The following is a 144,179-nucleotide window of genomic DNA, read 5'->3' as shown; positions in this document are numbered from 1 at the left end:
GCTGTTAAAGTATTTAACGCTGGTGTCTGGCAAAACATAACCACTCAACGAGCACAGCGATGATCCTTCTGGAGCCCGAATGAGTAAGCGTGACTCCCTCCCTGTGGGAGAATCTCTGGGAGACTGACCCTACGGAATCCTTACCCATGATTAACCATGGGAGGTAATGTGCTTCTCTTCTTTCACCTCCAAGAAAGTACTCTAGCCACCTGATCCTTCCAAAGTCATCATAAAGGTAAAAGCCAGACTGCCCTACATAGGCCACATGCTACCGAATGGTGTAGTTACGTCTATGCTTGACACCAGGTATGACTCAACTAGATAAAAGATGCAAAGGGTCTGGCCTCATGTTTCATTTCAATTGGGTTTTCCTTCCTTCATGTATGGTGACCTAGAAACTCTGTGATCCTGCTACCAGTCCTACAGTTTCCTTGGAATTCCACCTTTTTGCTCCCTTTCTCCTCCTCTACTCCTCCCATAGAAAGCCTTCCCTTATTTCAAAGTCTTGCTGAAACACCATCTCCTCCAGAAAGCCTCCCTGGATCCTCTTTCTTTTCCCAAACTAGAAAAGAAATCCTCCCTGCCTCTCAGTATCCTCAGAATGTTCTTGTGTGACCTGTGTCAATCTGTACCTTGGTTTATAACCATGTACGTGTTAGTCAGGACTATGGATTGCACATGACAGAAAATCCACTTAAACCAGTTTAAGCACAGAGGGAATTTATCAGCTCCTGTGAAGGTCAAGGGTGTAACTAGTTCAGACAAACCTGGATCCAGCGTTTAAATGGAGTCATTGGAAATCTGGCCTTAGCCTCTCAAATCTCATTTGGTCTGCAGCAGCGCAATCCTCAGGCACGGTCCCCACCACGTGGTGGCTCGGAAGCCCCAAGCTGAGCCTCTCCAAAGAAAAGACTTCCAGCTAATGTCTTTCTTTTTTTTTTTTTTTTTTTTTATTTTTTTTTTTTATTTATGGCTGTGTTGGGTCTTTGTTTCTGTGTCAGGGCTTTCTCCAGTTGCGGCAAGTGGGGGCCATTCTTCATCGCGGTGCGCGGGCCTCTCACTATCGCGGCCTCTCTTGTTGCGGAGCACAGGCTCCAGACGCGCAGGCTCAGTAATTGTGGCTCACGGGCCCAGTCGCTCCGCGGCATGTGGGATCTTCCCAGACCAGGGCTCGAACCCGTGTCCCCTGCATTGGCAGGCAGATTCTCAACCACTGCGCCATCAGGGAAGCCCCCAGCTAATGTCTTTCATTGGACTGACTTGGGTCCTGTGTCCATGCCTGGACCAATCACCATGGCCAGGAGAACAGAACACAGGGATTGGCCAGACTGGAGGCACGTGCCCAGCTCTGTAGCTAGAAAGCGGGGTAAGCCCCATCCAAGCCATTGGCCTGAGAAAGAGAGGTGGTTCCCCAAAGGAAGATCAGGGTTGGTACCCAGAAGAAGCAACAGCTTAGGTGTAAAATCCCTGCGGTTTCATCTTTTGGTACCTCATGGAGCCTAGTCTTTTGTTCCTCATAAAGTAGATGTTCAATAAAATTACTGAATGGATGAAAAAAAGGCAGGAAGGGATGAAACAAAAGTACTTACCTATTGGATTTACACGTTTCCTCTTTTGACACAGTTATACTGGCCAAGAAGAGGTCACACGCCCGAATATTTCTCTAGCTAACTCTTTTAGGGAAAATCTTAGTAAACCAGACATCACAGACCTTCCATCTGGAGTCAGAAATGATGTAGAAGATACTAACATTTAATAATCCAAAACGCCTAACTCCCTATTTTTAAAAATGTCTTTAACCTAATAAGAGAGAATTCACCATGACCTAGTCCTTGACCCATCTGTTTGAATCTTTTCTTTCTAGCCATTTCTGGTCATGAAAAAAGGACAGGATTTCTGGCATCCTTTATGCTTCTTTGTTATTAAAAGCAGGATCAGTTAATAAATAATTATGATGTTCAGTTTCTAGGGAACAAGAAGATAAGGGCAGGAACACTTGAGTCTCACAAATTACATGCTATAGTATAGATTTTCACCCAGAGTGGAGAACAGCCTAGCGTTCTTTTTCTTTCCTGTGGCATAAATTGTTCTAATTATACGTGCAAGATCCTCTACCCCCAAAGATATGAGTTGGAGGCACAGTGTCTGTTCTTTTAATTCCAAGAAGCATTTGCAGTTACATGTTCCCAGCCCCCCTTGTTTTCAAACTGAATTGTTTCAGTGGTAGCTTGGTGTGTCAGCTTGTAAGTCTATAAAACAGTTTTATACCAGCTGGAGATTCAACATGCTACATGAATACATAACAGTGCCTAACCAAGAAGGTTTGTAATTCAGTAATTAGCTGTAATTAATGAACACAAAGTGAAGACTCATTTACAGTTTAAATTATCACATTAGCTCCTGTCACCCTCTATGTACACAAAACAGCAGGAATTCAATTATTTTTATTCTTCAAAGCTAATTTAAAATTTAAGGGATGCCATTACATGAAATAATAGGTAGGAAATGTAATCGAAATCACTGGGAACAGTTGGCCGTCCTTAGAATAAAAAAAAAAAATGCGATCGCTGACGATTTGGAAATGCTTTTTCATCTGTGAACAGATGAAGGATTGAAATCTCTGCTCTTTTCAGTATATTTAATTTAGAAGAGGAAGCAAGTTTGGTGGGTGCTGAATCTTTGTGCAGAGAGAATCATTGTGCAAAATTGTAAAAGCAGTTGATAACTGATAATGCTGTTGATAGTAACACGATGACAGCCTGGGAGGCTCACATTCCATTATCCTTAATGGGCGCTGAGTCTCCTGCAACTGCACAGGGTTCCTGGAATTGTCACCCATTTTTGATGCATGATTTCAGCTCGGGAGACCTTATGCCATTGTCACATGGCTGTTGTCCTCAATTCCTTGTACATATATATGATAAATATTCTTTAATTCATTCATCAAACATTGACCCAGCACCTCCTCTGTCTCAAGCACTGTTCTAAGTGCCAGGACCACAGCAGTGGGCAAAACGGACCACATCCTTGATCTCAGGGAGCCAACATTCCAGTGGAAAGAGACAGACAATAGCCAGGGGTTCTCAAGCTCGACTGTTAATAAAATCACAGGGGAAGCTTTAAATATACATGTGTATCAACGTCTGGGTCCCAATCCCAATGAACCAAACCAAATTCTCTGAGAATCAGGTATGGGCATCAGTAGTTTTAACAGCTTTCCAGGTGATTCTAATATGCATCAGAGTTGGGAACCACTGTGACCAACTAATAAATTAGCATTCCTTGGTGACGCATGCTGTGATGAAAACGAAGCAAGGGAGTGTAGAAGGTGACTCGAGTGAAGGTGCAGGGAAAACGTCTCTGGGCAGTGACCTGGGAGGAGACCCAAATGGTACAAAGGAGGCAGCCCTGAGAAGATCTGGGAGAATGTTGTTAGAAATCAGCCACCAGCCAAACTACTACGTCTTCTTTTTCTCCTCCTTCTCCTCCTTCTTCTCCTTCTTTCCCCTTTTCCTCTCCCTCCTCCTCCTTCTTTTTCTTCTCTTTTATCTACTTATTAAGTTATTTATTTATTGGCATTTTTAACCCTTTAAAAATGTAAAAGCTTTCTTAGCTCAAGTGCTGTACAAAAACAAGCTGCCAACCAAACTTGTCTCACTCAAACCATGTTCTAGGGGGAAAAAGGGGGTCCACAAGTGCAAAGGCCCTGAGGCAGGTATGAGTTTAATGCATTAGACCAGCAGGAAGAAGGCTTGAGTCAGTGGGGCTTAGTAGGTTAAGCGGAAGAGGAGGCTAGAATTTTAAAATGTGGGCAGAAATTTAGATTTTATTTTATAAATGATGAAAAGGCACTGGAAGATTTTAAGCAGGGGATGAATAAGTACGAGTCTGCGTGTGTGTAAAAGAGACACTCATGTTCCCCCACTCACCACAGTGTATCTCCCAGCAACTTCCACTAATCTCCTTTCATGGCAGTTCCAGGAAGGGAAGGAAAAACAAACCTCGTGTGAAAAGAGCGCTGTGTCTGTTGTTTTCGACTTTTCCGTTCCTGTGCTTTCCCCTCCTCTTCCCGTGGTCATTTGTCTTTTCCTTTAAATAGGCCACTCAAAGCCGTGCTGTCTAATTTTTCATAGGTGATCGACTGCTGAGTGCGGGTTTAGGTAGACAGAGGGAAGCCGCTGATAAGCCGGAGCACGGATTCTATTAGGGAAATGCGGTGGTAATTAATGAACCCTGCCAGTAATTGGGAAGGTGTGAGTCCCCGTAATATCGTAATGATAGCCATCCGTCTGGGCAGCCCCCCCGTCACTCTGAGCCATCTCTCATCACTCTCTGATCTCAAACTCTTAACCATGCAAATCTCCCTGACAGGACGCTGTGTCTCTGTCTCCCTAATTGGCCGGTATAGAGTTGTTTATGAATATTGTTGGCATCTAGGCCTCAGTTGGAGCTTGCTCAAAAATCTTTAGCAAAGTTGCCTTAATAGCATTGTCAAGTATGTTTCGATACCTGTTTCGATACCTGTTTTTAAGCCAGCAGAGGTTCATGATGCAATTAAGTGATGCATTGTGTGGACTGCAGTTCTGTGTGTGATGGTTATTAAACCGTTTTTGAAGTAAAAACCAATTTACCGTAATTTCTCATCCCGCTTAGGGTAAAACTTCGGTTTGTGTGCAGGAACAGGATGCCTTCCTAAGAGCATGTCCTCGGTTCTGAAAAGCACATTGAGTACGATAATGCCATCTTCAGACACAACCATTTGCAAAGATTACAGTTTTGCATCGAGACTCGTTTCTAAACATCCGTCACCATTAAATTCCAAATGGGCACCTTTACTGGAACCATTTGCTACGTTTTCTTGCCGGTAATTTTTCCTGCACGCAAGTAGCTATCCTTTTGTCTCCCCCAACCAAACTGGGTGATGAATTGTTTGAAATGCTATGAAATTTCTTTTTAAAGCCCTTATAAATCTGGTGAGTTTAATGTGTCTGTCACGATGTTTAAGAGGGATCTTTGAAATATTTAGAAAACATGGGAAATAGTATTTTAATATATAATCAACACACTTTTAAAGTATTCAAATATGAAATAGTACGGTTCAGAGTGCATCTTTATCAATTCCAAAGAGCAGAGAAATTTAAGAAACTCTGGTCTCCATTGTTCCCACGTGGAGGAAGAGAGAGACTTAGGTGCAAAGGCAGCACAGATTCAGAAGCCTTCAGGCTCAGCTCTCCTCTGGCCAGCTGTGTGGCCTTGATTAAATTCCTCAGCCTCACTAAGCTTCAGGTTTCCCATCTGTCTCCCCACCCTCCGCAAATGTAGTTTCCAGGCTTACAACAAATTAATGGATACGAATGTGCATAATACATGGAAAGGGCTTTGCAATCAGACCTAAGTAGCTCTGCCACATACTGGCTGCAAGAACGTGGACAAATCATTTAACCCCTCCTGAGCCACAGTTTCTGAATCTGTAAAGTGGGCCAGATAATACAAACTTCGTAAGGTAGGTCTGAGGAGGAGAGATAATGAATCGAAAGTACACAGGATGAGTTTGACAGCCAGCAGCAGTTCCTCCACCAATGGTGGCTCAGACTCATTGAAACCCATGGAGAGCCAGGCCTAGCACAAAGAGCACTCGGTAAAAATTCAGAGTGTATGGAGGAACCACAGGCACCATCGACATTTAAGACATGGTTGCCACCGTTTTGCCCACTTCTGCAGTCTCCACACTTGACCTTCACGTCGGCTTTCACAGCTGCTGGGGAAAACGTTAAAGCAGGGAGGCCAGCAGTGTGAAGACCAGGGAAGGATGGAGTGAGGAAAAGCATCCCCGGGAATCTGCACTCTGGAGTTTAAATCAGGGGAACAACCATCCCAGTTTGCCTGGGACTGAGGGGTTTCCCAGAATGAGGAACCAAAACCAGTACAGCCCAGGCAAACTGGGTTGAGTAGTTCACCCTAAGTTCAAACAAAACTCCTCTTTTAGCCTCAAGCACAAGCCCTAGGCAGGCCGTGGTTTTCTAAAGCCCAAAATTCTCAGAAAACCTTCTCTTCCATTTCTAACTCTGTTTGCAGATTAGTTGTGTTTCTCTGTAGAACAATCTAGAATGTTCCAGGTCCTCACAAGAAATAGAAATGGCTGCTAGGTAATGCTATCCCTCCACAGAGGGTTCCATCTCAACTCCTCCAGAAGTGTCTATGGGTACGAGTGACAGAGCTACTGATGGCTGCTCTTATCATCTGTGTCTCGTGTTCGACGTTGGGGGGGAAATGGTGGGAACGGGCAGGAAAAGGTAAGGGTGAGTCTGCAGGGCCAGTATCGCAGCGTTCTGCTGGGAATCAGCAGGAAGCAGTTGAGAGAGGTCACCATGCCTGGGAGGGGGCTCTGAAGAAGCCAGTTTGGCAGGACTTAATCAGAGAGCCCCGTCAGCATTTCAAGGACAGGCTTATGGTTTCCTATCTGTCCGTAAGTAAACACTGGGAGCCCCCTCAACGGTCCAAACCTACCGAATCTTTCCTCTGAGGACATCCTAGCCGAGGAAGTGTCTAGAATACATTGAAGGGTCCACAAGCCCTATAACCTCTGGTGATTTTATCACAAACCTCCCAGGGTGGTCTGGTTTGACAGCCAGGACTTTCTCACGGAAGTCTTCACTCATCCCAACAGCAAACCAGCTGGATCATCTTTAAATTAAAGGTCTTATTTTGCAACTCCCCCAAAACCCAGCCCCGAGCTCTTTTCCTTTTTTTAATCACTCTCCCTTGCTCCCTTGGACCTGAATGAATCGCCATAACGCATGCATCTGCCGGTGGGCCTCTGTCATGAGCATGGAGACCGACATGGTTCAGAACCTAAACTTCAAACTGGAATAACACGCAAGCCATGGGACTCCATCCTTGAATGTGAATGTGCTGGCACTTCGAGAAGCAAAATACAAAGGGAGATAGAAGAGAGGGAGACACGTGAAGTGTAAGGAACGTCTCTGAATGTAGCAGCTACCAACCCTGGATGCAAACCGCAGTGCAGAATAATTGTCAGAGGCTTGTGTAAACACATAAATAAGACAAATTTATTTTCATTATTTATATTTGGTGCTCTTTCCTTCCACTTATTTATGCTTTAAACAACAGCCACAGTAAATACAATGATAAAAAAGTGCCTACAGTGGTCAGGAAGATTATCCAGAAGCCCTGATATACAGCAATTCCTGTTTCTCCTTTACAACCACTAACGAATCTTAACTGGAGCCGTGTTACGTTCCCATGTGAGTGATAAGCAATGATTTATTATAAAGTGTCATGAAACCGGATTGCCATACAGTGAGACATGAGCTAGTGGAAAATGTTTTCCTTGTTTCCCAACCTCATTACTCAAAGACACAGTGTCGCTTTACCAAGCCTAATTTAACAGACTTTTTTGAGCACTCTACTCATAGGCGATGAAAATTAGCCAAGGAGAGGATGTCCAGTAAAGTCTTGTGCCTGATGCCACCGCCCTGGTCCAGCTGGTGCCGGGGCTGATGAATTGCAAATTGGCCAGTTTCCAGAAGTCTGATCCCAAGAATCAACTCAACTCTGCCAAAGCAGCAAGGATATTAATGCACTCAGGAAATGAAGCCCAAAGAGAAACTTTGATGACTTTGGACTTCGTGTTAACCATATATCATGCCATCCTACTTGGAACTCATGCCTTGGTCATTTAAGACTTAACCCAATTGTACAAGGGAGCCAGCTGAGCCTGGAGAAAGATCAAACTTCTCCTAGATTTGCTGGTGGTAGGTAGAAAAAATGGTGATTGATGATCGGTTCTTCTTCCACTTAATAAATCTCATGGGAATGTGTCTAACAGCTCCCTCCCACTCCCGCGCACTTCTTTTTTATATTTTATTTTTAAATATTTTTTAAAATAAATTTATTTATTTACTTATTTCTGGCTGCGTTGGGTCTTCGTTGTTGCGCACGGGCTCTCTCTAGTTGCGGCGAGCAGGGGCTACTCTTCATTGCGGTGCGCAGGCTTCTCATTGTGGTGGCTTCTCTTGTTGCGGAGCACGGCCTCTAGGCACGTGGGCTTCAGTATTTGTGGCACGCGGGCTCAGTAGTTGTGGCTCACGGGCTTAGTTGCTCTGCGGCACATGGGACCTTCCCAGACCAGGGCTCTAACCCATGTCCCCTGCATTAGCAGGTGGATTCTTAACCACTGCACCACCAGGGAAGTCCTATTTTTAAATATTTTTAGACTTAGTTGCAAAAATGGTAGAGAAATGCTTCACCCAGCTTTCCCTAATGTTAACATATTACCCAACCATGGTACGATTATCAAAACCAGGAAATCAACATTGGCTCAACACTATTAACTAAACTATAGACCTTATTTGAATATTGTCTAAATTTTCTTTTGCTGCCTCAAGATCTAATTTAGGATCTCACATTGGATTTAGTTGTTGTGCATCCTTTTCCTCCCATCTGTGAAAATCCCACGATCTTTCCTTGTCTTTTATGACGTTAACACTTTAATCAAGTACTGGTCAGTTATTTTGTAGATTCTTCCCAGTTTGGGTTTGTCTGATGTCTTCTCATGATTAGATAGAGGTTCCGCATTTTGGGCAAGAATACCATAGAAATGGGGTTCCCTTCCCAGTGCATCGTATCAGGGATTTCATGAGTTAATATGTCCCATTACTGGGGATGTCCACTTTGATCACATGGGTAAGGTGGAACGTGGAAGTTTCCTTTAAAATATGAAGTGTGCAGCTCCTAAGGTCTGTAACTTTGTGGTGTTAGCCAAAATATCATGAAGTGAAAACATTCCATTCAGTATCCTGTTACACTAGCTGTGTGATTTTGGACACAGAATTTAATCTTTCTCTGAACACATTTTCCCCACCTGGAAAAAGAAAATAACACCAATCACCCTTCAAGACCACTGGAAACATTAATGATCCTATAGGCAAAGTAGACGTCCCAGGAGGCCCTCAAAAGTAGATACCTCTGATACCTCTTGGGCAATTTGCATCCATTATTGCCAGTCCTCACAAAACGTGGTGTATGTAATCATCACCTGTTTACAGAGAAGAAGCCTGGAACTTGGGAATATGAAGTGACTTTTTCATGTCATTCCTCTCTGTCGGCCTCCGACAACTCATCACCCCCATCCCTGGAACACTTTCCTGTGGTCCTCCCCAGATAAACTCAGACTGCCCTTTTGATATTTGTAACCACTCCTAACCATTTGTCAATATTGCAAAGCAGGATCACCTGGCAGTTAAATATATGATCCCCAGAATCGGGATTCTCTCAGTTCAAATACTAGCTGGGATCCTTTGGGCAAGCTGCTCAGATTCTCTCTGCCTCTGCGTCCCCCTCTCCAAAGGACCTAACTCATAGGGCTGTTGTGAGGATTAAGTAAAGGAATAAATAAAAGCTCTCAGCATCCTGCACAGCACATAGTAAGCACACAATCATTATCTAATTAGCTATAATTTCCAATTACTCATTCAACAAATATATATGAGGTACCCACTAGGTGTCCGGCACTGTTGAAAGCTCTGGCAATAGCCACTGAACGAGACAAAAAATGTCCCTGGCCTTGCTGAGTTTATATTACAATAGGTAAGACAGACAAAAAACAAGGAAATAAGTAGTGTAATATCACATCTCTTAAGCAATGTGTTGGGTAAATGAACTTACCAATTCTTCCCCTAGACAAGCTTTTGTCCTTAGCCGAGTTGTTCCCTCAACATGAAATACTACCTGCCCCATTTGCACATACTAAAGTCCTACTCCTGTCTTCAAGGCCTAACTCAGCTTTCCTCTGTTTCATTTTTTGTTTCCTGATTCTTTAATTAGATAGGATGACTTCCTGGTGCTCCCTCCCATTAAGAGGGTCCCAGAGTGTGCTCTGCAATGCTGTTACCTATGTACACATTCATCACCACCCCCTAGAAGCCTCCAGAGCAGCCTTTACCTCCCTTTGGCAACACTGATCTATTTTTCGGTTACATGGTCTGTGTTCAACCATCTTCACTAGATTATAAATTCTTTCCCTGCGAGCAGAAGCCGCATCTGCATAATACACTTGCCGAGACCCTCTTCTTGAGACCAGGGCCTGACATGAGTAGGTATGCAAATGTTTGTTGATTGAACAAATACATCAGTAAATGGCCATGTGTTCACCCTCTTGCTGAATTGTGATCCTCAGAAGGCAGTGGCTTTGCCTCACTCATTTCATATTGGTTGCCATGAACTGAGACTTAGCAATACTGGACATATTTGGTCTACCAATTATTTTGCTTGAGGTTTTGACCTGGTCTCTCTTTCCGTGTCACCACCTCACCCTCTTTAAGATACATGCCTCTCTCCTTGGCGTGTTTTTCACTATATTGCAAGAGTTATGTGAAGGTAAAAAGAAAGAATACAAGTAAAGCATTTTGGTTGCCTTGACAATGAAGTGCTTCAGAAATCACAGAGATTGCTTCTTTTTTTTTTTTTAATTTTATTTATTTATTTATTTATTTATTTATTTATTTATTTTTGGCTGTGTTGGGTCTTCGTTTCTATGCAAGGGCTTTCTCCAGTTGCGGCAAGCGGGGGCCACTCTTCATCGCGGTGCGCGGGCCTCTCACTGTCGTGGCCTCTCTTGTTGCGGAGCACAGGCTCCAGACGCGCAGGCTCAGTAATTGTGGCTCACGGGCCTAGTTGCTCCGCGGCATGTGGGATCTTCCCAGACCGGGGCTCGAACCCGTGTCCCCTGCATTGGCAGGCAGATTCTCAACCACTGCGCCACCAGGGAAGCCCCAGAGATTGCTTCTTGTTGCCCGCAGCTAGTCCCTGACTTTTCCTGAACTTATGCAAAACACATCTGCCCTTCTCCTATTATTGTTGATGATTTAATAAGAAATTATTACTAATTTTACCGGAAAGGAGACTTGGAAGACCACATTTTTCTCTCTAGTACTCATGTGGGCTGCCAGGAAAAGAAAACAAAAAGTGCCAAATTGTGGCTTTAAGTGTTTATCCCTTCTCTACAATATCCTTCTTTTCTCTCCCCTTCAACATTACTCTCCAGTCTCAGAAGAAAAAAAAAAAAAATGAAGAAGAAGAAAACAATGAATCTTTCTTCCCCAGCCTAAAGTACACATCTTGGGAAACAGATTGGAAAATCTTTCTGGAAAAAGTTGACTGAAATTCCAAACCAATACACTGTATTGTTTATGTCACTTATGAAAAATTTTATGAAACTCTTCTAGATAAAGAACAGTCTCAAGTTTTTACACAGCATATGCATAGGAGGCGGGTTCATCGGGGATGGTTCTTCTTTAGGATGGAGTGTAATTTTCTCAATTTCTGGTTCATAACCATCTAGATCTAAAAGTTGACCAATTAAAACACTCAAATGTGCAATAGGGAATAAAGCATTCATATTTTTATAAACCATACATTTCAAACTTGTTTTGGAAATCATATCTATTGGGTACTCCATACACTAGACCAAAGTAAGAATTATTTTCTTGAAAATGTCTGTGCTAACCTCAGGGAGTTGGGATATCTTACCTCTGTGCTCCAACCTCACTGGCTTCCTTTAGGTCCTTGAACAAGTCAGACTCCTTCCTGCCTAAGGGCCAAATATTTTGGGATTTCTCTAAGAGTTCTCTTTTCTCAATTCTTTATCTGGCTGGCTTAGTTTTAACCAATTCTTCAGATCCTGGCATAAAACACTCTCTTTAGGGCTTCCCTGGTGGCGCAGTGGTTGAGAATCTGCCTGCCAATGCAGGGGACATGGGTTCGAGCCCTGGTCTGGGAAGATCCCACATGCCGTGGAGCGGCTGGGCCCGTGAGCCACAGCTGCTGAGCCTGCGCGTCTGGAGCCTGTGCTCCGCAACAAGAGAGGCCGCGATAGTGGGAGGCCCACGCACCGCGATTAAGAGTGGCCCCCACTTGCCGCAACTAGAGAAAGCTCTCGCACAGAAATGAAGATCCAACACAGCCATAAATAAATAAATACACAAATAAATAAAAATTAAAAAAAAAAAAACACTCTCTTTATAAAAGTCTATTGTAGCAGACTTCCCTGGTGGCGCAGTGGTTAAGAATCCGTCTGCCAATGCAGGGGACACGGGTTCGAGCCCTGGTCCGGGAAGATCCCATGTGCCACGGAGCAACTAAGCCCGTGTGCCACAACTACTGAGCCTGTGCTCTAGAGCCTGCGAGCCACAACTACTGAGCCCCCGTGCCACAACTTCTGAAACCGACGTGCCTAGAGCCCATGCTCTGCAACAAGAGAAGCCACTGCAATGAGAAGCCCATGCACCGCAGTGAAGAGTAGCCCCTGCTCGCTGCAACTAGAGAGAGCCCGTGCGCAGCAAAGAAGACCCAACACAGCCAAAAATAAACATAAATAAATAAATAAAACTTTTTTAAAAAGTCTATTGTAGCATCCTCTCTCTTATCCAAGATACACCCAAGCACACATGCAGACTAAGTTAGAAGCCCCTCATATTCTCCCTCATAAATCCACATGCTTTTCTGCATGATGTTTGTCTCCACTGTAATTAATGTTTTTATCATTTGTGTGAGTGTCTGCCCCAGACCTTTTCCTTCCTAGACCATAGCGGTGGGGATCATTTTAGTCTTGACCATCACATAGTACAGTAAGCACAGAGTAGAGACTCCATAATTAATTGAGTAGATTCATTATTGGGTTGAATGAATGAATACATGATTGGGTTTGCTAGTAGGGTCTGGGAAAACCTAGGTGAAGAGAGCCTAGGAAGCAGGTCAAACCTGATAATGGATAGACTTAGGTTTGCTCAAGGGAGTGTAGTCTGAAAAATAAAGATCCAAATTATAGTCAAGAAGAATAGCCAAGGTCATGACCAAAACAAGAGTGCTTCATCAAGTATGAAGAACAAAGGGAAATTCATAGCCCCAGAGGAGTAATGAAGGGGATAGGACAGGCTTCAGATACAATTCGTGCAGTGGGTCAAGGTAAGTGGTTTAGGAGTTAAACTGTGGAAAGTCTGAGGGACTTGGAGGCCCTGCTTTATGTAACACAGTGGCCAGACAGCGTTCAATGGAGAGTTTGAGCTCTCACATCATCCTTTATTAGCTTTGTGAACTTGAGCCAATTACGTCATCTCTCTGAGCCTCAATAACTTCACCTGCAAAATGGGGATATTAGCACCCACTTCTACAACAGGACAGTGTTTGTATAAAAGAATATTATGTATGTGAAGGTTCATGCCATGGTTCTTGCACGTTCTTCTACTCAGGTCTTCCAAGAAGTTTCGACTCAGCAATGGGTCCTGTCTCTCCTTCACATTTTTCTCAAGGCATGGGTTGTATCACTGTTTGATGTGTCTGCCTTATCCATCCTTTATAGACTGGAAGCTTCTTGGAGGAGGAAACTTGTGTTACTCACCATAATTCTGTTAGACTCCTGGTAGCACACAGGTTGGGTGGGGGACAGAAAGGCTAACTATTCAGAGGTCCTAGGCAGGAATGAAGACTGTGGAATTATCGATCAGCTCTAAGGCTACATGTGATCCTTCCCCAGGGATCCATGGCTTGGAAGCTAGCTGATGTCACAAAAGAAACACTTGATATATATTGAATGAATAGATGAATGAATGAATGAATTTGCCTTTCGTTATGCATGGCAATAAAGAAAAAGAAATTTAACTTTGTCTTGAAGATTTTTGAATGCCTCTGCCAACAACTAAATCTCTTCCAGGGAGGGCAGATGGCAGCCTGTACAATGAACAATTTAATCTTTAGAAAATGGAACAACTTTGCCAGCAAACTCCATTTTTCTCCACGAACACATTGTCAATAACATGTGCTCTCAAATATGTGGTGAAATTGATGACTGGGCCCTGATTTATGGAAACAACAACAAATTAAATGATTTCTTAGCTTGGGGTCCTTCGGATCAGCTATGAATTTTTTTTTTCCCTGTGCTCTAATAATAGAAGAGGTCTAATTAAAACGCCTTGCTGGCTGATTGTGTGTGTGGAGTACAGGAAAGAAAGGAGAGTGTCCAGTGCATCTTAATTTAAAATCAGGAGGGGAGAAGCCACTTATGTGATAATGAAGATTAACTTAGGCTGATGCTGGGGCTCCCTCCTCACATAAAGGCAGATATTGAGGGAATCCTTCATACGAACACTTTGGGGACCACTTATTTAGCACCTTGTAAGAAAGTTTCTTGGTCTTGGATAGACCTGAGGCTTTGGACTTGGATGACAATAGACCAGGGTGGAGAGGGTTGCTCAGAGAAATGGGACTCTCTATTCCTGAATCACAGCCTGGTTCAGGAGTCCCTGTCCTAGAACTCCTCCTTTGAGAATGATGATTCTAAACGCATATTTGGATCAAGAAGTTTTTTGAGAATCTGATGAGAGCTACTGATCCTCTCTCCAGAAAAAATAAACAAGTGTATATTTACAAATGCATACACACACATACACAGAAATGCAAAATTTGCTTATGGTGTCATGTCTTTCCTTTGCCATAAGCTTGAACAACTTGAGCAACAATTTCTACTCAAAATTCCAGGCATCACCAGCTTTCCTATAATGCTCATCCAAGGTTAAGAATCGCTTGATTTAAAGAACCCTTGGTGGGACTTCCCTGATGGTCAAGTGGCTAAGACTCCGCTCTCCCAATGCAGGGGGCCCGGGGTTCAATCCCTGGTCAAGGAACTAGTTCCCACATGTGGCAACTAAGAATTCACATGCCGCAGATAAAAGATCCCGCATGCCCCAACGAAGATCCCACACACAGCAACGAAGATCCACGTGCCTCAACTAAGACCCAATGCAGCCAAATAAATAAATAAATATTTAAAATAACTAACTAAATAAAGAGGCCTTGGTTTCTGTAGGTCACGAAATTCTTAATCATTTCAGGCTGCATACTTCTTTGGCCATCTGGTGTAGCCCGTGGAACCCTTCTCAAAACTAATGCTTTTAAAGATGTAAGATAAAATACCTAGGGTTAAAAAAATTCATGGAAATACAGTTATCAAATATTAAAGAAACTAATTTGTGATATAGTAACAAATGAATTTTTTATATACATTAAATAGCATGACCATAACTAAGGCTAATAACCACTGTAATTTCAAAGTAATGATGAGTGTACATGATATCGCAAGATATTTGCAAGATATTCACATTTACAATGTGACATGAAAATATCTGTGACATTTTGGTGAAAATATTGGTGATAAAAATCATAATGCTGCTACTACTATTGTGATTTGATGTCTACATTCATAAATGAAGGAAATGCTGAATTTCAGTTAAAGGTTAGTGAAATTAAAGATGTAATTTTCTTTCCCACGCAAGTTCATGGGTCCCCTGAATTCTGTGCGTGGGTGTCGGGTGAAGGTTTCCTTCCCTGGTTTTCCTCATGGTGTGGAAATGACCTTAGGCAAGTGATGCCTCCCCTCTCACTTTGACCTCAAGCCTGACTCACATCATCTTATTTTCTCATTATTATTGACTGAAACATCTCCTAACTAAGCACAATGATGGGAATATGGCGTACATCTGATTGGCTTGACTCTGAAGCTCTGTTTCAAATATGCCCCATTCCTAGGGGCAGAGGCAGCTAAGTGCAGAGGAAGAAAGGACTGTCTGTGGGAAACCTGTTTAACCTAGAACTTAAGCTTCCAGAAGGCAAGGACCAAACTGTCTTGTTCCAGGTTGAACATTCCAGCACCTAACCCAGTGCCAGGCACAGGAAAATCTCTCAACATGTACTGATTCAATTAAGGAGTAAACATCAGCGGTTAGTTAGCAAAGAATAAGGGATACCTTCCTGGACTGTTTAATCCAAGGGGCTGGCATTCCATGCATGTCTCTGTCTGGAATCTTCTGAGGAAAATGGACCCATTTAAGTTAAGTGAAGAGAAGTCTCCCCACCTCTATAGGTATTCGCACTTGTGTTCAAAAAGAGCTATTTCCAAAGAACAGAGGATGGGAAACTTTTTCTATAAAAAGCCAGATAGCAAATATTCTAGACTTTTCATACTATACAATCTCTGTCACAACCACTCAGCTCTGCCATTGTAGCATGAAGACAGCCATCAATAATCCGTAAACAAATGTGGGTCTGTGTGCCAATAAAACTTCATCAACGGACTCTGAAGTTGGGATTTCATATAATTTTGATGTGTCCTGGAATATTCTTCTTCTCTGGATATTTTTCAGTTCTTTAAAAACGTAAAAGCCATTCTTAGCTCATAGGTCATATAAAAATAGGCGACCGTTGGGATCTGACCCGAGGGCCCTGGAATGGAAGCTGCGGCTCTGGTTTTGCTCTTGGTTGTTGGTGGGTTGGTTTTTGCCAGTCTGGGCCAAGCCTCCGTCTACGCCGCCATTGTTATGTTCCCTTCTATGGCCCAAGCCCTTTCCCGCCCTTGGGGATTTGCACTTAGGGATGCTTCGCCGGACACGTGAGCTTCCAGGGCCCCCCATGGCTGACCCTTTCTCATCTTTCAGGGCTTAACTCAAATGTCACATCTCGAGGGGCCGTCCCTGGCCCCTTCTCAGCATTAGCCACACTGACGGTCATACCTACAGCCACTCACTTTTTCATCACCTGCTTTATCTTCTTAATAGCACTTACCTGATGTGGTCTCGCATCTGCTCTAGCAAAATACCACAGACTGGGAGGCTTAAACAACAGAAATGTATTTTCTCACAGTTCTGGAGACCGGAAGTCCACGATCCAGGTGCTGGTAGGGTTGGTTCTCCCCAGGCCTCTCTCCTTGGCTTGCAGAGGACCGCCCTCTTGCTGCCTCTTCACATGGTTTTTCCTCCGGGCACAGCCCCCTGCCAGGTGTCTCATTATTTTATAAGAACACCAGTCCGATTGGATTAGGGCCCACCCTAATAGCCTCATCTTAATTTGATCACCTCTTTAAAGACCCTACCTCCAAATCTAGTCACGTCCTGCATACCGGGGTTAGGCCATCAAGATGAATTTGGGGATGGAGGGAGGGAGACACAATTCAGTCCATACACTGGCTTCCAAGATGCTTGTCAATAAAGCTTTTGTCATTATTACTTTAACATCAATTGTTGCTTCTCCCCGCCCCTGCCCCTGGCCTCAGAGGGAGCAGCTTGTAGCTATGGAAACCCTCCACACAAGCTTTTCATCAATTTCCTTTCCACAAAAGATGAGAGCTTCAGGACTTCCCTGGTGGTCCAGTGGCTAAGACTCCAGGCTCCCAATGCAGGGGGCCTGGGTTCAATCCTTAGTCAGGGAGCTAGATCCCATGTGCCGCAACAAAGACCCAGCCCAGCCAAATAAGTAAATAAATATTAAAAAAGAAAAAGTGGGCAATTCAATGGTTTAAAAAAAAAAAAGATGAGAGGTCCACCCCATACTTCATTTATAGCTATGCTTGGAAAGGGTGAACGTTTTCTAGTAAATTTTGTAAGTGAGACATTTAAAATACGTATCACTGCATCTCAACAGCTGATTTGGGGGCGGAGGAAAGACTTGAATTCCTCTGAGAGAGGAAACCTGGTTCAGTGTCTTTTCAGTGCACAAACAGGATCCCGGGTCGAGTCTGAAGGGTCTGCTGGCAGTGTGGACTAGTGGGAAAGTTGGGGGGCAGGGGCTCAAATCCTGGCCACACCTCTTACAGTCACGGTGACCGATCACTGCACATTCCCCGGAGTCAGCTGACCCTTTGTGAAAGCACTACTGCTGATACGCACTTCCTTTTTGTTGTGGGAGCCTCTCTGTCCCTCACCAGCCTCACAGCGCCTGGCAAGAGATGAGGCCTCATTGCCTGATAATAGCGATTGTTCTTAATACAGGAGAGCAAACAAATAAACAAACCCCAGGAACTTGAAGGTCTCCTGTGAATTCTTCCTTCAGAAGGAAATTTGGTTGCTCAGTCTTGTAACCATTTGAGCTGGGACTTGTCAATAAGGGTCACTGATCTTACAAACACTGGTGCTTTGCGTTGTTCGTGGGGTTTTTTCTTTGTTTTTTGTTTTTTTTTTCATATTTGCATGTGTTGTGAAGGGATTTAATCTAAATAGAAATGCAGATTTTGGATTGGGGAGGGGAAAGAGAGAGGGAGGAGGAGAGAGAGAGAGAAGGAAGCAAGGAACGCTGTAGTAGAATTGTACAAATTGCATATTCTACCCAGTCTCTGCAAGAACAGTTTATTGATTACATGGCAGTAATCAACCAATCAATCAATCAGTTGTACATTCGGGCAGAAGTTCTCAGTCTCAGGAGCACATTAGAATCCCCTGGAGAACTTTTAAAAACCTCAGCGCCCAGGCCATACCCTGGACCAACTAAGGCAGAATCTGGGAGATTCTGGGCATCAGTGGGGCCCGGACATCCGGTGTTGAAAGGCTCCCAGGCAACCGCCATGTGGCGTGGGGCCGGAGTGGAGAACTCGCCCAGAGGCATGGGGTGCAATTACGTAACTCTGGGCCACTTACTAGCTGTGAACTGGGGCGAGTTGCTGAGCATCTCTGAGCCTCGACTTCCTCGTCGGTCTGGAAGGTTAAATCGGATGCAGTTGGTTTAACACTTGGGCTCCAGACCAAGAACATACTGGCTTAGTAAATACCAGGTTACTATTCTCACCGTCACCCAGTGGACGTGAAGGCGGGGGCCACCATGTCACTGTCTGCAAAATGGCAGAGGCAGGGAGGATCCCTGAGGTCATTCAGTCTCATATCTATGACTCTACAAAGGTAGAGCAGTGGGCAAAGTACGTAGAAAAGCTCATATTTCTTTATGGAGTGACACGCAGGGGCCAGGCCCTGGGCTGGTACTTTGGAGTCTTGAGAACAAGGCAGTCACCCCTCCTGCCCTCCTAGACCCTGAAGGCTAGTGGGAGAGGCAAGCATGAAACCGTATTCACACACACCGAGGTGTTATTAATAACAAGTGGAGGGCAAGAGAGAGGAAACCTGGGAACCTGGATTCTGGAAGAAGGAAAGGTCCTTCTGAGGCCGTGATGGTTAAGCCAGTGGGTGAGTGTGGAGCAGGAATTATCCAGGCAGAATCATGGGAGGGACACTCCAGCCAAGGGGACAGCGGGTGCAAAGGCTGTGAGGAGGGATAGAGCTTGACATTTTTTAGGAGAGTCCGTTTAAATCATAACATCTTTTTTTTCTCAGAGCATCTCCAGGCGCCCAGACTCTCCCTAACGTACTTTGGGAAACACTGGTGGAGTCCAGTGAGATACTAGGTTTGAACTCCAGACAAGTCTTGATTTTGCTCCAGATTCACTAGGAAATATTTGCGTGGGCTGGGGGGGTGGGAGTGGGCAACTTAACCTCCACTTCTTCATTTCTATACAGGAAATTACGACTCATATCTTCCCAGTCTTTCATGAGGGTTGGTAACTATTGGTCACTTGCAAATTGGTAAAGGGTAACGGTTATTATTACGAAGCAGCATGGCCCTTTGGTGACAGGGAAACCTGGTTCAAATCCCAGTTTTGCCATTTCCCAGACATGTGATCTTGCTCCCTTTAATTAAATCTCTGTCCCTTAGTTTTCTGATCTCTGATAAAGGGGGTTCATAAGAGCTACATTTGGGGATTATTATAAGGGTTAAATAAAACAATTGCAGTCAAGCTTCAGGCAAAGAGTAGGCATGAATGAAACGATCATTCAAGGAAGGGAGACTCTTCTTGGAAAATGAGAGGGTTTGCCTGAATTATCTAAACACGGTTTCCAATCCACCAACCCCCTTGTCCAGTGTAGACTCATCACAAACAGTGCTGCAATGGGCTTAGACACATAATCACAGAGGTAAAAAATATTCTGCCGTTCATTTTCCATACTTGGAGGGCAAGCCGTTCTTCCTAAAATGCTGACAACTCACATTTAAGCAGCAGTAAAGTCCCCTAGCTGGGTCCATGCAGTGAATCTCGTCTGGTTGTAAGTTAGTTGTCATAAATAACATTTGGCTCTGTGCTCCACTTAGAGAAGATGAGTTCCATTGTGAATCATGTTGTTGTCGGTGTGGACTTTAAGCTGTCCGGGTTGTTTATGGTGGTGTTTGCCAGCATCTAGACCTCTTTCAAACAACTTAAGTGCCCTTTTGGAGTATATGAATGTGGCTCAATAAAAATGGGTACAGGGAAATTGCTTCCTTTCTCTCCTGTATGACCATGCACCAAAAGCAACCATACATGAGAATTGTCAAATGTTAAATACATAATTGCCAAACACGAAATTATAATCAACATTGAAACCACCAGGGACATTTTCCCTTTCCATTGTCAGGATGTTCTGATCTTTGCCACCCTATTAATTTATCTCTTGAAAGGACGATAACAGCTGGACAGTTTTTCAGTCCTTATCATTTTTCATTATATAACTTTACCGAGCAACATGCCTTTAGAAGATTCTAGTTAGTTCCACTGACAGCAATAAATACTGGCTGGAGAACAGGCTTCTGAAGTCAGACAGACCTAAGTCCAAATGCTGCTCTACTGCTTACTAACTAACTGACCTTGATATTCTTAACCAGTCCAAACCTCTGTTTTCTCATCAATAAATAGGGACCGTGAGATCTATAGTCAGGTATTATTGTAAAGTGCAGAGCTTATAATGAGCACTTGATAAAATGGTAGGTATTATGACTGCTTTCTACCCTCTTCTTCTTAATATCCACATCAAATGTTTGGAAATGCTATTTTATACTTTTTTTATAAAAGAGGAAAACTTTTCTTAGGTTCACATCTGAATTGACAGCTGATTTCTTTTCACCATTTGTTTAATGCCTGACATAAAGAGGCTCTCTTCTACTTAGTTTGTTAAATTTCCAGAAGGTAAGAATAATCCATTTTCCAAGACCTGATTCTTAACACATAAGCAGAATTTTATGTATGTATTTTTTTTAATTTATTCTACACATTATTCAACAGCACTTTTAAGGTACCATATTGTATGCAATGCAATAAAATCAGAAAAGAAAAGAAAATCATTTTTTAAATCTACATTTTATTGAGCACTTACTGTGTGCCAGGAACCATTTGTGAAAGGCACTAATATCATCCTGATTTTGCAGATGTGGAAACTTAGGAAGAAAAAGGGTAAGTCATTTCCCCCAATGTCACCCAGCTAATAAATGGAAGTGTCAAACTATTAACAAAAATGCCAAAGGAAAATGGAGAGAGAATACGAAGAGAAGTTAATGCACGTAGACTGTAGCCTTCAGAGGTTACACAGTTGCTGAAGTTGGGTCACCAAATTGACTCTGAGCTCCCTAGCAGTGAAAGCAAAAATGGAAACAAGATCCATCCCAAGACTGACCTTTCCCATAAGGAAAATCTATATCAGGATTTAAGAATAAGCCATGCCTTTTCTGATACCTAATGTCTGGCAGAAAGTTCTTGCATAACTTTTGTGATAGAGTACAAAAAAGACAATTGGAGGTTCCCATGTTAAACCAAATATTTAAAACTGAAACCATTCCTTTCTGTAAAATTAAAAAAAAAAAAAATTCAACTATTCCTTTCTGCAAAAATATGTTTTGCTTAACACTGGGCTCCATCTCTTTTTAATAATTATTCAATCCAAGCTTTGTCAAAGCATCATACTGTGAAGAGATTCATGTTAAAAAGCAAGTTGGGAGGGGGGAGTGGAGCCTGCCTCTCTCTGCCTTATCATTTTTATTTAGATTGACGTACCTTTGGTTATAATTAGGGATAACTGTACGGCAGTTAAGACTCCATAATCCCATCATTAGTTGTCAAGAGATTTTCAGAGGGCAAACCCTCATGCCATTTCTTTCATTTCTGTTTCTTAACTACTTGGGTAGCCTGAAGTTGAAGAGTGTGCTTTAAGGAACAGATTTTCTGCTGCCATTGAAATCTTCTAAGCTGACACACAAGCAAGGACACAAATGACACCTAGTGACAGCATTTGTGCCACTCTCAGGAAGCCCCTCATCTTCTCGCCTGACATTTTTGTTGTTGTTGTTCTCCAAGACGTCACCCTGTTTCTGCCAGTTTCTTGAACAGTCATTTCGCACACCATGGTGAAGAGATTTTAAACCATTTCAAGGGCTGCCCATGAAGTAGATCTAAAGGGAACTTATTTTTAAAAGTATTTCCAACTGGCCCACTCCATTAGACACTGGAGGTTGGTGATATAGGATGGAGGTCAACCTAGATGTTTGCTCTGGCACTGATTTAAAAAAAAAAAAAAAAGACATGGAAAATTCTCCTCCAGCTTTAGGGCTGTAGACAGTTGACAGTCTGGTTTGTGTCATGAAGCATATATCATGCATTTGAGACACATGGTTGATTTATCACAAGCTGTGCTTTAAAAGAGGAAGTTCAAAAGTTGAGATTTTCCAGTGTGTCAGTTATGACCTGCATGCTGTCTGCATTTAGATGTCCCAAGGAGAAGACTATCAAGATCAATAATAGCATTGTCTCCTGTTCTTCAAGGGTCTAATCAAGTTCTCCTTAAACAAATATACAAAAAAAGAAGTGTTGTTTCATGGGCACAGATTCAACATCAGGAACAATTAGTTTCATGGTTAACGGTAAAGACTCTGAAATCCAGAAAATATATATTCCTATTGAATATCGGAATATCCAGTTCCACTGATTGTCACGTCGCCTTGGATAAGTCACTTCAGTTATCTAAACTTCAGTTTTTTCCTCTGTAATACTGGATGCCCCGTTGAGTTGTTGAGATGGTTAACGAAAATAACGCATAAGTGGTGGGTCTAAAATTAATAGTCACTACACAGACATTACTGATATAGAATTTTTAGGTTTTTTTTTTTTTCTGATTCACCTCTTTGAGGTTTGACATAAGAAAGAAAAAGTCTTTCTTGCCATTCATAAACTCAGACCCTTCCTCCTATCTGGTTTATTTGGTGGCCTCCCCTTTCCTTGGGCAACCAGTCTGGGTCTCTGTTTTCAATGGTGAGAAAACTGCGTGGAAGAAAGGAATTAAGAAAAGGCAAAACTATATCAAACAATATTTTAAAATGTTATCCACCTACTCACATGAAGCTATGTCTAGTGTATAAAAAGTGTTCAATACATTTAAGCAATTATTTTATTCATTCAAAGACTTGAAATTGGTCCACCAAAGTTTAAGGGTTTCTGCACACAGAGATTTCTCTTAGGAAAAATTAGATGAAGCACTAATGATGAAATTCATCAATGTAGGTAAGCCAATTTGGATTTTCAAATTGTAAAATCAATTTGAAAAAAATATTAACTGCAGGTTTCTCCCAGGATTACAGGGTTAAAAATCAACTGTCTCCATTTCCACCTGGCCTCCTTGCCACAGTCTTTTTTTAACAATACATTTTATATTTCTTCAGCAGCTGTATTTTACTCTTTTTTTTCATTTTCAACCAAATAGTTTCAAGAAGCCCTGAATTAGGAGTCAGGTGTTCTGACCCATCACGATCACCATGGGAGCAAATTATTTAAACTCCCTCAGCAAATTATTTAAACTCTTTATCTTTGGGGCTACTAATATTTAGCCAATATATTTCAGAAGAGAATATATATATGAATGTGCTTTGAAAAATATAAATTGCTTCAGAATGGCAGAATAAATTATTCTTTGAAGTTGAAAGCACCACTTAGATGGCAAAGCTTCTTGATGTCCGTTTCCTTAGACTAATTTTTCTAGCCTGTTCTCTTCTTTTCTTTTTTATTTTTTCTTATTTATTTTTTTGGCTGCATTGGGTCTTCATTGCTGCGTGTGGGCTTTCTCTAGTTGCAGCGAGCAGGGGCCACTCTTCACTGCGCATGGGCTTCTCATTGCCGTGGTTTCTCTTGTTGCGGAGCATGGGCTCTAGGCACGTGGGCTTCAGTAGTTGTGGCTCACGGGCCCTAGAGCGCAGGCTCAGTAGTTGTGGCGCACGGGCTTAGGTGCTCTGCGGCATGTGGGATCTTCCTGGACCAGGGCTCGAAGCCGTGTCCCTTGCACTGGCAGCCAGATTCTTAACCACTGTATCACCAGGGAAGCCCCTCTTTTTTTCTTTACATGTTCTCTTTTGTAGAATTACTGAAGAAGGATTCCAGATAAATCTATATTTTTTCTTTTGTACTGTTTTAGTAATAAATATTTTAAAATTCCTTTTTCATCTTTGAAGAGATAGACCTCAAATTATTTTCTTTAGAACTTCATTCACTCAACCAAATTTATCAAGTACTTACTATGTGCCAGATATTGGCTTATATGCTTGGGATACTGATGTGAGTGTAATGCACAGAGCCCATGCCTTCCTGGGCTTTATAAGCCAGAGCAGGAGGCAGACACTGAACTAAAAATTACATATATGATTATGTTCATAAACCACAACAAGTCCTAGAACGACAACATAAAATGTGCAATATTATAACAAAATAATTTAATCAAATTCAACGGGTAAGAAAAAACTTCTCTGAAGAAATGACATTTAAATTAAGACCTCAAGGATGAGAAGGTGCTGGCCAAACAAAGAATAGGAGGAAGCGCATTCTAGACAGAGGGAAGAGCATCTTCGAATACCTGGAGACATGCTTCAGAAACTGTCAGAAGGCCAGCGTTCTCGGGACATATCACTAAGCAGTACGGACCCAGGAGCGGTCAGAGAAATGGCAAAGCAGATCAGGCAGAAAGTCTTAGAAAAACAGGGTTTTTTCTAAGTGCAGTAGAGGTCACTGAAGGAGTCTAAGCTGTGAGGAATGGGAAGTGACTGCTTCAATCTAATCTCAGTTTTCATAAGCTCACATTTGCCATATGGGAAATGATCCACAGGACACAGAGTGGACTAAAGTAGCCCGGTAAGAGGGACCCACAGTCATCCGGGAAAGATGTGCACAGGCTTGAACGGGGACACAGAGTGAAGATGGAAATCAACTTTGGCGAGGAATTTTATGACCAGGTGTCAAGGATGACCCAGCTTTCTAGCAGGAGCAACTGAGCTGTTTGAGGTTCCATTTCCCATGGATAGAAATGTTAGAAAGGAAACAGGATGGGGACGGGGAATTCAAACGCCGGCTATTGGAAAAGTTATGTGTTGAGGCACTTGTGAGATATTCACGTAGAGATGTCCAGAAGCCAGCTGGATGCACGGATCTGGAACTCAGTCCTCAGCATACGGGTGAGATTTAACATTATGGAACAGGATGCTGCCGCCTAGAAAGGGCTTGTGTAGAGCAGGGGTCCTCGCCCTTCAAAGACCCAGTGTGGACGTTTCTGGACAAACATTTCATAATCTCCCCTTTACTTCCTGAAAAAGAATTCGTAGATCAAATGACCAGCCTACACACATAATTTCAAAAAGAAATCATCTAATGCCATGATCATATAACGTGAAAGAAAAGGAAAACATTTGGGCACAAAAATTCACTAGAACCAGACTTCTCAAAGTTGAACCTGGATACAAATCAGCTGGGCATCCTGTTAAAATGCAAATTCTGAATTAGCAGCTCTGGGGTGGACCCAGCCTTCTGCATTTCCAACAAGCTCCCAGGTGATGTCAGGGCTGCTGTTTCATGGACCACACTCAGAGTAACGAGGTCCTTGAAGACATGATGAGGTAGCCCGATGCGTGCTCCTGGATGTAGAGTTTAGTGAACGTGTCAGTGATCAATGCAGATCAATATGGGTGGGTTGAATGGGCATCTCAAATATAAGCACAAATGCCAATGGTGACCTGTTTTTTAAAACAGCAAATAACTCCCATGAACATTCCAAACAAAACAAAGCACAGTTTCTCTTTCTTTGCAAGGTAGCTTTATTTCTGGAAAATGCAGTGTATATGAAACTGTGCATAAGAGACTTTGTGCTTATATGTAAAATGGACTTAGGTTCTAGGCTCAAATAACAAAAATGTTTTCTGCTAGGTCGGAGGTTCTGAACCAGTGGTAATTTTGCCCCACTCCAACGGGACATTTGGCAAAGGCTAGAGATATTTTTGGTTGTCACAACTCGAAGGTAAGGGGGACTGCTACTGAAATCTGGTGGGCAGAGGCCAAGGTTGCTGCTAAAAATCCTACAATGCACAGGACAGCCCCCCAAAAGAGAGAATGATCTGGCCCAAAATATCAATAGTGCCAAGGATAAGAAATCCCAACCTACAGAGAGACCTTGTACACACTGCAAGATGCCTAACATTCCTGGCCCCTAACCATGAAATGCTAGCAGCGCCTCCATCATGGTAGCAAACCCAAAACACCCTCTTGGGATGATAATACAGCTCTGAGAATAACAGTACAGAGTGGAGAAAAAAGAAGGCAGGTGGGATGGTGCAAGGGCACAGAGAAAAGGAAGAGCCAACCAGAATGACTTGCCCGAGGGATGAAGGATCCCAGCATGACCAAATTAAAATACAGTATATAGAATTCTACGCATCTGTTGGTGACTGTAATACAAAAATAATTGCATCTTTTTGCCTGGCTCTCCCTCACAAACTCTACTTAATGAACACTGCCAATGACTTTTTCGATATGTAATTAAATTTTTTATTTATTTCTGGTTTATTTTTATAGTATTAGCTCAACATATTAGGGGGGAAAACTCATGCAGCAGCAGAGCTTGGCCTCAACTATCATTTGAAAGGCAACCAAGAGTATTTGCTTTTTTTTTCTTAAATCATTCTACACAATTTTTTCTGAACAGTAAAAGGTAATAGCATCCATTCTCATCCCCCTTCCCTTCATTTTCTAGTTTTAATTTTCTGCCAGGTCTCATCTTTAGACCTAGAGGAAAAAAACATTTCTCTTCTTCTTTTAAGATAAGAAATAATTTTTTTAAGGGTATATTGTCCCAAAGTGGCCCAAGATTCAGGTCTCCTCTTTACCATTCTCTTCTAGTACAGAAACACTGCCCTTCCAGAAGAATCCACCACTTCCATCAATCATGGTGGGATATGAGATCTCTCAGATAGAAATAACATCATAGCTGGGTTTTAACAGAAGACACTCATATCTGGAATTTAACTGAGTAACTGTACAGATACTCTTGGGAAAATGCCTCTAAATTATTAATAATGTTAGTGTTTCACATTTTAAGACATTACCAAGCAATCACAGGCAATATAAGAAGCAGGGCTTAAGAGACCAGAAAAACCTGAATCTGGATACCCTTTCTCCTATTACCAGCCAGGTGGCTGCAGGTCAGTGGCTTCACCTCTCTAAATCCCCATTTCCTAGGCTGGAAAGTGTAGACAATAGTACCTCCTGTGTTACAGCATTGTGAAGTTGACGTGAGGTAAGGCACAGATCTCAAAAGGGTAGTATAGACTAAACATGCAAAAAATGTCAAGTTATCAAGACAGCAGGATCCTTTCATGCTGAGACCCCCAAAAGCCAAGTAACCTGAGCAAAGAATTACAGAACGTCAATAATGAGGTCAGGACTGAGATCTCAGGAACTAAACAACTACTTTTGCTTCTGCACGAGCGTCTGTCATGAAAGTGTTTTCCCGAAAATGACACTCAAGTATATCTGTGAGTGTTCTGTAGGGAAGAGAAGGGTTATCAAATGAATTTGGGAAACACTGGGTTAAAGAAAGGTATATTGTGTTGGATTGGGTTGGGTTTTAATTGCAGGCCTTCTCAGAGCCTTTAATACGCTAATATGTACTGTGAATTTCCAAAAGGGGACTATAATAAAATTATCTTTTCCTTTCTCCCTGCTCCCCTTCCCAGAACAAATTTTGACCTAAGAGAAACCCAGCCAGAGAAGTTTGGGTGTTGATCAAATCTGGAGCAGGTTCAAGGAAGTGATAGATGAAATAAGGTTCTCTAAAACTGGTATCACATTAACATCAAGGTCAAGGAGGAGAAAATGAGGGCCATGAACAGACTGAGTGTGAAACTGCCCCCCACCAGGACATCGTCCTGACTCACGGTGTAAGGCACGTTCACTCTTTAGGGAAGAAGCCTCTATTTTTCTTTAACCCGTTTCTCTTCCTCCATCAAGTGACCACGTGACCATCCTCCTTCAAGTTTCCTGACCTGCGAGGGCGGGGTAGGAGGTTCCAACCAAGTCAGAGCAAAGACTGCTGGGGCCCTTCGTATCTGAAATACAAACTCAGTGACCAAGGGAAATGGTTCCTTCCCCTGACGGTGGTGCCTGAGTGAGCGTGGAAGCTTCCAAGTGGGAAAGCCTCAATTTAAAGCCATCCACTGCTTTTTATTAGCTGTGGGACTTTGGACAAGTCACTAACCTCTTTGAGACTTTTTCTCTCTCTTATTTTTAAAACGAAGTTGTTTCCTTCAAACAATGGTTAATGGTAATGGAAGTAAAGCACCTGGCATTTGGTAGGTATATAATAACTGGTTGCTAGTATTGTAGCCATACTTACCAAGGTATCCTTTATAATGTCTGTTATGATTATTTTGCCCGTAATTTCTCTGCACACATCAAATGTCACACAATTTTCAACTTGTCTTTGTTCTTCTACTAGAAACTTGGAAAATTTCCTTTTCCAAAGGACAAATTAAATATAGGTCCAAAGTGTTTTTTTCTCATTAAAATGAGTACTACCACTAAATAATGTGTAAACAAGGATTGCCACCCAGATTGGACTGATGGAAATCATATGCATTCCTACAGTAATCCAAATAGCACATATCTGGGACTTCCCTGGCGGTCCAGTGGTTAGGACTCTGTGCTTCCACTGCAGGGGGCACGGGTTCGATCCCTGGCTGGGGAACTAAGATCCCGCATGCTGTGCAGCGTGGCCAAAACAAACAAACAAACAAATAGCACATATCTGAAAAAAAATTCACCCCATTAGGTAGTTTTAAGCATTTCCCCACCACAAAAATGTTGCTATCTTTTGACTCCGAAATTTAAGCCTATTAAAATATCCCAACATACTGAAAGGCTTTAAATACAAAGATGTTCATCACAGTGTTGTATATTATTGAATAAAATTGGAAGCAAATTAAATGTCCAACATCACAAGAATGGTTTAGCAAACCCTGATAATGTAAGTGACAGAATACATCCCACTGTTTACAATGAGATTTCCAAGTGAAAGAATACAAAGAAAAACATTACACAGTGGGCACTTACAACTATGTAAACCTAACAAAATGGTGGGAAAGAAAATACTAGAAGGTAGTACTACAGAATGTAAATAGGAGCTTTCTCCTGATGGTGGGGCCATGGGTTAATTTTTTAAAATGCTTCACAATAGAAAAATCATATATATATTTTTTTACTTTTAATTATGGTAAAATACACATAACATAAAATTTACCATCTTAACCATTTTTTATGGTTTATGTTTTATTTGGTTCCATCCCTTTTTATAATAATACATCCATTAACCATTTTTAAGTGTACAGTTTAGTGGCATTACGTGCATTCCATTCGCATTGTTGTGCAAACATCACCACCATCCATCTCCAGGACTTTTTCATCTTGCAAAGGTTGCCCCTGGCAACCACGATTCTGCTTTATGTTTCTATGAGCTTGACTACTCTAGGTACCTCATGTAAGTGAAGTTATTTATCATTTTATGACTGGCTTATTATCACTTAGCATAATGTCTTCAAGAGTCATCCATATTGTAGAATGTACGAGAGTGGATGTGGATGTACCACATTCTGTTTATCCATCCATCCACAGATGGACGTTTGGGTTGCTTCCACCTTTTGGCTATTGTTAATAACGCTGCTATGAACATGGGTGTTCAAATATCTCTTCCAGGCTTCCCTGGTGGCGCAGTGGTTGAGTCTGCCTGCCAGTGCGGGGGACACAGGTTCGAGCCCTGGTCTGGGAGGATCCCACATGCCGCGGAGCGGCTGGGCCCGTGAGCCACAACTGCTGAACCTGCGCATCTGGAGCCTGTGCTCCGCAACAAGAGAGGCCGCGATAGTGAGGGGCCCGCGCACCGCGATGAAGAGTGGCCCCCGCTCGCCGCAACTAGAGAAAGCCCTTGCACAGAAACGAAGACCCAACACAGCCATAAATAAATAAATAAATAAATATCTCTTCCATACATTATATATTTTATTTTATTTTATTTTATTTTTAATTTTTGGCTGCGTTGGGTCTCTGTTGCTGTGGACGGGCTTTCTCTAGTTGCAGCGAGCGGGGGTTACTCTTCCTTGCAGTGCGTGGGCTTCTCATTGCTGTGGCTTCTCTTGTTGCGGAGCATGGGCTCTAGGCATGCAGGCTTCAGTAGTTGTGGCTCACGGACTCTAGAGCACAGGCTCAGTAGTTGTGGCGCACGGGCTTAGTTGCTCCGCGGCATGTGGAATCTTCACAGACCAGGGCTCGAACCCGTGTCCCCTGCATTGACAGGCGGATTCTTAACCGCTGCGCCACCAGGGAAGCCCCATACATTATATTTTAAAAATTTTTTCCTAAATTAGCCCTTCCTTTCTATGTCCCATCAACTGATTATATCATACCCTAGACTAGACTTAATTAAGACCCTACGCAGAACATTAATACCAATGAAATAGGTGAGCAATTTGACTTCCTGGGGGAAATAACCACCTGAGCTACTCCTCAGAAAATAATGCATTTTTTTCTGTTGTTCTGATTCCCATTACAGGACAAATGCCTTAGTTTCAACTTTCCAGCCTGGTTCCCTCACACTGAGCCCTTCCTTGGTGCACCACCCTGCTCCTGACATTGACTCCTCCTGACACCCTGCTCTAAGAAGACTGCTAAAAAAAAAAAAAAAGAAAGAAAGAAAAGAAAAGAAATCACCCCAGCCATTTCTCTTCATCCTCACTAACAATTTGGTAATGAAGTATTGATTTCCACTTCTCTGCTTATGGACAACATTAGATTTTCATTAATAAACTGCAACGGGGCTCTCTCGTCTCTACGGCCCCCTTTCCACTGTCACGAGAAAACGAAGTGCCACCGAAGAAAAGTAATGACTGAGAACATTGATGTACTTATTTTGTCAGTTTGTAACACTTGACAGGAAAGGGCGGGAGGGGGGGGTGGGGGTGGGGAGGATAAGTCTTCATAGTTTAATGTCCAAGTGGGCTGCACTAGATGTAGACGCTTGGAAGCTTACTTTCCATGGTAATGTCCATTTCCTATTTATAACCCCTCTGGGAACATTTGTCTAAAGGAAATGTTTCTGTTCAGTGCAACAATTACGGTTGCACCTGGATTGTCCAGTCCTGCCCCTGCACTTGGGAGCCATTAATCACTGCAAAGTGGAAGAATTATTAAGTTAAACCAGAGTTTGAGCCAAGAAAACCTCTGAACAATGTTCATCTTCTGGGAAAGTTGTTCAAATAGTCAGGCTTAACCATGTTGCTGCCAATGACTTTTTCCCATGCAGTGGTGGGCATCTTTATTATCATTATTATCTTCATTGGCTAAAAAATATGTAGTTTTCAGCATGCACTGCTGTCACATGAGACCTGCAAATTGGCAGAATTGAGGAAATTAGTGAGATGTGGAATCAGAAAGCAAGAAGATGAGATCATTGCAGGGCAGAAAGTTCAGCAGCAGCCTTTTCTGGTAATTTCTTTCTGCAGGACCTATTGTTTATGGGCTGTGAAACACAGCTTAGCTGTAGAAGCAACAGAAAGCATGAAATAGGGTGTCCATTTTAAATGTGTTCCTGCAACTTTTTTCATTAAAACTTTGAGGGCCCAATTTTAATTTGTGGAATATTCCCATTAATAATGAGATCTAATTAAGACATCCATTAAAAGCCCGTTAAAGTTAATTTAACGTAAAAATTCCAATAGAACTGTATTAGATTTTCCCCATTAAATTAACGTTATGGATTTTTAACGGATATCTTAATTATACGTTATTATTAACGGGAATACTGTATTACACAGATTAAAATCAGGTCCTAAGTCAACTTGGAAAAGCTAAGAGCATGCTTTAATATTAAAACCCTTGCATACCTAGTGCACAGTTTGGAAATGCAAGGGTAAATCTGTTTACTCTAGTTGAGCATTTTCGATACAACTGAAAGCAACCTATAATAGATAAATCCATCATTGCGTTTAAACAATGAATACCCTCATTCTCAAAGGACAAATAAGTGTGGACTGTGTTGTAAACTGCTACTCAGCTATAGGTGAAATATTTCAACTATTCTAGGCACAACACTAGGAACTAGATGATTCTGAAACAAAATAATTATTTTTTGTTGTTGCTTTAATTACCAAGCTTATCACTGTCAAAAATCTTAACACTAAAAAAATGAAGTCAAATATTTCCAAATATATCCTCTGCACCATTTCTCCTGGAGCCTGCCTGTTGGAATTGTTTTGGGAAGTTTGACATGATCCTTAAATTCAACATTGGAATTAAAAAAAAAAATTCTTATTTACCTCCTAGAGAAAGTGTTGCCCTTATGCCACATATAATAGCAAATTGCTTTTTTTATGGCATGCATAACCTAGATGGGAAAAAATATGGCGCTTCGGGGAAGGAGGGAAAAAGTAAATGAAGTTCCAGGAATGTCATTCTGAAGTAATGAGGCATGGACAGAAAATATACCCCTCACATCATCGGATTGAGATGGCAGTCGAAATAGCTTCATTGAAGTGTCAGCACTCATCCATCAATCAATCACCCACAAGGAAAAATAGCAACAGTACAACGGGGCGGCTTTTATGGGATTTACTCATGGGCATAGGGAATAGCAGCTCAAATGTAGTTCTGACATGAAAAGCAAGGTGCTGATATTATTTTTTATGATGGGAGGATCATAAAGTGAATTGAGAACAGCGAGGTCTGTCTTTGCTTAACCTATTCAACCAGAAATGAACGGCGCTCATCTGGAAAGGAACAGTCTTCGGATGGGTTAAGATTGAAGGGTGGACTCTACTGTGCACTGTCCTTCGACAACGAAATTCTATTAAAGGAAAATCAATGCATTAGCATCGGGGTTCTTGAAGCTCTTAAAAATTGCCTGCTCCAACCCAGGGTTATTAGATAAAGTTACATAATTCAGATTCTGTCGAAACCATCCCAAAGCAGATTCTTGAGCTCTTGCTCCAACTGGGGGGAAACAATGCGATTCTCAGCTCCATGGAAATTGTTTCCCTTCTAAGAAAGAAAAAATAAATCATCTGCTTCAACATATAATCTATATGGTTTTGTTAGCGCAGTTTCTATGGAGGGGAGGGGTGGGAGGCAAGAGACAAAAATATTGATACATTTGGTAAGACTCATGAATCGTTGCTTGGTAACCAAAAATGTTGCTGCTGAGGGACAGCTGCCAGTGTTCTCCTTAGGAAACAAGATCTGGGCTCCCTCTGTGAGATACACACAGCGCTCAGTATATTCCTAGAGATCAGGCCTGCCTTCCTTTGGCAAGTCCTGTCAGGCTTCTAGAAACTTCTTTCTGGAGGGAAAAACTAACATGAACTCAGGAGAATGTTTTTATCTGCTTTCATACAATTCTCTTCCTCTCTCTGAATAAACAGAGTTCTGATAAATTGAAACTTTAGATGGACAGGAAGACGGCATGCAAATATCATGCAAATTACACTCAAGGATCTCCATTCTGCCACCAGCCCTTGGTATCAGTGACGGTGAGAGATTGCCTTTCTTTCCCTTCCCTCCTTCTAACTAAGACCACCAACAAGCTGCAAACCGAAATGTCCACTGAGAAACTTGTATATGAATACTTAAGATTTATGCATTTGGCGCCATTTTGTAGTTCAGCAAATTCACCAAATGTACAGCATGTCACAAAGCACTGGGGCACAAGGCAGAAGAGGAAATGCCATTTATTCAGGAAATTTACTCAACAAATATTAGCAGGCGTCTACCGTATGCATGACACTGTTCTAGATGCTATGGGATACGAGGTGAACAATTCACACAACATTCTGGTCCTCCAATGCTTATGGCAGCTCCTAAAGGTAGCTGATACCAGACACCTGGGCGAGGAGCTGACATAGTGTCCAACTCCCCTCATGTTATTTGTATTTTATTCCTGTTTTTCAAAATAATAATATTTCAGAATAGGGAATCCGCCTTCTGAAAAGTATACAGAGAGGAAATAGCTTAAAAATAGGTCAAGACCTAAAAGCAGACTATAATCATAGAATACATTGGATAGCCCAGACGGTCCCCACAGAATTGAAGGTCACAAATAGATTTCTTAAATCTCACCCCCAAAAATGTGCCTGCTCAGTTGTTAGAGTCTTTCATAATTAATGTCACAGACGCAAGCCACTGAATTTAGTTGAAATGCAGAAAACAAACAAATGAAATGACATTTGGGGAAAGCATTTATGTAGCTCTGGCTAAGCAGAGAGGAGGTGTGTGTGTGTGTGTGTGTGTGTGTGTGTGTGTGTGTGTGTATCCGTGTATATATGTGAATTTCACTGTTATTTTCCAGGGTCTATGGACAGTGCCACAGTAAGTCTACGATTTTCTGAAACTTTTCACAGTAAATCCAAAGATTACAAGGCCTTGAAAAGTGCTTGCATTCTGTTTCTTTCCCATCTGTCACTTCCCAGGTTATTTGACTGCGTTCAAATCTTTTTCATCAGATTTTATTTTTCAAGCTTGTTAAATGTTTTTGTTAAAAAAAAAAAAAACATTAAAAAATGTCATTTTCACATTATCTTCTATTCTCTGCAACAAAAATAGAAGAGTGCTGATGAATGCTGAAATAATAATAATAATAAGGAAATATATTGAAGGCTTTAAAACACACAAATACACATATGTAGTTTTAAAGAGCAGTAAAAGTGGTATCTATTTTGAAGATGCATTAGGCAAAAAAAAAAAAAAAAAAAAAAATCACAACCGAACTTTTGGTTTATTTTTTTCCCCTGTGAGATGTTAAAATGTTAATTTCATTTTCTCCTTTCCTATATGTGGCACTTTCTCAAAATATCCACGAAATACGTTTAGGCAAAGACTGAGCAGGAGAAAGAGATACAAAGTTCCATCCCCCCAGACAGAGAGACCTGTTTCCATTGTAGAGAAGCATTAAACATTTTGAAACTTGTGAATCATATTTAGAATTTCTACAGGGGAATTTTACCTCTTCATCCAAAGTAAGAGCCACTTATCTCCTTTGGTTTCCTGTCACAGATTCAGAGGCAGACGCAGATATACAATTTCCAGGCTCTAGTTAATCTTCTTCCAATAGTTACGAACAATGGGCTAACGGGCGTGGGTGTTTCTCCAAAAATTATTCATGCGCAAGGCAGCCCAAAGCTTCAGGGAAAACTAGAAATGTTTTATGGATTAGAATAGGACTGTTTTAAAATGCTAGTACCAGGTGGAACGTTATTTCTGCAACAGAACTCTGTCCATTTCCGTTGGAAAAATATATTCCAAGTAAAATGGCTCTTCCAAGTAATGGCACCCTGATCTGACACCTCTCAGCCTACAAATGATTTTACCAATAGCCATATGATTATCATTAAGGCCTTTTAAAAAACGATCTGCTTGAAAAAAGACAGATTAAATGCAGCCCTTTGTACAATGTTTATTTGCTTAAGACTGCTTTTGGAAGTACAAATAACTCTTTTGTGAGAACCCCCAGGAGAAGTTGAAAAATTCTAACAAATGCATTACTTAAAAAAAATTTTTTTTAAATAAAAAACCCTACCACTCCCTTCAACCCCTCCAGAAAATGAATTTCAATGTGTTTACTGAATTATCTTGAATGTGAAACCTACGTTTGGATCTCCGTCCCCAGGCAAAGGCATATATTTACAGAACTTGAACAATCATACGATTATATCTCAGATATGAAGACTTTGTACAATAATGTTTTCACTTTCTAAATGACCCAGATAACATTCAGAAATTATAAATGTGTATCTATATTTTTTAAATACACAAAGCTCAACCAATCTGTGGAGAAGATATAAAAACTGTTCCTGTCCTGCAGGGAGATAAACGCTACAGAAACATTCCAGTTTTGCAATACAATGTTTTGGCTTATAACACATCTGATGCTAGAACATGCAATGCAAGTCAAAAAAAGCTGACGTACGAAGCAATTCTTGTTTGGCTCAGGGTTCTTAAATGTCCTAAAATCTCGGGATACAATCTACTTTTTGGTCTCTGATATGCTGGTATCTTTCTAATCCCTTCTGACTTTGATTCCTAACAGCCAGGCGCTGTCAGCGTGCATCAGAAACTTCCAAACCCTTTTAAAATCAAGACAGTAGTTGATCATATGCAGCCTTCTTACTGGTCAACCAGTTCTTACTCTGCAGAGCACTTGTAGGTTTTTAAGAAATTGGCATCGACCATGTTTCTGTTATATATTTGTCCCCTCGTGTTAATTCTAGACTTTGTTTTTTTCTTTTAGAAATGGCAGTGGGGGAAGTAGGGCATAGTGAGTTAGGAGAATTCCATTCATCCTTGCTCCAAAGGAAAGTGCTTATTTGCCAGCAAGAAAAGGCAAACACATTTTTATATTAGGAAAGCAGACCAGTCATTTTCAAAGAAAAATGACTGCAAGCATACCTGTAGAATGTTTCCATGCAAGCGCACTAATTTTCTATAACCTGCATGCTGTATATACTACGTTTGCCTGTATACTAGGAAGAAAATCCAGGCTGTTTTCCTTGCGTACAATGCAGCTTGGATGGCTGGGAATGGCAGCCTTCCGTACATTTTTATACTGTACATATTTGTATATACAAACTATATCGCCATGTATGAACACAGATTTTGTTATATTTGCTTGTTTCTGTTTCCTACCAAACTGGCCCACAATGGGGATTCTTTTGTATAGGAAAAAAAAAAAAAAATATGCTTGTAATTTCTTTCCTGGTCATTCTCTTTCAATAGCTTACGAAAGAATTAGATCTACGTTTACAAAGAAATTATAAGAACCAATTTTGTCTGTCTGCATGAGTCCTATCCGATTGCTGGATCTAGGGAGGAACCAACATCCTAATTCAGGGTTTTCCTTTAAAGGCATGCTTTACCCCTTGGGAAAACTGCAAACTCATCCATGTAGAATTATCCTCTTTGTATTTTATCTAATAGTGCCTGAACATTTTTTTTAATGTCTTCTTAGAGGAAGAATTCATAATTGTCAAAATTTGAAACATTAGCTTAATTTTGTTTTTATGACCTCGCAATTCTTTTCCTTATTTATTCGGTTGCTGTTGTAATGGGGCCCTAGGCCATTCCTGACATCGGCATGTTCTTCTTCTGCATTAAGGATGTTTTTAAAATTACAGAAATTATTGAGCCAACAGGCTGTTTTAATCAAAACCATGTTTCACTTGTTTTTGATGAGTATAAATCGTCCTTGCAATGAAAAAAAAACAAAAACAAAAACACTTTTCTGCTAGGAAAATTATACCACCCTGTGGCCAGACAGATTCATCGCAGGGAGGCATCCATGCCCACGTCTCTGGATCCGGAATATTCTTCCCTTGGCCGGCCACACTTTCCTTCGCTCCTGATCGTCCTGAATGCTAGTGTTCAATGGAGCCGCTACTTGCAAGTTTCCAGAGGCTTCGCTGCATTGTCACTGCCCAGAGACAAATAATCCCACTGGAAACGATGGCTTTCCAGCTTGAAAAAAAACCCAGGGATTTTCAGAAAAGGTGCTCCTGCTTTTGTCCCCCGATGCCATCCTCCTGTCATCCCTCCTAATTCTAAATAATCTGGTCTTGATATCCCATACAACTTAAATCAGGTCAAAAGAAACATTTGGAGCAGCCCCTGGCTGAATAAAAAATGACTTTGTTTGGGCGCACTCGAGGTGTATGCGTGTGTGATGCTGCGGCATTGAAATTATCTCTAGAAGGAGAGGGGTGTTTTTTTTTAATACAATTTTACCACTAGAAATAAATTCTGATGGTGGAGGTGAAGAAAACCCTTAAATTATATCATAGAAGCCATTATTTTTTAGCTCTAAAGAATTTTTTTTAAAGGAAAAATCATTCCACTTTGAGAACTGTAATTAAAGCCCTAAATAATAGATACTACTTCTTTTAGCTATTATGAAAAAATAATAATACCCTCGCCAAGGTTATACAGAGCCCCTCATTTCCATCAAAAAGGTTTCTGTAAGTGTATTATTTACATTCTTAAACATGATAACTCTTTCCTTTGTGACAAAAAGAAAGTCTTTTTTTTTCCCCACTCAGTAGTTATTGGAAATAGACTGTTCCCATCTGAAACCTTATCGTAATTTGCATCAGGTAACCCAACTGCCGACATTAAGGACCTGGGTGTGTTCAATTATGATTTTGCTGGAAGCTGTCCCTCATTTTAATGCTGCAGACATTGAACCACCTTTCGGAAACCCAGCTGTATAGCATAGACTAGCCTCTCAACACCATTAGCTTTGCAAATGGCTTCATTTCCGTCAACGCCGACTTCCGCTTTGGCCAATTGAAAAATGAAAATTCAAGGAGAGAAGAAGAAGAAGAAATAAAAAAACACAGATGCACTTAAAACATGAAAAGAATTATTTATATGATAAAAATATATTTAGATTTTCAAAGCACAAGACTGAATAGAAGTGCTCTTTTTATGCTTTCTGAAAATGTTACTGTTAAATGTCTTTCTACATCAGGCTTAATAAATCTGTAATGACATTTGATGGATTGATTTCTGCCTATGTGTGTTTTTTAAAGATGGCAAGAGAGCAGAGAGGCAAGGGAGAGGGGAAGGAGGGCGTGGGGAACAGCACTGACCCCCAGGGAGGCCAAGCGAGGAAATTATTGGTGGGCCTCTCTGTTGCTCAGACCCACTGACCCATTTTTTTTTTTTTTAACGAATGCCAGCACCCTTGCTTGGTTTCTGGGCCGCCTTTGCATGATGCTCTCAGATCTGGTCAGCGTGTGCCTGAGTCACTTACAATGGAATCTCAGCAGAGGCAGTGGACGGCTGTCTCACAAATTCAAGGCTGCATCGCAGACGGCAGACGTGATTGAGAGGCCTGGCCTCCTCCACCTCAGAGCAATGGCCCTGCTTAACACTCAGTTTCCCTATCTGCTCCCCTCCATTTCCTTTAATGTCTCGGGAGAATGAGACCATGTTTCACACACAAGCTCCCCAAGCAGATGCCGATGCCCCATCAGCCATGACTTGCTGTCCGTGCACAGCCAGCTCTCGGCTGCCGTGTCACACGGCTGCAGGAGACCTGTGCTCATTAAATGATGGTGCTACGGTGGCACCTGTAAGCTCCTCTTCGTCACCATGGCCCCATGTCTGAGCCATAAAACACGAGAGGCCAGGCTAGAGAAAGCAAGATGAGTAAGGAAAGCCGAGGCAGTGAAGGCAATGAAGCCATTTGGACCAAATCAGAGAGTTCTTGGTCTTCATTCACTTGGTTACTGTTTGTTGAGCACCTACTCTAGGTGAGGTCTGAGGGCTACACTGATGAGTCAGCGTGAGGACGGTGATGAGAACAGGGTCCAGACTCAAATTGTGTTAAAAATATGTGCTTTGTGTGTGTTACCTCTGTGACCTAAGGCAAGATTAAAGGAAGAACAGAACATTATGAGAGGAAGAGTAAAAGGAATGTGGGAGCACAGAGGGGCCCCCAACCACCCTGGGAAGTCACGGAAGGATTCCTGAAGGAAGTGATATTGAAGATAAAGTTGATTTCTGGGACTTCCCTGGTGGTCCAGTGGTTAGGACTCCACGCTTTCACTGCCAGGGCCCAGGTTCGATCCCTGGTCGGGAAACTAAGACCCCACAAGCCGCGTGACATGGGCAAAAAACAAAAAAGATAAAGTTAACTTCTCAGAGGAGCGTTAGAAGAACGAGAAGTACACAAGAACACACCCTGAATCACTCCCTTTCCTCCAATCCAATCCATCAAGGTCTGTTGTTTCTAACTTCAAAATACAACTCAAATCTGTTCACTTTCTATCTTTCCTAGACGTCTATGGCGACCTTCTAACTGGTCCTGAAGAGCTCCCTCCTCTAATCCATTCTCTACACAGCAGCGGGAGTGAAATTTAATAAAGTAAATCGGATCATGCCATTTTGCTCCTCAAGACCAAAGATAGGCACACCTCTTCTTTGAAAGGTCAGATAGTAAATATGTTCAGCTTTATGGGCCATCTGGTCTCTGACACAACAACTCCACTCTGCCTTTGTAGTGAAAAGCAGCCATAGACAATAGTGAACAAATGGTCAAGACTGTGTTCCAATAAAACTTTATTTACAAAAACAAGCAACAGCCCAGGTTCAGCCCATGGACCATAGTTTTCTGACCCCTGTTCAAGATCCTCCAGCACTCAGGTTTCCATTTGGCTTAGATCGATCTCCTGTGGAAACAGGTCTAGAGAATGGGGAAGGGAATGGGAGAGGGAAGGATGCCAATAAAGGGGCTTTAAGAAGAGTGACCACCGTGGGCAATGGGACCCATTCCCCCTGGGGACTCTGGGAGACAGGGCAGAACATGCTTCAGTTATTTTGCCTACTGAGTAGGGAGCTGGGATATTTACATACCACCTCTGCTCAGTTATTAGCGGACAGCTGCTGAGGGGTGTTGGGTTGGGGGTCGGGGAGGTTGAACTCCCCAGCACTTCCAACGTGCCCAAAGCTTGGGAGAGGTAGGCTTCCTACCTCACCCCTGCCCACCCACTGCCTGAATCTTCCAAGAGCCACCTCTTCCATCCAGCCCCCACTGCATTTCTTAAGGATTTCACAGGATCGATGACCACTATCAACTAGATCTAGGAATACACTTGTGAGCCATCTTAACTTTCTGGTCAGCCAGGGGCCTCAGTGAGCTTCACCTGAGTTACTGAGTGTGGTCTCAGGGAAGAATTTGGAGAGGAAGAAGTCAGGAGTGTGAGATCCTGCCCCCAGCAGAAGGCGGAGCTAAGAGCCCAAGAGAGTGTGTTTGCTCTAAAGCCGGTGGACTCAGGGTAGAATTTTAGAAGTCCAAGTACAGAAGCCAGACAGAGACAGGCCCCGAGGAGGCCAAGACACAGCTCCAAACATAAGAAGGTAAGGCTGGACAAACCGAAGTCCATCAACAAGCCCCAAATGTATCCAATTTGTTACCCATCTTGCACATTGCAAATCTGAATCTGCATTCAACAAATTGAACATTCAAAAACACCACAGTCACATTAAATTTTTTTACTAAGTGTATGTATTGCCTTTTCAAAATTAAAGAATAAATAAAAATGATAGAGTATATATATATATAATATATATAAAAGGAATGTCCCTATTAGGTATGAAAATATGCTATAAAGTTAAGATTATTTTTAAATGCTGAACCGGCACAAGAGTGAGCAAACAACTTAATGTAAAACAAACTAATGCCCAGGAATATGTTAATTGTTTGAAGAATTTAACATATTATAAAAGTAGAATTTTAAATTTGTAGAAAAAAAGTACATTAATAACCAATACAATAGTGCTCAGATGATTGGTAAATTTTTCAGGAAAAAAAGTAAGTTAAATATCTTATGCTATATATTAAATTATATTTCAGATGAATGAAAGAATTAAATCTAGAAATGAAAACAGAACAACTAGAGGACAATGTAAGTCAATTGTTGTCTGATATCAGGCAGGGCAGTTATTTCCAGGTGTAAATACTATGGAAGAAATCATAGAAACTAAAATTCCAGGAGTCAAAAAAAAAAAAAAACCACCATAAGTATGATGAAAAGTCACAAATTGGGGGAAAATTACATTAATATATGATTAATGGTGACTAGCATAATTAATGATGTAATGTTTATCTATCTCTAAGAAAAGTAGATAAATATCCAAATAGAAAAATTTTGGCAAAACTCATGAACTGACAGCATGTATATAAAGAAATACAAATGCTTAGTGAGCATTTAAGACAATATCAAGTGACAGTAATAACCAAAGAGACATATATTAAAACAGGGAGAAATCATTTTCTCTTATCAAATTGACAAAAATAAAACATAATATTTCCATTATTGGAGCAGGGTCAGGGGAGAGACACACACATTGCTGCTGCAAGAAAAAAAGGATAGGAACTTTCTAGAAAATGATTAAGCAGTATTTACCAGTTTTTCTAAAATGTGCATGCTCTTTGATTAATTACTCTTCTGAAGAGTCTTCCTTGGAAAATAATTGAAGATGTGCACTGAGATGTATTTGATAAGAGTGTCTAATCACATGGGGAGGGAGAAGGGTAAGCTGGGACAAAGTGAGAGAGTAGCATGGACATATATACACTACCAAATGTAAAATAGGTAGCTAGTGGGAAGCAGCTGCATAGCACAGGGAGATCAGCTCAGGGCTTTGCGACCACCTAGAGGGGTGGGATAGGGAGGGTGGGAGGGAGATGCAAGAGGGAGGGGATATGGGGATATATGTATACATATAGCTGATTCACTTTGTGATACAGCAGAAACTAACACACCATTGTAAAGCAATTATTCTCCAATAAAGATGTTAAAAAAAAGAAAAGAATATCCAATCATACATTGTTGTAATTGTGAAAAGTTGGAAAGAACCAAAATGTTCTAAAATAGGAGACTGATTAAATAAATTACGCTACACCTATTGGGTAGAATACTACACAGTCACGAAAATCTGTGTGCTTTAACAACAGCCACAGGCTGCTTTAGTGGGTAAGCTTGGAAGTCACCAGTCTGTCCTAACGATAAGTAAAAAGCTTGAACAGACTGAAAAATCAACAACTCTGGGATCCAGAAGAGAGGGGAGGACAGAGGGCAACCCTCTACCCCAAGATTAGAGAGACAGACAGGCAAACACGGGGAGTAGCGCCTTGAGGGGGAGGAAACTCAGGAGCATCGCCTCCAGGAGCACAGCCAGATTCGCACTGTAAGTAAGTATCGGAGAACAATCTCCTTGGCTTCCCCAGGGGGAGGGAAAAGGGAACCCTTTTGAAATGCACCGGAGCATTCTGTTCTTAACAAGTCCTGCCCTTAGGAAAAACTAGTTAACCAGAGCCTAACTGATCTGGGGAAGGGAAACACCCAACTCCATCCAGCCTGTTCCAGCCTCCCATCTCACCTAAGGGGGGAGAAAAAAACCAAGAAACTCTTGTGGAGTTCACAGTCTAAGGCACAGGCTTACTAAGATACTGAGACATAATCGTAAGACTACAGAAGGCTTCCCCTCCCCCCCACTCCTCACCACCACATTGCTAAATCCCTATTTACAGCAGTTCGTTTTACCCGGTACATCATATCTAGCTATTAAGGCATACCAAAGGGCAAAAAAATGTAATTTGGAAAGATAGAGCTAGCATCAGAACCAGACATGGAATTTAAAACAGCTATGATTTAAAAAAACAAAAAACAAACGGATTAATTGCTAAGGGCTCCAATGGATGAAGTAGACAGCATGTAGGAACACATGGGCAATGTCAGCAGAGAGAGGAAAATCCTAAGAAAGAACCAGAAAGAAATGCTAGAGATTTTAAAAAGAAAAGAAAAAAAAAAAAGCCCTGTAACAGAAATGAAGAGTGATGGGCTTTTCAGGAGACTGGATGTGGCCGAGGAAAGCATCTCTGAGCCAAAGGGTATATAATAAAATCCTCAAAAACTGAAAAGCAAAGAGAACAAAGACTAAAAAAACAAAACATAAAACAGAATAGAACATCCAAGGACTGCAGGGCAACTGCAAAATGTGTAACATACATGTAAAGGGAATACCAGAGAAGAAAGAGAAAGGAACAGAGGACATATTAGAAACAATAATGACTGAGAATTTCCCCCAAATTATTGTCAGACACCAAACCTCATATCCAGGAGGTCTGAGAAAGGGGATAAATGCCAAAAAGAAAACTAGGCATATCATCTTCAGACCACAGAAAATCAAAGATAAAGAAAAAATGCTGAAAGAAGACAAAGGAAAAAATACACCTTACCTAACGCTTTACCTATAGAGGAACAAAGATAAAAATTACATCCAACTTCCCCTCAAGAAACCATGCAAGCAAGAAAGGAGTAGAGTGAAATATTTAAAGTCTTGAGAGAATAAAAAAACAACTAGAATTCACTACCATGAGAAATTATCCTTCAAAAGTGAAGGAGAAATAAAGACTTCCTCAGACAAACAAAAATTGAGGAAATCTGTTATCAGTAGACCTGCCTTGCAAGAAATGTTAAAAGAAGTTCTTTAGAAGAAAATAAGCCAGAAACTCAGATCTAAGAAAGAAGAGAATCATACCAACAGAGGCAGGAAAAGCTTTTGACAAAATCCAAATTCAAACTATATGGCATTCTATGGACTTCCATGGTGGCGCAGTTGTTAAAAATCCACCTGCCAGTGCAGGGGACACAAGTTCGAGCCCTGGTCCAGGAAGATCCCACATGCTGCGGAGCAACTAAGCCCGTGTGCCACAACTACTGAGCCTGCGCTCTAGAGCCTGCAAGCCAAAACTACTGAGCCTGCGTGCCACACCTACTGAAGCCTGTGCGCCTAGAGCCCGTGCTCCGCAACAAGAGAAGCCACCGCAATGAGAAGCCCGCGCACCGCAACAAACAGTAGCCCCCGCTCGCCGCAACTAGAGAAAGCCCGCGTGCAGCAACAAAGACCCCCCCCCCCAAAAAAAAACTATATGGCATTCTAAAACAGGCAAAACAATGGAAACAACAAAAAGATCAGTGGTTGCTAGGGGTTGGGATGAATATGCAGAGCACAGAGGATTGATATCACCTCATACCTATTAGAATGTTATCAAAAAGTACGTGCTGGTAATGATGTGGAAAAAAGGAAATCTTTGTACACCTTTGGTAGGAATGTAAATGGGTACAGCCATTATAGAAAACAGTATGGAGGTTCATCAAAAAATTAAAAATAGAACTACCTTCCTATCCAGCAATCCCACTTCTGGGTATATATCCAAAGGAAATGATATCAATCTCTCAAAAAGCCATCTGCCCTCCCATGTTCACTGCTGCATCATTTCCAATGGCCAAGATATGGAAACAATCCAAATGTCCATCAACAGATGAGTGGATAAAGAAAATGTGGTACACATGTACAATGGAATATTATTCAGCCTTAAAAAAGAAGGAAATCTTGCCATTTGCGACAACTTGGATGGACCTAGAGAAAATCATGCTAAGTGAAATAAACCAGACACAGAAAGAGAAATACTGCATGATCTCACTTATATCGGCTGAGCTATTTTTTTTTTTAATTTTTAAAGAAACATCTTAATGTAGCATGACCACAATGTGTAAAAGAAATCACAAAAGTGATTTAAAAAAATCATTTAGGGGCTTCCCTGGTGGCGCAGTGGTTGAGAATCTGCCTGCCAATGCAGGGGACACGGGTTCGAGCCCTGGTCTGGGAAGATCCCATATGCCACGGAGCAACTGGGCCCGTGAGCCACAATTACTGAGCCTGCGCGTCTGGAGCCTGTGCTCCGCAACAAGAGAGGCTGCGATAGTGAGAGGCCCGCGCAACGCAATGAATAGTTGTCCCCGCTTGCCACAACTAGAGAAAGCCCTGGCACAGAAACGAAGACCCAACGCAGCAATCAATCAATCAGTAAATAAGAACGTGAATTTCTTTAAAAAAAAAAAAAATCATTTAAATGACGTATCCACAGTAAGTGTTCTACCCAGGTGAGTAGGGGAAATTTCTCAGGGCACAGCTCAGCAACTGACCCCAATTAGCCAAAGTCCCCCAGGACCTGGCCAAGCAACACTTAAAACAGTTGTAATTTTACTCATTACATGATTGTAATTGATTAATGCCTATCTTCCTCCCTTATATAAAAATTAATAGCTAGCATTTATAACGGGAGGCACCACATTTCAAATGCTGTACTAAGCACTTTACATACATTATTTTATGTAATCCTGATAAACCTCAGAGGTAAGTACAATTGTCACCCCAGTTTTACAGATGAAGAAACTGAGAACAGAGAGGATAAGTAAGTTGCTCAAGATCAACCAGCTAGGAAGTGGGAGAGCTGAGATTCAGCTAGGCAGACTGGCTCCAACATCTATGTTCTTGGATGTTCTCTACCGAGGGGCCAGCACATTGCGGCCCACAGAGCAAATCCAGCCCTCACCTGGTTTTTTTGGGTTTTCTTTTTGGCTGCATTGGATCTTCGTTGCTGCACGTGGGCTTTCTCTAGTTACAGCGAGCAGGGGCTACTCTTCGTTGCAATGCGCAGGCGTCTCATTGCGGTGGTTTCTCTTGTTGCAGAGCATGGGCTCTAGGCGCTCGGGCTTCAGTAGTTGTGGCCCACGGGCTCAGTAGTTGTGGCTCGCAGGCTCTAGAGCGCAGGCTCAGTAATTGTGGCACACGGGCTTAGTTGCTCCACGGCATGTGGGATCTTCCCAGACCAGGGATCAAACCCATGTCCCCTGCATTGGCAGGCGGATTCTTAACCACTGCGCCACCAGGGAAGCCCCATCACCTGTTTGTTTGTTTTTTTAATAAAGTTTTATTGGAACACAGCCACAACCATTTGTGTACTTACTGTGTGGCTGCTTTCACACTGAAACAGCCAAGTTCAGTAGCTAGGACAGAGACATCTGTGAGGCCCTCTTCATTCCGCACTGCTGCCCATGCCCTTCAAGTCGTAGTGACGTGGTTATAACTTGATTTTGCTCTTGGCCCCCCCAAAACCAAAAACATGTACTATCCGGCCTTTTACCAAAAACATTCGCCGGCCCCTGTTACACTGTCACTTGGTCGCAGACTCCATGAGGGTAGGGACCAGAGCCCACTGGATTCACCATTGTGCCCCCACGTTCTAGGACAGCCCATCATGCCTCTCACATCACACATGCTCGAGACAATATTTGTTAAAAGAACCAACAAATGTGTGAACGAGTCCTAATTAATACCTCAACATGTGCTAGGTTCTGATGCTTACCTAGTAGCCAGACCTGAAGCTAAGAAATGTCCCAGTCCTCACAACAACCCCACACTACCCATACCCCGTTTTAGAGTTGAGAAGACCCGAGCTGCCCCATATTGCATCCCTCCTGACACGGTGGACCTGGAATTCAGACCTAAGCTGTGATATGGGAAAGCCACGCTCACGTAAGCTCCTGGCACGAGGCTTGGCCGACGTCAGGTCCTTTAAAGATGATGGTTTAGTCACCACGTAATGGTCACTGGGCCTAAGTTCTGGGCATGAGCAGTAAGCATCCCTGGGCTTCCTGGGGCCAGCAGGGAGGCCTTGGAGGGATGCAGGATGAGTAACAGAGGAGACAGTTCACCACAAAAGAAAATGTGACAGCAAAGGTCTTTGAAATATGAACAGGTGTCTCATTATCCTCCTACGTTATCCAGTCCCCTCTTGGTTTTGTTTTCCAGACTCCAGAACTAAGCTCCTCCCTTCCCAAGGGAAATGGAAAGAGTTTGGGAAAACACAGGATGTTCTAAAATGTAAAAGCAAGTTGCACCCTCAGCCATTCCTGCCCGCCCTCATCCTTTGATTGATTCCTTCTCCTGGCTCCCTGTGCCCTGGAGACAGACCCCGGCCTCAGCCACCTGAGACCCTGCCTGGTCCAGCTCCCCCCACCTCCTCCAGCACATGGCACCCTCCAGCCAAATGGGGTCCTCTCAACCCCCATGTCGGCCTTTGCACGGGCCATGAGCTGCCTTCTCCTCTGACCCTCAGGCTGGGACAAGCCCCCTGCCCTGTGGTCACCCCTGAGCGGCCCTTTTGCCCTCGTGGTGACTGATGCCACCCGCCTGGCCGCCCTGCTCTGCTGCACCCCAAGTCCCAGGCCCCAGGCCGGTGGATCCGGACAACCCACCAAGGCCGTGATGGTCCTCCTCTCTCTGTTCTTGCATTGACTCTTGACAGCGTTCGAGAGAGGAGAAGTGTGTCGTGTCCAGGGTAGAGATGAAGACACAGGGACCCAGAGGGTTAAACGACGCCTCCGAGATCACACGCCGTGTGAGGTGAGACCCAGGCCTGATCTCAGATCCAGGACTATTGTGTTACAGCTTGAGGTCACCTCAGCTTGCTTCTGTTTCTTTGCCTTCTTCTATCTTTGCCTTGCATTCCTACCTAATCTGTAGGTATCAGACTGAAGGAAAATATAATATGATGTAATATAATATAATGTAACGTAATATAACATAACATAATATAACATAACAATATATAGTATACAGTTGACCCCTGAATAACCCAGGACTTTGGGGCGCTGGCCCTGCATTTGTGGCTTCAACCAACCACGGACTGTGTCGTACTACAGTATTCACTGCTGAAAAAAAAACTGTGTATAAGTGGACCCATGCAGTTCAAACCTGTGTTGTTCAAGGGTCAACAGTATATTGTATTAATAATACTATATTATCTTTAACATAGTTTATATAATACACACTAATACTTAACCATTATTGAGCACTTACCCTGTATTGGGTTCTTGACAGAAATTACCTCTCTTAGACTTTACCATTGCCCTAAAAGAAGCATTCTCAACAGGGTAACATCACTTCCAACTGGGGAAAAATCTTAGCGGCTACAACGCTATGTGGTCCTCCACAAAGTACAAAAACAGATGTACTATGTGTCTGTGGCATTAAAGTTTCATGGAGAGGGAGGCAATTGATGCAGGGGAGTCTAAAAAAGTTGCTCAAAGAGGCAAATTCTTTTTTTTTTTTTTTTTTTTATTTCATCCATAATCACTCCACTCAGATAATCGGAATTAACATTACTTCCAATTTCCAATGTACTTAACTTTTAATTTATTTATTTTATTTTTATTTTTGGCTGTGTTGGGTCTTCGTTTCTGTGCCAGGGCTTTCTCTAGTTGTGGCAAGCGGGGGTCACTCTTCATCGCGGTGCGCGGGCCTCTCACTATCGCGGCCTCTCTTGTTGCAGAGCACAGGCTCCAGACGCGCAGGCTCAGTAGTTGTGGCACACGGGCCCAGTTGCTCCGCGGCATGTGGGATCTTCCCAGGCCAGGGCTCGAACCCGTGTCCCCTGCATTAGCAGGCAGATTCTCAACCACTGCGCCACCAGGGAAGCCCGAGGCAACTTCTTTTAAAAGGCTGAGTCACACTGCCCTAAAATGTAAGTGTTCTCATTAAGCCCATGGTGCCAGCTCAGAGAGGTGAGCTAACTTGCCCAAAGTCACACAGCTCGTGATTTGTACAGCAAGAATTCAAGCCCATGTCTAATACCAGAAGCCATGCCCTAAATGACTTCTGAAAGCCGTCTCTGGACACTAAGTTGGAGGTAGCAGCAGGAAGGTCCTGCGAATCCTGCCACTCAAAGTGTGGTCCTCAAACCGGCCACTGCAGCATCACCTGGGAACTTGTTAGAAATGTAGAAATGCAGAGCCTCAGGCCATGGCCCAGACCTGTGGGCTGAGAATTCACGACACACCCAGTCTGCAGGTTCATAAGCTAAGGGAGCTGGGGCTCTCACGCCCCAAGTGAGCAACCCTCATCCACCTTGAACAGCAGAGACACAGAGACACCTACACTTGCTCCCGCATCCTAGGTCCCCAGCCCCGAGCGGAAACTCCCTTGTCAGACTAATTATACTTAAGGGTGTTCTGTGACTTGCTGTATTCCCCGGAAAAGAAAGAGAAATGAAGTTCTCTTTCAGGTTTGCAGGGTAGATAATGTCAAATATTTACAGAGCAAACATCATTCTAGAGGCGTGCCATTCCTTTCCCACTGATTAGGGGGCTGTCAATCACGCCTCGAAGAGAGGGCCCATCAGCTCTTCTCAGGAGAATCCACCTGTCAACTTGGTTGAACTCTGCCTGCCTGCCGAGCTGGGGGGGCACAGGGAGAGGGTTCTGAAGGTGGGTCATGGAAGTGGGGTTGCTCCAGGGCTGCAGAAGAATGGGATGGCTTGAGGCTGGCTGTCCAGTGAAGCTGATGGCATGGGGGAGAGAGGCCTTTGGTGCAGAGGAGACTGGAGCTCTCGCAAACCAGGGGTTTTCAAACCCAAGTGTGCATCTGACCACCTGCAGAGCTTGGCAAAACACTGGCCTGGCCCAGGCTCAGAAGTTTGGGGATGGGGGCCTGAGAATAAGCATGTCTTCCCAGCTCCCAGGTGAGGTCATTGTCCTGAGGACCACTCTTTGAGAAGCAGGTCTGAACCTTTGCTGCCCCAGGTGTGGGCCTCAGACCAGAAGCTTTGGTGTCACCCAGGAGCTTGCTCGGAATGCAGAATCTTGACACCTACCCCAGCTACTGAACAGAATCTGAGTTTCAGCAAGATCCGTGGGTGGTAATGATGCACATTAAACTCTGAAAGGCACTGGTTTGTAATTAATTTCACATCGGAATCATCTGGACCAGCTGTTAAATGCAGATTCCTGGGGCCAACTCTGGATGGAAATATCCAGGATATTTGAGAGACAGGACCAGGGAAACTGTATTTTTAAGTATCGAGGAGAAGTCTCCTAAAGTCAGCACTGCTGGTCTAAACGATGCTCTCCAAACTACTGGGGTGATGGTTATACCTATCACCCCAATAGATCTTCACTTAGTCATGTAGAAACAATATACACATCCTATTGTACTAATTTCTTGTGTACACTGTGAAACACCCCAAAACACTTACAGCGTTTTATATATAAATATGAATATACTTATGCTTATACATAATCTCCATATTTTTCTACCCACCGCCAGGGAGCTCTTGCCCACCCTCGTTGGAGACCATTGGGATCCACAGTGGAACATTTCTTCGGACCCCCTGCCAACCACTTTATCACACCTCCTCATTTAATCTTCACAACAACCCCACGCGATTGGGATCGTCCTCCCCATTTTACAGATGAGAAATCTGCAACTCAGGATGGGGAAGAGGGCTGCCCACAGTCACAACACTCACAGGGTGCTGCATCGGCGTTGAAACCTGTGTCCGACTGTGCCGTCCGAGCACCTAACCACGATGATCACCGCCCGGGTCCTACACGGGGCCTCCTAAGACGCAGGTTCAAATGCAAGGGGCTCTTAGGGGCCCCCTTCAGCACCTGGAAGATACTAGATCCTGTGACAACTTTCGGAGGCATACAGATAGTTCGAGGTTTGATATCTGCCCTCGAGGAGTTTTTCCTCCAGATAAATAGACCATTTCCATAAAATAATTTATGATCACGTGTTAAGTCCTAAGACCAAGGTATGCAGAATACGCTGAGCAGAGAGGAGGGGCCGTTATGAGCTTTGTGGAAACCCCTCCGCTTTCCTCCATCATTTTTTTTTTGGAAATATAGTTGATTTACAATGTTGTGTTAGTTTCTGCTGTACGGCAAAGTGATTCAGATATATATATTCTTTTTCATATTCTTTTCCATTGTGGTTTATTATAGGATATTGAATATAGTTCCCTGTGTTATACAGTAGAACCTTGCTCTTTATCTATTTTATATATAGTGTTGTGTGTCTGCTAATCCCAAACTCCGCATTTATTCCTCCCCCGCCCCCTTTGGTAACCATAGCTTGTTTTCTATGTCTGTGAGTCTGCTTTCCTCCACCATTACCGCCACTTCCGTCTCTCATTCTGACTCATGACTGGTTGCCTCACTCCCCCCCTCACCACCTTGGAGTCTTTCATGACAAAGCAGCCTGTGTAATCCTTTCAAAACAAAGAATCAGATCACATAGACCTCTGCTCAGAACCATCCTGTGGGGACTTCCCTGGCGGTCCAGTGGTTAGGGCCCCACACTTCCACTGCAGGGGGCACAGGTTCAATCCCTGCTCGGGGAACTAAGATCCCACATGCCCTGGGGTACGGCCAAAAAAAAAATGAACAAAATCCACCCCAGTTAGTTAAAACAGCAAAAAATAAAGAGGAGGAAAACAAACAAACAAAACAAAACAAAACCCTCCTGTGACCCCCATCTCACTCAGAGGAAAACCCTAAGACCTTACCATGGGCTGCCTGAGCCATCCCTCAGCTGCTACCTCATCTCCCACCACATCCCTCCTCCCCTCTCTAACCATTCGGGCTCCCTGTCCTTCCTCCCTCATGCCCAAGTCACCCCACCACAGGACCTTTGCACTGACTGTTCCCTCTGCCCAGAACACTCGTTCCCCGGGGCATGGCTCATTCGTATATATCACTTACATCTCTGCTTAAGTGATACCTTGTCAGTGATGCTTTCCCCCTCTATCCCCTTAACCCAGTTTACACGTTTCTTCACAGGACACATTGCCACCTGATGTGATATAATATAGGTATCTGTTTATATCAATGACAATTCTTCCCTTAACCCCAGAAAACACTGGATAATGTCCAGAGATTTTTTTTTAATTAATTTATTTATTTTTGGCCATGTTGGGTCTTCATTTCTGTGCAAGGGCTTTCTCTAGTCGCGGCGAGCGGGGGCCACTCTTCATCGCGGTGCACAGGCCTCTCACTGTCGCGGCCTCTCTTGTCAGAGATATTTTTGATTGTCAGGACTGGGGAGTGTTGTTACTGGCATCTGGTGGGTGGAGGTCAAGGAGGCTGCTAAACTTTCTGCAGTGCACAGGACGGCCCCCAGCAGAGAATGACCCAGCCTCACGTGTCAGAAGTGCTGAGGTTGAGAACCATGGTTTACATGCTGATTGTCTCCATGCAGTAAGGGACAGTGCCTGCCACACAGTAGATGCTCAGAAAGAAAGACATTACTCATCTCTAACCTCCTTACCTCCAGTTTCATCCATTCTTCAGCTCTCAGCTTATATGAGCCTTCCTTGATTCACCTACACACACACACACACACACACACACACACACACACACACACACACATACACGGTGAGCTTCTACTGGAGGACCTTCTGAGAACATTTCTACTGTCCCTAGTAGCACTGATCCAGAAGGTGATAATTTTTTGTTTGGATGTCTGCTCCACACTCTCTCCTCCACTCAACTATAAATTCCATGGGAAGAGGGTGGTGTCTGCCCGTTCACCAGTTAATCCCCACAGGGCCTAGCAGAGTAACCACTCCCTACATTTGTTGAATAAATGAAAATAATTCAAGGAAAAGAGCTTTGAAATACAGCAATAAATATATCTGTTGAGCAAATGAATTTGTGGAAGGATTATTTATTGAGATATTAATTTGTCTTGTTCATCCTGAGATATAGAAATAGGGGAAGATATTTCCATTGTCCCCATGCTCTGAAAGCAGCCTGGACCTCCGTGCTTCTTTTCCCCGGGGGGAACGAGTAGGCCTTTGTTTCCAAATAGAAGATGCTACAAGGATCTGGATAGTCCCAGGAAAGAGGAGCTCCGAGGGAGGTGGGTGAGGGGTTGGGGGGGAAGGAGACAAGGCCTCTGTGGTCCAGCCCTAAGGACCAAGGAACGGAGGGCAGATGGAGGAGATGCAGTGATGCAACATTTCCCCATCACTCCCAGAGGAGCTGATCTTCTAGTCAGGGTGCCGGCATGGAAACCTGGGGCTCCCTACAGCAGGATGAAAGGCATCATGTCTTGGTGACTTTAGGAAAGGGCCCCTGTGTTCAATCTCGGGATGGTGAGCCACTTGGCTTTGAAGGAGTAAAGCTACCTTGAGAATATCTCACTTTTAATCACAATGCAATCAAGACCAGAGACCCATTTCCCCAGTTTTGTAGAGCTCAGAAGCTTTGTTTAACTCTAAGGGGGGAAGGAATTCCCCCTAAATAGGACAGAATAGAAATATCCCAACCTCTAGGGAAACAACACCCAACAGATATATCATGCAAGCCGTATATGCTTAATGTTACATTTTCTAGTAGCCACATTTAAAAAAAATAAAAGAAACAGGTGGAATTAAATTTAATAATATATTTCATTTAACACAGTATATCCAAAATATTATTTTAGCATAAAATCAATATAAAAGCTTATTGATAAATATTCTTTTTTATTCTAAGTCTTCAAATTCTGGTGTGTATTTTGTACTCACAGCACATCTAAGTTGGGACCAGTTACATCTCAAGTGCCCAAGGGCCACATGTGCCTGGTTACAACTGTATTAGATGCCTCAGTGTTACTGGATGGGAACTTCTAATATATATTGGGGTCTTTTTTATAATGAAGCATCTGTTTTTCTCTTTCTTCTAATAATACTGCCCACGTTCCTTTTTAGGAAACAACTCTCTATGTTAGTTATTTAATTGCTGGTTGTTTGGTTGGATTGTGTACCCACCAAAAAAAAAAAAAAAATGAAGTTCTAACCCCCAGTCCTTGTAAATGTGATCTTACTTGGAAATAGTGTCTCTGCCGATGTAATCAAGTTAAGATGAGGTCATTAAGTGGACCCTAATCCAATATGACTGGTACCCTTATATAAAAGGGGAATTTGGACACAGAGACAGACAAGCACAAAGGGAAGATTATGTGAAGAGACACGGAAAGAAGATGGTCATCCATAAGCCAAGGGATGCCTGAGGCGACCAGAAGTCAGGAGAAAGGGCAAGAACAGGTCCTTCCCTAGGGCTTCCAGGCGGAGTGTGGACCTGCTGACATTTTGATTTTGGTCTTCTGGCCTCCAGCACCACGAGAAAATTAATTTCTATGGTTCTAAATGACCCAGTTCATGGTACTTTGTGATGGCTGCCCTAGCAAACTAATACACCACATAACAAATTGTCCCAAAATTTAGCAACTGAAAACCACAGGCATGTATGACCTCACAGTTTCTGTGGGCCGGGAATCCAGGTGTGGCTTAGCTGGGTCCCTCTGGTTTAGGATCTCTCACAGGCTACGATCAAGGTGCCAGCCAGGGCTGTGGTCTCATCTCAAGGTTCAACTGGGGCAGGATCCACTTCCAGGTAAAATCAGTGGCTGTGGGCAGGATTAGTTCCTCGTGGGCTGTGGGATTGAAGACCTCAGTTCTTCACTGGCTGTTGGCCAGAGGCCTCAGTCAGTTCATTGTCATGTGGGATTCTCTTTATGTGGCCCACACATGGCAGCTGCTTCATCACAGTAAGCAAGACAGTGCAATGAGACAGAAGTCAGACTCTTTTGTAACCTAATCATCAATGTGATATCCCCTCATTTTTGCCTCATTCTATCCATTAGAAGCAAGTCATTAGATCCAGCCAAATTCAAGGGGAGGGGGTCACACAAGGGCATGAATACCAGGAGGTGGGGATCAGTGGCGTTGTCTCAGAGGCCGCCTACCACACTCTCCCAGACTGTGCCGAGGCGTGGGCAGGTGTGCAGGCCTATCACTTTCTTTCTCATCCAGGAGAGACTCAATTCACTCCTAGTCCCTGGAACGCCAGAGCTGCCCTGTGTCCTGCCCTCCCCAAGCCCAGTCCTTCAGCTGGTAGTTTGTCGGCTACCCTGACCATTTCAAAACTGAAGAGTCAAATTTGTTTCTTGCATCCATCAAATTCTAATGGATAAAGAGTAGAACAAATTTTCCTAATTTAGAAAAATAATGAATTATAAACCTTGAACCCAACTATTGTAAAGCAAATGCCCACCTGCTCAAATGGATGGATGGATGGATGGATGGATGGATGGACGGATGAATGGATGGATTGATTTGAATCTCTATGTGACATGCCCACCAATCCTAATCACTTTCATCTGCCCAACAACTTTTAAGGGCAAGGTCATGATAACATCAAGTTTCCTATTTCAGTTACATTTCTTGGCTTTTATCTACTTGAAGGAGAGTGGCAACAGTGGATGCGTGTGTGTGTGTGAGTGAGTGTGTGTGTGTGTATGTGTGTACATCCTAGTTTGTTCACATTTATTGGCTTTCTTAGGTATTCTGAAATTAACCAGGCCTGCTAAGGGACATTAGTAAATATTTGGTCATAAAGTGTCTTCAGAGAACCATTTTCTGAGTTAACCACACCCGATAAAATCCTCTTGCATCACTGAAAGCCTTGTCTGGCTGTCAGGCAATGAGATCGTTTTATTGAAAAGACTCATGATGTAGTGAACAAAAGCCTAGGAAATAAACTCTAATCCCCAAAGGAAGACTCAATACAACTCTACTCACACTAAAGTATTCAATTTATGGCTTATATTGAATCCTATGTCTATAATTTACTGCCCTAACTACAGAGGAGTTTTTTTAAATACAAACCAATTTCAATATATTTTACTATTTTCCTTGCCTCTGTTAAAGCAGAAATAACAAATTTTGCTGAAAGATTAGGAGACGAATGCAGTAGATATTTCCAGGGATGCATCTTACAATCACCTGGTTTTCATCAGACTCTGAGTACCTAGGATTGTGTTGGAGGCCCTGGGCACCCAAATGGGTATTCTCTTTTTTCACTGGCTTCCCAGGGAGTTCTGATATACACCAAAGACAACAGCTCTTAGGAAAACAACGGTGTGTTTATTCAATAAATATTTTAGGGCACCTACTGTGTGCAAGAATCATTCTAGATGCTGGGGACACAACAGTCAACAAACTAGACAACAAAGTCCCTTTCTTTAAAGAGCTGTCATTTTAGAAGAGAGAGAGAAAGTAAATAGACATGTAAATATATACACTTCTATATATACACTCCTGAGAAACTTCTCAGGAGCCAGAAAAGTCCTCATTAAGTAAGAAGGTGCTTTTCTGGGAAAGATCTAAAGAAAGCGAAAGGAGGGAGCCGTTCACAGATCTGGAGGAAGAGTAATCGTGAGGGTTTTGGAGCAGAGTAATTGACAGTCCAGCTTATAATTTTAAAGGATCCTTCTGGCTACTGTATATAGAACTGACTCTAGGAGTATGAGGGATAAAGAAAATTTAGGTAGATGGCAATTGCAGCCAACCTAGTGAGAGGTGATGGTGGTGGACCAGGATGGTAACTGAGGATATGAGAAGACACGATTGGATTTGGGATACAGGTTAAAGTTAGAACAATGGGGATTTGCTCTTACATTAGATTTGGGATGTGACATGAAGACAGGTTTTGAGGATATCTTCAACGTTTTAGCCTTAGTAACAAGAATCATGACATTGCCATTTTCTGAATAGAGAAGACAGAGGGAAAATTATGTTTGCAGGGTGAAGATTACGAGTTCAGTTTTTCACATGTCATGTTTGAGATGCTGTATTGATTATCTATTGCCACATAATAAATTTTCCCAAAACTTAGCATCTTAAAACAACAAATATTTATTATCTCACAGTTTCTGCGAGTCAGGAATTTGGGAGTAGCTTAGCTGGTGGTTCTGGCTCAGGATCTGTCATGAGGTGGGGGTCAAGATATCAGCCAGGGCTGCACTCATCTGAAGGCTTGACTAGGGCTGGATTTCAAGATGGCACACTCAACATGGCTGTTGGCAGGAGGCTTCAGTTTCTTATTGACTGTTGGCGGGAAGCTGCACTTCCTCACCACATGGGTCTCTCCATAGGACTTGTTGAGTGTTTTCCCATGCTGGCAGCTGGCTGCCCCCAGAATGAGTGATTCAAGAGAGCAAGGCAGAAGTCACAATGCCTTTTATGACCCAGCCTCGGAAATCATACGTTGTCATTCCCATAATATTCTGTTAGAAGAAAGTCATCAATTCAACTTACACTCAAGGAGAGAGAAATTAAGCTTCACTCCTTAAGGACACTGTATCAAAGAATTCATGAACATTTTTTTAAAACCATCACAAATGCCTATTAGACATTCAAGTGGAGATAGTGTACATGCAGCTGGTTATACAAATCTGAAGCTCAGTGGAGAGGTCTGGAATGGAGATAAAGCCTGGGAGTTGATGGTAAATGTTCATTATCATTGTTATTATATCCTTATACCACAGCAGTTATGAGCACAAGCTTTGGTGTTAGATTTGAGTTCAAATTCCAAATCATGCATTCACTAGCTATTTGACCTTGATGGCTGTATGCAAACCTCTTGCAGTCACACTCTTCTTCTTTATAAAATACCTAGCTAGTCTTATCCCCAGGGAGCCTTGGTCCACCCAAAAACCCGAAAGCGAGGTAGGCTGGTTTCCCAAAGAAAATACAAATTGCAGCACCAGGATAAAGAGGAAGGAAACTAGACAAAACCAACAGACACCCATATAGACATTTCAAGTAGAGCAATGCCAACGGATCCCTTTAAAAGATATTTGCACATTGGGATGTGAAACCCTTCTCTGTTTGTCCAAAGAAATTGGTCAAGAGTGTCCTTGATACCTATGAAATAATTGATCTGAGTGGATTTTTATAGTTTTAAACAAAGGAGAGACAGAGTTTTAGGGAGGCAGAGAGGAGAAATAGGCATCACACTCAGCAACCAGACCCCGAGAGAGGGAGAGACTACCCCACATTCCCTAAATCCCCAGAGGAAGCAGCAGACATCTGTGGGAAAGCTTCAGAATAGCACAAGCTTAGAGAATGAGGCTTTCAAGGCATTTTTACCCAGATATCAAAGGCAGGAGTTCTCCAGCTGTCATCCAAGCCACCACTATAATATTGATCATAATTTTCAAACTATCTCCACCACCATACCCAACAGAGACTAGGAAAATTCACGATGGTACTCGAATCCAGTGGGTGGGAAATGGGGAAGAAAAGTCAGGATGATAACCGACTCCAAGAAAACAAAGAAGCTAGTGAGATGCGAGATGGATGAGTCCCAGTTTTAGAAAAGTTTAAGATCACTAAATTTGTAGACACAAAGCTATTCTTTGATTCATTTGAATATAATGGTTGATTCATTTTTTATAATGATTTTATGAATGGGTACTTTTTAATGACGTTTCAGATTTATAAAAAGGTGTTGGAGAGTAATAGAGCAAACACCTCTGTTCCCACCCAGTTAAAGAAAAAGAAAAAAATGTATATAGTTAACAAACCATGTATGTTGATTGGAGTCTTTAAAGTATGGCTGTGATAAACATAAAAAAAAGAAAACAAGTTATTAAAAAATAAACAGTAGACAGAGCAATAGAAGAAAATTTAAGAGTAAAATTACAGTGGCAGCTTCTTACATGCTCATTATGGACTGCGTCTTTAAGTAGCTGTTTTTCTTTAATGAATAAATAATTACATCCTTTTTTTTTACAACAGACTCCTGTGAACCTCTCACCTCTCTGACCATATTTCCCTCCTTCTCCCCTAAGATAACCACGATCCTGAATCTGAGGTTTGCCTTCCCATGCATATCTTTATATCTTTTACATTTTTATCCCTGTATGATAGACAATGTTCTGCATGTTTTTTAAACTTCATACCAATGGTATCATTCTGCATTTATCCTGCAACTTGCTTTTCTCACTCCAAGTTAGTGTTTGAAATGTTCCCATGCTGGTTAGGGTAGCTCCAGCTCCTTCCTTTCTGCGGTAACATGGCTTCCCGTTCTAGAAGCAGAACACTATTTATTTATTCGGTCTCCTAATGTTGAACCTTTCGTCTGTTTCCAGTGTGTGGCAACACAGACATCTTGGCAGTTGACGCCTTGTCCACACATGTGTTTTTCTAGGTATCTGCCTAGGAGTGAAATCGCTCAGTCTTGGAGTGTGCCCAGGAAAATCCCCTTTGCTCCCATCCCTACGAATTCTTGCTAAAAAAAATTTTAATTTTTGCCAGAGTTTTTTTTCAGACTGGAACAAAAATCTCATCAAATTGCTTAACAGGAAGTCTTTCCACAGGCTCTCCAGCCTCATTCACTCTCTCACCCAACCAGTCATGCTATTCCTTTCCTGACACCATTGACACATGGCTCTTTCTAGAAAACCCCAGTACCCATATTTCTTCTCAGTCTTCTTCCTCCTCCTTGATTTTTCTGCATTGTTGGACCTTGTTGGCCTGCCGTCCAGTCGGGAGAAAAACCTCAGCAATTGAAGACATGTTTCCTCAAATGTGGGATCCTACATTTGAGACCAGCATCGTCCAAGAGAAATATGTGAGCCACACACGTACTTTAAAATTTCTAGTAGCCCCATTTCAAACAACAAGAAGAACCAGGTGAAATGAGTTTTAATAATACAGTCATTAGAGTATTATAATTTAATAATATAATATATGTAACTATATTATTAAAACAATAATATAAAAAATGATATAATATTGTCATTTCAGTCTGTAATAAATATATAAATTATCAAATGTGTTTTTCAGATTTTTTAAAAATAAACCTTTAAAATAAAATCTGGTGTGTATTTTATACTTTTGGCTCATCTCAGTTCAGATGAGCCACGTTTCAAATGCTCGATGGCCACCCGTGGCTGGTGACTACATGGGGACCAGAGCCATCCGGACTCGGTTTTTCAAAGTGTGGTCCTGTGAAACGGGTTAGAAATCCAGAATCTCAGGCCACACCCTGGAGCTGCTGAATTTCGATCTGCCTTTTCACAAGATCTCAGGTGATTTCTGTGCAAATCAGAGTCTGAAAAGCGGCTCTGGAATTCCATAAGGACCTAAAGATCCAGGACCCCCATGGCATTCTTGTTTCACTCTGTCATTCACTCATCAAATATTTGTTTTGTCAGACTCTGTGCCAACCCCAGGCTGGGTCACGAGGATAAATTGGAGAATAGTCCTTCCGTAGTTCATGCCCTCATGGAAATTACTCTCTGTTGAAAATGAAAGAAAAACCCAACTCAAACTGGTCCAAGCAAAAATGCAAATGATCGGTTATGATTACGAACATGGGATCTGGAATTAGCTGGCTGTTGTTGGGCGAGTTTGCTCACCTCTCTGCTCCTCGGTTCCTTACGCTCTGAAAATGAGACAAGCGTTGTGCTGGGCACAGTTGGTTATCAACCCAAAATCCATCGCCCTTTCCTCTTCACCAACTGAACTCTGACTTTGTTGCAGGGTTCATTCCTCTCCTACGTGGCCCAGGTGACCCAGGGAAAACTGAGATTACCCCCAGCTGTTCAGGGCATGGCATTCCCCTGGCCATTGTTCCCATTATGTCACATGCTTGTCCCCGAACCAGTGACTGTGGCCAGAGAGATACAAGCTTCCAATCGCCAAGCCCTGAGTCCCAGGCCCCTTCCTGGATTCAGGGGTAGAGTGAATTCCGTCCAAAGCTCATGGAGGGAGCACCTGCTGGGTGCCAGGCACTACGTTCCACGTACATTCATCACCCAATAAAATAGTTTTATCTTCAACTAACAGAAAAGGAAACTGAGGCCAGGAGAAATGAAATGACTCCCTTAAAATCACACCTGCAAGGAACAGCCGGCCGGGACAGCACCCGAGAGGGCACCCCCGAGCCAGTGACCAGGTCAGAATAGGTTGTGATTTCATTCTCTCCCCTCTCCTCCTCCTCCCCCTCCCCCACCTGTGGTCCCGAGTGCCACATGAAGGGGACACCACAGAGGGATGGGGTGAGACCAAACCTTGGGAGCTTCTGTTTTTCACGCAGTTTCCTCACTTGTAGACCCAACAGCTGCCCAGTCTCATGGAAAAGTAGAGCATCAGTGTCTCTTTAGGGAACCAATGGTCCACGTCATTGTCAAAGCACTGACACCTGCTGTATCAAGTTCAATCTAGAAAACATTACAGGCTCGTGGTGAAGCCCATGGGCCCTCGGCCTAATTGACAGGTTCAGATCCCAGCTCTGCCAAACAATGTGATCTCAGGAGCGTTCTCCGTTCCTCGGTTTCCTCATCTGTCAAATGGGTTGTCAAATCATAGCACCTTCTTCATAGGGCTGGAGGATTAATTGGAGCACAGGCAGCATGGTAGACACAGTGAAGTTGGTTATTGTGGCTATGGTTCCTCTCCAGACCGTCCCACTGAAGGGTAAGACTTAACTTTAGCTATTTGAGCCTCTACACTAAAGGGCCTGAAGGATGGAGGAGCAGCTTTGATTGTCAAGGCTGATGTCCTCAAGAGCATCTTCCCCTCTACAACTGCTAAACTGGAAACACTCTTGGAATAATAATAATAATAATACAAATTGTTGCCGATAATTGAGAACTTGATATGTTCCAGACATTGCTAAGAGCACTTTCCATGCAATTTCATGGGCCCATCATTGCAGCTTTAACAGGCGGTGACATTATGGTGCCCACTCAAAAAGAAGGCAACGGACCTCATTGAGGTCACATGATTTAATAGCATCATTAGAGGCAAGTGGCCGACCCAGGACCTCAGTTCTCCCTGACCCCAAAGGCCATGTTTTTCATTGTCAGCTGGATAGCAGTTCTCCGTAAAATGGTCAGATGCTCAGCTCTCAGACTGGAAAGAATTGAGAAGACTGAGAAGATTCAGCTTTGGCAAGAGTGTGGAAAGTGTGGTATTGTCAGACCCTGCTGGTGGGCATGTAAATCTGTGCCTCTATGTTGGAAGCGAATTCAGCAATAAAAATTCAAATGGGATACGCACATACGCAATAACCCGGCAACTCCACCTCTTGGTACCTACCCAAGAGAAACACCGTCCTGTGTGCCCTAGTGGACAAAGTGGGGCTGTTTACAGCAGCGTGGTGCAAGCTGGCAACAACCTCCAGACCCCTTCAAGGAAGAAGGGCTCACGCGTTATGAATGCAACCACTGGCCGGCTTCAGCGAGGCTGGATGTAAACACGGGGTAAGTCTAGGGTACTGACATGAACGATCTCCTCTACGCAATGTTAAAAGTGAAAAATAAGCAAATTACAGAAACAATAGAGGAGAACGAGGCTATCTGCATTTTTAAAAACCTTACACGTCTATGTAATGCATGCGAAAACGTCATGAAAGATACACATCAAACTGCTGGCAGGGATTATCTCTGAGGAGAGGAGTGGATGGGGGAAGGCAGAGAATTCAAGAGTGACTAGCTTTTTCTGCATTATTTGAATAGCTTACAAGACTACACATGTTTTCTTGGGAAATTTTTGCAGAGCACTGGGATTAGATAAGGCTCAGTAAAAAGGAAGACCACCATGCAGTGATTCATAATCTTCCTGACAGCTCACCTCGCTGGAAAAAAAAAAAATGCACATTTTGCACATCTGTATAAAACCTCATTCAGGGGTTTCACTGAAAAAAAATGTCCATGAGACCTAGTGACCCCCGGTTTAACGGACCTGCAATGGAGGGAAAGATTATGGTGGATGAACGTGCCACAAGGTCTTTGCTGCCCCTCCCTGGAGAGGTGGGATCTGATTCTACCCCACCTGGAATCTGCGCGGCCTCAGTGATTTGCTTGACCAGTAGGATGCAACAGAAGTGGTGCCCTGGAACCTCTGAGGCTACTCATAAGAAGCCTGGCTTGCAGCTCTGCCCTTGGGACACTCGCTCTGGGGGAATCCAGCCTCCGTGTGAGGACTCTGGCTCCCTGAGATCACCATGCTGCAGCGGCCACATGGAACAGACAGTGCCAGCAGGGCCCAGCCTTACAGCCATCTTTGCCGGGACACCAGACACAGAGTGAAGCCACTTTCACTTCCAGACCAGCCCACCCACCAGCCTTCAAGGGATCACATTGAACACCATGAGGAGCAGGAAAACTGCCCAGGTGAGCCCTGCCCACACTCCTGACCCACAAAATCAGGAGACATAATATACTGCTTGTGGCTTTAAGCCACTAAGTTTTGGGGTATTTGTTACTTGGCAATAACAGGAAGGGGATGCATTCCTATGATCTGGAGTGAAAGTGGGGGCCCCAGCTATCCAGGGACCCTGGGAGGGGTCTTCCCTTCAGACCTGATATCTTAAAGTGTGTCCTGACCTTCCACTGAAATAATTTCCTCCCTTCCCCCTTTCCTGCCTTCCCTCCTGTTTCCTTTCCCAATCATTAACTGAGCACTCACTAAATAAGTACAAAGCATGGGACAGACTCTGGGGAAACAAAGATCGGTTAGATTGGGTCCCTCTTCTCAAGGGACCATTTCAGTCTGAAATAGATAGACATGCAAATAGTGACAATAAATTTCAAAATCATAATAACTACAATGCTACTACTTAGCATTAATTGGCTTTAAATGGATGAACCCGTTTAATCCCCTAAGATGGGTCTGGGTCCCATTATTATTTCCATCCATCAGATGAGGAGACTGAGACACACAGACACGAAGAGGCGCGTCCAAAGTCTCATGAATAAGGACTAACAGAGTCCAAATGGGAACCCAGGCTGCCTGGTTCCAAAGCCACCAAAACCGTTGGGAGAGAACAGGCTGCAGGGCCCCGAGGGAAGCAGGGAGACCCTCGAGGATACGATGGTGCCGGCTCAGGTCCAGGTGAAGGTGTTTTGCACATTTAGGACTGAAGGGGTGGCCAGCAGGTTAGAGATGTACACGGAATGTTGACTTGATGGGGTTGGCTGCTGGTTGCGTCCCTCCCACACGATCTCACGGAAGCACATGAGGTTTGGGGTGAGAGAGAGAGAGAGAGAGGTCAGAGATGCAGCAGGACTGGCTGGGGAAATTGAGAGTCCAGTTCGGTGAAGTGCGTTGGAAATCCAAGGATACCTTTCAGTGGCCTGTGGTAAACGAGTCCACTTTTTCAAAGGAGGAGATTTCACTCTTGAAAAAACACCCGCTCAGGAATTCCCTGGCAGTCCAATGGTTAGGACTCCAACCTCTCACTGCCCAGGGCCTGGGTTCAATCCCTGGTTGGGGAACTAAGATCCCACAGGCCACACGGTGTGGCCAAAAACAACAACAACAAAAACACCTGCTCAAACTCATAGGGACAGAAAGTAGGTGCCGGGGAGTGGGTTGCCAGGGGCTGGAGGAGGGGAGACAGGGAGTTAGCGTTTAGCGGGCGTGGGGTTTCAGCGTGGGAAGATGAAAAGTTCCGGAGATGGAGGGTGGCGATGGCCTCACAATGATGTGAATGGACTTAATGTCACAGAATTGTGCCCTAAAAATGGGTAAAATGGTACATTTTATGTTATGTATTTTTTACCACCAAAAAAAAAAAACCCTGGATTTTTGGAGTCTCCGGAAAAGTTGGAAAATCTGGCAAGGTTGTGATGCTCCTCCGGGTCCCCACTCATGTGTCAGGACCCTTGGACACCCGGGTTTTCGGCTCCCCGGACCAGCTTTCCAGGCGACCTTCCTCCTTCTGGGTGATTCCTTTGCTCCGTCCTCTTCCCGAGGCCCAGGAAGTGTCAAGGAGAGAGTCAGGTCTCTGGGGCAGAGGAGGACAGCCGGGCTGGGACCTCAGGCTTCTAGTCCGTCTCTAAGTATGATGATTGTTGCTGCCCTGTGATTAGCTGGCTCTGAGCCAGCATTAACTAGTCACTCATCAATTCCTGAAGCACCTTCTTCAGCAGAAAAGCGTGGCCTCACCCTGCACCTGGCAAGCAGGCCCCACCAATCCCCCCTCGGCGGCATGGGGCTGGGGCTCCTGGCCTGAAAGGAAGAGTGGAAGCAAGACCACGGGCACAGGGAGGGGACAGATCTGCACGTCGCCGGTGTGTGTCTGTGTGCTGTGTGTGTGCGCACACGTGTGTGTCTGTCACCACCACCATCATCATCATCATCATTATCTGAGCTGCACAGACCAGAACACACAAGTTGGAAGCTTGCAAATGTGTTTCATCTGTCCTACATGTGTCTTTTACATTTTGAACCAGTATTTTTTATAAAGGGAGATGTCACGTAAATACCCTGGTTTCTGGCTTCTTTTTAAAAATCTGAAGATTTGGTGACATTGGACTTGCATTCCCACCTGGCACCGGTCAGCCAGAGCCAAGTAGCTGCTGCTGCCTTTAAATGGGTCCAGGTCCCCAGGCCGCCCTCCCCAATTCACAGGTGCACATGTCCACTCACATCTGAGCCACCTACTGGCCTTAATGGCCTTGGAGTTTGTCACCTCTGCTCTAATCCAATCCCTCCATTTCCCCAGGGATGACCAGAGAGGTTGTGTGGCCCACCCGAAGTCACCCAGCAAGTTGCAATGGAGTTGGGACTGGACCCCAGGCCTCTTGGCTTTCAGCTTTCTTGTTGTCACTAAGGTATTTATAACTGTGGGGCTTCCAGCATCCAGGACTGTGAGAAATAAATATTTGTCATCTATACCCTCCAGTCTATGGTGTTTTTGTTATAGCAGCCCAAACAGACTAAGACAATCCCTTTTGGGATGCTGGGACCTTGAGAAATAAGCCTCCTCTTTACATTCAGATTTTTTTCCTGAAAAATGAAATATAATTTTTAAAAGATGTTTCTGATTAAACAGACTCCAGAAATGACTAAATAGAAAGAGATACTTTCTCTTCCCTCATAAGAAAATTTATAGATGATATTTCTATGTATATTAGATTAAATCATATGGCCTTTTATTATGACATTTAAAAATTTATACTCTGCCTCATTTCACAAAGGAGTTAAAACAGAAATTGGGACATATTTTATGGAAATAATTATTTAACTCAGACTCTGCTTTGTTACTGTAATATTCAAGAAGTTTCTAGGAGAATTATATCTCCAGGGGAACTCACAGGCAGTCTAAAGAGATGCTAGACGTATCCAAAGCAAACAAAAACACTAATTTGGAAAGCTACACCCACCTCAGTGTTCACAGCGGCATTATTTACAATTGCCAAGATTGGGAAGCAACTTAAGTGCCCGTCGACAGATGAATGGATAAAGACGTGGTATATGTATACAATGGAACACCACTCGGCCATAAAAAAAGAATGAGATTTGGCCATTTGCAACAACGTGGATGGACCTGGAGGGTATCATGCTTAGTGAAATAAGTCCAGTGACAAATACTGTATGTATGTTATCACTGACCTGTGGAATCTAAAAAATAAAACAAATGAACGAATTATACGAAACAGAAACAGACTCACAGATACAGGTTACCGGTGGGGAGAGGGAAGGGGAAGGGAAGGGGCAAAGTAGGGGTAGGGGATTAAGAGGTGCAAACTACTATGTATAACATAAATAAGCTACAAGGATATATTATACAGCACAAGAAATATAGCTAGTATTTTATAATTATAAATGGAGTATAATCTATAAGAATATTGAATCACCATACTGTACACCTGAAACTAATATAATAAATCAACTGTACATCAATAAAAATTAATTAATTAATTAATTAATTAATTAATTAAAGAGATGCTAGATCGGGATCAGCAAACTATTTCTGTGAAGGTTCAGATAGTAAATGTTTTAGGCTTTGCCAGCTATAACGGTCCATGTTGCCACTACTCAGCTCTGCTATTGTAACACAAAAGCCACAGACAACATGTAAACAAATGAGAGTATTATGTTCTCATGAAACTTTATTGCATCTAGATGAGAAGATGGATGTTAGCTGAACCTGTTGTGTAATCATTTCACAATATGTACAAACCAAACCATCATGCTGTAGCCCTTAAACTCATACAGTGATGTCTGTCAATTGTTTCTCAATAAAACCGGGGGGGAAAATTAATAAATAGTCTAGCCTTTGACCCAATAATTCTGTTTCCAAAAAATCTAGCCAGAAGGAAATCTGAAATGTGAAAAAAGCTAAATGCACAAAGATATCCAATGCAATCTTTTCTATAAACAATGAACACTTGGATCAACTTAATGTAAGTGCTGTGGTCCGTATGTTTGTGTTCTTCCAAAATTCGTATGTGGAAATCCTAATGCCCAGTGTGATGATTTTAGAAGATGGGGCCTTTGGGAGGTGATTTGTCACATGGGTGAAGACTTCCAGAGTGGGAGGGTGCCTTATCAAGGAGACCCTAGCCCCTTCCACCATGTGAGGACACAGCGAGAAGTCTGCCACCCAGGAGAGGGCCCTCACCCTGCCACGCTGACCCCCGATCGCAGGCCTCCAGCCCCCAGAACCGTGGGAAATAAAGTTCTGTTGTTTATAAGCCACCCAGTTTGTGGTGTTTTGTTACAGCAGCCCAAACAGACCAAGACACTAAGTACAGGGCAGTAGCATCAAAATACACATTTCATTCATCAATGGGAGATGTTACAACCTTCAAAAATTATGGAATGGAGGATATTGATAACTGGGGAAAATGCTTTATTTTATACTTTTTTTTTTTTTTTTTTTTTTAATTTTTGGCTGTGCTGGGTCTTTGTTTCTGTGCGAGGTCTTTCTCTAGTTGCGGCGAGCGGGGGCCACTCTTCATCGCGGTGCGTGGGCCTCTCACTATCCCGGTCTCTCTTGTTGCGGAGCACAGGTTCCAGACGCGTAGGCTCAGTAGTTGTGGCTCACAGGCCTAGTTGCTCCGTGGCATGTGGGATCTTCCCAGACCAGGGCTCGAACCCGTGTGCCCTGCATTGGCAGGCAGATTCTCAACCACTGCGCCACCAGGGAAGCCCTATTTTATACTTTTAAGTGAGCCAAGGAGGATGCAAATTCGTTTATAAAGTTCAACCTCAAAACATAACAATTTTTTTAAAAATAATGGAAAGAATCATGCTCACACATTAGCTGCATCGAAATTGGGAAAGTACGGGTGATTTTCCTTTTTAATGGTCTACTGGGGTGGTGGTTGTTTTTTAATTTATCAGGAAACCCACGTCTTTCCTTCCCAGAGCAACCTGGAGCAACCAGAGGGCAGCAAAGCTCTGTGGCCCAGTGGTTAGGTACGGTGGGGGGGAGGGGATGCTCGCTCCATATTCTGGGTTCAAATCTCAGCACCTCCGCCTCACCAGCTGTCTGCCGGTCATATAAACGCCTCAAGGTCTAGTTTCCTTCCCTGTAAAACGGGAATGATATCAAGTTCCTGTCTCAAAGGGGAGTCATGAGAATTAAATGTCAGTACATAGAAAATAAAAATATGGAATTACCATGTTGTATACCTAAAACTAATATCATACTGTGTCAACTATACTTCAATTTGAAAAGAAAGAAAGAAAGAAAGAAAGAAAGAAAGAAAAAGAAAGAGAAAGAAAGTAAGAGGAAAGAAAGAAAGAAAGGAAGGAAGAAAGAAAAAAGAAAGAAAGAAAATGCACAGCCCGATGCAAATGCTCAGGAAAGGTGAACGCTCCTCCAGTCTGGTAGAAACAAGAAATGCATTTAGGGAAATTCAGATGAGTTACTTGCCCTTCGAATCTTGATTTCCTTAACAAGTTTCTCTCAAGCCAAAAGAGTTAACACCTTTAGAAGAATGCCTCCTCGAGTCTTAATGAAGTTTTCGTGGATTTGTTTTTCATGAAATTTTCTTTTTTATCCAATTTAAAGGATTACCCTTTAGTCTTCATATTTTTCCAACTGTCTTGCCCTTTTATGAAATGACGGCAATAGTAAACGCCAACTGTATTTTTTTATCCCCTTAACTGGCAAGATCAAAACTCGATATCCACCCCTATGATGACACCAGTTTTTCAGTGTTATTGGTTAATGAAATTCCAAAAATCTGAGCACCCTGGCCTCCCCAACCCAATGGAAGGTCTTCTTGGACAGTCGCTTTCAGCTGCTTTTGAGATGTTTGTCGTGCACTTGGCTGCCCTCGAGTTAGAAAGTTCTTCCTCGGGGAAGCGGTGCCCTTTCTTTGGGTCCTCATCTGTCTGTGACAACCAGCACAGGGGGAGTGAACCAGGGACCACGCTTGGGCAGCTCTGATGCAATCATCGGGCAGACATTTGGGAGCGTGTGCTGTGAGCCCTTTCCCTCCCATGGAAGAGGTGAGAATCCTCGCTGTGGTTTTCGGAGCTGATGCCTGGTCTGTTTTATATTTGTTGACCCAGCGATCTACAGTCGTTGATTAATTTCCTAAAGTTGGCCTAGAAACCCAGCAGCCAGCCTGCTGTTGGTGACTGAGGCCTTTGTTCCCTTACAATTGCTATTCTGAGCGAATACTGCCCCCGTGTGGACAGAGGCTGCATTACCATTGCCTGGGAAAAAACCTTTCCGGGGGCCACCGTTTAAGGAAGTGACTCTAATGGGCTTTCCCTAATAAAACTCAAGTTCCCTCTCTACCTGTCCTCGTGTTTAGGTTCTGAGTGTTCCAGAAAAAGTAGTCCAATTAAGTAGAGACTGCTCTAAGATGAGGGTGTGAATTTAGGCTCCACTGCTAAGTGGACACCCCCTCCCAGGCTCAGTTTTCTTTTTTTTTTTTTTTTTTTAACATCTTTACTGGAGTATAATTGCTTTACAATGGTGTGTTAGTTTCTGCTGTATAACAAAGTGAATCAGCTATATGCATACATATGTCCTCATATCCCCTCCCTCTTGCGTCTCCCTCCCTCCCACCCTCCCTATCCCACCCCTCTAGGTGGTCACAAAGCACCGAGCTGATCTCCCTGTGCTATGCGGCTGCTTCCCACTAGCTATCTATTTTACATTTGGCAGTGTATATATGTCCATGCCACTCTCTCACTTTGTCCCAGCTTCCCCTTCCCCCTCCCCATGTCCTCAAGTCCATTCTCTAGTAGGTCTGCGTCTTTGTTCCCGTCATGCCCGTAGGTTCTTCATGACCTTTTTTTTTTTTTTTTTTTAGATTCCATATATATGTGTTAGCATACGGTATTTGTTTTTCTCTTTCTGACTCACTTCACTCTGTATGACAGACTCTAGGTCCATCCACCTCACTACAAATAACTCAATCTCGTTTCTTTTTACGGCTGCAGGCTCAGTTTTCTAATCAATAAAATGGACCAGCAAGCCCCACACATAACTTGTGAGACTGAGATAGAAAAACCAAAAACTAAAAACAAAATACAGTCTATGCTCCTTGGCATGAATAAGGAGTCAATAAACATTCACTAGAATCAGTTCTCATAGAGAATTTTATGCCCATATTATATAACAATTTTTCAAATGTTGTAATTAATAGGGTACCAATTCACTGACTAGCACAATAGAAGTCTTGGTGCGTTTTGCCATGAAGGGTTGCCTCAGTGACTATCATTCATTCATTTACTCATTAAATATATATTTAATAATATTTAAAATAAAATACATTTCTTTAGCAACTCCTGTTTATCACTGTTCCAGGCATTCAAGACTCAGTCTTAAAGTGCAATTACTATCATTTAGACTAAAAGTCCGGGGGAAAGTAACACACTAAAAATGGGTTTTCCTATTGAAAAAGAAAAGAAAAAAAAAGTGTATGTGATATAATAACCCATATGACTAAACAATTCCACTCCTAGGTATATACTCAAAAGAACTGAAAACAGATATTCAAACAGAAACGTGTATGTGCAAGTTCCTAGCAGCACTATTCCCAACAGCCAAAAGGCAGAAACAACCCAAACGCCTATCAACAAATGGAAGGTAAACAAATGTGCCGTATCCATACGATGGAATATTATTCAGCCATGAAAAGGAATAAAGCACTGATTCCTGCTGTCACATGGGTAAACCTTCAAAACATGATGCTGAGTGAAAAAGCCAGGCACAAAAAGTTCCATATTGTATGATTCCATTTGTATGAAATATCCAGAATAGGTAAAGGCATAGAGACATTTGCATAGTTATAACTACTGATTTTTCAGCTTTTAGAATCAAACTAGATAAGTATGGACAACGTTCTTACGGTTCTTATGGTTCCAGAACCCAGATCAAGTGTCACCAGTCTTGAACATGGAACAGAAAAAGTACAAATGACACAAATTGAGAAGTGGAGGCAGAGATGTGATGAGACGGGGCAGACACCATCGTTATCATCATTTCACAAGAGGGGAGGCAGAAGGTCCGCAGTAGAGCAGCTGTCCTCAACTGAAGGAGGTGCTGCCCACCCCAAGGACACTTGGCAACATTTTCCTCACGTAACAGGCAGACCCTCCACTTTGGGTAGGGGTGTGGGCAGGAATGCTAATGTTCCGTCTTGCAATAAATGGTCAGTTCCACGCAACACAACTTTGTCCCCCCCAAAATGCCAACAGTGTCCCCACTGAGAAACACTGCAACGGGCAAACTAAAAATCCTGGCACAGTGGGATGGAGAGGATTCGAGAGACAAGAGCTAGTAGCCATATCGCTGGTAATGCCAGTAGAAGGTTGGAGAAACGGTCTTGCATCAGCAGAGCAGCACTGAGGGGGTAGGGAGGTAGTGCAAGACCCTCGTTTTTCACTATAAACACTATTTGGCTGTTTTAACCATTTGCATGTGTGATGTTGTTTATTTTTACATAAATGGCCATTTCAACAGTATGGAAAGGGCTACGACATAAGGAAACGCTATCAGCTACAACATTTCACTTGAATTTTTTAATGTTTTCTTATGTCACATGCCCTTTGGTTTCAAAGGCAAATCCAGCTTGGAACTACAGAGCAGCTGCTTGTTTTTCAAGGGAAGAAAACGCATCATTTGAAGCCACATAATTCACGTCTCATCTCAACAAAGGAGCACCCACGTTTCTGTTTACCTGATGACGGGCGCCACCATGTGGCAATGATGTGTCCCCAACCTCAGTCCACACTGCCTGAATGAAGATTCTCGGAGAATTTCTAATTTTGTAGCATTCACACTATTGCAAATTTGGTGCCTACCATGGAACGCTAACATGTATCTAATTCACAATTTCAAATCTGCATGAAGTAAGACCTCGCTGTGTCAGCTGGGGTCCAGTCAGGTGGATGCTACTTCTGAAAATTTGTAAACTTCTCAACCCCAGGCGTCGTTTGTATTGTAGGTGAAAGGAAGCCATCTAGTTGGCTGTGATTTACGATTATTTGCTTTATATTAAGGATCAGCAAAAGGCAATAAAAAGAGTCATTAGAGGATTCCATTTTCCAATTTGCTACACTTGCCTGCTCACCTTCAAAACTAACCGATAATAATGAGGGAGAGGGTTTCCCTGGTGGCGCGGTGGTTGAGAGTCTGCCCGCCAATGCAGGGGACGCGGGTTCGGGCCCTGGTCTGGGAGGATCCCGTATGCCGCGGAGCAACTAGGCCCGTGAGCCACAATTACTGAGCCTGCGCGTCTGGAACCTGTGCTCCGCAACAAGAGAGCCCGCGATGGTGAGAGGCCCGCGCATCGCGATGAAGAGTGGCCCCCGCTTGCCGCAACTGGAGAAAGCCCTCGCACAGAAACGAAGACCCAACACAGCCATAAATAAATAAATAAATAATTTAAAAAATAATAATAATAATGAGGGAGAGTTAATACAAGTTCAACCAAAAGTTCAAGACTTGCTGTTGATTTTTGACATTGCCTTACTGCTTCTGGTCAATAAAACCATGGATCTTGTCGTTCTGCAGCTTTGCACCCTGCATCTGTTGGCCACATGATAATGGAAACTCCTTAACCGGCTAACCAGCACCTCTGCAGCCTCTTCAAACCCTGCCCTGGCAGAAAATTCTCTTACTCAAGTGGATCCCACCTACTGATGATCCCTGAAGTGGGTCTTTCTGCCTTCCACCTCCAGAGGGAAGTTGGAAGGGAACAGCAGGCGCAAACCCTCTCAGATCCATGTGCAAGTCTCAGATTAGGTGACATTCCAGGAAGTCCTCCTGACCTTCCTTATGGGGTTCAGATGCACCAACAGGTGGGGTCTTCCAGGAATGGGAATCAAGTTCAACATGGTGGGATGAGCAGCCCCACAGGGTCTCTACTGTATGAAAGCTCAACCCCACTTGGAGGTAACCTCAGTGACTCAATGACCATGTCCCGGCATGGAGCTGGAATACGGCTGTGACTAAGTCCAATCATGTTAATCCTCTGCTCAAAGCCCTCAGTAGCTCCCCATCACGCTCAGAGCAAAAGTCAAATCCTTCCAACAGCCAGCAGGTCCCCATCTCCTCTCTCCTCAGCCACCTGGCCAGCCGGCCGCCTGCACCTTCTCACTGTTCTTGAGTAACCCAGGACCTTGGCACGAGCCACACTAAGCCAGATCTACTTCCGGAAGTTCTTGATGAAGTCACCTTAGAAGGGAGGAGGGGGTGGAGGGAAGAGAAGCAGGGAGACAGGAAAGCAGGATGGGTTCGTAGAGAAAGAGCAGAGGGCGGGAGGGCACAGGCTCAATCCGCTCCCCCTGGAGCCGAGAGGCTCCTTCCTCCAGGACTAGATTTCCTTTAATGTTGGGACTTCACCACACCCTCCCCCCACTTTCCAGGATCACTGATTTGAACCTGGACTTTCCTGCCCCACATCCTCCCTGTAAACTAGAAGGCAGAGACATCTCCATCCTGCCCCTGGTTCTCTCTGAAGCCAGCATCTGAGGCAAAGAGGAGAAGACGATGGCAACCAGTTTCTTTCTTCCTTTTTTTTTTTTTTTAATTAAACTGGGTTTGGGGCATTCCTGGAAATAAACATCAAAATAGAAGTGGTGTCATTCTACTGTAGAGTTACAGTCACTGAGTAATGAACATAAAGGCTAGCTCGTGGGATGTTGAATTACAAAAATGTTAAATATTTCAATAAAATCATATTAATAGAGTCTCATAGTTCCTGCAGCATTTGCAATAACACAAATCACTATTGCTCTGTCTTGGGAAATTTTGTCCCAAATAGTTGAATAGCAAAGCTGGTTGGACGAGTAAACGAAGCTTGTTTACCACAGCGCCACCTGGTGGTGTAGTTTATTTAGCACTTTCCAGGGTTAAAATATCTGGGGTCTTGGTCAGTTCCATGGGGAAAATAGTCTTGAATTATTCAAAGTGTTCGATTATTGACTGTCTTTAAGAACGCACCTCTCAAATGCAATTTGGCAAAAGTGAACTGTGCTCATTGCCTTCCTCATGACTAGAGACTGGTTTGGTCCCAAATGTAATCAAACCCCAGTAACTGCTTCAGCTTAATTCACAGAAATATTCACACTTGACAAAAACTCACGTAGAAACTATAGCCAGCTACCCATCTCTATGTTAAAAGTACAGACCTAGCTCAACCCCTTTAGGTTACTTAAATTCTCTGGGCCTCGGCTTCCTCATCTGTCAAATGGTGAGAATAAATTCTCCGCCTTAAGATGATGCATGTAAAGTCCCTTCATGCTTTTCTATTAAGTAAATGCTCAACGAAAAATCAGAAGACATGGATTCTGAACTATTAAAGGTGGTTATTTTACAGGAGGAAGTTTCACTTCCTACGTTATAGATTTACACGAAGCTTGCTTCTTCATAAAGACATATTGTGCTTGTAGTTTTAAAATTAACGGGTTTTTTTGTACTGTGGTAAAATACACATAACACAAAATTTACCATTCTAACCGTTTTCAAGTGTAAAACTCAGTGGCATTAAGCACATTTACACTGTTGTGCTTCCATAACCACCCTCCATCTCCAGAACATTTTCATCTGCCCAAACTGAAACTCTGTCCCCACTGAACTCCTCATCCTCCTCCCCTACCCTTCGCTCCTGGCAGCCACCGTTCTACTCTCTGTCTCTGTGGACTGGACTATTCTAAGTGGAATCATGCAGTATTTGCTCTTTTGTGCAAAATCAGGGTTTTTTAATGGAGTATACAGGAGGCGTCAAGCAATACCTCTGTCTTCTGTAAAGCCTTCAGTCAACTGTATTATTCCAAAAGTCCTAACAGTGTGGTCCAGGGACCTCCTACGGGTCCAAAAGACCCCTCAGGGGGTCCAAGGGTCAAAAGATCTAATACCAGGAAATTATTTGATTTTCACACTCTCTCTCGAGTGGAGTTTTGCAGAGGCCACATGGTGTGGGATGTCCCCAAAGACTGAATGCAGGGCAGTAAGACACTAGTGACAGTGACAAAAAAGTGAAACAATGCCATTCTTCTCATAAAATGTTTTTGCCTTGGAAATTTTGTTATCTACCATGAAAAGATATGTTAATTACATTAACATGTAGTGGGTTTGTTTTTCCTCATGAATTAAAGTTTTAATTCCGTTTCAAACCAGAATATGGTAAATATCAATAGGCATAACCCACATAAAAAAAACTTTCGAGGACCCTGAAGAATTTTTAAGAGTGTAAAGGGATTCTGAAGCCAAAAGTCTTCAGAATGGCCGAATTCTGTCAACCTTTCCTACAACAAATGATGCTTGGATTGGCATAGACCAAGGAAAACTTTTTCTGCATATATATCGGTGATTTGTGAATGGCTAAACTTCTCAGACGTGAATAATACCCTTTTCCAGGCGCTATCTCTGCTCTCCTGCAACCTGATTATCAAATTCTGCCCTCAAGCCATCTCCACATCCTCAACCTCACAAACACGCACACCCAGTAAAAAAAGCAATCATTCAAGTACTCCAGACCGAAGCTCTCTCAATCCTAGCTACCGTTTATTCCTCTAAAATACCAGTCCCACCCACAATCATCCTCTCGGTAAAACTCCTCTCACTTGTTATACTGATGTATAAGCAAAAATAAACTAACCAGTGGTGAGTGTGAATTACATTTGTTGCCATGGAAATGCTTATGTCAAGGAACTCAGTAATTAATTTCAAAGGTATGAGGTTATTCTGACATAATTCTAGGCAAACACCTCTCTGTCTTTAATGAATCGCTGGGCTAGAATAAACCACATATATTATCCATCATTCCATCCATCCATCCATCCATCCATCCATCCATCCATCCATTCTGCCAACAAATATTAAGAGTGCCAATCTCTGCATAGGCCTAGGGATACATTGATAACAAATTTCTGCCCTCAGGGAGTTAGTTCACTTGCAACTGGGGGAAGACCAACCAAACAAATGCACATTATAATGGCAGGTGGTGCTGAGTGCTAGGAAGAAAAGTAATGCCAGATCCAGAGATGGAGAGGGCTGGAGAGACTTGGGGGCTGGTGACGTATGAGCACTTGAACATGGATTATCCAAGGTAAAGGAGGTACCAGGCATGAAACAGCAAGGGCATCACTGCTGAAAGAGGAAGGTGCCTAAGATGTTCCAGAGGGACAACCAAGTCCCCTGTGGTTGCCGTAATCAATGAGAGGAGGGGATGGGGGAAACCAGGGGTCAGACCTGGTGAGCAAAGCCATGGCCAGGATTGGGTTTTATACTGTGAGTCATGTAAGATCACTGCAGAGTGAGGAAGACGGGCTGTCCTGGGTTGCCATCATTCCGGGCATGCTGAGCTCAGATGCCAGCTGGGGACCTGGGTGCAGATGTGCAAGAGGCAGCTGTGAGCGACACATCTGGGCTCAGGGGCAGGGCCAGGGCGTGGACAGTCCTGAGGCCGGACCAATGCGGACACAGCCCTGAACCCTGGGTCCTGCCATGTCAAGAGGCATGGAAGGGAAAGATCCACCTGTTCCTAAAATCCCTGCTGGGGCTGCTGCAGGTTAAAGTGAAAATCCCTGGGGCGCTGAGGACGGCAATCAGTCCACTGACGATGACGCTTGTGAGGCAGAAGCTCAGGGACACTTTAACCATCATTACGATGAGATTACAGCTGCCCAAACAGAACATCCAGGAACCTTAGGTAACTTCTCACTCTTTGGAGTAAATAAGAATCACCTGGCGTGCTTGGTAGGCATTCAGGTTTCTCAACCCTGCTCCAGACCTGCCAACCAGAATCCAGGGGAGGTCGGGCTGGGAGACATGCCAGGTGATTCTGATTCTATGGCTACAGTCCATAGGAGCCATAGACATTCAGGTGTTTGATGTGTGTGTAAAAGTGAGGATGCAATTTCACTGTGACGAATAAGGGTAAAGGGCAGAAAAGAAATGTGATTTTTTTTTTTCTTCTTTGGTATAACTTTTCATAAACTCACATGTGACAAAAGGTTGGAAATCTTTTGTCACATGAGTATGTCCCATTCATACTAGGAAGTAGAATCTCATTGAAAGGCTGTACAATTGGATTAACATCAGGTGCCCAAGTCCCAGACACTGGCACAGAGGTGTCACCCGGGCACCACAAACGGCCAAGTTCTGAGGAAGGAAGGGCAGACTTAGGTCTAACCAAGTCTGAAAATGAACCTGAGATTCTGCACTTCTCTCTGACCCTTGGAAAGAGAGCCGAGTGTAACAGAAGAGATGCCTCCCTCATAATGCCCAGCAAAGCTGTCTGGCCTTGGGATCACACGTGGCCTTCTGGGGACCTCGGGCTCCTCGTCTGTCCAAGGAGGGGGTCGAGTGCAGCCTCTGTAAGTTCAGCTCTATCACCCTCTTGACATTACACAGCCACGGAGGGCTCTTGCCTTCTTTCTTTTGCAGCACTTGCCTGAGCCGGGCTAAGATACGGTCAGGCTATCCATGCAAAAATTTTGAACTTTAGCTATTTGAGAAACTGTACAGAAAAAAAGGGTTGAATACATGAAAGTAGTTAACAGTCACACACTGTACGTGTCCAGAGGTGATGCAGTAGAAGTGCGATGGGATGAAGAAGCCCCCGCCTCCCCAAAATTGAGATCTACTTTAAACCCGTAGACTTTTATTTACCCGTTTATAGGACTACATATAGAGGCTGGAGACACAAGTTAGACGAAACCACAAATATGCAATAAACCCAAACAAGAAAGTGAGAACTTCTATAGGACAAATGACCCAGTTTCTTCAATAAATAAAATGTCATGAAGAGTGTGTGTGTGTGTGTGTGTGTGTGTGTGTGTGTGTGTGTGCCGGGGGCAGAAGGTTAAGATTAAAATCGGGTTAAGAAACCTATCAACTAAATCGAGTAAGTGGATCTTGTTTGGATCCTGACTGCAACTTACCAGTTGTCAGAAGACGTTTCTGAGACAACCAGGGAATGCAGACAGACATGGAGGTCAGTTATGAGAAATCGTTTTCCGTTTAGTTAGGTGTGATCAGGAAAAGCCCTTATCTGTTAGAGATACTGAAAAGTATCTGAGGAATGAAATTAAATCATGTCTAAGATTTGCTTTAAAATACTCAGGAAAGGGGTGGGGAATCACAAAAGGTCTGGCAAAGTGTCGCTGGCGAGCGCATGGGGACTCATTATACTAGTCTATTATTGTGTATGCCGAAAACTACATTTATAAAAAGTTAAAACAAATCAGAAAGCAGGGACACAATAAAGACCAAAGCCCAAGACTGCAAAACACCAAATCTATATTTACATCCACATATAATAACATAACTTTAAGCTGAAATATATCATAAATAAAACAAGTAATGTCTACGGTTTGACAACTTAAGTATCAACAATTAAAATAAATCAAACTGGAATGAAATAAATACATAAACAAAAATCCAACAGATTGTACCTCTATTATATGTACTGTTGTCTCAAAGAAAAAAAAAAAAAAAACACAAAACCAGTAGTATCCCAATAGTTAATACTGATGGACAAAAAAAAAAAAAAAAACATATTTTGGAGTACAAGGGCTGTGGAAAGAAAAAAAAACTGATATTTTTATGCACTCAGAAATGTGGTTAAAAAGGAGAAATCTGAAAGCCCCCCAAAATTTCAGCATAACACAAATTGACTTGTTTTCAAATAGATTTGGTGATTTTTTTTTTTAAATACAGATTTAAATTTCAGCCCTCTATTATCATGTATCCCCCTTTTAAGATTTATATTTATCATCACAGCAAGCTTTCTGTAACACTCATTGGATTAGGTAAGGATCAGGTCAATCATCTTGCAAATGTGTTAATCTTCAAAAGTAGGCTATAAAAGTGCAAAACTATGAAAACAAACATCTAGATTATGTACATATGGCTCAGCTTGTGAACAGGAAGAAAGGTAAATAGTGTACACTTTCCTGATACAAAGCACTTCATCACGATGCCAGCAGACTGATCTCAAACCAGGTCTCCCTTTTCACCTGGGAGTTAAGACTTTTCTATTGAGTAGGCGTCATGTTGCATAATGAAAACAAACAAAAAAACATCAGGATTCTTTGAGGACATTACCCTTGCTCTAATGGAGAAGGGCAGGGCAAGAAAAATTAACAGTGCAAATTTACTTTTGAAACAGTTTTCTTAATAAAGTATTTTGTGGTCGCTAAACCCAGGTACTGCAGAATACACTCAGCCATGGACAGCGGATTAAGAGAACAGAAGTTTAAAACATCCAGTAAGCCAGCTGGTGGCTAGCCTCTCATTAAAACCCAAATTGCATGTACACTGAGAAAAACGCTGCTGCTTCAAAACAACCAAAAATGGGAAGACAACTGAGGTCTCAAAACAGATTACCTCTCCCCTGAGTACCAGAAAACTCAGCCAGCACTCCTGCAAAATCCATGTGTCTGTAATTAACCTGAGTGTGTCCACAGTTAACCCAAATGCCAGACACACCAAGACTTCCAAATGCAAACCTAAAATTTACCCCCAAACTTTCATTTCTTTTAAAATTGTTTCCAATACATATATAATTCACATGTACAATTTAGTGTTTATATTTTTATATGTGAATTTAGGCAAATGCCAAAAAAACCCAGGAACTGCCCAACAAAAATGATTAATTTGATAGAAAACAAATTTCAGTAACTCCACATACGATTTGGTATGCTTACTGAATGTGTGGCTGGCCTACAGAGGAAATGCTTCCCTGTAGATACACGCACTTAAAAACCCCACAAACCATGCCATTCCCTCAGAAAAGGGCTGTGGATCTGGGTCCTTCTCAGATGACATACTGAAATTTGCAGTAAAAGGGCACCCAATTCAGAATGGCTGATCTCCGTACATGCAGCACATATTCATAGGGGGGTCAACGCTTCTGTTAACAATTCTGTTAAGACAACAGACCACGGAGGATTTCACATAATACAAATCATTGAGAAATTCTTTTTTAAAAAACATACATTTTGAATGAAAAGAGGACAAGTAGCAGAAACATGCTCAAAGCGAGGAGCAACGTCAGAGGGAAGAACACGCACAGTTCTCAACAAGCAGGTTTACAACGTATATTTACAGTTTTACCTGAGGTGCAAGCGTTATATACTTTCTCCCCATCCCACCCCCCAGCCCAAATGATTTCTTTTCAGCAGCGCTCAAGTATGCAAAAAAACTCCACTTCTTATTTGGTCAATTCTAAAAAAAATATTATTCAGGGCAAAATAGAGATGTCCGGTCTCCATTTGTGTACAACCCAACTGTTCCAACTATAGTTTTTATTGCTATTTGGTACAAAAGTTAACAGAACAACTTTACAAAACCGTAGTGTTCCTTATATGTTATATGTACAGTACAATCACAGCTTATTTCAGTAGCTTTCACCATCTGCTTTTTCAAAAGATGAACTAATTCAATTTCATGGAGAGTACACATTTATATCCATCAAGACCTAAGGGGGGGGGGGGGGGGAAAGGTTTAAAAATGATTAGGATGAAACTAAATACAGTTTACAAAAATCTTAAAAAAGAAAAAAACAAGTATAATAAATAAATAGAACTAACGGGATCTAGAAATGCAATGGGCTCCATTTAAGCTTAAATTTTGTGACCAAAGTCTCAGGAGTCTAAATAAATAAAAGCTGCACTATTTAGGGGATGCTAATATATACTTAACAGTGGTTTAATGAAGATGATTTAACCAAGAACCAGAATTTATATCAGACACAGTTGCCAAAGGCAACTGCCACCTGTAAGAAACTCTGGAAGTTTATACCCTATGAAAGGGGAATTCATGGCACGGACCAGGGGTGTTTAACAAAACAAATGACCTAGAATAACCTCCTCCATGAGAAGGATGGTGCATAAAACATGTGTAACAATATTTGTTCAGCCAACATCTATTGAGTTTTATGGCTGAAATTCCCAGCGATGGGCCAGCCACTGAATGAAGGAGGCTCCTCCTCAGCTTAGCTCGGCGTGGAAGCCCGACGCACAGGTAAGATGGGTACAAACGGGTAAGAACCACAGCTCAGACGGAACACAATCAGGGAAGCCCCAGCTCCCAGCAAACATTCTGCAGAGATGATATGTGAGCTGGTCCTGAAATCTCAGAACGAGGTTGTTTGGCAAAGAGGGTGCAGGAAGGATGTTCCCGGGGAGAGAGAAATGCAAGCAGAGTAGCCCAGAGGCTGCAGGAAGAGGCCGGAGCTGGATAAACAGGACGGTTCCCATCTGCTGTTACATGCAGTGCAAATAATCTGTTGCTTACAACCTATAAATTTTCTGTTTTCATGTTTTAAGGCAGAGTGGATTTAATCTCATTCCTGTGATGACACCAGTCTCACACCACTGGCATCACCTGAGCGGGAGAGAAGGATGTAGAGCTGCAGAGGCTGATGGGCCCCATGTGTCCCAGTGAAAACAGAAGGAGAAATTCTGCCCTGGTCCATGAGCCTTTATCTCTGTACCTAGATCTAGCAGGTGCTCAGTCAAGAGTCTGCTCCATGGGGATATGGGGGTGGTTTGACAGGACAAGAGTTATCTGGGAGGGAACTAAATCGGTCCATGAGCCCCAATCTTTCCATTCAATTTATTGTTAAAAGCGTCCTAGTGTGACTCTCACACAGACATCATGCCCTCTGCCCAAACTTGGAAGTAACTAAACTAACACGTGTACAACTCCAAGAACACTGAGGCTTTGGGGTAGCTACCGTTAGATGCATTTGCCATGTGAACCAAAAAGTCGACATAAACCTACTTGCTCTGTCCCACTCCCCTCCCCCAACAGATAAGGATTCATAAAGGCTTTGAACAAGCTCTTAAACTGGAGGGTTGGGGCACAGGCCTTGGACTGTGCAGACCTACGACCAAAAGTAGGCAGCGTAAGGCGCTGGGCAAGTTACATAATCCAAGTCTCAGTCTCCACATCTGTAAAGTGGGCACAGGACCTCCTAACCCAGGGATCGGCAAACTTTTTCTGTAAAGGGCCAGACAGTTAATATTCTCGGCTTTGCAGGCCATGAAGTCCCTGTCGCAACTACCCACCTCTGCTGCTGTGGCACCAAGCAGCCACAGACAATACGTAAAGGAATGGATGTGGCTGTGTGCCAATAAAACTTTATTGACAAAAACAGGTGGCGGGCAGTTGGCTAACCCCTGACCTGATGCTGTAAGAAGGATTAAATGAGCTCATGGCGATAAAACACTTCACTCAACGCCTGGCATGAAACAAATGCTTAGTAACTTCCAGTTGCTATTGTTGTTTTCACCATTATCATCGCCGCTGATATGCAGAGACCGGGAGGACTCTGTTTTAAGACACTTCAAAATTCAAATTAAAAGCAATTTTACTTCGTATTATTATATTGGATAAGCTAGATGGTTTATTTTCAATTAAGTAAAATCAATACATTATATGTGCTCACCTTTCATCCCCAAAATAGGAAATCAAGTTTTTTTGTCATTTGGTCGATAATGTGCGTTCCCAATAAAATTCTCATAGTTCCTCTTCTGTAGCATGCTGCTAGATAAGTGTTGATAGGACACAGGCCTTTTTCCTGATTGGAAAAAAAGAAGCATAAAAGGGCATTTAGAATTAAGTTCAACAGTTAGGTAAGATGTGTGTGGGTTGTTAGAAGTCAATTTTCAAAATTCCTAACTGATAATGTGACCAGAACACATAAGACGCATACATGTTATAAAGTTACTTACAAGGTGAAATGTTTTTAAATGCCATGAGGACATTTCTTAGCACAGAATTTTAAGTCACTAAAGCTAAAATTATCTAAGTGCTAGGTGGTCATTAGTAAAAATTAAAAAGCTAAAAGGAAACAGCAGCATAAGTATTTTAAACCTTTGTGTATCATGAACCAAAACTGTGTGGAGGAGGAGGGGAAAAAAGACTGATTTACTTGCAACACAGAGCCTTTTCTCTTCAAGTAAAGACACAGTTATGACTCATGTCCATTTTAAGTGCTGAGGAGGGGGAAAAAAAAGGGACGCTTCTAATCAAAAGTCTGCAAAAATTATCTCTTCATCAGAATTTTTATAAAAGTCACTGGAGTGTATGAAAGCAATTGTTTTTTAATTTGCTGTCCCTACCAGATCAACTGGCATCAAGCCATCCTTGATAGAGCATTGTCACCACGCACAATCTTTAATTTGAAATTAATACAAACTGAGAGGTTCAAAATGGATTTGTCCCTTTGGGACGGACAAACCTGCAGAGCTTATGTCTGACAAAGGAAGGCATGGTGGTTTCATCACGTTTTCCAAAGGGGACAGGTCCCCACGACACTCTGATCTACTTTTTTGCAGGCACAGGTTATGTGTCAGACACCTCTATGAAACTGTCATGAGTTAGCAAGGGCATTAAAGACACCAAAGTATCTATGAGCGTAATGGACAATATGGGGAAAAACCGTGCTTTTTACAATTCACTTAAATACTTAACAAAGGCTGAAGGCAGTACAGTTCTGTAAGCCTGAGCATCAAAGCTGTTCAAAAGATGCTTTAACCAGCAGTTCTTAGCCTTCTGCACTGGCGGATCAAGGGTCCTCACGGGTATTTACTGAGCACCCCTTGCACCGCCCTGTGCCGGGCACCTGACAGGGCTGCGTATCAAAGTTATATAAAACGCATTTTCTGCCCTGAGTGAGTTCACAGTTTAGTAGGGGTGGTGAGACATGGACAGAAGTACCCCACCTCCGGGCTCCCATCTCCCAGGCTGGGCTGGGCTGGAGCGCTAGACGCAACACACATGCGCAAAGGAGAAAACTAGACCGTGATGAAGTCAGGTGAGCGGGCGTAAATGACACCTGACATCAGACTCCTGGGTCCTCAAGCGCTTTTCATCATCCTCCCAACCAGGGAGAAAATTAAATTAAAAGAGTGAGATTTAACACTGGGGAATAAGCTTTCGTCCTGAAGGGCTGAGCTTGGGGGCCCCGAACCACTGCCCAGCCTCGGAACGTCTCGCCCTCCCGGAAGCCCCCGCCTCAAGGATGCCCACCTTCCAGCGCCGGCCCGGCCGCGGGGCCCACGGGGCCGCAGGGGAACAGGGCTCCGGCCGCAGCGAAGGGCTTCTGCGCAGGCAGCACGGCCGCGTCGGCCTCGCCGGTGCTCAGGAAGCGGGGCCGCGCAGGCAGCGCGGTGGGCGGCGGGCACGCGCACTCGGGGGGCAGCAGCGACGTGAGGCCGCGCACCACATGAAACTTGGGGAGGTCGAAGGGCCGCCGGTAGTGGGGGCCGGGTTGGTCCCCGTCGAGAGCCGGCGCCCCGACCCTCGGCCGCTTGGCGAGCGGCTCGCCCGGCTCGGTGCCGGCGCCGCGGCCGCAGAAGTAGTCCCGGGCCGGCGGTGCCCAGGGGCCGTCATTCCTGGGGGTGTGGTCGCTGCAGCCATTGAGGGCGGCGCCCGGGGCGGGCTGGGCCGGGGCCCCGGCAGGAGGCTGAGGCTTGGGCTTGGGCTCCAGCCGCTTGGCTTTATCCGCGGCCGGGGCCGGGGTCGCGCCGGCTTTGGCGAACATCTCGGAAGGCGGCTGCCGGGCGGCGGCCCCCGGCCCCCCGAGGCTCTGCGACGGCCGGTGGGACTTCAGGTTGCTGGGGGCTAAAGTGCTGGAGTCGATCCCTGAAGTCAGAGGGGCTTTGCCAGGCCCCGCGGGGGTGGGCTTCGCTTTCTCGGACGGCAGAGGTCTGGGCTGCGCTGGGAAGGCGGGCCTGGGCTTGGGCTTGTACGGATTCGACAGGGGAGGCACATCTTTCCCCAGTAAAGCTGGGGGGCATCCGGTCCGTCGACTTCGAAGCAGAGACTTGTTCCGACAGTTTCTGTGGCTGTCAGGGTTGTACTTATGCTCCAGTCTCTGGTGCATCGTTAGAACCTCTGGATAAAATGTCTTGAAGGTGCAGAACGGGCAGGTGGTACTCGTGGTCACACTTTTACCCAAAGAAGCTGCCGGGCAGCAGTGGGAAGCCCCGAGGGATAAGTTTAAGGGTTTTTCCTGACAGTCTGCGTCGACCTCCGCTTTCTTCTCTCTGTGGCCGACCTGGACGTGATGGGCCGCCCGGCCGTCTGGGTGAGGGGCCACGTCCACTTCTGTTCTGCAGGTGAGGTTGTGTGCCTGAGGTTCAACTGCTGATCTCTTTTTTAACACGTCCAAAGAAGCAGGGGCAGGATTTTTGCTCAGTTTATCAGCACTGTCATCAGCTGCGTTTTTACTGAAATCCTGAGTATCTTTGTGTACTGCTGAGAGGACAGCACTGCCCAGAACGTTCTGAAAGGCAGGGGCCATCCCCTTCAGTTGCTTTGCAGGTGAGCTGCCTTTAACATCTTTGGCACCATCGAAACATCTTTTCAGATTTTTGGTTTGCGCACTGTCGGCAGTTAGAAGTGCATCTTCCGTCTCCTGGTTTTTCCCCTCGTTCCTGACTTCAGCAGCGGCATCAGCCTGCTTGTCCTTGTGGTGTCTCTCCAGGTGATACCGCAGAGAGGTCTTCTGGGCTGCAGCATAGTCACAAAATTCACATTTGTATGGTTTTTCACCTAAAACAAGAAATGTCACTCTATTACAGAAGTTTATGAAAGGCATCGAAACAAATAAGACAGAGAAAATGGGGTCCTTTCCTTTTCCCTTCCTGTCTATTAATCTTCACATCCAGGATCTGTCATGAGTTGTTTGCTTCATCACGCTTTCTACCCCAAATATTTGAAAACGTGAACACGTCTTTAAAAAATTAAAAAGCACACTTTAAAATTATCTCATTTAATCTTCATAACAGCCCTACAGGAGTGAATATTATCCCACTTCTACAGCTAAGAAAATGGGAGCGCAGAAGAGTTAAGTAATTTGCCTAAGGTTGTATGCCAGTGAGCAGAAGAGATGCAAATTCAAGTCCACACAGCGTCCTAAACCATTATGTTACAGCTGCTTCTACAACCTAAAGAAAAGATTATTGGGAATTCCCTGGCAGTCCAGTGGTTAGGACTCTGCGCTTTCACCGCCGAGGGCGCATGTTCAATCCCTGGTCGGGGAACTAAGATCCCACAAGACGTGTGGCACGGCCCCCAAAAAATTAATTAATTAAAATAAACTTAAATAAATGATTATTAAATATATTCACTGCATTCTAAATCATAAAAATTAATGCGAAAGAGCTGTGGCATTAAAAAACGTTAAAGAGGTTTTAATAAGATGAGAGTTAGGATAAAGGAGTGAGAAATTAACTTCACAACAAAAACAGTTCAAGTTACAATGACACTAAAGGAATCAAAATGACAGCTACAATCAACAGACTACACATATATTCTTAAGCTAGTCCAAGGATCTAGCAGAATATCTGAACAACACAACAACAACAAAAAATCAGACACAGAACTACATCATAATCCTCTGAACTAATACATGCTGTAAACAAATCTAAGAAGTTCCTTACCTGTATGTGTTCTGAGATGAATATTGAGGTAATAATTTGAACGGAAAAACTTTCCACAATAACTACATTCTCTTGAGGATGTAAGATGCTTTATTTTTCCTCCATCATCATTTTTATCTTAAAACAGAAACAAAAATAATTCATGTAAGAAGATGGCTCAAGTATGTGAATAGGGCGAGCTGACTTAAAGATTCTTGATAGAAACATTTTTGGAAAGTATAAAATAATTTTTAGATTAGGTGTTGGCTAAAAACATGCCAAATGTTGCTTTGAGGTTGCCTGCAGTATTAAAGCACGTGTGCATCAGTTTTTTTTCTGAGCACAGCAGAGTTCACTGTTAAAGATTCAGTTCTTCATCTGCCTCGATCACAGAACCATTTCATAGACTGAAACCAACGGGCAGCTGTCCGCTCTCCCAACAAGTCTGAGACACGCAGAACCTGGCAAACTCAAGGTGGACCTGCACACGGGCTGGAATAACCAGCTTCTTCAGAATAAGTAATTTAGAAAACCGAGCCAATACAAATCGCCGACCACCAGAGGAAAAGCTTTTTATCTTAAACTTAAGCAAGTTACCACTAGAGGGCAGTGAGCACAACTTAATCTTTACAGAAAATTAAAAAGCTTGGCCCTGGGCAAACACCTAGGAAAGTTTGTCAAAATTTAGCAACGTTTTTGGAAAGCAGGTTGTATTATCCACAAGCACTCACCACGGGCAAAATGTACCTGACAACTCAAAATCTGTCCCCAGATGCCACGGGGTTGAACTTTAAACTTCACTCTCTGAGGCCTGATCAGGACAGGGGAGTAAATGAAGGTCCTGGTGGGGCCGCTAATGAGAGGAGGACACAGCAGCCCTCCCAGACAGTCGTGCTGCAGTTAAAGTACCAGCTCGCCAAATATGGGCGTTAAGTTCTAGATAAACCTCCTCTTATATTATTAAATTATGTCATATTACATACATCACAGTATGACTACAACAGAAGTCGGGTCATCTCTTTAAATTTAGCATAACTTGTCCTTTTGCCTTGAAAAACTGTAATTCCCTACTAAATGGCCTCTTCCTGGCTCCTTCCACATTCCGCAGTCTAGATTATAGATTTCACTGATTTTAAAAAGCAACTTATTAGTAAACCACGGTGAGCCTCCAGGTACAATAAAGACAGGACTATATAGGGAATTCCCTGGCAGTCCAGTGGTTAGGACTCCACATTTTTCACTGCCGAGGGCCCAGGTTCAATCCCTAGTCGGGGAACGAGGCACTGCCAAAAAAAAAAGACAGGACTGACTATAAAATCTCTGTCACCCCTAAACTTCCCTGAACACAATGTAGCCACCTCTAAACCTCCAGACACTCTAAGACAGCAGAGACAACCCTTGATCTAAAAAGGTGTCATGAAGACTTTTAAAAATAATTTACATGAACAACTATTATTAAAGCTATTTATAGCTTAAAGTTGAAAAACAATAAAGATAAATTATTTACTCTGCTTTCTGATCTTAAAAGTAAATCTAAAGAAAGCCAGGCTGATAGTAAATAACAATAAAATAAATCTAGACTAGAAGACCACATCATAATATTAATTCATGAAAGTCCATTCCCTAACGTAGAATGCCCAGCTCTCTTTCTGACAATCACACCCAACTTTGTAGCTGGGCTTGCACCTCACTGCAATCTCCTACTTCCAGCTATGTGTCAGGATTTACGGTATGTTGCATCATATCCAAAACGTTATGAAATGCCTTTATTCTAACACAAAGGGCATGAAACCTCCACATCTACCTGGTTCCTGCTCCTTTAGCACCACCTGTGATTTTGCTGTGCTGCCCTTTAAAGGACTTTTTATAAATAGGCAGTTGAAATCATCCTTGGGAGGTGGAAGACAAGGGTCAATGAACCAATTCTGTAAACAGGGAAATCAGGGCAAAGAAAGGTTAAGCAACACGAAATGGGTCACAGAACAAGGCAGTGGTAGAACCAGACTCAATACAAGTCTTGGCGCTCCCAGCTATCATGGGCTATTCTATCTGCCTGCCGACTGGGCCCAAGTTTTCCACCCAGTTCTGCCCACACCACCTACTGGCAGAATGTGACCGGCTAGCTCATGTCTTTCAGGGCACCGGGGCATCTATCTCACAGGCCTAATCACCTCCCCATTACTGCAGGCCCACGAACTGCACTGCCACTAAGAGGAATCACTTAGAAGACTGGAGGGCTGGTTTAAAGTCATGTTTATGATGTCATTAAGACACCATAATGCGTTTTCTAGATTTCTGAAAAATGAAGATTGTAAGCATGCTAAGTGCTAGGTTTCCTGTCTCCCAGGAAACTCTAAACATGCTAAATATTTGATATGAAAACTGCTGCTCTCACACCCATCCCGTGATCAGAAAAAGAACTGGGCACCGGCTTCAGAGAAGATGTATTATCTGGTCACATTCACCCTGGATCTCACACACGGGGTTCCTAGAGACATCAACACAGTCAAGTTACAATGCAAGAGGCCAGCATATGTTTAAACCCAAGACCAGTCTGTAAACGATACTGTTTCTCTAAGACTAATTCATGTTCTCATCATTCCCGTGTTGATTATGCAGGAGTTTATTCACTGTTCTCCAGCAGCAAAATCCTCTATTCAAAGAAAATATTATTAAATGGATAGAGAAGCTGTGGTTTACGTGAAGATGGGCACGACCTGAACCACAGGTGGAATCCTCTGCCCTAGGTGATGCCCACCAGGACTCAAGAGATAGGTCAACAGGCCCTCAGCGATGGCTTCCGTTTCCCATAAACGCCATCAGTACATTAAAATTTTGACTGAGCAAAAGTGAGATCTTTAAATCATCTTTGGTGTGTTCATATTCTCTTTCCTTTACAAATTATTTCAGTGACTGAGCTGACTGTGAATGAATACTTGCCCCCAGACACGAAGGACAGGGGACCAGGCAGCACCAAATGGCCTAATACTCTTTCTCTGGTTGACAACCATTCCCAGTACTGATCTGTGCCCACAGATATCCGTTTGGAATAAACGTGTGAAAGCTGGCCCTTGATAGAAAGGGAAGTGCACTGCATATAAGGATAACTTGTTTTTATAGATTAAGATCAGAAATGCTGGGAAACTGTAAGGGAAGGCCAGCATCTCTCAACCCTGACACTACTGGCACGGGGGGCCTGCCCTGTGCCTGGGAGGACGTGTAGCGCATCCCAGGCCTCCACTCACTGGGTGCCAGCGGCACACACACAGCCAACACAGTGGTGATGACCAAGACTGTCTCCAGACACTGCCAGACGTCCACTGGGGGCAAAATCGCCCCAGCCAAGCAGCGCCGATGCACGAGGTAAAACCATGTGTGTCCTGGGACTTCCCTGGTGGCACAGTGGTTAAGAACCCGCCTGCCAGTGCAGGGAACACGGGTTCGAGCCCTGGTCCGGGAAGATCCCACATGCCGCGGAGCAGCTAAGCCCCGTGCACCACAACTACTGAGCCTGCGCTCTAGAGCCCGCGAGCCACAACTACTGAAGCCCGCGCGCCTAGAGCCCGTGTTCGGCAACAAGAGAAGCCACCACGATGAGAAGCCCACGCACTGCAACCAAGAGTAGCCCCCGCTCGCCGCAACTAGAGAAAGCCCGTGCGCAGCAACGAAGAGCCAACGCAGCCAAAAATTAATTAATTAATTAATTAAAAAGTAAAGATTGGTTTAAAAAAATAAAATAAAATAATGTGTGTCTCTTGTTAGCAAAGTATGAAATCACATCACTTTTAGAACAGGAAGAAACCTCGATGAGCCTTTTAACTCCACCCTATCGTTACAGAAATGAGAAAGTGAAGGCCCCGAGAGGCTAAGGGACTTACAACAGGGGGATGACACCAGACACAGCCAGGACTCAAACCCACCTCCCCACCCCGATAACCGGCCAGTGTCCTCTGGCACCGAGCAGAGGAGGAACAGTGCACCACCCAGCAGCTTACCCAGGTGGAGCCCTTCTGGAAGCCCATCCTCGGACCCGTCTTCAGAGCCACCTTCTCGATCGATGGCTCCGTTCTCCTCCAGGGTGGGGGGCAGGTCCGGAGAACAGGTCCTCGGCTGCCTGCCGTCCACTGACATGGGCGGCGACTCGGCATCGGCCCTGCGGTCCTTCTTGTGCACCCGGGAGTGCAGGACCAGCTGGTGGTAGGTTCTGAAGGCTTTGCCACACTCAGAGCAATGCGTCGGCTTCTCTTTGTTACTGGCTAACTTGGGGTCCGCGTCCACGGAAGGCACTTCACCGGTGGGGTGTCTGGGCTTCTCCTTATCTTGTGAGAGACCTGGACAGCCGCTTTTACTTGTCTTGGACTTCCCAGAACCTTCGGGATGGCTTTTATTCGTGTTCCAAATTTCCCCCAGCTCTTCTTTGTCTGAACAGGACTCGTCGTTGTCAGTGCTCCCCTCCTGGCCCGGCTGCTCCTTGACCTCTCGGCACACGGCGACCTTCCCTTTGGTGGCCAGCTGCCAGGCTTGGTAGGTGGTGAACGGGTCCAGCTGAGGTATCCATTTGGCCGGCTTCTTCGCGATCTCAGGGTGAGATCTGGGTCTTAGGTTTAAGAACTGCAGCAACTCTTCCCCCGGAGATGGCATTCCCTCCTGCTGCGTGTCTGTCTGTGAGCTGCGGGTACCGGAAGCAGTGTCTTTGGTGTGCATCTTCCTGTGATCAATGAGACTTTCTTTATTTGGAAACAGAAAGCCACAAACCATGCAGATCTTGTAAGGAGATGAGACGCTCTCGGCCGCGTGCTCCTGCACCACCTCGTTGATGGTCGCCGGGCTCTCCAGGCCTGGCTGCGGTCTGCTCTTGGCCCCCGACTTGCCAGTGTGCGTTCGCATGTGATTCTTCAGAAACCAGGGCTCCTTGAATCTTCTGCCACACACATTACACCCGTAAGTGAAAGAGTCCTTGTGTTTCTTCATGTGGATCTCAACGTCGAAGGCGACTCGAAACGTCTGCCCACACACCTCACAGCTAAGTTCTTCGTTTTCCTTGCAATTCTTATCCTTTGGAGGTTCTGTTCTCACCTGAACTTTATCAAGGGGACTCAGATACTCTGCTTCAACACGCAGAACGGCGGGCTCACAGAGGATAGGCCGATGTTGCATTAAGACGTGTTTATTGAGGTCTTCCGAACGTGTGAAGGTCTGACTGCAAAACATGCAGTCCAAGGGCATATACCCTTCTATCTGGATTATGTTTTTCTCCTGCGTGGCTCTGAAAGGAACAGCGGCGGTCCCTTTTATTGTCATGGCATCATCAATCTCCATTTGGGTGCCAAGAGAATTGCCAATAACTTCTGGTCCATCCATATACATCAAGAGGGATTGAGTTGGCATGTTTCCTGTCTCTTGAGGATTGTATATAAAATTAGAATCTGGGTGAGGAATCTCTGGAGTTGGAATAAGGCCACTTGTAAAGACTTGTCACTCACACGCCCAGCAGCCCGAGGCTTCAAAACTAGAGCAAGTATGTTATAAAAATTCAAAAGAAAGTGTATATTCCTCTGACTTCTTATCTTCAGAAGTCTCAGGAAGCTCAGTGATAAAAACAATCACTGGATCTTTCCACAAACCAGGCAGACAGACTCCCCAGTGCTCGGATTCAGAGACGAGTCAGCACAAGGCATGAGTTCTCTTTGTCTTCATCAAGTGAGTGATTCAGTTGAGCAAGAAGTCAATTCCAGCAACCTGGAGACAAGGGATTTCCAAAACCTAGAGGAAAAAAAAAATAGAAACGGCTAGCTCCAGTCAGAGAAAAGAGAAGGCTGGCCGATGACTCACAGTGGTCCTTCCCACGAAGCACAGAATGTACCTAATTCAGCTGCTTCGCTTTTAACTAATACAGCGCATCCTGTTAAACAAACGCGCTCGTTAATTAAATCATTAGCATTTTATCCAATCAGTACCCTTATCAAACTGCCAGAAATTCATGCAGTTAAACTCAAAACCTGGTACTTTAATGATTTAAATCTAAAATGTAAAGTTTCAGGACAGAAATTGTCCATTTCAGCTGACTATGTTTTAACTGCCACTAAAATGTATCCTTACAAACAACCTGTATAAGTATAGAGACTATAAGAACTGTAAAAAATAACAATAAAAGCACTTTAGGTAAAATTTCAAAAGCCAGAGCTTCAAACTGTCTTACAGACAAAACATACAAGAAACACAAATGCCTAAAAGCACACTCAAAGATTAGCCATACCTAAGTCAACAACATAAGCACAAGAAAATGAGAACCTTTCCTAAAATCCCCATTCAAGAAACACACTTCAGAACCGTTGCTCCTCCTGGCCAAGCAGAACCTTGATATTGATGTATTTTGGTTCACTGGATATTCTGGCCCTCATTCCACTGCCCAAATCCCAGTTTGCTTTTAACAGCGTCAGGCAGGGTAGGGCTTCCTTGTCCAAACAACAAATAAGGAAATACATACACAAAGCTACTCTGTGAATGTACACATTTAAAATAAAATCCTCAACATAGCTGGTTCAACATGGCTTAGTGTTTCAACAGAAAATAGATCCTCTCATTTCTAATCCACCTTTCACATATGCACTGGCCAGGTAAAAAATGCATGAGTTGATTTAACTCTACAGGGTCCGATTTAGAAGCTAATTTTCACTCTTGGAGAAGAATTAACCTCTAAAGCCAACGCCCTCCACCTTTAAGGCAAGCACAGGAATTGTTTTTAAATAGTCCCAACCCCCCCTTAACTGAAGTCAGTTAATTCTACCCAAGAAAACAAAAAGACATGCAAACTATTCCCACCACAGTCAACGTTATATTAAAAAAAGCACACAACTTTCCTTCTCTCCACTTCCTCAAAGAGCAAGGGCCTGTAGGCTCAGAAGAGGAGGAAACATTTCTTCCACTTCTTTACGCTCAGAGAAAGAAAATTCTCATACTCCCTGTTATCTTTAGTTTTGAGTAAACTACATCTTTAACATGAAGCTTTTCTAAATAAGACTGCAGATCAAAGTTTAGGGTACAGAAAGAATGGACTCAAGTGTTTTCTCTTCATTTCTTAGTCTTTTACTGCAATCACAGGGGAGGATGAACACACGGGCTGCCTACCGGCTGCTGGGCAGGACAGAACAGAACTCTCCAGAGACCCGAGTTCCAGTCCCGGCCAAGTCACAACCTTGAAGCTGGCACCACCACGTACCTCACCTTTCTCTGTCTACTTAATGAGGGTGGTTAAATTACAGGACCACTTGCCGGGTTCCAAAACTCTGTGGTCCTGGGGTTAGATCTACATTTATGGATAGACATACTCAAAAGAATATTTAATGATTATGCTAATCAAGATGTTAAATGATATTTGGATCTGTGATTGATAATTCAGGTTTCTGTGTAGTCATTTACTCATTCAACAAATATTTACTGAGTGCTAGTGTCCCAGGTAATATTTTAACTGAAGAAAGTAACAGCACACACTCTAGAAAAGCAGTTCTCAAACCCGACAACACTGTTTTCACTGGCCAACAGCTGAATGAGAAATAGAAAAACTGCTCAATGAGCTCTACACAAAGCTATGTGAATTAATTCCAATTTGAATAAAGATTGTCCTTTATTTGAGGTCCTTTCTACTTTTTGGTGCCAAAATACCCTTTTCATAAAACGAAAGAGTGGCAATAGCAGGCTTTTTTTTTTTTTTTTTTTAATGTTCTAATTTGGCAAAATCAAAGTCCCCCAGGTCAGACCTCAACATTATTTTTTTTTTTTTTTTAAGAAATTTGACTACTCTGTGACATTTTTAAGTTTGGGGGAACTCCACTTTTCTATAAATAATCTTTCCCCAAAAGACACCAATCCTAAACTCAGTATCTGGATTAAACATGATGTGTGTACATCCCTATTATTTCCCACGTGGGGTAACAGCATATACTGGAAATTCCTGTCTTAGAAAGACAGTTCAGTTTCAACTCTATCTCTGAAATGTTAAATATCTGGGTTAAGTAAGTCATCATCAGCTTCCAACACAAGACCTAAAGGATTGGTAAAGGAGGGTAGTGGGAAAAACCTTAGGAGAAAGAAGAGCTTCAGTTTTGCCCAAGAGGGTGAATAGGAGGGAGGGAAGGATGTCCCAGGCCAAGGAATCTTCGGGTGCAGTCAGATGGGGAAGAAGACCCTCCCAGGCAAAACCCAAGGACTTCTTCCTCCAGGGAAGCTTCTGGGACAGATTCTGATGGTCATTAACTGTGCCCAGCTGTCCCCAGCACTAGGGTCACAAGCAATCCTTACTATTCTCCCAAAAGATACGAAAACTATGGGCCATTCCTTTAAAGTAAGATCCCAGGGGCAGAGACCCTGTTGGCCCGGCTCACTGCTGCCCCCCAGTGCCTAGAAAGAGTCCCTGGCACAGGGTGAGGCTCTCAAGAAACACCACATAAATCAGTACAGGTAGAGAATGAGTACGTGTATTTTTGGCCACAGTCACCAACCATAACTGACTTCATATTAAAATTAACTTGAATGTTCATCAAGACTTCTACACGGCTATCTGTGGCTGCCATCTAATTGCCATTTTCTGCAATGTTAAGAGTATAATAAAAAATGAATCATATATAATCATACCATAAAGTTAACTAGTAGAAGCAAAACTGCATCACTTGGCTTTATAACCACTCTCCTTATTGACCTACCAAACCCAAAATGCAGGGCCTGCTAGGGACATCTCTCTGAGCAAATACCCTCAACTCGACTTAGAAAACTAAATGCAGACAAAACACTTCCTTAAACTATAAATCAATAACTACACGCAAAATCAGTCTGCTCAACAAAAATCAAAAATCTTTATAGAGTGCCTGCAATAATAAAGACTTTAATAATAACAGAACTTAAGGAAACCAGACATCGTAACCTAATTACTGGTAACACAGCAACAGGTCCCCATCCCCACTGAGGGAAGCGTGCACACACAGGCTCCGCAGCGCTTTCGGCGTTTCACGTATGGAGCACACGGACGCCAACAGTACGCCAGTGGCACTGCTGATAAAGTGAATTGTCTTGTCTCGACAAGGAACTGGAGATGGAGGGGGTAGGGAAGATGTTATAAACCAACACCTACAGTCTAACTGCTTTTAGTTCGCAGAAAAGTGAGCATTCTGAACAGGCGAAGCTTATTGAAAGGCACTCAGCAAAAATGTTTTTCAACATCTAAAACAAGTTTTCTTAACCTTTACTCAGGTTAATGACAGCACTTGACCATCAGCCAGACACACCTAAGGCACCTAAGGCAAGAGGTTATTCAGTATAACCTAATATTTTGAGCGAATACTAGGGTTTAATTTATATTGTGATCACTTTAAGTAGATACTTTTTTTTAATTCACCACAACATAAGCTTTGACAAGAATAGAAACCATACTGCTACAACCACCTGGAATATAAGTCTGGTGTTCTTTAGGTCATTTATCTCTTTTTAAAGCAGATATTCATCTGTGAGTAAATTTCCTATGAATTCTGCCAATACCTATCGACCTTGAAATTAGCAAATATTGATACTACCCAGTATACAACGCTTAATGAAAAGCACCATAATTTGTGCTTAAGCACAGTAAATTAGAGGTGAATGCCACCTTGCTGACAATGTAACTTGGAAATACTGTTCTTAATGTACAGCTGTACTCAAACTGTCGCCTTTAGAGACCCCACATCCCTACTTCGGCTGAACAAGTTATCTGACATGTCTTGGCATGGAATATTTATTACCATAGTATGGAGCAATAAGGTATTCAAGGTCCTCAAAACCTGTCAAAAACACTTAAAAATTCTATTTATAGTCAAGTAATTTGCAGTATTCCTACAAATCTACTCCCCCTACCACCACCCAAGTTACCTAAGCGTCCAAATAAATGATCACTAAAACATTCAGTCTAAACAAACTACTAGTCTCCGGCCAATTCATTTGTATCCTTTAAACTTCAAAATTATCTCCAAGATGTGGTTAGGAAACTGCCGGTTTTTCTATAGGTTTTCCTTCTCTATTTTGCACATACTGTTTTTTCCTTAATCTGACAAGTGAAGAGAGCTCTACACAGTAATCTACAGTGGCAATCAAAACCTACAACTTTAAATCCTTCAACACTATTGCAAGGAAATCACCAAGGTCACACCCACTGAGCAGACGGCCAGCCCAACTTTCCTAACATCGCTGCGGAAAGATGTTTAAAAGTTCAGCGAGAGAGAAAGACTAAAATATTCAAAGTTTACATTCAACATTACAATCTATTTGAAAGCAAATGATTGTTCAAAGGCAAAGCTTGGGAAGATCCGATGGGATAAAGGCTCATTTTCTTGAAATTCTGTGTAGGTGCTTGGTGCTACATGGGATTAGAGACCAAAGTAGGATAAAAATATATTCCTACTAGCATATTTCAGCGTCATGATTAAGAACTCTGCCTGATTCCTCCTAAATTAATTAAGCTTGATAAATGATCTTAATATGAACTTAAAGCACCACATATTAAGTTTTAGTTTCAGTATTATCAATATTAAGATACTGTGGCCTGTAAACTGGCTTTTAAAAATTCCATCTTGACGTGAAAAAAAGAATTATAAGGGAAATTTTTAAAATTTTACTTAAGCAAGATTAAGCACTGCTATCAGTGAGTTTCTATTATTACCACTTAACCAGTACTACCTTAAGTATTTTGCAAAGATTTTGGACAGGACTAACTTCAGAGAGATTTCAACGAACTAAAAAAAAAACTACCTGTATTCTTTAACTATCTACAAAGAAAACACTGCACACACACACACACACGTGTGTGTATATATATTTGTATATCTGTGTGTATATAACACACACACAGATATACAAATCACTATAACCATTATATTACCCATTACCCTACACAACTACACCTCTTTTTCCACAGTGCCTAATGGTGAGTGTTCTTAATTATAGCCAATTTAACCAACTTCAGATTATATATAAACAAGGGCAATGCCTTTTAAGGCATGAGATCTTTCTTTAGCCACATTTAAATATTCCCCTCCCCATCTCTGTTGAGTAAATACTAAAGCTGTATGTCTGGCTCTTTCAAATCACCTATTTGCTTTCAAAAATTAAAAAAAAAAAGTCTCCCTTCAATTAATACAATCACTACTCAGCAGACTTATATACCGAACTGAAAAGAACTTATCCACTAATTTAAAAAACACAAAAACACTTCTTCTGGTATAACTGAACTGTTCTGAGGTTATCCTGATTTGTTACAGGTAGGAAATATAAAAAGTGTTCTTCCTAATACTGACTCAGGAACAGAACATATGTGCACTCTCCATTTCCAGTCCATAGAACTGTATTTTAAATTCAGAAGGTTCCCCGACACACTAGAAACTAATGAACACCAACACACAAAACATTACACAAACCCATTAAAAAACTAGCAGCTCACTCCAGGGTTGCTCTCCCATAGCAAGCGGAGGACCTGCAGGCCAAGAGCAACTCTGGTAAAGCTCGAGGACAAAGGCTAAAGAATTAAACTAATTCTCTCATACAACTTATTCAGCTGTCTTTTTGGGTTTAGTAATTTTATTTCTCAACTTTATCACAAAATTACCAAACTGGCCCCAAATTTCCAGTAACTCAGTTATGTTGTTACCCTGGGCAGGAAGTTATGAGGATGTTCAGAAGAGTCCGTCCACAAATGTTCAAATATAAAGTGTTCTAATGAGCATTCCAACCCAAAGCGTAAATGAGCAACGTGTGGTGGCACCTGGCTGACAGGGGCTGCCCCTCTATTTACTGGGAAGATAGATTTATACAAGAATTGAGCTTACTTATCAATAGCTGCCGATTTTAGGAAAGGATGGCCCCTGTCCTCCGACTTCCTCAAAGTCAGATTTCTATCTGCCCTCATGGTCTCAATTCCCAACCCTTCGCCCTACATACCACTGCAAATTTGCCTAACCATAGTATCAGCTGGAGAAAAATCATCCAGATCACCTTACTGCCAAAAGTCAACATTTCACCAACATTTCAGAAGGTTTTATACTGCCCCCAAATGAGGCCATTCAGCTATGATGATCAAGCTTCCCTCCCCCAGATTTAAGAAATTTCCTGCTGTCTTTGTGTAACTCATTCTTTCTTCCATGTGCATTTAAACTAGGCAGCACCCCTCCCCCAAAGATCTGAAGATGAGGCATACAAATCAAGACTCTTCCACTGTCACGACTTTCATTTACATGCTGTAACTAAACTCTTCACTATTTAGAATATTTAATATGATTGGATTCCTCTAATTCCACTTCAGTGGCTGTTCTGTAAATACCTTCCAGGTTTTTTTTTTTTTTTTTGCAGCACACCTCAACAATTTGAAAACTACTCAGTATATTCCAAATAAAGTCATTTAACTTAAAATCTCCTTACATTTATTTTATTCTACGGGAATGAATACTCATCAGTTTATCCAACTGTCTCATGTGTTTCATTCTTACTGTGTAATTCTGAAGCTTGAAAATACATAGCCATTGTTCAGTTCTTTGACCTCACCTTTCCAATTCATCTATTAAACACACACGCACTATTACACAATTAAACTGAAATTAGAAATGAACCATTTAAAACAAGTCATACCCAGCAACCTAGAAAACCCTTACAGGCCATAGTGGCATCTGTGAGCTGGAATGATCTGAATTGACTTTTTTTTTTTTTTTTTTTTGAGCAAATGGAAACAAAGCTTCATGTAAAACATAAAAAAGATCCATTTATAGTCTTGAGAGATAAAAGTCTATCTTTTTTTTAAACTAGTAGACTGTAAGCAGTAAAGACTCATGAAAACTACTCAAAAGTTCTTATCAACCAATATCATGTTTGCGACAACTGTGAGAAAAGAATGTAATTTTACAAAGTGGGAAAACAGCACATCTTTTGGGACCCCTGAGGCTCTAATCAAGCGTATCAGAATTAAGAGTGCTCTGGGTTGGCAAAGCAACCCTGCTGTGGCAAAAACAGGCCATTTCATCATAAATGTTGTTAAAAGAGAGAGAAGTGATTAGCATTTATCTGAAATGAGGAGACAGAGGGACTCTGTCCTTGCCAGGCCATTATATTCCTTAATTATTTCATCAGTTTGTAAGTGACTTGATGACTGAGTCTTATTTCCAGATTTCCTCTTGAAAAGGATCACTGGAAGGGGTTTTTATTAAAACAGGGGCTGCTATTCCTCCCTGAAGTTCCACTGCCAAAAATGGAGGATTATTAAGAGAAGGCAGACCAACCTCCACCTTAAACCTTTACTGGGAAAGTCAAAACCTTCACCCCTCCCTCTTCCTCCCCTACTTGGAAAAAAAAAAAAAAAAAAATCAAGCTGTTATCTAAATCGATTCTTCAGGACAAAGGAGCAAAACATTTTCTACACGTTTTATCTAAGTGGTGTATTAGTTCCTTTTTTTGATTAAGAAGTGAAAGGGAATAATATGAACCCAAGACAACTACTAAACTTCGATCTCACAAGTTATTAAAAACAAAAACACACAGCAAAGGTCAAACGGCAGTGTTAGACGGTGTTGTGAAGATAGAAGGACTGAAGGAAGTTGGACACGAAAGAAAAAAGTCTGTGTCCTTTACCTAGAAAAATCATAATCTTCCCCTACTCCCTCCTCCAGCACACAAATCAATGTGCAATTCTACAGGAGCAGCCTCCCTCGTCTCACCAAATAATTAAAATTCCAAACAATCGGATTATTAACCCTATTCTACCAAACAAGCCAAATAAATGATAAATTTGGCCTGTAGCTATTGACAACTGAATTTTTAAGTAAGTCCCTGCCTCTGGAATTCAGGACTTATATAACTGATTTAAAATGGCAGCAATGTGGGGTGGGGGTCGACTTCCACTAAAACACCAGGATTAAACACACACACACACACACACACACGCACGCACACGCACGCACGCACGCACGCACTCACACGCACGCACACACACTACTACAGTCTTTAGAATACTAAACAAAACAGTATCTAAAATAAACAGGACTTCTCAGAAAAAGTCATCTACCATTAAGGACACACCTTAAAAGTTCTTAGCACACATTAACTAAGCAAGCACAAACTAGTGGTTTGACTGTTATATTTTTCAGACAAAAAGCAATTAGGTTATTGCTCTACACTTGTCATTACTGCGCTGAAGGCTTTTTAGAAAATCTATATCTATTACTCATTCTCAAAGTATTACAAAATTCACTATTTTAAGTCTTATTTGGTATCAATCAAGACAGTCCATCCATTCCAGGGGGGGGGAAAGTACAGTCGAAAACATTTTAAATGTACTTCTTGACACATACAAAAGAGAAGGTAAAGGCCTCCTAAGGACCCCTACCTAGTGGCCAGGCCTGGCTGGCAGCTGCTGTTACCCTGCCTTTTCTTTTGTTGGGCTTAATCTCATGTCAACTCATTCAACCAACTCAAAAGCGATGAAGACATAATTGAATCAACCTGAACTAAATCAGACCTAGGCTTCTTAAAACATACACCTTAATGATTCCAAACGATCTAAAAAACTAGGAAACCTGCTAGTTTGCACGGCGGTCAATAACATAGGACCCCAGACCGGCCAAAGAACCACTGTACCCGCCTTGTCTTTAATACACGTTAAGGAATGTTCAAGCTTAACGCTCCAAGCCCTATAGGCTGATTCAGAAAGATAAATTGAGGCTCAAGGAATTTCAAAGGGGAACAACACAGCAAAGCCTCAAACTCTGAAGTGACTATCCTTTTCTTGGAAAAAGCAACAAAATGAGAGAAAAGAAAGTTTACACTGCTCCAAGTGTTAACAGGCTGCTTGGGGTCCCAGAAGTGGCCACTGGTGGCCCTCTCCTGCTCTCTTTACTAAGCCCTGGGGGGAAACTGCCCCCCCGCCCACCCCACCCCCACCCACCCGCCCAAGAATGTGGCTTCCCGTTCTCGGTGGCCCTACCCTGAATCCTAAAATGTGGGTTCCAACCCGGGACTTGAACTTCTGTTCCGATCCCCGGGGCGCAGGTACCGCGGCCTGCGCACCCCGCAGGCCAGTTCTGGCCCCCTCGGAGCAAGACCGCCCGGGCCATCCCAAATCCAGCCTCCCGGGGCCCCCAGCAGCGCCCTCCTCCCCCTCTCCCTCCCCATCCCGTGCGGCTCGCATTTTGGGGCCAAATCAAGAGTGAAGAGGGCTCTACATCTGAAACTGAGCGGTCTCGCCACTCAGCGCCTCCTGGTAGAAACTTCCCTTTTAAAAAAAAAAAAACACTTTTAGGCTAACATTTCAATCCCTCCTGCCCTTTAGAGTTCCTAGTTCTGCTTCCAGCTGGCTTTGCGTCTCCCACTAGAATTGAGTGATAAAGATATTCTTAAAGCATTTAAGAGTTATTAAAAAAAAAAAGTTAAAAAAAATATTTTAAAATTAAAGGGGGGAGAAAAAAAAAAACCTTATCACACATCCAGGAAACGCAGCCCGGTGCACCGCCTGCTCAGGGATGGGCAGAGGACCGGGGCTCCCGGGGACAGATTTGGGGGCGCCCGGGGGGCTGGCTGGGGTGCGTGGCCGGGTCCGCGGCGAGGCCAAGCCCCTCCCTCGGCCCCTGTAGACGCGCCCTCCGCCCGGCCCGTGCGGACGGTCCCGGCCATTGTTTGCGGGGGACGCCTGTTAGGACGCATTGTTTTGGCTGTTTCCAACTTGCCCCGGCCCCTCTCGGGCCATAGCAGGGGACCCCGCGCCGGCCCGCTCCCCTCCGCCCGCGCCCCACGGCAGAGTGGGCAAACGGGGAGACCTGCCCAACGGAGCCACCCAACTTTTCAGGAACAGCCCCCCACGCAACCCCCCACGCAGCCCCCGAGCTCCCTCCGGCGGGCCCCTGGCTCCCGACCCAGGGAAGAGGGCACTCCTCCGCCCCCAAGCCATCTAGACTGTTTCCCAGAGTGAGTGTGATGGTCAAACACAGTCTGTGCATACCGGGGGCTCGCCCGACACCTTCTCGCCACTGGACTCGCTCAGAAGCCGGGAGGGGAGGGGGCGCCCTAGAGGAGCGGAATAGAGAGTAGGAATGGGGAGGGCCGGCGGGGCGGGGGAACCGTTCGGGGAGAGGGCGAGATAACGAGCACGGGAAACTCGAGGGCGGGCTCGGGGGACGCCAGAGGGGCGAGACGAGGAGCCCCCTGGGGCCCCGCGCGGGCGGGGGGCGCGCCCCCTTTACCTGCGGCTCCGGCTCCTCGGCCATTTCCTCGCTCGGCGGCGGCCGGGACTGAACTGACACCACACGAGCGAGCCGAGGTTTGAATGAGGAGGGAGCAGGCGAGGAGGGGAGGGGGCGGGGAAGGCAAGAGGGAGGGGAGGCGACGAGGAGTTTCTCTCGGCCTTTTGTGCGGACACCTCCCGGATTCCGCGCCCGCACCGGCCCCCCAAAAGAGACTGGGGGCCACTGCGCGAGAGGCGAGGCCATCCCCCAGGGCGCCTCGGGGCTTGGCGCCTTGAAGACCCCCCCCAAAAGGAGCGTCCCCCACCCCCACCCGGAGGATTTGGGGGCCGGGCTCACCTCGGGCGCGGGGCTAAGGTGAGCGGGGCGGGGGTGCTCACGGGGGTCAAAGGCGCGGGCGCCCCCTACTCGTCCGCGCGCGGACAGTGCAGGCGCGGGGGGTCCCTAGAGCCGCCGGGGCGCGGCGCGTCAGGCGCAGGGGGACTGTTGGGTCAGAAAGTGCTCAGGGAGCAGCTGTTGCGCCCTCCCTCAGCCCGGCCGCTCGGAGACGCCCCGCCTCCTGCCTTCACCGGCCGCCCGGCCACGCCCTCGGCCACGCCCCCGCATCCACGTGATCTGCGCAGGCGCGCCCCTGCCCCGCCCACCGCCACGGACCCCCGCCTCCCGGACGCGAGCGAACGGTCGAGCGCGCGCACTCCCTGTTCTCGCCCTGCCACTCCCGCGCACGCGCGCGCCTTTCACCACCCCCACATCCCCCCCCTCCCGCCATCCGGCTTAACGTGGCCCGCGCGCGCCCCGGCGGTTCCAGTGACAGGTACGCGGGGAGGGGGCCACGAGGGCAGCGCGCAAGCGCAGTTCCAGGCCTCTGCCTCGCCGCTTCCCCCTCCCATGCAAGGTGTGCCCAGGCTAGGGGAGGGGCTGGTCGCCCGAACTCCTGGGTCATCCAGCATTACCAACAAACGAAAAGCCTTTACCCCCATTTGGGTAGGTTAGAAGGCAACTGTGCACAAACAACATTTTTTCAGATTTTCTTCAAGCATGAGAAAGGTCGATGAGATAAGATGATTAAAATATTTTTTAAATTAGTATCTTCGTAAAGCTACTTTTGTTACTATTTTTCTGAAAGGGCTGAGCTTGCGCTGCTATAACTTGAGGTTTCTAAACTTGGCCTAGATGCCAAGAATCCACTTGGCTTTGATAGAAATCCACGTGGATGAAACCAGGCTTAAAACTGGGGGGGGGGGGGGGGAACTAGCCTTCCCCCTCCCCTTAATTGAAAGCGTTTCCCAACTATTCTTTTTATTTGCTCACTAAAAAAGAAAAGGTTATGATTCCGAAGGTCAGTGATATTCCCCCATTTTAAGTAAGCCCCAAGGAGGAACCAAAGAAGCAACAATCACATCCACCAAGTTCTCTGCCCCAAGATGCAAACGAATGCAAAAGTAAAGGGTGCTACGTTAAGTCACCACAAAATAGCCAAGTTTGTCTTGTTGTGTTTCTTTTTTTTTATTGGCCTTCGGTGTATCCAAAATGGAAAAACTTAAAACATATCAAGAAAGGCCCTTAAAGTATATATTTAATAAATCAGGACAAAAAAAGCCCTACATAAATGCTCCGCTGGTGAGCAGTGCAATCCTTAATAAGTAGGAAATGGAACTTGAGAGACAGTTTCTCAGCAAAGGGGAAGAATTTGCCAAGTGTGATGTTTTGCTGTCATTTTATATATAACTACTAACCCCACATATGGTCTGGTTAGTCTTTTTTAAAAAGGAAGTGAACCAATTACTTACTCACACTTAATTAATTAGCAGTTCCAAAAGTAGATTCTTAAGCCAGAACTTTTTTTTTTCCTCAGTCAAGTACACTGATATTGATCACTTCTAGTACTAGAGTTCCTTTTCTCAGGGAAGATGAATATCTTTCTTTAAAATATTTTTTAAAGTCTTATAGTCACATACCAAAATACAGTCCATAGACACACTCTTCCTAAACAAGAAACTTCATTTAACTTACCAAAACAAATGACTTCGGGCACTGCTACAAAACAAAGAAACTATGAACAAGTGAAACCAAATTGAGTCTTCACATAAGTGTAGCCTCACTCTACATGTTAATAGATAACCTTTGAACTCTGAAACCTTGAAAGCTGTAAACACAATAGCACTGATAGTTAAAAATCCTAGTGTCAAAATTGAGCAAAAAGAAAAGTCCTAACTTTTCAGTCGGAATAGGGAAACAATCAAATGTTTTGACAAATAATCGTTTCACTAAGAACAATGAGGCTCCTGGCTCTCAGACCTTGTTGCTACTGAATTATTTTCTGAGCAAAAAATGGTACTTTTCCCTATGCCCTCACAAAACTACCACTTTGTGAGCATAATAGCATCATATGGTTTGTTAGTTACTGTTTCTCTCTCCTGCCCCCCCCCCCGCCCGGCAAAAAATAAAAAATAGAACAACAAAAAAAAAACCGTATTACCTTGTAGATTTTCAAATTGAAAGTAATTTTATTAACTGATCTATCCGCTAAGCGTTTTATAGGCGATCTTAACGTTTGAGCAAAGAATTACAAAGAACCTTATTCCTGGAGACGTGCCAACAAAACTGGGAAGTCGTTGAAAAATTCTGCCAATGGCTGAGTGCTGGGTTGCAAACACATACTGTGTTTTTAAATGGACATAGAGTGATCTGAATGCGCTGTAAGGGCGTCTGTGGGACACATTCGGCCCCTTAGAAGGTGGAGACCCACACTTAAGATTTACTTGGAAAGCGTGTATAGTTAAAACAATTAAGAATGAAAACTCCAAAAGCAACAGGAGGACGCCAGGAACATTCGCTTTTGTAGTAAAGCCAGGAACTCACTATTATCGTATGAAATGAAAATCGAAAATCGAACGTTGGTCTCCATATACTTAGCTCCGCCCACGCATAATCCTGTTTTCCCCCCCCGCCCCCCCCCCCCCAGCTAGACTATCTCTAAAGGAGTCAGGTGCTGCAGAGACGCAGGCGACACAAACAATGGAACCAGAAATGTCCCTTCAAATGTGAGCTGATGCTCGGCACACGTTATTCGGGGAGAGAGCGAAAGACCCCACTTCACCTCTTTTTAATGCGACGCACATCACCTACACCTCATTTTTCACAATTATCCAAACAGACCAGCCCTCCTTAAGATCTATTTCCCAGTGTATGCTTATAAAATCGCACCATTATCTCTGATCTAATACCAGTGATAGGAGCCCTCTGGCTTTAGTTAACTTCTGATTTTCTCTCCAGCTCCTGCCTGCCACCGCATTCTCAGATCTAACAACAAAAAACCCTTCTAATTTGCTATATTTAACATTCATTGGAATCATCTTTTGAGAATTAGCCTTCATTAGCAGAGGAGGGTGCCGTTATGATCTTCTTATTTTCGCAAGTATTTATTTTACTGTGGAACTATTATAGAGAAACGATTTGGAAACTATGTAAATCCCTGGAGCTGAAACGGAGCCAACACAGACTTAAAAGAATTCAGTGTTCAGAGCAGGAAAACCTGAAAAACTGCAGTGAGGAGTTAGCAGGAAAAGAAAATGAGAAAGTTAGGCAAACCTGCCAGCTCTGCAAACTACAAGGGACATTTGAGAAGGAAATGAAGAAGGGCAGCTCTTTTAACAGGACAGAATGCACTAAATGAAGTAGGGATCACCAGCGACTCCAGGGAACACCAAACTTCTCTCTTTCCTATTAAGTTTCTTCATCCCATTCAAGTCATCTCACAATTTTAAACGCCCTACAAAACATCATAATAATACATGATAAAAATAAATAGCAGAAATTACCTTGCAGAAGTGGAGGCAGGGTCTGGAACCAGGAGGCTTTCTCTCCCTGAGTTGGCCGGTCCACCTGACTCAGAACAATACTGGAAGAGATGTGATTGCTGGTTTTTATAAGCAAACCAAAAAAGGGAGGGGCCAAGAATAAGGCTCAGTATAAATAGAGGTTTAGATGCAATCCCAGCTTGACTAACCAATCATGGCTGTGTCTGCCCCACTGGCAAGTTTGGTGAGTACCCTGCCCCACTTTACAAGCACAACTTCTGTGCATCTTCTCCAATATCCTGGATGGTTTTCCAAGGCTGACTCCACTCAAAATGTCACTGTAAACTTTCTTTAAAAATTACACGGGTCACAAATAAAACAAACTAGAGAATATAACAAAAAAGAAACACTCAGATATAGAGAACAAACTAGTGGTTACCAGTAGGCAAAGGGAAGAGGGGGAGGGGCAAGATAGGGGGAGGGGATTAAGAGATGCAAACTACTATGTATAAAAGAAATAAGCTACAAGGATATACTGTAAACACAGGAAATAGAGCCAGTATTTTATAGTAACTGTAAATGGACTTTTAAAATTTGTGAATCACTATGTTGTACACCTGAAACTTATATAACATTGTACATCAACTATACCTCAATTAAAAATATATATATATAAAGTACTAGGGATGCAATATGCAACATGATTAGTATAATTAACACAGCTGTATTTTATATATGAAAGTTAAGAGAGTAAATCCTGAGTACTCATCACAAGGAGAAAAAGTTGTTTGTTTGTTTTTTATTTTGTGTCTATATGAGATGATGGATCCTCACTAAACTTACTATGGTCATCATTTTGTGATTGTGAAAAGTCAATCATTATGCCGTACGCCCTAACCTTACGCAATGGCATATGTTGAATACTTCGCAATAAAACTAGAAGAAAAATAAATTACATGGGTCACGATGTAACTTTTGGAGCACCTCTTTAAAGCTTTTGTTCTCATCTAATATTCCAAATGGGGAGCTGTGGGGTGAGGGGGAGGTGATGGATGAGGAAAGTAACTAACATCTATTGAAATGCAATTTTCATCATCATCTCAGTAAATGGAACCATCTTCCATCCACCCACGTAAGCCAAAACCTGGAAGTCAAACTATGATATTTCATCTCCAGCCCCACCCCCGTCTCTCTCACACACACAAACACACACACACACAAACACAAACACACACACCTTTCATCCATCAGCAGGGCCTATAATTTCTATCGTAATATATCTCAAATCTCTAACACAGGCTACTCCACAGCACCACGATCTCTCACTCCTCCAAATAGACCAAGATGTCTCCAAGCTTCTTCCTTTCTAGGTTTGCCTTGGTTATGTTCTTCACCCATGGCCCAAGAGATCTTTTACAGTGTAAATCAGATCGTGTCACCACCCTGCTTAGTGGCTTCCTATTGCCTCAGGAAAAAGAACAAACTCCAGAGCCTGCCTGCCAACCCTGTAGATCTGGCCCCTGCCTAAGTCTCCAGCCTCAAGTCTTGGCAAGCCCTCTGCGTAGAGCTCTAAGCTCCAGCCACAAGGCCTTCTCTCTGACCCGGAGGCTCCAGCCCTGTGTTTCCCTTTGCCTAGTTCTATCTCTCCAGTCTTTCAGGAAATCAGCTTCTATTCCTCCTGAGAGGTTTAAACTCTGGGCTCTCTGGGGGGAGGCCCTCTGACAAGGTGTTGGAAGGTCTTCTCTCCAATAATCCAATCTTGGGCTCAAACATTCCTGCTCCAACCTCTTGACAGCTGCATTAATCCTAGAATACTATTTAATCTCCATGGGTTTCAATTCCTGACCCATAAAATGGTGTGATGAAGAAGAAGATGGAGGAGGCAGGGAAGGGTGAGGTAAATTTTTTTTTTTTTTTTTTAATTGAAGTATGGTTGATTTAGGGACTTCCCTGGCGGTCCAGTGGTTAGGACTCAGAACTTTCACTAAGGTGGGTTCAATCCCTGGTCAGGGCACTAAGATCCTGCAAGCCTCTTGGTGTGGCCCCCCAAAAAAAAGTATAGTTGATTTACAGTATTACAATATTATATTAGTTTCAGGTATATGACATAGTGATTCAAAATTTTTGTAGATTATACTCTAAGGTTATTATAAGGACTTCCCTGGTGGTCCAGTGGTTAAGACTCTGTGTTTCCAATGCAGTGGGCACGGGTTCCATCCCTGGTCAGGGAACTAAGATCCCATGTCATGTGGCGCGGCCAAAAAAAATTTTTTAATTTTTAAATTTAAAAAAAAATGTATTATATTGTTGGCTATATTCCCTGTGCTGTATAATAGCAATATATTCTTGTAGAAGAAAGTAGATCTTAAAAGTTCTCATCACAAGGAAAAAAAAAATTTGTAACTATGTGAAATGATTCATGTTAATTAAATGTATTGTGGTCATCATTTCGAAATGTATACATATACCAAATTACTACATTGTATACCTTAAACTTATACAATGCTATATGTTAATCATATCTCAATAAAACTGGAAGAACTATATAATAATATAATTATATTATTTATATAAATAGTATTTGAAGACTCTTGGGGAAATTGAGGCACACTGTGTAAAGCTTGTTAAGCCCAGAGTTTTGCAGGCCTGGCACTGTTCTAGGCACCGGAGCTAGAGCTTACAGTAAGCAAAGCAAACGAAGTTCTTTCCATTTTTGGAGCTTACCTTCTAGAGGGAGGCAGACAACACACAGGCTCAGTGGCGAGGGGAAGGTGCCTGCTGTTTTTTGGACTGGGGCTCCCTGAGGAGCAGAGACCTCCAGGAAGTCGGGTGGCAAGGTACACTAAGGCAGGGAGCACAAGGTGAGAAGGCAGAAGACAGGGCAGAAGACAGGCTGACCCGGGGAAAGCACTGCAAGGAGGCCAGCGCATCGGGGCCCGGCGGGTGAGGACAGGGGAGCAAGGAAATAATAGGGCAGGACCTTGTAAAGACAGAGGCAAGGACTGGGTTTTTTTGTTTGTTTTTTTGGCCACATCACAAGGCATGTGGTATCTCAGTTCCCAGACCAGGGATAGAATCCGTGCCCCCTGCAGTGGAAGCGCAGAGTCTTAACCACTGGACCGCCAGGGAAGTCCCAAGGACTGGTTTTTGACTCTGGTAGCAGTAGGATATCAAAGATGGTCAATTCTCTGCTCTCATTTTATTTGCCATATCTGCAGCCCTCGATACAGTCAGCCCTTTCCCCTTCCTGGAAACACTTTTCCCCTTGATTTGGGACACCGCGCTTTCCTGATTTCCACCAGTCCTCACTGGCTGCTCCTTCTCCGTCCCCTCTGCCGCTTCTTTTCCCCCTGACCTCCAGACTCTGAAGTGCCCCAGGGCCCAGTGCTGGAGCCTGGTCTTTTTCCTACTCATTCCCTAAGTATTTCATTCAGTCCAGTGGCTCAAAATACCATCTATAAGGCTCCTAAATTTATATATTTCCCACGCAGACCTCTCCCCTCAAACCCCAAAATATATTTCCAGCTGTCTACTCGAGCTCCATTTAGACGTCCAGAAATTATTTCTAGATTTCAACCTCAGACCTTCTCCCATAGTCCTCCACCACTAATGAATACATAAGATCATAGAATTGCATGAGACTCTCCAGGAAGGGAATGTAGATGGAGAAGAAAGAGTGAGTGGGTAGAGAGCTGGGTCAGCCAAGAAAAGAGTGGGTAGAGAGCTGGGTCAGCCACCGACATTGGATCATGCACCTCTGCCAGGTACCCCCCAAGCTCAAACCAATGCAATTATACTCATCACACATTATAGTAATTATTTCTGCCTGTCCTCCTCCCACTAGAGTCTAAACTCCATAGAAATACATGATACTGTGATTTGTTCTCTGCTGTATCTCCAAGTCTTAGTATGATGTCTGTCTATTGCAGCGATCAATAAATGTGTTCAAGACAAATGAATATAGAAATAATACTAATGCATAGAACTCAGCCGCAGTGAGATCCAGCCAAATGGGACCTGAAGTTTGGGTGTTCAGGCCAGTCACTGGGGTCTTGGCTCAGTTTTCTCATCTGTAAAATGAGGCTTCTAACCTCTGTTTGACCTGCCTCATTGGATAGTGGGGTTGCCCCGTCATACCACGGGGAAGCTCCATGCTGTATAACAGCAAAGGGTCGTTTTTACCATGACTCTTGTCTTGACTGCTGAGTGTCAACTCGGCAGGGGGTTCTGCTTGTGTCTGGACTCACCTTTGGGTACACCTGGAACTCAGCTCCCCTGATGACCTTTACATCAGACCTGAAACCCAAGAGGTCCCGCACTTTGCTAAAAGAGCATTCAGAGTCTTTGAATTCACTTTTCTCTCCCTTTTTGATAAGATAACTGGTGTAGTGAATGGTTTATATAGTTGGTTGGTTAGGAATTTTATTTTCTTTCATTTTTTGGTCTGAATCAGACTGTTAACTCCATCAAGAGTGGGGACTTGTCCAAACTCACACCCAGCAGAGCCTCCTGCATTTCTCTGCCCTGGGATGGGTTGGGTGGACTAAACCACTGACAGTTCAAAAAACTTCTATGCCAGAAACAGGGCCAGCGTGCTGAGAGGCTTAGCTGATAAGCTCTAACGTTGATTGAGTTCATGTGTGCTTTTCATTTTGTAACTCATTTAATCCACCTAACGACCCTGCGAGGCAGGGCCTATATTTTTCCATTTTTATAGACAAAAAACGTGGGCACAAAGAGATTAAGTAGCTGGCAATAAGCAGCAGAGCCAGGCGTCTAAATCCAGCACCTGCCTCTAAGGCCTCTGTCCTTACCTACAGATACACGACCTTCCTCATACCCGGGTCCCCTGACTAGGTCTCCACCTCGGCTCCTCTCCCCCCCTTCCCCCCTCCCTCACTGTCCTTCATCACATCACAATGGCCTCCTTTCCTGTGCAGACACCGGCCAAGCCTCACCCCAACACCTCATGGTGTATCCCCAGGACCTTGAACCACGCCTGGCACATAGTAGCTGCTCATTAAAATACCGGATGCAAAATGAGGATGAATGCTGTGCGCCAGGTGCCTGCCATCTACTATCTCATTACATTCACCTAGTAATGGGCCCAGCATTTTTCCCACATACCAGGGATACAGCTGTGAGGAAAGTGGATTCTGAGCTTGCAGAGTAAAGCATACTCATATGCCTACTAAAATGAAATTCCAAACTGTGTTGAATACACTGGGAAATAAAAAAAAAAAACGGAATAAAATGTTTAGTATCTCCATCTACTGCCTTCTGATAAACATTTGATAAACCATTCTCTGCTTACCTATCTCCTTGCTCTGTGATGGCTTCCTGTCCCACTGTCACTTTGAATCTCTCCAAATACATGTGCCATGTATGTGCAAAAGTCAATCTGTAGCCATCCTGCCCATCCCCCAAGGACCACGCCAAATGCCACCACCCTCTCTTTGTTCAGTCACTGTTTGCTCACCCCTCCTTTGTGACATTTGCTGGATTATGCTTAGCCCACCTGAATAAATCACAGGCTCCTTGAAGGGAAGGCCAGTTTCCTCCATGTCACAGTTGCTGGCACACAGGAAGTGTCTCAATATTTAGCTGTTCTATTTAATTAAATAAATATGCTCCCTGATTGGCAGCTGCCAATCCAGGAGAGATGCAGATGATCACATCTCTGTCACACTGAGCTCTTCACAATCTGCACTGATCTTTTCAAAAGTCAAATGTGATCACATCAGGGCCCTGCCCCAGACTCCCAATGTCTCTGAAAATAAAGACAAAATTTCTGGCAGGATATGGTGGGCCCTGTGAAGACTTTGGACTTTATTCCAAAAGCACTGGGATGCCAACCGGAAAAAAAAATAGTAGTAAAACCGAAAGAACTATTGAACTTCAAGTGTTTCTTCCTTGAGAGATTATCTCCTCAAGGATCTCATCCTGGTTAAACAAATAGGCCACAGCAAACATGAAGAAGTTACAGTTCTCTTACTTCAAGCCCCCATTTCCTCTCCTTGTGCCAAGGGTAGGATCACAGAATCAAAGCAGTCACGGATCGCCGTGCCTGGCACCAGCTGTAATCTGATCAATCGTGACCCCTTGAGTCATTACTGCCTTTCCTTAAAAAAGAGTAAACTGAGGCTCAGAAGAGTTAAGTAGGCTGACTGAGGTCACACAGCTAAGTTTGATTCCCTATCTTCCAGACTAAGGCCAATGGGCCATTTGAACCCAACGTCAAACCTCAACTCTGTCACCAACCTAAATTTCCTCACCTCTAAAAAATCAACACTGGGGCTTCCCTGGTGGCGCAGTGGTTAAGAATCCGCCTGCCAATGCAGGGGACACGGGTTCGAGCTCTGGTCCGGGAAGATCCCACATGCCGCGGAGCAACTAAGCCCGTGCGCCACAACTACTGAGCCTGCGCTCTAGAGCCCACGAGCCACAACTACTGAGCCCGCGTGCCACAACTACTGAAGCCCGTGCGCCTAGAGCCCGTGCTCTGCAACAGGAGAAGCCACCGCACTGAGAAGCCCGCGCACCGCAACAAAGAGTAGACCCTGCTCACCGCCACTAGAGAAAGCCCCCGCGCAGCAACGAAGACCCAATGCAGCCAAAAATAAATAAATTAATTAAAAATAAATAAATAGGGCCTCCTGGTGGCGCAGTGGTTGAGAATCTGCCTGCCAATGCAGGGGACACGGGTTCGAGCCCTGGTCTGGGAAGATCCCACATGCCGCGGAGCAACTAAGCCCGTGAGCCACAACTACTGAGCCTGCGCGTCTGGAGCCTGTGCTCCGCAAGGAGAGAGGCCGCGATAGTGAGAGGCCCGCGCACCGCGATGAAGAGTGGCCCCCGCTTGCCGCAACTAGAGAAAGCCCTCGCACAGAAACGAAGACCCAACACAGCCAAAAATAAATAAATAAATATTTTTTAAAAATAATCAGGTACTTATTTAAATAAATAAATAAATAAATAAAAATCAGCACTGATGCACATTGCTTGACACCCTGTTTCCTGAATGTTCACCAGTCAGCCGTGTGTGGCTCCAGGGCAAAGTTGAAACCTCCTCACCCAATGTGCCTCCCCTCCCCCCATTCTGGAACAGCCATATTTTACTCCATTGCCCCGGGGCTAGTCCCCTCCCACCTCAGTCACTCCCTGGCGTTCCTGGTGTCCCTGAGTACTCGGCCTGTCTTCCCCAACAGTCTGCAAATCTCCTTTGAAGGTAGGGGAGAAAGGTCATGCAAAGTATATCCCAACAGCAATTAGCAGAGTGCTTTTCACAGAGTTGGGAAGCAATATAGGTTTGTAAGATGAAAATATCCTAGACTAGGTCTCAAACATCCATGCCTTCCTTCACACTGCCTGTCAGAGCTCAGCAGCTAGCAAATCTTAACAGATGCTATCGTCTCAAAATCTCTCAATGCACCCTTTTCCTTCTTATTTCCACAGTCCTTGTTTCTTGTTTCATTCTGATCTGTGTAGTAATCTCCTAACCGGTCCTCCTGTACCTGTCTTCCTCCTAACCCAGAATACTTTTTCCCGAACCCCACAAATAACCATCCTGCCACTGTCCCGTGCAAAAATCTCCTATTTTACCAAAAGAAGCCATACCTCCCTCTCTTAGGATACAAAACTACGGCCCCAGCCAAGCTTTCAGCTAGATTCATTCCATAAATATTTATTTGGGAGCACTCCTCTGTCCCAGGCACTTGGCTAGATAGTAACTAAAGAATGAGATACAAAACAAATTGCATTCCTACCTTCATGGAGCTTACATTTTAATCGGAGAAATAGACATTAAACAAATCAAAACATAAATAAACAGAAAAGCATATAATTACAGTACCTACCCTGGAGAAATAATCACTCGGGTACTTAAAGAAGCATACACAAGGATGTTCATTGCAGCATTGTTTATAACAGTGAAAAATTAGAAACAACCTATGTGTTCATCAAAAGGAAAATGGCCACATAAACTACGGTATATCCAAATTGAAGAATATAGACAGCAGCTGGAAAGAATGAAGTGGTGTGGCTAGATCACCAAGACATTGTGGAGAAAAAAAACAAAGCTGCAAAAATGTATGCCATTTTTGTTTAAAAAGACACACACAATAATATATTTTCCAAAGGAAATACATGTATATGTATATAATATTTATGTGTATATATTATATATAAATATATTTACATATACATATATACATATACATGTACACATATATTTACATTAATACACACATACATATGTTTATGTATACATATGTATATTTGTATGTATATATTAATGTAAATATATGTATACACACATCGTACGAAATATATATATGCTGATCATTTCTCAATATATACAAATACTGAATCATTATACTGTACCACCTGAAACTAATATAATGTTATATGTCAGTTATATCTCAATAAATAAATAAGAAATATATATATGGAAATACACAAATAAAAGCTGGTTAATTCTCAAGTGTGGGCAAGGATCCAGGACAGTTTGGTGATAGCTAAATATTTTAATTTCTTTACATGTAAAGCATACTCATATGCCTACTAAAAAGAAATTCCAAACTGTGTTGAATACACTGGGAAATAAAAAAAAAAACAGGGAATAAAATGTTTAGTATCTCCATCTACTGCCTTCTGATAAACATTTGATAAACCATTCTCTGCTTACCTATCTCCTTGCTCTGTGATGGCTTCCTGTCCCACTGTCACTTTGAATCTCTCCAAATACATGTGCCATGTATGTGCAAAAGTCAATCTGTAGCCATCCTGCCCATCCCCCATGGACCACTCCAAATGCCACCACCCTCTCTTTGTTCAGTCACTGTTTGTTCACCCCTCCTTTGTGACATTTGCTGGATTATGCTTAGCCTACCTGAATAAATCACAGGCTCCTTGAAGGGAAGGCCAGTTTCCTCCATGTCACAGTTGCTGGCACACAGAAAGTGTCTCAATATTTAGCTGTTCTATTTAATTAAATAAATATGCTCCCTGAATTCTTTCATTCACTCATGCATTTACTCTCTTACTCAACAAACATTTATTAAGCACCTACTGTGTACCAGGCACTGTTCTAGGTGCTGGGAATGCCACAGGAAAGCAAACCAATCAAAACACCTATCCTCACAAAGTTAACATTTAACAGTCTAGTGTGTTAATTAAGTACTATGGAGAAAAATAAGGGGAGCAAAGGGGTCAGGAAATGGAAGGGGTAGGTGTGGGAGGCGGGGGGATATTAAATACGCTAGTCTGGGCCTTCCCTGGCAGACCAGTGGTTAAGACCACGCTTCCTCTGCAGGGGGTGCGGGTTCGATACCTGGTCAGGGAAGTTCCGCATGCCAAGAAGTGGCCAAAAGAAAAAAAAAAAAAAAAAGTCTACTGCAGGTTGACTTCATAGGTGGAGACATCTGAGTAAAGATCTGAATAGGGTTCCAGTGGGAGCCATGTGGGGTTCTGGGGAAAGAGGCTAAAAGGTTGGCCTGCAAAGACCTTGAAGTGTGTATCCAGTGACTCAAGGAACTACAAGGCAGCTAGCATGGTGGCCGAGTGGCTGGCGTGAAGGAAGAAGAGACAAATCAGAAAATGAGAATGCAGGGGACGCATATAAATTGCCTGGGGCCTTTGGGACTTTGTAAAGATAGGATTTTATCTGAATGAGCCTGAGGGCCACTGAATGGCTTGAGCAGAGGAATGATGACCTGGCTGGGGTATTAAGAGGCTTATTAAACAGATGATAAAATTAAGAGCACTTCTAAAGTAGTAAAGCAGATAGTCTCCTTTGCTGAAATCACTCGGATATTTAAGTGTGTTCATATTTTCAGGCTACTTTTACAATAACAACAACAAAAATGAGGACAATAGCAATAGAAGAGATAAAAAGGATAAGAAGGGAGAAATAAAATAATTTATTGAGCCCCTGCTATGTGCCAGAGTCTTGACTCCACACCTAATGTATCCAATCAAGCTGTTACTTAGGGGCTTCCCTGGTGGCGCAGTGGTTGAGAATCTGCCTGCTAATGCAGGGGACACGGGTTCGAGCCCTGGTCTGGGAAGATCCCACATGCCACGGAGCAGCTGGGCCCGTGAGCCACAACTACTGAGCCTGCGCGTCTGGAGTCTGTGCCCCGCGACGGGAGGGGCCGCGATAGTGAAAGGCCCGCGCACCGCGATGAAGAGCGGTCCCTGCACCGCAATGAAGAGTGGCCCCCACTTGCCTCAACTAGAGAAAGCCCTCGCATGAACCGAAGACCCAACACAGCCAAAAATAAAATAAAATAAATAAATAAAGTAGCTATAAAAAAAAAAAAAAAAAAGAAAAGTGCTTTAAAAAAAAAAAAAAAAAAAAAAAAAAAAAAAAAGCTGTTACTTAGTTCTCCTGATAACCTATCTATATTTATGTAAATATATATATAAATTTAAGTATATTTAAATTCATTTGCCAGATGAGGAAACTATAGCCATCAGAGGTTAACTTGCTTTCTGACTTACTAACTTCTAACTTCATTGAGGTGCTACAACAAAAATAAAGTGAAATTCTCACCCCGTCTAATTCCAAACCCCATGCTGCCACATGCCATTCTTTTTTACCCTAAGTTGTTGACCTTGGCCTTAGGAGACTAGAGGGTAATAATAGGGATCATTGATTAAGTACTTATTACAGGCCAAGCACATTGTATGCACCATTACTGGATACCCAGGCAGAGTCAGTACCCCCTTCGCCCAGATTAGAAACCTGCAACTCCGAGCAGTCATATGGATAGTGGTTAAAGGGCTGAGCTCATAAAACTGGGTTCAAACCAAGACTCTGGACTACCCAGCTGTGCCGCCTTTGCCACCTCACTTGAGCTCTCTTTGCCTCTGTTCTCCCCATTTTACAGATGGAGGTAAGAATACTCACTGACAAGTGTATTTAAGAGGAATAAATAAATCCTCACCTGTAAAATGTTTTGCAGAGAATTTGGCACATGGTAAACATTTAATTAAGACACACTATTATTATGAAGATTATTGCCCACGGTCACAGAAACTCACCCACTGCAGGACCCTGCCAGGGTACTTATTCATGGGTTGGAGAAGAGAAGTGTGTTTATAGAGGTGAGGGATTTGTCCTCTCCAGAACTGAGTCACTCACTTTCAATCATCTGAGCGCCCACCCAAGGTAGACTAAGTAAGTAGAATTCCCTGGAAAAAAAAGATACATACCTCAATCTGGGTGATCCTCCAAGAAGTTTCGGAGACAACCCACCTTTCAGTGTTCCTTGGGCATCTTCTCCAAACTGAAGGTCAAGCAAGGCCTGAGCAACCCCTGAAGGAGGAAGTCAGAGGTTAGTGGCAGCAGGAAAGGATGTGGAACAGAAGAATCTCCTGACTTTAGGTGTGCCCTCTCAAGCCACGCCCTCCAATAGGATGTTGGGATTTGGGAGAAGTGCTAGAGAGGAGATTAAGGTCAGAGCCATACCCTTGACAGGCATAGAGTGACCAAAAAAAAATCCCTGAGTCTAGACTAAAGATAAGACAGTTGCCCTAAATTTCTGGAGCATAGTTAATCCCAAACCAGCTACTTCACCACTTCACTTTCAGCAGCTCCCAACACGAACACAGCAAGTTTTCCCAGAAACCGGAAGTGAATAAAATACAGTCTCCAGAGGCTTCCTGGATCCAAATCCTACTCCACTGCTCAGCTGCTAGGGGACCTCAGCCCGATGATTTAGCCTCTCTACCTCACCTGTAAAATGGGAATAATAGTCCCCAATGCATCAGGCGCCTTTAAGGGTTAAATGGGCTGATGGTGATGAGACCTTAAAAACCTTAAAACCGACTCAGTAAATGTCAGCCAAAACGACATTAGCCATCCCTCTCCCTGTCCTAAATCAGCCCTTCTACTTAACTAATCTCCTTGGCCTCTTTGACAACTTTTTTTCAAACGTCGTTAGCACATTTTGTTGACATATTTTTACAAATACCAAGCCTGCATGTCCTCTTAAAAATATTTTAAGAGATTATGTTTTGTTCCCACTTGCTTTGAGGAACAGCTTCAGCGACGTTGAGTGGGATGAAAACAGTATAAAAGCAAATGAGGATAATAGGACCATCTTTCCTGAACTTTTTCAAAAAAAAAAAAAAAAGAAAAGAAAAAGCAAAGAATTAAAGATTCAGATCCTGGGCTTTTAAAGACCATCTTGCTAAGTATTTTCTTACCAAGTTCCTTCTTTTTTTTTTTTCCTCCCCCACAAACACAACAGTAACGAGATAGTTTTTCTTTCTCCCTACTTTCAAAAAAAAAACACCAAAAACTCTGTCACATAAATTTCTACAAACAAATACAATTGAATTTGCTATAATGATTTGTAACTGATATGCTATGTCCTTTAAAGAAAAGAAGGCTATGAACAGAAATAAACAGTTTCTGAAGCAGTTGTATCCGAAGTCAAGGAATAAGAACAACAACGTGTCCCCAAGGAAACAAAGTAGAATTTGGAATCCAAGCTAAAATGGCTCTGCCTTAATCCTCTGTTACCCTGTACCATGGGGCTGCGTTTACAGGAAACGCCTGCCACCAGAAGTTTTCTGCTAGTTTTCAACCCGCTTTCAATCGTATTTTTGCATCATCAACTCAGCCATATGGAAACAAATAAAACACTCAGCTTAAAAAAAAAAATCGTAGAGGAAGAGATTGCTGACCTGTTCATTTCTACCTTCTCCAGGATGGGTAGAGAGGCAAGGAGAAATGCAGGCTCCCCTCCCCCTCCACGACTGGGCTTCCCGGCTGGGTGGAAACTATCTCATTACCACATTTTCAACAAGCAGACCGGTTTCCTTGTTTAATCAAAGTTAGTTTGTGGTTGTTTGGCAGTCTGCGCTTGCCAGGTTTTTATGGCTATAGAAAATGTGTATTTATTTATTTTGAGATGGCTATGACCATATGACACATGAGCTAGCCTTAGCCAATGATTTATAAGAGCTCTGAAAAGCACTGCCTTTAAACATTTTAATAGAGGCTCTCTCATCCTTTGTAAGTGGAAGTGTAAATTGGTACAGTCCTTTTGTAAACAACTCAGTGAGACAAGTCAAGGGCCTTACAAATGTTCATACATTTGGGTGCAGCAATAACACTCCTGAAATCAATCCCAAGGAAATAACCCTAATCAAGGAAAAGGTGTTATGAACAAAGACATTCATGGCAACAAGACTTAATATAAGGGGAAGAAAAACACACACATACCCTCTCTCTCCACATACATGTGGAAACACACAGAGGAATAGCTAATCATCCAAATTATGCCCCACTTTTGCACATAGCCATTTTGAAATTAGAAAGTTTTAAAAAATAATGCCATTGGGAAATAGTTAAAATAGCAAATGGAAAAAAAATCAAGATGCAAAATCATATTTTTAATAAACTATGTCTTTTTATTAGTAAGCAAAAAGAGCATATAAGCATACGTAAAACTGTTGAAATTGGTTTTCTTATCACAGAAATTTTAGTACGGACTGTGCATCATGTGATACTGAGGACTTATTGTTCATTCATTTGCTGTGATAATGGCATTTTGAGTTACTAGGAAAAAATTTACATATTTTTTAGAGATATATACTGAAGAGTATAGGAGACGAATGGCCTGGTATGTTGGAGTTTATAATATTTAGCAAACTTTAAAAAGGAGAGAATTGAAGCAAATGTGGTTTACATCTTGAAACTGCAGAACTGAGGTTGGCCATGGGGGCTTCACTATTCTCTCTATTCTTATGTTCATTTCAAAATTTCTATTAAAATTTTTTAAATGGTTGTTTTTTGATCATGGGAAATGCATGACCTTTTTCTACCTCCTATTTTTCTCGAAATATCTTCTCTTATATGCCTGTATTACCTTTGAAATAAAATAAATTAACATTTGTTTTACCAAAAAGAAATTAAAAAGAGTTGACAGTCCCATGAGATGTTTTTATTGCTGTGTAATAGTAGTGAATCCTCAGAATGCTCTGATAAACCTAGGTACCTTAAAGTGCGAGCTCATAAATGGTCCAAATCCTCTCTGTGGGTTGCACCACTGTCTGAGACTATGCTGTAAATATGATCAGCTGATAACAAGGCCAGCTGCAGCGAACCATTTTAAAGATTAGGAACCATTTAAAAAACACACACACACATACCACCTCCTGCCTCTTAAGTGTTAAGTGGTGAGATACTCTGGTTTTATTTCCAAAGTTTCATGCAATAATCATGGAAGCAGCAAGCAGCACAGAGATCCACATACCGCCAAGCTGACTCAGAAGGAAGGGTTCCACATTCCTTAATTAGCAGCATCAGAAAAGCACCACTTCCTGCCGTGGAGTTTCCCATTTCGCCAAGCTACTCATGGCTCAACACACCCCACAAGTTCACGGGGAGGATTTCCATAAAGTCTGGAAACATTAGATAGTGTTATTTCATTTACTTTATTAATTTACTTTACTCTGTTTTTTTGTTTTGTTTTATTCGATTATACCATTCTATTAGTCTGTTCTGTTGTATTCTAATTTTTTGCAGATTGAAGAGGTTCATGATGATATTATGCATTTCCTTCTTTGTTTCCAGACTTCACAGACACCCTGTAAATATTGAGATCAAAGCTGGGAGCAGAATAGATGAACAATACACCAACTTGAAAATACAGTTCTCTTGGTTATTAATAGTCCAAAGATTCGAAGTACTGGGCCAGAAGTTTCTTTTTTAGTACCATTTACTTAAATTAAGTTTCTGGTTTGTATTAAAGTTCTCTAGCAGATCTCTTACAGGGAGCAGGAGCATGAGGGAGGGTTCCAAACAAGATGACATGGTTTTCCAAGGTGATACACTTCATCATCTTTGAAAAGGAGGGGCATCACCGTTGCAACCTTAATTGAAATGTCAAATTCCCTGGAAACAGTCTCCTTGTAGATGCTGGATTTAACCATTGTCACCATTCTTTACTTTGAACTTCAGAGGTTTTGAAGAAATGTAAAATAACCCAAAGCAGGTAATTGACAGATTTGACAGACACTTAAAAACTATCTGGAAAACGTTATTTTGCAGTCTGAGGGATCCTAAATCTGCTCTATGACACAATATTCCATTTTTCTATTTCAGACTTCTCTTCCTTAATCTGTGTCTTTTCAAAGACTCCTTCTTTTTGCCCATCAGGTTGATAGATTTATATTTAGTTTTTAATTAAGTACCTTAGCTGTAAATAAGAAGACAGATAAGAAAAGCTCATAGTCTTAGACTACAAGATAAAGCAGGTGTTTGCCTTAGTGGCAAACCTGCCTTCTTAGGGGTCTAAGAGGGAGCAAAGAAGGCCTACTTAGGAATTTTATTTCTTCTGAAGACATCCTCTGGCATTTGAGAATGTCTGAGGCTGTTTAGTGGGTAAAGTAACCTTTGACTGGGTCTCTTAAGAATGAAAGCCTTTCCTTCTGACCCCCGAGAGTAATGAATTACTTCTAACACTACGTGATAATTATGATGAAAACTGTTCTTTAAAATTCATGTGCTTTAAGTAACAAGGATGTCAAGTAGAGTTGAGAGCCAAGGGCACTGGATTAAATTAAACAGACTTTGGGCTTTTGCTGTTCTTGGATCATATAAGAGCTACAGTTTGACTCTATCCCTGACTTAGTTTCCCTGCTTATATCACAAGACACTAGGAGCGTGCAGGAAAAGTGCCCCATGAGCATGATACTGTCTTTTTGTGGCCGTACTACGCAGCACGCGGAACTTCCCCCACCAGGGATCGAACCTGTGCCCCCTGCAGTGGAAGTGCGGAGTCTTAACCACTGGACCACCAGGGAAGTCCAATATTGCCTTTTTGGAGACATCAAGATGTCATAGATATTTTGTCTTGAAAATAACCATTTATAAACATAGTACTTGGACTTCCCTGGTGGCGCAGTGGTTAAGAAATTGCGTGCCAATGCAGGGCACACAGGTTCGAGCCCTGGTCCAGGAAGATCCCACATGCTGCAGAGCAACTAAGCCCGTGTGCCACAACTACTGAGCCCTCATGCCACAACTACTGAAGCCTGCGCGCCTAGAGCCCATGCTCTGCGACAAGAGAAGCCACCGCAATGAGAAGCCCACGCACCGCAACAAAGAGTAGCCCCCGCTCGCCACAACTAGAGAAAAGCCCGCGCACAGCCACGAAGACCCAATGCAGCAAAAGATAAAAATAAATACATAAATAATTTTTTAAAAATAAATAAATAAAATAAACATAGTACTTTGGGGACTTCCCTGGTGGTCCAGTGGTTGAGATTCTGCACTTCCAATGCAGGGGACACAGGTTCGATCCCTGGTCAGGGAACTAGGATTCCCACATGCCGCAAGACGCAGCCAAAAAAAAAAACCAAACAAACAAAGAAAGAAAACAGTATTTTGTAAGAGAATCCTGAACCCAAGAAGCTGTCTCCTTTCACCCTCAAAGAAATAAAGACTGAAATAAAACTGTTCTTATAAACATTTTAGGGATATTATTTATATCTGAGTTTTTGCTTGTGAAAAAAGATGACATCTGAATTCACTCTCAAGTTTTGTTTCTTTCCATCTCTGTGTGTGCCCTCCTATTTATTTCTCCAAGTTATGAAAGATTTTATGTCTTTCTGAGTTTTCAAGTATGCAGCTAAATACTGTAAACTCATCAGAGAAACACTGGAATTTCAACCTGTAATAATTCAAAACTTCTTTGAACAACGGGCACCCACCATTCACGTATATTCTATTGTATTCTGGTCACATAGAATCCAGTGTGCCTGGTGCCCACCTGGAGTTGTTCGATGGGCTGAAATAATCTTAGCAAACTTGCAATGGTTTGGGTACAACCACGGCTCCTTGTCATTTAGCTGGGCCTGCTGCTGGTGCCACCATCTGTTAGATAGCGACTCAGGAGACCTCCTGGACTTGTTGATATTTCTTCGCCTTATCGGTGGATCATAAGTTGGAGTATTTCCTTAGTCATAGAGACTGGCCGTTTATTGGGATGTTTGCAGTAGGAACTACAGTTGAAGATAACAAAATTAAACATGAATGTGAAAAAATTATATATTATTTCTTCTTTGGGGCTTAAGATTGGTTTTGCTATTTTCTGATTCTTACTATTAGTTGTTTTTAGGAGTAGAGATCTGATTTTTTTTTTTTTTACTCTTTCCTATGACGTTTGAATGTTTAAGTTTTTTGAAAATATTTACATTTTCTGACCAGCCAGCATAATATCTTCTTTGGTTCCTAAGATGAAGAAAATAAGAGAAAACTAGAGAGATTTGGCAAGCAAGTACGTAATAATCTGGCAAAGAAATTCTTGAGCAAGAGTATATGGGTTTGAGTTTACTGGAACATTTGAAAGCAATTAAAATGTATTTTCCCCCTCAAACTTATTTTTGTCCTTTTTACTTTAAGCACACACAGGCATACAACTGAAAAATAACATTACAATATAAATGAATCATTAAGCTGATCAAGCCAAGAAGCTACCGCCAGGGATCTTTATAGTGTCTGTAATCCATTCTCAGGCTTGTTGTAGGTGTCAAGACCAACTCTTTAAGAAAAGCTGACCAGATCCTCAATATTCAAGTTTAATTTCTATTTATTGACCTGATACAGAATATCCTGCATAGTGTTAAAAATACCAACTTCCAAACCGTAGGGATAGTTGCTGAAATGTTATCTATATGGTTAAACTATACATAATATATGTTGAACAAATGTAAATAGGATACAGTAGAGGCCACAGTAGATGAATCAGAATTATTCAGGATAAGTCCACAATAAGCAGAAGAATATTGTTATTAGGTCTATGCACCCGCCATATTTTAATTATAAGAGTTTACACATTTTACAGTATCACTGAGGAAAGACCAGAGGATACATTCTAGACACAATATAGAATGCTTAAGAGACACTTTTAAATGTTTATGATTAGAAGGACTTAATGTTCACTACAGAAAATTTGAAAACTGAAGAAAACACCCATAAACCCAACACATGACCCTCAGAAACAACCATGGTTCCTAAATTGGTATGTTTCCTGGCAGCTTTTAAAAAATGGCATAGTACTTGGTTTTATTCTGCTTTTCTTCACCTGATCCTTTACAACGATGATTTTTCTCATGTGTTAAACATGTCAGCTTCTTAAATCACGCCTTGTTTTCTTTCTCATATAAATATTTATAAAACACAAATGCTGTATGCACTCCTCCACCACACCCCTGACCCCAACTCCTTTTGGTCTTTCGGTCAGCAGAATGGTGCAGAATATCTCCGAAAAGTGAAACAGAAAAGAAAGAAAAAAGAAAAAGGTTTCACTGACAGCTGAATTAAAACCCTAATAGGTAAAGACTATCATACCACTGAAACTCTTTTTTCCCTTTGTATCTTAAGATATTTCAGAGCAAGCTATCCAGGAATAAAGACCACAAAAGAGGTATTCACATTGTAAAGGAGAACCAAATTGACAGGGTAATTATCTCCTTTAAAAAATCTTCACCCTGGTCATAGTGGAGACCTCTAGGGAGGGGACCTGGGAAGGGTTGGAGGCGGGAGGGGGGGGGGGGGGGGAGCATAGTGGGCAGGGGATAGGCTTTTTCTCTGTGTCCCCTTTGTACCTCTGGAATTTGATATGAGAGGCAGGTATTAGCATGGTAGAAAAATACGACCGTAGATTTTTTTAAAGTCCAGTAAAACTTATGGCTGTATTACAATCTTAAGGGACCAAGCTCCTTAAATAAAAGCACACCATCTCTGTTTCTCCGTGCCTAAGGTTCTTAACCACTGCGCCCTTTTCTCACTTTCCACTTCAGAATCAGACTTCATTGGGGAGGGGTGGTGCGCAGTAACTAAAAATAGGACACCTGCTCCGTCCTGTCCGTGAGTTAATTGTCAGAGCAGCCTTGACAACGCCCCCAAAGCTAGATGATCTAATTATATAAAATACAAGCACGTAAAGATGGTTATAAAATGAATCTTTAGAGCATGTGTATTTGTTTCTACTCTAAGCGTTTTCAGCATTTCTCCAGAACGTCGGACCTGGAAGACGGTGAATCCCCTCCTGGAAGGCAAAACGGATGTCGGATTTGCTGGCGTCCACAGTGTAAGATGCTGTCTGTCGTGGGCGCCACACGCCAGCAGGGCATCTGCCTGTGATGCGCTTTGCCCGTTCCCTCCTGCTCCTCCACCGGGGGTATGAGTAATTTAGACAAGTTTTGAAGCTTTAAATCCATTCCCTTCCTGAGTCAGTGTGGACTTTGCCCAGTCTATTTCCTTGAAATACTTCCACCACACACGGACGAGCTATCGCATGGGAGCGCAGTTTCTTCTGGAGCCCAAAGTGAATCAGATGTGCTCACACGGAGGTACAAAGATGCACAGTCTGGGCTTCCTTGGTGGCGCGGTGGTCGGTGGTTAAGAATCCGCCTGCCAATGCAGGGGACACGGGTTCGATCCCTGGTCTGGGAAGATCCCACATGCGACGGAGCAACGAAGCCCCTGCGAGCCACAACAACTGAGCCCACGGGCCTAGAGCCCGTGCTCCGCAGCAAGAGAAGCCACCGCAGTGAGAAACCCGCGCACCACAACGAAGAGTAGCCCCCGCTCTCCGCAACTAGAGAAAGCCCATGCACAGCGCAGCAACAAAGACCCAACTCAGCCAAAAATAAAAATTAATTAATTAATTAATTTTAAAAAAATGTACAGTTTGAGCTTTTCTTGCAAAAGGAGGACGAGTGATTCCAGCTTAATTCACAGTATTAAACGAGGCAAGATTTGTGATTTGATATATAGCGTGAGAATCCGCTATGGGGCCCCTCTCCTTTTTTGTCTTTTTTCTATTCTGTTTCAATGTGAGCCTCTGTCTGGCTTGGAGCGCTAGCCAGGGACACACGTAGTGATGAGGCCACAGCCTGAGCAGGGCAGACTCCTGAGACCAGAGCAGTCACGGAATCAGCCCCGATCTAACACAGACGTGAGTGACCAAAAGTTTGATTGTGTAATTTTCTCGGTAAGATGACCTGAGGCTAGTGTCTTGTTTGCCTTCTACATTCTAGAAAATGTTTCTAATGCGTTTTGGATTCTTCCACACTAAGCATTTTTTTTTTTTTCTTTCTTTCTTTTGCTTGTTAATGGGGCCTGAACTGTGGTGCCTTATAAGATTGTACTTTGAGAACCTGCGGTGAAAGTTGGGATTTTTCTCTCCCTCCTCTTTTTTTTCCCCACTGCTTTAAAAACAAGATAAGCCTGTATGCAAATAGAGTCCACGGTAACCACAGTAACATTCTCAACCTTATTTATTGAATTGCAGAGTCTTCCTTCGCCGATTAAGCTCTATTTGCATACCTTCAACATTAGAAACATTTATTCCAGTAATGAGTCATTGGAGACATCCTCAGGGTTTATAGCTCTTTAGCTGGATTCTACAGTACTAATGCCGGAAAAATGGGTGTCTTCTGCGTTACAACTATAGGATTTTTTCTGTCCAGAGAGAGACAGAAAGAGAGGTTTTTGTTGTTTTGTTTTTTTAATTCTAAAACTGAAATATGCCCAAATGAATTAAAGATAATATTTGAAACATACTTCGTTATTTATTTCATACACTAAAGAAATATACTGTATGACCTGCTCATTCTGTGACGAGATAAAGAAGTTGCTATTCTCTTCTTGTCTGAATAGAACTAGTCTTGTAAAGAAGGGTAATAGCTTTATATTTCGAATATTTTTTCCAGCTCGATTGAGGTATAATTGACACATAACATTATGTAAGTTTAAACTGTACGTGTTAATTTGATACATTATATTTTGCATTTTCAAATCAAAAAAAAAAAAAAGGAAAGAAAGAGAGAAAAAGACAACCTCAATGCTTTTCTCAGAAAGAACAGGAAGCCTGAAGAAGGAAGTATGTGACAGTTTATTTTTCAACAAGTACACGTTATCAAGTGAATGAGATTCCTCTGGAAGCTATAAAAATGAAGATTGGAGGATGGCTGTGTTCAGATAGCCCAAAAGGCTCCTCAATATTTAGAACTTTTTTTTTTTTTGTAGCTAACTTATTAATGAACGTCAATTATTGCACTTTTCCAAAAGGAAACACTGAGTCATTCATGAAATGATCTAAGATTTCGAAACTTGCTTACACCATTTTTTTTTTCTCTTCCTTTCCCACCTTGCCAAAAGCAGGCTCAGAAAAGCCAACCAGTAACCGTGGCCTAAATCCAGAGAGCCGGCACCCAATTAGCTCAACACTGCAGTAATTTCACAAAGGCTCCTGCTGCCCGGAAGGGTTACTGTTCCACCAGAATGGCAGGCTCGGAAGTGAGTCCCCAGCCCGCCTGGGTCCAGCCCGCCTGGGTCCAGCATGGAGGGGTCTCTGTCCGCCCTGCTCTGGAGGGCCTGTGATTAACTCATTCTGGCACAGTCATTATTTGGCCATACCCTGGCCTGTCTCCAAGTTTCACGTGGAACAGCAGATGGGCGTGGGCCCACAGATAGGCAGGCCCGTGTTCCTAGGAGGCATTACATATTTATGGCCGGAGCCCTAAGAATTTGGCCAGAGATGGGGTACAGGATGAGAATGTGTTTGGCGAGGAAACACTGACTTCTTGATCCATTTATCAGGAGTGCTTAAGCTTAGGCCATTAACCGGTGTCCAAAAACAGTCAGCAAATGTTCCGAGTCAGGAATAAACTGTGAGTGAGGTGGTTTTAACCTCGGGACAGCTGAGGAAGCGTATTTCTAGGTACCTATTTTTAAAAACATGACTTTAGATAAATTTGCAAAGAATTCAACCACCCAGGTTTCTGAACAGCCTCTGGGGAAGCAGCTCATTTCATCTTTACAAACAACTGTAAGTCCATGTAGGTAAGTAATGCAGACAAGGAAATAATGTTTTGATCCAAACAATACAGAAAAGCTTGGAGTTGTGCCTCAGGAACAGCACGTTTGCATTGTACTACTGAAAGGATCTCACAGACACATTATCTTAATATGACTCGGCAAGGGAGAAAGAGGAAGTGTATGGTCCCATTTCACAGATTAGGAAACCGTGGTTCCGAGAGACCGTGACCTTCCTAAGGTCACAAAGTTAGTCAGTTGCACAGCTCACACTTAAATCCAGGAATTCTGGCAAAGAGTACTGGCCTTCCCACGGCACACCCTGTCCCCTGTAACCTGAGTCTGCATGTTCCTTCTGTACATCCAGACTCTGTCAGCTCCTGTGCTTGTTGCTTTTACATTAAGCCTGTGCTTTTCAACTCCTAGAATTCCCAAGGGATATTCTTGTTTCTCCTCCCTACTTTGAAGATCCTGGTCATTTTTCGCAAAGGGGGATGTACCTATTTGAGAAGGAAGTGGTCTCCATTCTGGTATTCGTGTAGAATGGCTTCCTCTTTTTCTCCTTGAATTTATTTTGGTCTTATTTTATCCCGACGTCTAAAAAAAATCCCAGATTCTGCACCACATGTGAGGGATTTTTTTAAAAACCCATTCTCATCCACTAAGATGTTATTACTAATCACCGGTAATTTTTAATTTCCTCTGTGTATGAGTGTTTATTTTTCACATTTTTTTAACCGTGATTTTTTTGTTGTTGTTATTTAGGGAAAAAAAATTAGTTTTAAAAACTATCTTATCGTTTTTTGTGTAACTCACATGTTGTAATTCTCATAATGGATGTTTATTGCTAACACCAGTAGAAAAAACAATTGCAGAGTTTCATGATGAACCATTAAACAGTTGTTTGGGTATCACTTATTTAGAATATGCCTGGTAAGCACTGGTTAAAAATTGATGGTTCAGGAGCAGTCTTTCTCAAGTGATTTTTGTAAAATACCTAGAAGACCTTGAACATTCTGTTACAGAGTTTTACAATCACCGGGAGAAGGACGAGGGTGGTGTTCCTGAGGAATATTGCTTTATTACTCAGCTAAAAGTCCCTTTGGCTCTAAAAGTCCCTCCTCCCTGGTGCCACAGGCTGGGAGAAATCAGCATTTTCTCTTCTTCACTGGCATTTTTACTATGCAGAAGAGCTGTCTTCTGTGAAGGATTCCATTTTCAAAATACATAAAAGAAAACTTTGTTCTTTCAGTAAATGACTTTCCCCCAGTGGTTCCAGCCCCCTCCCTCCTGAGCAGACTCTTATTTGCTGGGCTGTAGCCGTTGGGGGGAGGGGGGTTATCACCAACGCACATCGCAATAATGGCAAACATTTGTATATCTTGCTCACCACGTCTCAAAGTGCTATTCTAAGCGTTTTATATCTCTTCACTCAGTGAATCCTTACTAGAGCCCTGTAGGGCAGATGCCATTTTACAGAGGAGGAAAAAGGCACAGAAATGTTAACTCACCTGCCCTAGATTGCACAGCTAGGCGCCATGCTCAGACCCATTATTCTTTGCTGCCTCCAGACATTAATGCAGCCTGCAAACCTTCAATGAAGCTAGCTCATTGACCTTTGTCCCAGAGGCAGATTTCTTTCCTAAAGTCACAGGAGTGTAGGTGAAAGTCGGGGAAATCTCACGGCAGAGACTCGGATTCAGTAGACAGCTGGGACCCACTGAGAAAGAGAAGGGCTGTGGCATTGATCTGCAGCAACACTTTATTTCTACCCGTTAATATTTCCTCTAAACCCTTGAGTCAAATCATTTGCTGCAACACCAACAAGGTGTGGTTCCCTAGCTAAGTCAGATCAGCTAGAAAATAAGACATGTCTTGAAGAGTAAGTGCTAGATACCTTAGCTTTGAACCAGCAGATGCATTTCAATTCATTTTAAATGCTTATAAAACAAACCATAAAATGTTAAAACATGGAGGATTTTATTCACTAGCTGAAGGACTCTACTATCTTAAAGAAAACAAAACAAAACAAAACAAAACAACCAGTATCAACAAGCAAACTAGAAACAAACCAAAAAGAAAAAACAAATACAACCAAGCAAACAACGAATTTGATCTAGCCATAATGCTTGGGAAAATATATATTTTGCTTATATTTTCTAGTTACTCGGATGTCCACAAATAAAAGTTTTCTTTCAGCTTTCATATATTTTAAACACATGTTAGAAATATATGTATATAAATATTTCTTGTACATTTTTAAATATACAAGAAATATTCTTCAATCTTTAAACATGTAATATGGGAAATATGTCATGTTTTATGAAACAAGTTTGGATATCAATAAAATAAACCAGAAGTAGAAAACAAGTATCATTTTTCTTGGATAACTCACAAGTCTTCAAAGCCCTCATTCTGAACTGCCTTATCACTTATGATGAAATAGAAGGCATCTTAAGTCGAGTTTTACCTACATGGACTTCAGAGCATTCGCTGGAACCTTCCTTTTTTGGACCGAATTCCTAATATCAGTCCTGTTCTCATGATTTATCTCTTCCGCCTTCTAAAGGGGAAGTGAGAAAAGAAAAGGCCTCTGTTTTTATACACACACACACACACACACACACACACACACACACACACCATTTTTTTTTTTTTTTTAAATTTTATTTTGGCAGCGCTTCATGGACACGTGGGATCTTAGTTCCCTGACCAGGGATGGAACCTGCACCCCCTGCATTGGAAGGGCAATGGACCGCCAGGGAAGTCCGACACACACATGTTTTTAAATGCAGCACCCACTCTTTGGATATTGCAGTGCAATTTTAACAAGAGGAAGAAAAGCTATCCCTGGGACACAACTGAAATATACAGAACTTATACGGGTCATTAAAACTTATCATTATTATCAAGTTGCTAACCACTAAAGAACACATAAAAATGCTCTGACAAGTATAATTTAATTAAGCTCTCCATTCTGTGGATAATGAAAAGACCTGAAGGCGCTCATCTTAAAGTGAACTCAAAGTAAACCCCACAAGAGAAAGTTGAAATGACTTCATTGTATTAAAGAGTTCAGTGAACTTTTAAGTTCTTATTGCGTGTAAGAAAGTTATACTGCTAAAGCCAAACATCATGAATGCAAAAGGCTATGCCAATCCCTTCTCTCTATGAAGTAGCCTTCTTTCTCTCCACCTTAGACAGGATGTTTTCCATTCACCCAAACCTCAACTAAAAGAAAATACAGTAAAAAAATTCAGCCAAATGAATCACCTATGTAAAATCCATGGATTTCTTATGTCTTTGGCATTACAAATCTCGAATTCAAATAGATAAAAAAAGAGATTTATGGGACTTCCCTGGCAGTCCAGTGGTTAAGACTCCGTGCTCCCAATGCAGGGGGCACCAGTTAGATCCCTGGTCGGGGAACTAAGATCCTGCATGCCACAAGATGCGGCCAAAAAAAAAAAAAAAGAGACTTTTATGAAATGACTAATCTGTAATCTGGGTAAAATCATGGAAGTGTGCAATATATGAAAATTTTGCACCCACGGATGACCATTCAACAACATACATCTACTGTAGACCTACTCTACCAGGCAATATTTTAGGGGAAAGGGGTACATTGATATATAAGATACACAAGGTCCTTGAAAATATAGTTACTTTCCTACAACCATGACAAAATGGGAGGCTTGTGACATACGTCCAGGTACATTTCTTTTTTTTCTTCCCCTTATTCATTGAAAACTTATTGAGCACCTACTATGTGCCTGGACCCATGCTGGTGCAGAAATGCAGAACTGCACACACACAAAATGGTCCTAACTGGAGTCAAAGTTTTAGCCAGGTAAACCGACATTAAACAGTGAATTCTAGTGGATCTCAGCCATTTGTAAGCATTAGAATGATCAGAGGCTTGATTAAAAATGCAGGGTGGCCTTGGCCCCTTGGCCAGTCCTTCCCTGGGACACTAGAAGTCTCACACTCTGAGTGTCACTCAAGGGGATTCAGATATAGGTGTTCTTTGTTTTGTTTTTGTTTGTTTTGTTTCCGTTTTTTTTTTTGGTCGCACAGCTTGCGGATCTTAGTTCCCCGACCAGGGCCCCCAGCAGTAGAAGCACGGAGCCCTAACCACTGGACCACCAGGGAATTCCCCAGATGTAGATGTTCTACATCTGCACCTTGCAGAAACTAACAACAGTTGGAATACGTGCTCAGTAGAAAAATTACACTGTGACATGAAGGCCAGCTTCTCTATGTGGAAGAGGGGGTACAGTACCTGGGACCCATGATACTTTTAGGAGCCCACAAAAATGTTTTTATTTTCATTTCTTTTAAAGCCAGAAGAAAAAAAGAATATAATAATCGTGAATATATCATAATAAATCCAGCCTGGATTATATTCATCTTTATTCATTTATGTATTTGCAGTTGCAAAATACAATCTTTAATATCCTTTTACGGAGGAAGTGGCCCACAAAGACAAAAATACCCTGGGCTCAGAACAGCCATGATTTGGCCCTGTCACTATGGGAATATATATATATATACACAAGGGACCTGGCCCTGGAGGTGGTGAAAGTTGGTTAAGGCTTCCAGGTAGAAGGGACAGTTGAGTTGAGACCTGTAGGGTAAGTAGAAATCAACTATATTAAAAGCAGTGTAGGGAGGAATAAGCACGGAGAAGTTAGTAAAAGGAAGAGATTCTAAGCAAAGGGAACAGAATATGCAAAGGCCCTGGGGCAGGAAAGAGCACGAAAATGTGAGGAACTAAAAGATGACAATAGGGTTAGAGAAATTCTGGCATGGGGAAGAATAGTGTGAACTGAGGCAGGGGCCAGTGAATGCTGGGCTTACAGACAACAAAGAAAAACATGGGTCTGTTTCTCCCACCCCCCACCCCGCCCCACCCTTTGCCTGATTCCTAGTTCGCATTCAAGAGGAGATAAAACTTTCAGATATATTGATTTTTGTCTTATCGATTTGCAAAGTGTACATGAGTATCTACTTTTAATTATTATATTTTTAATGCTAATAAGCATCTAGATTTTTGTTTGTTAGGGACTGGGGGTTCCTCTGAAAAAGGGAGAAGAAAACATTCACATCTTCTGCATATAGAATGAACCAACTTCTTTGTCTTCCAGAAGTTTCCCTGGTTTCCCCGATGCTGAGATTTGATAGCTAGGCAGGATAGCCAAGTTGTCATTACTAGCGCTACAATTTGGAAAGCTCTCAAAAGCTTTCTGTCAGATTCTAAGAATATTCGAGAAGCTTTTAGTTTCAAAATACTGACTCTGTTCTGGCAACTGAGAGGAGAGGGGAGAAGTAAAACTGTGAATACTGTGATTTTCATCTCTCATCCCACTCCATGCTTGCAGCACAAGGCACATGAAATTGACTGTCACATCATGTCACGCAGGGGCCTCTTGTAACCATTCTCCTCTCATAAAAGGGAGGGATCCGAAGGGGGCAACCCTATTCAGCATCCACCGGATGTCGAGGTGTGGAAATGCCGGTCTAATATTGATGAATATTCCACTTTTCCAAAAGGAACCAGATATCTGAGTTTTTATGTGAAGTCTCTCAACTTTCTAAATACCACACACCAGGACTTCCCTGGTGGCACAGTGGTTAAGAATCCGCCTGCCATTGCAGGGGACACGGGTTCAAGCCCTGGTCCGGGAAGACCCCACATGCCGCGGAGCAACTAAGCCCGTGCGCCACAACTACTGAGCCTGCGCTCTAGAGCCCGCGAGCCACAACTACTGAGGCTGCGTGCCACAACTACTGAAGCCCGTGAGCCTAGAGCCCGTGCTCCACAAGAAGAAAAGCCACCACAATGAGAAGCCCGTGCACCCCAATGAAGGATGGTCCCCGCTTGCCGCAGCTAGAGAAAGCCTGCGCACAGCAAAGAAGACCCAATGCAGCCAAAAATAAATAAATAAATAAATAAATTTAAAATAAATAAATAAATAGATACCGCACACCAGCCAAAATGCGTCTGTGGCCACATTCAGCCTGTGAGCCTCAAATTCAGGGTCACTGCTGTGGCTTTACACAACTCCAGGGGGCACCATTCATAGAGCAGTGTCTTGGAGTTGTGTAACATGGCAGCCTTGCCTCCAAAACACAACTTACTCATTCTTCACAGCTTCTAGAATTTAGGCCCCAGGTCTGCTCCATTCTCAGCCTGAATGGTGTCTGACCAACAGCAAGCACTCGATAAACATTTGTTGAATGAATCAAGATCTTGTCTTCTTTACAAAAATTTGCCAGCTGACTCTAGCCCTTTCTCTCCTTCTGTAAGCTTCCTAATCAATACCATCTGTCCGTCCTATCTCCCAACTTATAAGCTGTCTGACCTTGGACAACTTACTTAACCTCTCTGGGCTTCTGTTTTCTCAACTGTAAGTGGGAATGATAATAACTCTCAATCTTGTTGTGAGGACTAAATTAGCTAATATACGTAACGTGCTTACAACAATGTCTGGCACATAATCAGTACTCAATATATGCTTACTAGTAATTATTATTTAATCATATCTTAATTAATCATCTTATATTTTGTGTATCTTTCTCTCAACTAAATTGAATCTACAGCTTTTAACTTGTTTCTCTCACAGCAATTAACATGATACAACCTATGGAGTAAATACTCAATATTAGGGAACTGAAAAAATAAAATTTAGCAACTATATTAATTAGGATCAGAATTAGTGGTGCATAACAGAAACACAAGACAAGAGTTTATTTCTGTTTCATGAAAAGTAAATTTGGAGGTAGTCTAGGGCTGTGTGGCACTCCATCATGTCAGGAATTGGGCTCTTTCTGTCTTACTCTTCTGCCATTCTTTCATGTAGCTTCTGACTCAAGATCCACAGTGGCTGCTCAAGCTCCAGCCATCAGACCACATTCCAACAAGCAGGAAGAATAGAGGGGAGGTCAGAAAAGGAGACATGCCTCTTTAAAGACACTTCCAGGAAGTCATGTATACCACTTCCCCTTAAAAACTATTGGTCAGAATGTAGTCACACAACTACCCTCAGGTGTAAAGGAGGCTGGGAAACATACTCTTTTATCTGGGTGGCCACGTGCCAACTAAAAGCTGGAGATTTTACTGCTGAGGGAGAAGGGGATACAGATATGGAGGCAACTAGGGTCTCTGTCCTGCCAATTCTGTTTGATATGTGAATACCACAAAGAATGGGAGTGATTCCAGGCCCCTTGAAGGAAGCTGGTAACATGGACTTAGCTGTGATTTTTTTGTAAAAAGCACTGCTTTATCTTCTACTTAAAACTCTAATAATAATAATTTTAGAATGGATGGCTTTTCATTTATAAATGTCAGTGTTCACTTAAAGCGGAATTCCCTAAGGAAGAAAGACATACACATACTACTGGTTGATTAAGCGGCTTTTACAGAAGTTTTCTTATTATGGACAATTTCAAGGAAATACCAAAGTAGAGAAAAGAGAATAATGCGCCTCCATCTATCCATTATACGGCTTCCAACTCAGGAACTTCTTGTATCATCTACACATCACTCCCTCGGTCATGTTATGGTGATGAAAATTCTAGATATCATATAATTTCATCTATTGGTATTTTAGTATCTCTAAAAGATAAGGACTTCCTTAAAAAGCATAACCGCAATAACATTATCACGCCTTACACAATTAGCAATGTCTTTTAATATCACCAAGGATGCCTGTCAGCGTTTTAGCGGTCTCATAGATTTCTTTTCTTGAAAGTTCATTTGTTTGACTAAGAATCCAACCTAAGTCTTTGCAATACAGTCGGCGGACATGCCTTTCAGTCCCTTTCCATCTATAGCTGCGCAGCGCAGCGCAGCAGCCACCAGCCACGGGTGGCTATTTAAATTAAAATTAAAAATTCAGTCCTTTGGCCATGCAAGCCACGTTTCAAGTGTGTAATAGCCACATGTGGCTAGTGCCTACCAGTGCAGATACAGAACACTTCCATCGTCACAGAAAGTTCTGTTGGACAGCACTGCTCTGTAGGATGCTCCTGACCCATTTTTCCCCCTGCAATTTATCTGTTGAAGAAACTGGGGTGTTTGTCCTGTAGGCAGTTTAAACTCTGCTGATTCCAACCCCCATGTCATTTAACATGTTTCTTTGTTCTCTGAACTCCCCGTAAGCCAGGAGTCAAGACTTAGAACCTTGATCAGATTCAGGGTTGATTCCTTGGTGCCATTTAAGAGGACAGACAACCCAATTCTCGGTATTGTGTTAAAAAGCACACAGAGAGATCAAAATCTGGAAGGATGTTCACCAGAAAATCTTACCAGTAGTTAGTTTGGGGAAGTAGAATGACCTTATTTTCTGCCTTCTTTTTACTCATCTATATTTCATTATTTATTCCCCCATGAGGATGCCTTTCTCACACAAAGTAAATAATAGCTGCTATTTATTGCAAACAGTGTGCCAAGCACCGTGCTGACCGATTCGCTTACACGAGCTCATGGAATCCTCGTGACAACTCCATGAGGTAATTATGATCCCCGTGTTGCAGTAAACACTCAGGAAGTTTAAGTAACTCGTCCAAGGTCATTTGGTCAGTATTTGGTGGAGTCTGGATTTAATCTCTCAAGGGATTCTGACTTTGGTGAGTGTAGCGTGTGGCCCGAGAGACTCAATTTCTGGAAAACTCTGTCAGTTTATTCTAAAGCAGACCCAGGTCTGGGAACCAAAGTCCATCCCTGCCCACTGCCCTGCATCATCGTCCGCAAACATCTGGTCTCCCCCGCCAAACCCTACCCTCAGCTGGAAGGTATTCCACATCTGGCCCAGAGGAAGCCTGCAGCCCGATGCCTGCGCAGAGCCTGTGCTTAACAAGTGCAGCCTTCGCTCCCCCTGCTCCTGGAGATGAGGCTTGAGAGTTCAAACCGCCCACATCCCTGCAGTCTTTGCTGCCAGGGGCCACTCACTCAGCAAACGGCTTCATGCTGAGCTCCCTGTACATGCCAGGGATGTTAGGGATGTCGGGACACATCAGTGCACAAAACAGACAAAGACCCCTGCCCTCATAGAGCTTACGGGTGGAGGTTTGGGAGGAGAGATTAAAAAATAGTAATAATAAACAAGATAGTAAGTTAAATATAGAGAAAATCAGATGGTGATAAGCTAGTAAGAGAGAAGGATATGAAAAAAAGGGAGAGAGAGAGAGAGTGTGTGTGTGTGTGTGTGTGTGTGTGCTCATATCATTTTGGGGAGGATGGCCAGGGAAGTAATCTCTAAGGCAGGGTCAATGCACCATGAATTGAGGGCCAAATCCAGCCCACTGCCTGTTTTTGTACAGCTGTGAGCTAAGAACGGCTCTTCCATTTTTAACTTGTTGGAATAAAAATCAAAAGAAGAACAACATTTGGGAACACATGAAAATCATAGGAAATTCCATTTCAGTGTCCATAAATAAAGTTTTATTGGCTCACAGCTCTGCTCGTTTGTTTATTGTCTATGGTCACTGGTGCACGACAAAGGGTTGAGTATTGCCAAAGAGCCCATGTGGCCCACAGGGCCCAAATATTGACTCTCTGTCTTTTTACAGAAAAGGAGAAAGACCTGAAGTAGGTGAAGGAGCAACATTTCTCCCTCACACGTTTCTCTGAAGGAATAGCCAAGTAGATGCCACAGTACATGCAAAGGCCCTGAGGTAGGGTCACGGCTGATGTGCTCTTGGCAGGACAAGGGACTCATTGTGACTGGAGCAGAGTGGATGAGGTCAGAAAGCACGGGTCCACATCACGTGCAGTCCACCGTAAGTACTCTGTCTCCAGGCCTGAGCGATATGGGAGCTACGGCAGTTCTGTGGTGAGGGGTGATGTGGTCTGCTGTATTTTAACAGATTTCCCTATTTTTTTTTTTTTCCCTTAATAAACCATAATTTTATTGAACATGAATTTATTGGATAATCACCACATACCTTGATCCCATTGTTTTACATGCAGAACCTTTCCAGTTGTTTTATGCCATATATAATGCTACAATCAACATGTTCATTCATATAATTTTTTGCATACTATAAAATATCAGCTTAGGATGTATTTCTATAACAAATGTTGCTTGATCAAAGGGAATGCATGTCTTTACTGGCCTTGCTGTACATATATTATATATTTTTCTCCAATTTTAAATATCACCAACAAGTATATATGATTACCCTTCCAGCACTAGACACTGTGATTTTTTTAAATGTTGACAGCATGTATTATACATAGTCATGATCTCTGTAGTACCTAGAACAGTATATTGTGCAGCAGTAGTGAACACATAATAAATACGTACAGCATGAATATGAAATACCTCACATTTTGAGATAAGAATTGAGATGATAGGGGAGGAAACTCTTTTAATACTCAGGAGAAGAAAATGCTGTATGAACCAAAATATTTCAAAAGGGAATATCCAACCATGACAAACTCACAACAATAAAGATGAATGAAGAAAGGTCATTAACAAACAACCATAAAGACTCTACAAAAGTGAGATGAGAACAAATATTTTAATGTGTTTAAACTGCTTAGAACAGTACCTGACATATATCATCACATACTTTTTAATTGTTTGGGATGATGATGATGATGATGAAGAAGAATTTGACTGCATGGTTTAAGTCATTTAATCCTCTCAAGAATTTTATGAGGTAGGTATTATTGCTGCTGCCGTTTTGTGTGTGGGGAAACTGATGCACAGAACCATTAAGTAACTTGCTCTATGTATGTCATAGAGCCAAGGAGTTAAATCCAGAACATGTTTTAAAGTAATTACACTAATCTACCACCTGTTAAAGAAAGTTGTTGATAAGTGAAAGGGTGTCTCTAAAACATCATGGTACATTAAAAATTTAGTACATAAATCAGGAAAACTTGAGATGAAAAAGAAATAATTTAGGAAGTTTATACCTGATAGCCTCATTATAAGCAAAGTGTGATGACAGTTCTCTAAATGAACTAGGCAGAGGAGTAGGCAGAAGATTTGAGTTTCAAAAAGAGAAAAGAATTACTGAGCAGTCATTGTGGAGAATGAATCATGGATTCAATTCACTCCTTCATTCAACAAATATTTATTGAGACCATACTATGTGCTAGACTTTAAGTGCTGGGAATACAGCAGTAAAACACACACACACACACACACACACACACACATACACACCGCATGGTATATCAATGATGGAAAGTCCTAAAAAAGAAAAATAAAGCAAATTAAAAGGTTTAATGAGTGCCGATGGTAGTGGGGAAAGAGTTCTATTTTGTACGGAAGAGTCATAGATAGTCTCTCTCATAAGATGGTATGTGAGCCTAGAACTGACAGAAATGAAAGCAAGAATCATGCAGATATTGGGAAAACATTACATTCCAGACAAAGAACAGCAAGCACAAAATCCCCAATGTGGGGGGTATGCTTGGTATTTACATGGAAGAGAAATGAGACCAATGTGACCAATTGAGTAAAAGGAGACAGTAGGAGAGGAACTTATAAAAGTAGAGGTGAGAGTTCTATGGGTCATGGAGAGTCCTATAGGCTCTTGCAGGAGCATTTTACTCTTAGTAAAATTGAAGGTCATATCAGGGTTTTGAGCAGAGGAGTGACATGTTCTTACATATGATTTAAAATTTCTCTGGTTGCTATGTAGAGGAGAGACATGATGGGAAGGGCAAGGGTGGAAGCAGCAGCTATTCCAATACAGATTTCCCTATTTTAAGAATAAAGTGGAATGGGGTGGGGCAAGAATGGAAACAGCGAAAACAGTTATGAGGTCATTCTAATAACCCACGAAAGAGATAATGAGGGGCTGAACCAAGGAAGTGAGAGAATTGCTGAGATTTATCTAGTGGATCCTTAATAAATTTTGAAGGTAGAGTCGACAGGATTTGCTCTGGGTTAGAAACAGTAGCTGAGTGAAAGGAGCAGTCAGGGATAACGTTCGGGTTTTTAGCCTGAGGCAACAGAAGCCTGGAATTTTCTTTAACAGAGCTGGGTAAGACTGTGGGAGAAGTAGGTTGAGTGGGGAAAGATGAAGGGCTCTGCTTGGGTGATGCTAAATTTGAGATGGTTTTGTTCATTTGTATCTTGTATTTATTTATTTATTTACTGGCCTCATCTCTTGGCTTGCGGGATCTTAGTTCCTGGACCAGGGATCAAACCAGGCCCTCGGCAGTGAAATCGCAAAGTCCTAACCACTGGACCGCCAGGGAACTCCCTGAGATGGTTTTAGACATTCAAGGGAAGTTGTCAAGAGAAGAGCTGGATCTGGGAGGCGGGAGGCAGGGGGAAGGCTCGGGTTCGAGACACCTCTTTGGGTGTCATCATGGTATGGATACAGTGAGATCTGGATGAGATCACTGAGGCAACGGGGAAAGACAGAAGAGAGAAAATAGAACTTGCTGGATGCCCCGCGTCCCCGCCCCACAGACGGCCTCCCCCGTGGGCTCTCACGGTTTTCATAAGAAAATCCTAAGTTCCTATAGTGTCAATCGAACCTTTCTGACTGCTACTCCTATCAGCTTTCTCCTCCTCCAGTCCTATCAGCTCTAACTGCATCGTTCTTCTAGGCCTCTTATCTGCTCCCCCTTGTGCCTGGAACACTCTATTTGCAGACTTTTGCATGCTTGCCAGCCCACTTCATTTACAGCTCCATAAATACCAGCTCTGCACAGGAACCTTCCCTGACTCACCTAACCAAATAGCTCCCTACTCATCACCCCACCACCCTGTTTTGTCTTTCTGTCTGTAAATTCCTATAGTCAGTATTTGTCTTCTCCTATGCGACTGTAAGTTCCCTGAGGGCAGGAACTGCGTCTTGTCCTTGGGCAGAGCCTGACACATGGTAGGCACTCAAAGATTTGTTGAATACTAAATAAAGGAATGGATAAGGAATGATAATTTTCTGCCTTTTATATTATGCATACTCTACCCAAACACCCAGCAATATACCACCTAATCTTTCAGTTTAGAAGTCAAGCTCCACACTAGACATGCATGCACTAACAGAAGGGATTGGGAGTAAGATGTCACATCTTCAAAAGACGGGCAGGAAACAATCTTGTGTTTGAGCAGCTTAATATATAAGATAATCAGTATGTGCAGATATAAAATAAGGTGAGTTCAGGGGAGGGGCAGGACCCCTTTCCAGCTCCTTGTTTGTTCTACTATTTCGGGGAAAGGGGCTTCCTCTTGGGTACCTGGCCAGGCAGGCATTGGTATTTTGGTATTTTCCTGCATGGGCAAAAACACCAACACCAGGAGAGGAGATTTTCCAGGTAAATGCAAGTTGCAGCCAAACAAAGTGACTTTCTGTGGGTCTCTCCCAAAAAGGAGAATCAGCTCTCTTCTATGTCACTTGGAGACGGAAAAAAAGAGAAAAAATAGCAGTTATGTTGAAAGTACAAAATTTAGAAGGCTGCTTGCTGGAACAGAAAGGGGGATTTTTACGGCAGTGAAACTGTTTTGTATGATGCTGTGATAGTGGATACAGGTCACTATGCATTTTTCAAAATGCATAGAACTGTACAACATAAAGAATGAACCTTAATGTAAGCAATGGACTTTAGTTAATAATCAGATAGCAATATTGGTTCATCAATTGTACCAAATGTAGCACCCTAAGGCAAGATGTTAATAATAGGGAAATTGTATGGGGGATAGGAGGAGAGTATATGGAAACTTTCTGTTCTATGAGTTTTTTTCTGTATACTTACAACTACTCTGAAAAATAGTCGATTAATTGAAAAATTATAATAAAAGCTTAAAAGGCACACTTTTAATGAGTGCAAAACTTGTGAAGATAACTTTTCATTTCATTACCGTATAAATGGGAAAGAGAAACATTTTTAAGTGTTCGTATCTCTTAAGATAGTGAAGTGGAAAACAATGCCAGCCACCAGTCATTAACTTGGAATCTGTCCACTGTTGTTGAATTTGAACAGTGTGTGTGTGTGATTTTGCTGTTGTTGTTGCTTTTAAATGTCAGTATTTTGTCATCCAAAGAAAGCCCTCAGAGCTCTGTGACTCTTAAAAGACAATATGAAATGTTTCAACAACTGACAAACCTCAGACTTCCTGTATTTCTGTAACTTGTAGTTTTCCCTTCCTTCTTCTTTTAATTTGTTAATGATCTCTCAGGCTCTCCCTGTCACACATCCCTAAATAGATCACTAGATCAAAGGTGAAGCTTTGTGAAGTAATCAGTGTAATTTCACCCAGGTAGCAAGCTATTAAAAACAGACCTACAGGGATTTTCAAGGACAACCAAGGTATTGATTTGGCAACCAAAAACTCCTGTAGTGCAAGCAGTAATAGACAAGGACCAGTGTTTTCACACCATCCCTATTCCTGACTCACTCTGTCCCCAGTGAAATCCTGCAGACACAGCAAAGGAAAACATACCCAGCGCCGCCCCGGTTCCTGACTTCAGAAAGGAATGCCACTGTTATAAATTAGACAAGGAAAGAGAAACCTCTTTTCTTTGACAAGCTTCTTTTTTTTTTTTTGAGATTTGTTTTCCCATACATAATTTCCCCTCCCAGTCATTACACCTTTATGTGGATTTGTTTTTTTTTTGAAGAACGTTTATTTCTTGCTATATTTAAAATAGATAACCAACAAGGACCTACTATATAGCACAGGAAACTCTGCTCAATATTCTGTAATAAGCTTTGAAAAGAATTTGAAAAAGAATAGATAGGGCTTTCCTGGTGGCGCAGTGGTTGAGAATCTACCTGCCAATGCAGGGGACACGGGTTCGAGCCCTGGTCTGGGAAGATCCCACATGCCGTGGAGCAACTGGGCCCGTGAGCCACAATTACTGAGCCTGCGCGTCTGGAGCCTGTGCTCCGCAACAAGAGAGGCCGCGACAGTGAGAGGCCTGCGCACCGCGATGAAGAGTGGCCCCCGCTTGCTACAACTAGAGAAAGCCCTCGCACAGAAACGAAGACCCAACACAGCCATAAATTAATTAATTAATTAATTAAAAAAAAAAGAAAAGTAGGCGAACATATATATTAAAAAAAAAAAGCCTGAAAAAAAAAAGGATACATGTATATGTATAACTGAATCACTTTGCTCACTTTGCTGTACACCTGAAACTAACACAACATTGTTAATCAACTATACTCCAATATAAAATAAAAATTTAAAGAAAAAGAAAAAAAGAAGGAACATCTTTCTTTTGTAATTTGTTTTGCATTTCTGGAACAAGGAAACTTTTCTGCTCCTATGTGTTAAAATCTAATGAAGGCGCTAGTGTGATAGATCACCCAGAGCCTTGGAAGGAAATGATTCACCACAATACTGTAACCGAAAGTGTTCTAACACCCGGGAAGAAGGCAGGTCATTAAGCAAGTTACCTGCACGAAGCAGCTCCACAGCTCAGCTCTGCCTTCAGGTGTTCCTACTCCCAGCTCGGCCTCCTCCCAGCAGCTCTGTTCCCTTTCTCTTTTTCCTCTGTCCAACTACAAATAATTGATCCTGGGAACTCATCCTCCATATTTAATTTTTAAAAGAAACCTGCAAATTTATGATTTTTCATCATCCTCATCTGTCCATCTCCTTCCAAATGGTCCTTCCCAGGCTGCTGTCTTCTCGTTTTGCACTGAAACTTTTTGCACTTAAAATGTGCTTGC

General features: G+C 42.9%; 2 protein-coding genes across 7 annotated transcripts in view; one reads left to right on the top strand and one right to left on the bottom strand.

The window, feature by feature from the left end:
• TSHZ2 (teashirt zinc finger homeobox 2) overlaps positions 1 to 30,872 on the top strand; it is a 444,389-nt gene extending 413,517 nt beyond the window's left edge. For both annotated transcript variants that reach the window (XM_059896538.1, XM_059896536.1), the window contains exon 3: positions 30,540 to 30,872. In XM_059896538.1, coding sequence (XP_059752521.1) covers positions 30,540 to 30,541 — 2 coding nt within the window. In that variant the 3' untranslated portion in view covers positions 30,542 to 30,872. The remainder of the gene's footprint in view (positions 1 to 30,539) is intronic.
• Positions 30,873 to 80,567: 49,695 nt separating this feature from the next.
• ZNF217 (zinc finger protein 217) lies at positions 80,568 to 118,006 on the bottom strand. Of its 5 annotated transcripts, XM_059897348.1 has the most exons (7): positions 117,904 to 118,006; positions 106,708 to 106,787; positions 90,647 to 92,414; positions 86,673 to 86,789; positions 84,256 to 85,782; positions 82,670 to 82,801; positions 80,568 to 80,695 (listed from the first exon to the last, which is right to left on the bottom strand). In XM_059897348.1, the coding sequence occupies exons 3-6, from the start codon at positions 92,037 to 92,039 to the stop codon at positions 82,692 to 82,694; spliced, it is 3,147 nt and encodes a 1,048-aa protein (XP_059753331.1). In that variant the 5' UTR covers positions 92,040 to 92,414; positions 106,708 to 106,787; positions 117,904 to 118,006; the 3' UTR covers positions 80,568 to 80,695; positions 82,670 to 82,691. The 5 variants fall into 5 exon arrangements, with proteins under 5 accessions (XP_059753331.1, XP_059753335.1, XP_059753334.1 ...); XM_059897352.1 differs by lacking the exon at positions 86,673 to 86,789; XM_059897351.1 differs by lacking the exon at positions 106,708 to 106,787.
• Between the last annotated feature and the right edge of the window lie 26,173 nt (positions 118,007 to 144,179).

The sequence above is a fragment of the Balaenoptera ricei genome, chromosome 15 (genome assembly GCF_028023285.1).
Source record: "Balaenoptera ricei isolate mBalRic1 chromosome 15, mBalRic1.hap2, whole genome shotgun sequence".
In the NCBI taxonomy this organism is placed as follows: domain Eukaryota; kingdom Metazoa; phylum Chordata; class Mammalia; order Artiodactyla; family Balaenopteridae; genus Balaenoptera; species Balaenoptera ricei.
This window is presented reverse-complemented; position numbering and strand designations above follow the sequence as displayed.

Excerpts from the sequence above, each read along its gene's own strand:
- ZNF217 (XM_059897348.1), bottom strand. The coding sequence starts at position 92,039 with ATGCCAACTCAATCCCTCTTGATGTATATGGATGGACCAGAAGTTATT. Across the intron at positions 86,790-90,646 it reads TCCAGAAGGGCTCCACCTGG|ATAAAAATGATGATGGAGGA; the intron begins GTAAGCTGCTGG and ends TTCTGTTTTAAG. Across the intron at positions 82,802-84,255 it reads GGCCGGGCCGGCGCTGGAAG|GAAAAAGGCCTGTGTCCTAT; the intron begins GTGGGCATCCTT and ends TTTTCCAATCAG.